Source organism: Lepisosteus oculatus, unplaced genomic scaffold, assembly GCF_040954835.1.
Source record: "Lepisosteus oculatus isolate fLepOcu1 unplaced genomic scaffold, fLepOcu1.hap2 HAP2_SCAFFOLD_42, whole genome shotgun sequence".
NCBI classification, from domain to species: domain Eukaryota; kingdom Metazoa; phylum Chordata; class Actinopteri; order Semionotiformes; family Lepisosteidae; genus Lepisosteus; species Lepisosteus oculatus.
This window is the reverse complement of record NW_027167956.1, coordinates 1,889,534-2,033,712: the sequence shown is the minus strand read 5'-3', so window position 1 is coordinate 2,033,712 and position 144,179 is coordinate 1,889,534.

Below are 144,179 nucleotides of genomic sequence, written 5' to 3'. Positions count from 1 at the left end.
TCTATGTCCATGTGTTTAAGACGTATGAATCGGTTTTAAAACAGGCACACCCCTTTACTTCTCACAAATCCAACTGGAGTCTCAGTCCGTCGTCGCGATGAATTAGGAGCTCAGATGTAGGCTAAGTGATTGCAATTTACTTATTTAAAAGAACCACTTCAAATCACAAGGGAGCCATTTTGTAATGGTAGTTATCGTATTATACAGTATACGTAATTGTAGATATACAGTACATAAAGGGTATGAATAGGTGTGAGCTTTTACTGTATATTTAATATTTTATCTGACCCACTTGTAGAAACCGCCTACTCAGATTTAGTTAAGTGGTCTGCCACCATAAAGACAGAAAAATATAATGACACCCTGTTACATTAACTGTAAAATAAACGCCGTAACTGCGGCCATATGAAAATTTGGATAAAGATTATACAAACATCCTAAGGAGCTCTATGACATATGAGCGTCGTAATAATGGTTGGTGACCTGACGTAACAGTGCTCCCTGAATTACATGATCTGTATATACCCAAATACAGATATATCACTCAACACGGAGCTGTGTTAGTGAAATGATTGTTCTGATGTACGGCTGATGTCCAAACACTGAAAACATGATTGTGTATGCAATCGCACTCCCGAGCTCCATTGGGTATGGTTAAAATAACTTTTTATAGTTCATCACATTCAAAGTGTGTGTACTTGATGAAAGTGTAACACGCATTTGGAGGAGTTATTCAGGATTTTCTTTCATTCAACTATTTCAAGACCCATTATTTTCAGATGTTGTAGTATACGTGAATAATGAAAGGCCTTCATATTACACAATGAAGGAATGACTTCGCAGGTGTGAAGAATAAAAGATTAATTCAGCTCACTTTGGGGAGTTTCACAATGGCCCTCCTTATAGAAATGTGGGTTTGATTAAAGGAGTGAAGAAAAAGCACTGAATAATATTTGCTTCTGTAAACGTAATCATCTCAAAATATGGTTGAAGAAATTGAAGAAGGTTAAACATAATCCAAAACGTATAAGGTCAATTTAAGTACAACCAGAATTCTAGTGTTTATGCAATGCATCTGTGGGTTGATATGAAATACGGCCGTACTTAAACTAAACGAGGTTATCGAGAGCATATTCCGAGTACGGCTGTGGCCAGTTGTACTGTGAACTGCGAGGACCTTATCTTATCCTGAACGGGCTGTGCGAATACCGTCCTCTGCTGGCAGAAGGAATAGATTACAACGGCACTGTATTGGCGATTAGTCCTATTGCTGGAATATTGAAACAACAAGGAGTCCGCGGAGTGAAGCAATGCTGAATAAACAAGTACCTGAAATTCAATAGGATTTTGTGTATTGATTACAAATAGGTGTGAAATTCTCATGTACAGTGGTATTCATGGATTCCTTACACAAGCAGCCGTTGTTATGATACTTTCGTAATCTGAATATAAATCTGTTATCTACTTAAAACTGTAATTATTGAATAGATTAATGTCTTTGAAATGCTTCATTAACTGGGCAGTTTCCATGTTTGGAAATGTTTTTATTTTGATTGCTGATTGCTAGATACTGTATGTTTAATAGGCATGCTGTTAATATTTTCTACAAGAGCCAAATAAGACAGTTATGCTGTAGTAAGTTATACATAAGTTATATAACATAAGTTATACAGTTTTTTGTTCTTAGGTCAATTTGAATCTCATACTAAATTACTGGTGTCCTTTTATCTGAGAAACACTACCTGATTGATCACCTGATGCCTAGAAATTAGCATGCACAGTAGCCCAGCGTTTAGCATTGCTAGCTCACAGTGCTGAGGCCCTGGGTACACTTCTGGACCTGGGGTGCTATCTGTATGGAGCTTGTATGTTCTCCCCATGTTTGCATGAGTTTGCTTTGGGTGCTCCGGCTTCCTCCCACACTTCAAAGAACTACTGGTAGGTTAATTGGCTTCTGGGATAATTGGTGAGTGTCTGTGTCTTCCCTGCATTGGACTACCATCCAGTCCCAGGTATCTCCTGCTTATTACTTTCTGAGGCTCTGGCTCCCCCGTGCCCCGCGACCCCCTGACCCCCTGACCCTGAATTGGATGAAGCGGTTAGAAAATGGGTGGTTTCTGTTATGCTCTGGTCATGCTCTGCCATAGCAACAACTTGTAAAAAATGCAGATGCTAGGATTTAACTCAAAGAAGGAGCTCAGATCACTGTGTTGGCATCGCTGTACAGGTGTCCGGTTTGTTTTAGAACATGTGCTAAAATCTTATTTACTCACTTCTAGACTTTTTACCCCCCATATCAGCCTGCAGGTGCACAGTGGTCTGTGGACACCCTCCTTGCTCTGTCATAAAACAGGAAATAAAAAGCAACTGGTTTTGACTTTAATGCACTGAGACTGTGGAACTCACAGAACTCTCTTGTCAGAAAGGCAGCTTCTAACAGCTTTTAAGTGAAGACTAAGAACACTTTTCTATTTTATTCAAATAGATTATATATATTTTGTTTAAATATATGTTATAAATGTTAAAATGACAGCTCGTATAAGCTTGTATTTTTACCTTTCGATCATTTTTATAATTGCTTTGAGTTGCTTTTACCACGATAAACAGTACAAAATATGAGGTGTTGAACTTGTCAAAAGTTTTAAAGCGCTTTATGACGTAAAGTGTGATGACAGTCCTTGGCGGTCTATGTAACAATTCTTCTTGAAGTAGGTCATCGGGCCAACAGTATATAAACATTACAGCTCAAGTGCTTTTGTATCTGAACGCTTTTAGGTAAGTAATTTAGCAGCTGCGGTATTAATAATGATTTTAATGGCAAATTCAGTTGCAGGTAAAATAAAAATGGCGGATAACTTTCTTTCTAGCTTCGTGAAGCGGTCGCGCTATATTATACATATATACCATAATAAGAAACATAATATGTACAGTAGAATTTTTCACTTTAAGCTGGCATTATCCAGAACCGGGTCAGGGCCCGTACCCGGACCGTGCAGTGTGGTCCGTCGGCCTTCTAAAGATGTTTAGGAGATGGAGGCGCCCTTGGATTTGATTAGAAACTTGCATAATTTCTTAACTTGACCCCATTATCTTAAAAAAAAACGGCCAGGCCAAGACCAAAGCATGAAGGCTGCGAGGATCGGGGGACTCTCATTTTTGGTCACAGCGTACAGTAGTAGATCAGTAACCTCTGTTTATCGTGATAACCTTTAATTATTTTCCAGTACTTTTTTAAATGATAAAACACATTGTCTCGCCAGTTTTGCTAAAGATACGGTTTTAGTGTTTACGCATAAATTTGTAAGCCGTAGGTTTAAATCTCGTGGTCTTATTTTCTGCATTTTCATCGTAAGGGAAGGCGCTCGTTTGCGATTTACGCGCTGAACATTGTAAGCAGAGGAGCCTTAAGGCACAGCCTCGCCTTAACACCATCGTTTGCATTGTCATTGTCATCCAGAAAAGCAGTCGTAAGAAAATGAATCTGTGGCGGCTCCGAACATTAAAAAAACTATATCTAGACTGCAAATACATCCCAATCTTACTATCAACACGTTTTAAGAGCCCTCTCCTTTCCACCGGTATACAAGCTAAGAGAGAAATATTGGAAATCCCATCTGAAGTAGCCCTCGTCTCACCTTCGGAGCTGTGAGCGATGGGGATCATAATTAAAAGGGGTACAGTTACTTTGAAAATGTGTATGTGATACTTAAATTTAAATAAAATAAAAAGATAAATTATATAACACAGACTGCTATCTATGTCCATGTGTTTAAGACGTATGAATCGGTTTTAAAACAGGCACACCCCTTCTCACAAATCCGACTGGAGTCTCAGTCCGTCGTCGCGATGAATTAGGAGCTCAGATGTAGGCTAAGTGATTGCAATTTACTTATTTAAAAGAACCAATTCAAATCAAAAGGGAGACATTTTGTAATGGTAGTTATCGTATTATACAGTATACGTAATTGTAGATATACAGTACATAAAGGGTATGAATAGGTGTGAGCTTTTACTGTATATTTAATATTTTATCTGACCCACTTGTAGAAACCGCCTACTCAGATTTAGTTAAGTGGTCTGCCACCATAAAGACAGAAAAATATAATGACACCCTGTTACATTAACTGTAAAATAAACGCCGTAACTGCGGCCATATGAAAATTTGGATACAAATTATACAAACATCCTAAGGAGCTCTATGACATGTGAGCGTCGTAATAATGGTTGGTGACCTGACGTAACAGTGCTCCCTGAATTACATGATCTGTATATACCCAAATACAGATATATCACTCAACACGGAGCTGTGTTAGTGAAATGATTGATCTGATGTACGGCTGATGTCCAAACACTGAAAACATGATTGTGTATGCAATCGCACTCCCGAGCTCCATTGGGTATGGTTAAAATAACTTTTTATAGTTCATCACATTCAAAGTGTGTGTACTTGATGAAAGTGTAACACGCATTTGGAGGAGTTATTCAGGATTTTCTGTTATTCAACTATTTCAAGACCCATTATTTTCAGATGTTGTAGTATACGTGAATAATGAAAGGCCTTCATATTACACAATGAAGGAATGACTTCGCAGGTGTGAAGAATAAAAGATTAATTCAGCTCACTTTGGGGAGTTTCACAATGGCCCTCCTTATAGAAATGTGGGTTTGATTAAAGGAGTGAAGAAAAAGCACTGAATAATATTTGCTTCTGTAAACGTAATCATCTCAAAATATGGTTGAAGAAATTGAAGAAGGTTAAACATAATCCAAAACGTATAAGGTCAATTTAAGTACAACCAGAATTCTAGTGTTTATGCAATGCATCTGTGGGTTGATATGAAATACGGCCGTACTTAAACTAAACGAGGTTATCGAGAGCATATTCCGAGTACGGCTGTGGCCAGTTGTACTGTGAACTGCGAGGACCGTATCTTATCCTGAACGGGCTGTGCGAATACCGTCCTCTGCTGGCAGAAGGAATAGATTACAACGGCACTGTATTGGCGATTAGTCCTATTGCTAGAATATTGAAACAACAAGGAGTCCGCGGAGTCAAGCAATGCTGAATAAACAAGTACCTGAAATTCAATAGGATTTTGTGTATTGATTACAAATAGGTGTGGAATTCTCATGTTCAGTGGTATTCATGGATTCCTTACACAAGCAGCCGTTGTTATGATACTTTCGTAATCTGAATATAAATCTGTTATCTACTTAAAACTGTAATTATTGAATAGATTAATGTCTTTGAAATGCTTCATTAACTGGGCAGTTTCCATGTTTGGAAATGTTTTTATTTTGATTGCTGATTGCTAGATACTGTATGTTTAATAGGCATGCTGTTAATATTTTCTACAAGAGCCAAATAAGACAGTTATGCTGTAGTAAGTTATACATAAGTTATATAACATAAGTTATACAGTTTTTTGTTCTGAGGTCAATTTGAATCTCATACTAAATTACTGGTGTCCTTTTATCTGAGAAACACTACCTGATTGATCACCTGATGCCTAGAAATTAGCATGCACAGTAGCCCAGCGTTTAGCATTGCTAGCTCACAGTGCTGAGGCCCTGGGTACACTTCTGGACCTGGGGTGCTATCTGTATGGAGCTTGTATGTTCTCCCCATGTTTGCATGAGTTTGCTTTGGGTGCTCCGGCTTCCTCCCACACTTCAAAGAACTACTGGTAGGTTCATTGGCTTCTGGGATAATTGGTGAGTGTCTGTGTCTTCCCTGCATTGGACTACCATCCAGTCCCAGGTATCTCCTGCTTATTACTTTCTGAGGCTCTGGCTCCCCCGTGCCCCGCGACCCCCTGACCCCCTGACCCTGAATTGGATGAAGCGGTTAGAAAATGGGTGGTTTCTGTTATGCTCTGGTCATGCTCTGCCATAGCAACAACTTGTAAAAAATGCAGATGCTAGGATTTAACTCAAAGAAGGAGCTCAGATCACTGTGTTGGCATTGCTGTACAGGTGTCCGGTTTGTTTTAGAACATGTGCTAAAATCTTATTTACTCACTTCTAGACTTTTTACCCCCCATATCAGCCTGCAGGTGCACAGTGGTCTGTGGACACCCTCCTTGCTCTGTCGTAAAACAGGAAATAAAAAGCAACTGGTTTTGACTTTAATGCACTGAGACTGTGGAACTCACAGAACTCTCTTGTCAGAAAGGCAGCTTCTAACAGCTTTTAAGTGAAGACTAAGAACACTTTTCTATTTTATTCAAATAGATTATATATATTTTGTTTAAATATATGTTATAAATGTTAAAATGACAGCTCGTATAAGCTTGTATTTTTACCTTTCGATCATTTTTATAATTGCTTTGAGTTGCTTTTACCACGATAAACAGTACAAAATATGAGGTGTTGAACTTGTCAAAAGTTTTAAAGCGCTTTATGACGTAAAGTGTGATGACAGTCCTTGGCGGTCTATGTAACAATTCTTCTTGAAGTAGGTCATCGGGCCAACAGTATATAAACATTACAGCTCAAGTGCTTTTGTATCTGAACGCTTTTAGGTAAGTAATTTAGCAGCTGCGGTATTAATAATGATTTTAATGGCAAATTCAATTGCAGGTAAAATAAAAATGGCGGATAACTTTCTTTCTAGCTTCGTGAAGCGGTCGCGCTATATTATACATATATACCATAATAAGAAACATATTATGTACAGTAGAATTTTTCACTTTAAGCTGGCATTATCCAGAACCGGGTCAGGGCCCGGACCCGGACCGTGCAGTGTGGTCTGTCGGCCTTCTAAAGATGTTTAGGAGATGGAGGCGCCCTTGGATTTGATTAGAAACTTGCATAATTTCTTAACTTGACCCCATTATCTTAAAAAAAAAACGGCCAGGCCAAGACCAAAGCATGAAGGCTGCGAGGATCGGGGGACTCTCATTTTTGGTCACAGCGTACAGTAGTAGATCAGTAACCTCTGTTTATCGTGATAACCTTTAATTATTTTCCAGTACTTTTTTAAATGATAAAACACATTGTCTCGCCAGTTTTGCTAAAGATACGGTTTTAGTGTTTACGCATAAATTTGTAAGCCGTAGGTTTAAATCTCGTGGTCTTATTTTCTGCATTTTCATCGTAAGGGAAGGCGCTCGTTTGCGATTTACGCGCTGAACATTGTAAGCAGAGGAGCCTTAAGCCACAGCCTCGCCTTAACACCATCGTTTGCATTGTCATTGTCATCCAGAAAAGCAGTCGTAAGAAAATGAATCTGTGGCGGCTCCGAACATTAAAAAAACTATATCTAGACTGCAAATACATCCCAATCTTACTATCAACACGTTTTAAGACCCCTCTCCTTTCCACCGGTATACAAGCTAAGAGAGAAATATTGGAAATCCCATCTGAAGTAGCCCTCGTCTCACCTTCGGAGCTGTGAGCGATGGGGATCATAATTAAAAGGGGTACAGTTACTTTGAAAATGTGTATGTGTAGCGGCGAGGCTTAATAATAAGGCAGAATTAAGTGTTTCTGAGCTTTCCCAAATTAGGCCTCATTTCTCTGTTCATCTCTGTGGTGCAGCCACAGAGAAACCATTCATGCAAGGTGATTTAAGGTCCAAGGACAGCTCCCAAAGGGGGATGCACTTAGCTAAGCCTGGCTATCATGATCAATGGTCATCCATTGGTGCCTATCTGTCTAGGGAGTGCGAGTTGGACATCTGGATTGCATTCCTTAGTGTCAGGACTAAGTGACTCATATCTCACCTTGATCAACCAATCAGGGACTGGTAGGGCCGAGTAACCCACGTGGGACTCTGATGCCCATGGAACTTTCAGCCAATCAATGAGCTGAAGTTCCTCCAGGTAAAAACAGGCAACACAGAGAGCCTTGGAGATTCAGACAAGATTCAGATTCAGATTCAGATTCAACAAGATTCAGATTCAGATTATGTACAATTCTAAAGGGAATTCAAAGGAGAATCCCAAGGGCAGGACATTCTCGCAGCGTGCCTCCTGACCATCCTGAGACTCAGCCCGGACAACCACGGAACGGCCAGTGTGTCCGAGTGCCAGAACTTTCCTTTGTTCTAAGAGTCTAGAGTGGAGGTTGCCAGAGAGTAACCAGCAGCAGGCCTCGTGAACAGGTCGGAACTGTGGACAGCTGAATCACTATTCAGAACTAGCTCTTCATCATAAACGAACTGGTCCTCTTCCTGACTTGCTGGGACCCACAGTCATCTTTTCTCCTGTGCACAAACTTTGCTAGTTAATGCCAACAGTGAGCATCAGCAGCGCACCGTCGCAAGCCGCACATCACAGCCTGGCACGGAGCCAGAGAGCGCGGATTGGACAGCAACAGCCTGCAACTGTTTCTTTGTGCCCGCAGGAGATCTGAATCCCCAGAGATTGGATGAGTATTCAACTTCAATGCATTACAGCTCGAGAATTCAATTGTTATCCCAACCAGTTGATATCAATTTAATTCCTAAGAGTTATGTACTTGTTTGAGTATCTAATGTAGAAGTTGTAACCAAGTTCACTTTACGAAACGGTCTTAATGAATGATATACTGAACGTATGTCCTCTTGATATGTGTAACACTTTGTAACTGATTGAATATATATCTTTTGTATTCTGATAACCCTCTCGATAAGATCTGTTAGGTTTATATGCATATTCTATGTATAAATAAATGTATCCTCGTGTATTAGTACCTGTGTGTGCGCGTTGTTTGAGTTATGTCGCATGGTTGGATTCTAAAGCCATCAAAAGAATCAACTTTGTGATTTACTGCTACAATTAATAATTGTCTCAGTAAATGCCCAAACCCTACAGAACTGGTGCCTTCAGAGAGCCACTATGATTACATATTTGGCGTCCCTGAACCGGTTTTCTCTACATATGTGATACTTAAATTTAAATAAAATAAAAAGATAAATTATATAACACAGACTGCTATCTATGTCCATGTGTTTAAGACGTATGAATCGGTTTTAAAACAGGCACACCCCTTTACTTCTCACAAATCCAACTGGAGTCTCAGTCCGTCGTCGCGATGAATTAGGAGCTCAGATGTAGGCTAAGTGATTGCAATTTACTTATTTAAAAGAACCACTTCAAATCAAAAGGGAGCCATTTTGTAATGGTAGTTATCGTATTATACAGTATACGTAATTGTAGATATACAGTACATAAAGGGTATGAATAGGTGTGAGCTTTTACTGTATATTTAATATTTTATCTGACCCACTTGTAGAAACCGCCTACTCAGATTTAGTTAAGTGGTCTGCCACCATAAAGACAGAAAAATATAATGACACCCTGTTACATTAACTGTAAAATAAACGCCGTAACTGCGGCCATATGAAAATTTGGATAAAGATTATACGAACATCCTAAGGAGCTCTATGACATATGAGCGTCGTAATAATGGTTGGTGACCTGACGTAACAGTGCTCCCTGAATTACATGATCTGTATATACCCAAATACAGATATATCACTCAACACGGAGCTGTGTTAGTGAAATGATTGTTCTGATGTACGGCTGATGTCCAAACACTGAAAACATGATTGTGTATGCAATCGCACTCCCGAGCTCCATTGGGTATGGTTAAAATAACTTTTTATAGTTCATCACATTCAAAGTGTGTGTACTTGATGAAAGTGTAACACGCATTTGGAGGAGTTATTCAGGATTTTCTTTCATTCAACTATTTCAAGACCCATTATTTTCAGATGTTGTAGTATACGTGAATAATGAAAGGCCTTCATATTACACAATGAAGGAATGACTTCGCAGGTGTGAAGAATAAAAGATTAATTCAGCTCACTTTGGGGAGTTTCACAATGGCCCTCCTTATAGAAATGTGGGTTTGATTAAAGGAGTGAAGAAAAAGCACTGAATAATATTTGCTTCTGTAAACGTAATCATCTCAAAATATGGTTGAAGAAATTGAAGAAGGTTAAACATAATCCAAAACGTATAAGGTCAATTTAAGTACAACCAGAATTCTAGTGTTTATGCAATGCATCTGTGGGTTGATATGAAATACGGCCGTACTTAAACTAAACGAGGTTATCGAGAGCATATTCCGAGTACGGCTGTGGCCAGTTGTACTGTGAACTGCGAGGACCGTATCTTATCCTGAACGGGCTGTGCGAATACCGTCCTCTGCTGGCAGAAGGAATAGATTACAACGGCACTGTATTGGCGATTAGTCCTATTGCTAGAATATTGAAACAACAAGGAGTCCGCGGAGTCAAGCAATGCTGAATAAACAAGTACCTGAAATTCAATAGGATTTTGTGTATTGATTACAAATAGGTGTGGAATTCTCATGTACAGTGGTATTCATGGATTCCTTACACAAGCAGCCGTTGTTATGATACTTTCGTAATCTGAATATAAATCTGTTATCTACTTAAAACTGTAATTATTGAATAGATTAATGTCTTTGAAATGCTTCATTAACTGGGCAGTTTCCATGTTTGGAAATGTTTTTATTTTGATTGCTGATTGCTAGATACTGTATGTTTAATAGGCATGCTGTTAATATTTTCTACAAGAGCCAAATAAGACAGTTATGCTGTAGTAAGTTATACATAAGTTATATAACATAAGTTATACAGTTTTTTGTTCTGAGGTCAATTTGAATCTCATACTAAATTACTGGTGTCCTTTTATCTGAGAAACACTACCTGATTGATCACCTGATGCCTAGAAATTAGCATGCACAGTAGCCCAGCGTTTAGCATTGCTAGCTCACAGTGCTGAGGCCCTGGGTACACTTCTGGACCTGGGGTGCTATCTGTATGGAGCTTGTATGTTCTCCCCATGTTTGCATGAGTTTGCTTTGGGTGCTCCGGCTTCCTCCCACACTTCAAAGAACTACTGGTAGGTTAATTGGCTTCTGGGATAATTGGTGAGTGTCTGTGTCTTCCCTGCATTGGACTACCATCCAGTCCCAGGTATCTCCTGCTTATTACTTTCTGAGGCTCTGGCTCCCCCGTGCCCCGCGACCCCCTGACCCCCTGACCCTGAATTGGATGAAGCGGTTAGAAAATGGGTGGTTTCTGTTATGCTCTGGTCATGCTCTGCCATAGCAACAACTTGTAAAAAATGCAGATGCTAGGATTTAACTCAAAGAAGGAGCTCAGATCACTGTGTTGGCATCGCTGTACAGGTGTCCGGTTTGTTTTAGAACATGTGCTAAAATCTTATTTACTCACTTCTAGACTTTTTACCCCCCATATCAGTCTGCAGGTGCACAGTGGTCTGTGGACACCCTCCTTGCTCTGTCGTAAAACAGGAAATAAAAAGCAACTGGTTTTGACTTTAATGCACTGAGACTGTGGAACTCACAGAACTCTCTTGTCAGAAAGGCAGCTTCTAACAGCTTTTAAGTGAAGACTAAGAACACTTTTCTATTTTATTCAAATAGATTATATATATTTTGTTTAAATATATGTTATAAATGTTAAAATGACAGCTCGTATAAGCTTGTATTTTTACCTTTCGATCATTTTTATAATTGCTTTGAGTTGCTTTTACCACGATAAACAGTACAAAATATGAGGTGTTGAACTTGTCAAAAGTTTTAAAGCGCTTTATGACGTAAAGTGTGATGACAGTCCTTGGCGGTCTATGTAACAATTCTTCTTGAAGTAGGTCATCGGGCCAACAGTATATAAACATTACAGCTCAAGTGCTTTTGTATCTGAACGCTTTTAGGTAAGTAATTTAGCAGCTGCGGTATTAATAATGATTTTAATGGCAAATTCAATTGCAGGTAAAAAAAAATGGCGGATAACTTTCTTTCTAGCTTCGTGAAGCGGTCGCGCCACATTATACATATATACCATAATAAGAAACATAATATGTACAGTAGAATTTTTCACTTTAAGCTGGCATTATCCAGAACCGGGTCAGGGCCCGGACCCGGACCGTGCAGTGTGGTCCGTCGGCCTTCTAAAGATGTTTAGGAGATCGAGGCGCCCTTGGATTTGATTAGAAACTTGCATAATTTCTTAACTTGACCCCATTATCTTAAAAAAAAAACGGCCAGGCCAAGACCAAAGCATGAAGGCTGCGAGGATCGGGGGACTCTCATTTTTGGTCACAGCGTACAGTAGTAGATCAGTAACCTCTGTTTATCGTGATAACCTTTAATTATTTTCCAGTACTTTTTTAAATGATAAAACACATTGTCTCGCCAGTTTTGCTAAAGATACGGTTTTAGTGTTTACGCATAAATTTGTAAGCCGTAGGTTTATATCTCGTGGTCTTATTTTCTGCATTTTCATCGTAAGGGAAGGCGCTCGTTTGCGATTTACGCGCTGAACATTGTAAGCAGAGGAGCCTTAAGGCACAGCCTCGCCTTAACACCATCGTTTGCATTGTCATTGTCATCCAGAAAAGCAGTCGTAAGAAAATGAATCTGTGGCGGCTCCGAACATTAAAAAAACTATATCTAGACTGCAAATACATCCCAATCTTACTATCAACACGTTTTAAGAGCCCTCTCCTTTCCACCGGTATACAAGCTAAGAGAGAAATATTGGAAATCCCATCTGAAGTAGCCCTCGTCTCACCTTCGGAGCTGTGAGCGATGGGGATCATAATTAAAAGGGGTACAGTTACTTTGAAAATGTGTATGTGATACTTAAATTTAAATAAAATAAAAAGATAAATTATATAACACAGACTGCTATCTATGTCCATGTGTTTAAGACGTATGAATCGGTTTTAAAACAGGCACACCCCTTTACTTCTCACAAATCCGACTGGAGTCTCAGTCCGTCGTCGCGATGAATTAGGAGCTCAGATGTAGGCTAAGTGATTGCAATTTACTTATTTAAAAGAACCACTTCAAATCAAAAGGGAGACATTTTGTAATGGTAGTTATCGTATTATAGTATACGATAACTGTATACGTAGTATACGTAATTGTAGATATACAGTACATAAAGGGTATGAATAGGTGTGAGCTTTTACTGTATATTTAATATTTTATCTGACCCACTTGTAGAAACCGCCTACTCAGATTTATTTAAGTGGTCTGCCACCATAAAGACAGAAAAATATAATGACACCCTGTTACATTAACTGTAAAATAAACGCCGTAACTGCGGCCATATGAAAATTTGGATAAAGATTATACAAACATCCTAAGGAGCTCTATGACATATGAGCGTCGTAATAATGGTTGGTGACCTGACGTAACAGTGCTCCCTGAATTACGTGATCTGTATATACCCAAATACAGATATATCACATAGGGAGATGCAGTCAAACATTGCATTGCTATCGTCGTGGTGAACTATTTCTCCGCTGTTTAAAACTTGTTTGGTAAGTGTCATCAAATATGCTTGTCAATTTGTAGCGAAATCGATATACTGTATCATAATCCTTCAGCTATCTATAATGTAGTGAAACGGCTAATTAATAACACAAGCTTTGAAATGAAATAGCACATTTCCAGGTTTCAGTTAAACATTTTTAAAAAAGCTCATGACTTTAAGCATTCTGAACATTGAGAATGTTATTTGGGAAACAAATGTTTATTATGATGTTTATGTTTAGGATCTGTCTCCTACTGAGTCAGCATGCAGCATTCAACACCATTAGGTTTAATATTAAAAAGTTGTGTATTTCCTGAATTGTTTTTTTTTATTATTTTCTATTAGACCATACTAGACTGTGCAGGATATCGTTTATTTGCCATTTTTGCCTTTTCCAGATACCTGGGAAACAAAGCTCATATCTCATTTGCCAATGGAGCCCAGTCCTAAGCCTGGTGCTCTGTCCCCCTCCCCGAAGGACACAGACTCGAATCGACCCGCGCCCTTAAGGCAACAGGATCTGATCTCCACGTACTGCCCGCCTCCCAAGATACAGCTTCTGAAGGACACCTTCCAAGAGAAACTGATGCAGGAAAAGGAGAAAAAAATGATCGCCATGTACAATCGGCGGCAGGAGGCAGCTCTACAGAAGATGAGAAAATGTTTCCAATATGTCAAATACACTGCGGAGAAGAAGATGGGGAACAGCTATCGCTTCCAAGCCCAACAGGGCCCCGAGAAGAACATTTCTGGGTATGATCGGTCTTACCCCCTGAAGCCTATGGGTAACAGGAAAGTCTCCGGCCCTGGTGAGGTTCGGGCTGTGGACCGCCCGGACGCACAGAGTGATTCCTTGTTTGCCCCCACCCCGCCTCAGGATGGTCATGAGAGGCCCTGCGAGAGGCCGGGCAGGAGGGGCTCAAGAGTACGCAAACCTAAGGACAGGACTGTCCTCCCCATGGTGGCGACCCCTCCAGGGCAATGCCCTTCTCATGCCAATGGGAAGGAGCACTTTCAGTTGCAAGAGGAGCTACGAAAAGTGGCCGAGGCAGAGGCCGCGCTGAAGGAGGAGCATCGCCGGAGGGAGGCCAGCCTGCAGGATGAGATGCGCCGGAAGGAGGCCATGATGAAGGACGAGATTCGCCAGAAGGAGGCCATGATGCAGGCGAAGCTCTTCAGAGCTCAGGAGGAGCTGAGGATGGTTCCGAGAGAGATGGAAGACTCCAGAGAGGTGGCCGGAAGGGAAAATAGAGGCGAGGCAGAGCGAGCTTTGCCCCAGAGGACCATGGGCCAACCACCGCTCTAAGGCCGTGCCTCTTCTGACCTGCAGAATGGAGAAGCAAAAAGTCTTCACTCCAAGGAAAGCCCTTCCTATCAGAGGAGACAACCTTGATTATGGTTCTCCAATGGAAGATGGCGGATGCGCAGAATCGCACTTTCCCTCTGCGCTTTCCCATCAGGAGAGACGTCAAGTGAGCCCTTGCAGCCGTGGGCTAGAAGACGTCCCCTGTGGAAGGAGAAAGTATCTCAAGAAAGCTAGGCTCCCTGAAAGCGACGTGTCAGCGGCATAGGCCGCGCAGGCCCACTTTAGAAATAACACCACATGTCTGGATGAACAAACTCTGTCAGTGGAAAACAGATATTTGTCCCCTACAAGTCTGATCCGCCCTACCGCTGAGCATTTTCCATATGAGAATAGCCAGAGTGGAAACCCTCAGCTGGTGCCCTGTGAACTGTGTCACGGGAAGTTTGCTGTAGAGAGGCTGGAGAAACACAGCAAGATCTGCAAGAAGCTTCAGAATTCAAAGAGGAAGGTTTTTGACTCTTTCAAGCACAGGGCCAAGGGAACAGGACTGGAGAGATACATCCATAAGAAGAAGGTTAAACCGCCAATCGTGGTAAGGGCTATCCTTAAACTCTTTCCAAGCTTCCCTTTTTTTCTCCTAGAGTCAGACTCAGCTTATAAATCAATGTAAACAATAAATAAGTGTTTTATGAAGTACTCTTCTGAAAAACTGCCGCAAAGGCACATTTGCCAGACAGAATAAATGTGTCTTAGTGACTTCTGAATTCTGTTGTAAAAATCTACATATCAAGCAAATAGCACTCACAGGAAACAAAACCATAACTACGTAAATTGTACTCTCTACCCAATGACCTGAAAGGTAGCCCCAGAAAGCTACGTTATTACTGTATTGATATTTTCTTGCCTTGTGAATGGTTTGCGACCAGACTGTATACACAGTGCTAGTCTGGACTTTTTCTGGAAGCTGTTTTATTGGTTTCATTTCCTGTTCCCAGCTGAGAAAGAACAACTGGAGGCAGAAGCACGAGGATTTCATTCGGAGCATCAAACAGGCCAGGGAGGTGCAGCAGGTGATCACGCAAGGAGGGAAAGTTGTGAACCTGCCCCAGCCCCCCGCGAATCCAAACCCCGACTACGTGCCCTGCCCTCACTGCGGACGGCGCTTTGCCCCCAGGCCGGCACAGAGGCACTTCCCCAAGTGTCAGCACATCAGGAGCCGCCCTCCTCCTCCTCCTCGCAGATGAAAACTGATGTGAAGAAGAGCAAAAGAGTCATGATCTTGGCTCACGACTCACGTCCTGCTTTTTCTTTTTAGAAACACATTTAGCACAGTTCATCCGTATGATGATGAAAAAAAAATGTTACCTTATTTTAATTAAATGATTTTTTTTTGGTGGACTGGTGTTTGCGTAGCTGTGGTTATTTCAGTTTTTCTCTTATCATTCATACACCTTGACCTCCTAAAAATAATTTTTCAACCTGGAACGTACAATTAGCAGGCAATAGAACAGGTCACATTGGTCTTGGAACCATCAAAAAGCAGTATTCACACATTCTCGGCATCAATTTTCCTTAAAAACAACTGAAAAAGCAAGGTAAAGAGTGATTGATTTTTTTAATGAAAGTTATTTGATTTAATTTATTTAATTTACATAATATTTGAAATATGTTGGGATTAATGTGACTCAATATTATCTGCAGCTCTTACACTCCAGGCACCTGATAAAGTGGAACGCAGTGTCTTTGCCTTACATGGCGCTCAGCTCTTCCTCAATCCCAGCAGAAGCACCAGCAGAAGCAGCAGCCTCCGGGTCCTGCCTCATGCACAGCTTAAAATGCAACACCAAGTAATACAACAAACAACAGGGAAAACCATTCACGATCAGACACATCCGTTGATTGCTGGCTCTCAGTAAAGGGACATTGCATCATTACATCACAAAATAGACTACATTTCAAGGTTAAAGAATTACCATGTTCTGCGATTCAGAACGAGGCAGCAAAACTTCCTGTAATCTGTTGTGGCCCTATGACATTGTAAAGGAGCAGGCTTGTGAATACATCTCGTTTAATCCAATGGAAATATAACTCTCAACTTTTTTACGTTTTTGCCAATAAATAATACTACATTGTTAACTCTGCATAAAGAACCTTGGAATGGAACGTTTTTTGCAGTGAAATGTTTGCTGCATAACCTATACCCTTTATCTCCTACATCACATTGCATTAGTCATTACAGTGATTAGTGAGCAGGAAGGGCTGCATCACATCGCAATTTGTGTGGAACTTGAATGCGAATTTGTTACAACATGGCGTAACTTACAGTCCTTTCACAAAATTCATGATTTTGTGCTCAATTTTGAGTTTGTAAAGTTTTTCTATAATGTCAATGATTTTATTTTGTGACTGAAATTAAATAATTTTGTGTCTGCAAAATTGGGACTGTAGTTCCACCTTAACCTACTAGTACTGTATGTCTTTGGACTGTGGGAAGAAACTGGAGCACCTGGAAGAAATCCACACAAATGAAGGGAGAACATACAATTCCATCCAGACTGCACCCCAGGAATTGAACCCAGGACCCCAGCTCTGTGAACCACAGTGCCACCTCATTGCTATAGTCACTATAATTAATGTCAAAACTCATTTGCAAATGAGCAGCCTGGGATCCAAAAGGATCAAGACAAGGATCCAAACAAAGCACTATCCCAAAGCTTGGCTTTGTACCGTATATAATACAGGGCTTGATGCAGAAGGCAGATAATCTAAGTCCATGCAATAATTGCTAAGGGAAAGTGACTTTGTGTTCTTGGAGGGAAGTCACTCAACACGGAGCTGTGTTAGTGAAATGATTGTTCTGATGTACGGCTGATGTCCAAACACTGAAAACATGATTGTGTATGCAATCGCACTCCCGAGCTCCATTGGGTATGGTTAAAATAACTTTTTATAGTTCATCACATTCAAAGTGTGTGTACCTGATGAAAGTGTAACACGCATTTGGAGGAGTTATTCAGGATTTTCTTTCATTCAACTATTTCAAGACCCATTATTTTCAGATGTTGTAGTATATGTGAATAATGAAAGGCCTTCATATTACACAATGAAGGAATGACTTCGCAGGTGTGAAGAATAAAAGATTAATTCAGCTCACTTTGGGGAGTTTCACAATGGCCCTCCTTATAGAAATGTGGGTTTGATTAAAGGAGTGAAGAAAAAGCACTGAATAATATTTGCTTCTGTAAACGTAATCATCTCAAAATATGGTTGAAGAAATTGAAGAAGGTTAAACATAATCCAAAACGTATAAGGTCAATTTAAGTACAACCAGAATTCTAGTGTTTATGCAATGCATCTGTGGGTTGATATGAAATATGGCCGTACTTAAACTAAACGAGGTTATCGAGAGCATATTCCGAATACGGCTTTGGCCAGTTGTACTGTGAACTGCGAGGACCGTATCTTATCCTGAACTGGCTGTGCGAATACCGTCCTCTGCTGGCAGAAGGAATAGATTACAACGGCACTGTATTGGCGATTAGTCCTATTGCTAGAATATTGAAACAACAAGGAGTCCGCGGAGTCAAGCAATGCTGAATAAACAAGTACCTGAAATTCAATAGGATTTTGTGTATTGATTACAAATAGGTGTGGAATTCTCATGTACAGTGGTATTCATGGATTCCTTACACAAGCAGCAGTTGTTATGATGCTTTCGTAATCTGAATATAAATCTGTTATCTACTTAAAACTGTAATTATTGAATAGATTAATGTCTTTGAAATGCTTCATTAACTGGGCAGTTTCCATGTTTGGAAATGTTTTTATATTGATTGCTGATTGCTAGATACTGTATGTTTAATAGGCATGCTGTTAATATTTTCTACAAGAGCCAAATAAGACAGTTATGCTGTAGTAAGTTCTATATAAGTTATATAACATAAGTTATATTTTGTTCTGAGGTCAATTTGAATCTCATACTAAATAACTGGTGTCCTTTTATCTGAGAAACACTACCTGATTGATCACCTGATGCCTAGAAATTAGCATGCACAGTAGCCCAGCGTTTAGCATTGCTAGCTCACAGTGCTGAGGCCCTGGGTACACTTCTGGACCTGGGGTGCTATCTGTATGGAGCTTGTATGTTCTCCCCATGTTTGCATGAGTTTGCTTTGGGTGCTCTGGCTTCCTCCCACAGTTCAAAGAACTACTGGTAGGTTAATTGGCTTCTGGGATAATTGGTGAGTGTCTGTGTCTTCCCTGCATTGGACTACCATCCAGTCCCAGGTATCTCCTGCTTATTACTTTCTGAGGCTCTGGCTCCCCCGTGCCCCGCGACCCCCTGACCCCCTGACCCTGAATTGGATGAAGCGGTTAGAAAATGGGTGGTTTCTGTTATGCTCTGGTCATGCTCTGCCATAGCAACAACTTGTAAAAAATGCAGATGCTAGGATTTAACTCAAAGAAGGAGCTCAGAGCACTGTGTTGGCATCACTGTACAGGTGTCCGGTGTGTTTTAGAACATGTGTTAAAATCTTATTTACTAACTTCTAGACTTTTTACCCCCCATATCAGTCTGCAGGTGCACAGTGGTCTGTGGACACCCTCCTTGCTCTGTCGTAAAAGAGGAAATAAAAAGCAACTGGTTTTGACTTTAATGCACTGAGACTGTGGAACTCACAGAACTCTCTTGTCAGAAAGGCAGCTTCTAACAGCTTTTAAGTGAAGACTAAGAACACTTTTCTATTTTATTCAAATAGATTATATATATTTTGTTTAAATATATGTTATAAATGTTAAAATGACAGCTCGTATAAGCTTGTATTTTTACCTTTCGATCATTTTTATAATTGCTTTGAGTTGCTTTTACCACGATAAACAGTACAAAATATGAGGTGTTGAACTTGTCAAAAGTTTTAAAGCGCTTTATGACGTAAAGTGTGATGACAGTCCTTGGCGGTCTATGTAACAATTCTTCTTGAAGTAGGTCATCGGGCCAACAGTATACAAACATTACAGCTCAAGTGCTTTTGTATCTGAACGCTTTTAGGTAAGTTATTTAGCAGCTGCGGTATTAATAATGATTTTAATGGCAAATTCAATTGCAGGTAAATTAAAAATGGCGGATAACTTTCTTTCTAGCTTCGTGAAGCGGTCGCGCTATATTATACATATATACCATAATAAGAAACATAATATGTACAGTAGAATTTTTCACTTTAAGCTGGCATTATCCAGAACCGGGTCAGGGCCCGGACCCTGACCGTGCAGTGTGGTCCGTCGGCCTTCTAAAGATGTTTAGGAGATCGAGGCGCCCTTGGATTTGATTAGAAACTTGCATAATTTCTTAACTTCACCCCATTATCTTAAAAAAAACGGCCAGGCCAAGACCAAAGCATGAAGGCTGCGAGGATCGGGGGACTCTCATTTTTGGTCACAGCGTACAGTAGTAGATCAGTAACCTCTGTTTATCGTGATAACCTTTAATTATTTTCCAGTACTTTTTTAAATGATAAAACACATTGTCTCGCCAGTTTTGCTAAAGATACGGTTTTAGTGTTTACGCATAAATTTGTAAGCCGTAGGTTTAAATCTCGTGGTCTTATTTTCTGCATTTTCATCGTAAGGGAAGGCGCTCGTTTGCGATTTACGCGCTGAACATTGTAAGCAGAGGAGCCTTAAGGCACAGCCTCGCCTTAACACCATCGTTTGCATTGTCATTGTCATCCAGAAAAGCAGTCGTAAGAAAATGAATCTGTGGCGGCTCCGAACATTAAAAAAACTATATCTAGACTGCAAATACATCCCAATCTTACTATCAACACGTTTTAAGAGCCCTCTCCTTTCCACCGCTATACAAGCTAAGAGAGAAATATTGGAAATCCCATCTGAAGTAGCCCTCGTCTCACCTTCGGAGCTGTGAGCGATGGGGATCATAATTAAAAGGGGTACAGTTACTTTGAAAATGTGTATGTGATACTTAAATTTAAATAAAATAAAAAGATAAATTATATAACACAGACTGCTATCTATGTCCATGTGTTTAAGACGTATGAATCGGTTTTAAAACAGGCACACCCCTTCTCACAAATCCGACTGGAGTCTCAGTCCGTCGTCGCGATGAATTAGGAGCTCAGATGTAGGCTAAGTGATTGCAATTTACTTATTTAAAAGAACCACTTCAAATCAAAAGGGAGACATTTTGTAATGGTAGTTATCGTATTATAGTATACGTAGTATACGTAATTGTAGATATACAGTACATAAAGGGTATGAATAGGTGTGAGCTTTTACTGTATATTTAATATTTTATCTGACCCATTTGTAGAAACCGCCTACTCAGATTTATTTAAGTGGTCTGCCACCATAAAGACAGAAAAATATAATGACACCCTGTTACATTAACTGTAAAATAAACGCCGTAACTGCGGCCATATGAAAATTTGGATAAAGATTATACAAACATCCTAAGGAGCTCTATGACATATGAGCGTCGTAATAATGGTTGGTGACCTGACGTAACAGTGCTCCCTGAATTACGTGATCTGTATATACCCAAATACAGATATATCACATAGGGAGATGCAGTCAAACATTGCATTGCTATCGTCGTGGTGAACTATTTCTCCGCTGTTTAAAACTTGTTTGGTAAGTGTCATCAAATATGCTTGTCAATTTGTAGCGAAATCGATATACTGTATCATAATCCTTCAGCTATCTATAATGTAGTGAAACGGCTAATTAATATTGATAAATTCCCTTATTCACAGTGACTTTTGCTCAAACCCCTGTTGCATAATGGGTTAATTTTATATAAAAAAACATTTATATCATAGATATAATACAAGCTTTGAAATGAAATAGCACATTTCCAGGTTTCAGTTAAACATTTTTAAAAAAGCTCATGACTTTAAGCATTCTGAACATTGAGAATGTTATTTGGGAAACAAATGTTTATTATAATGTTTATGTTTAGGATCTGTCTCCTACTGAGTCAGCATGCAGCATTCAACACCATTAGGTTTAATATTAAAAAGTTGTGTATTTCCTGAATTGTTTTTTTTTATTCTTTTCTATTAGACCATACTAGACTGTGCAGGATATCATTTATTTGCCATTTTTGCCTTTTCCAGATACCTGGGAAACAAAGCTCATATCTCATTTGCCAATGGAGCCCAGTCCTAAGCCTGGTGCTCTGTCCCCCTCCCCGAAGGACACAGACTCGAATCGACCCGCGCCCTTAAGGCAACAGGATCTGATCTCCACGTACTGCCCGCCTCCCAAGATACAGCTTCTGAAGGACACCTTCCAAGAGAAACTGATGCAGGAAAAGGAGAAAAAAATGATCGCCATGTACAATCGGCGGCAGGAGGCAGCTCTACAGAAGATGAGAAAATGTTTCCAATATGTCAAATACGCTGCGGAGAAGAAGATGGGGAACAGCTATCGCTTCCAAGCCCAACAGGGCCCCGAGAAGAACATTGTGGGGTATGATCGGTCTTACCCCCTGAAGCCTATGGGTAACAGGAAAGTCTCCGGCCCTGGTGAGGTTCGGGCTGTGGACCGCCCGGACGCACAGAGTGATTCCTTGTTTGCCCCCACCCCGCCTCAGGATGGTCATGAGAGGCCCTGCGAGAGGCCGGGCAGGAGGGGCTCAAGAGTACGCAAACCTAAGGACAGGACTGTCCTCCCCATGGTGGCGACCCCTCCAGGGCAATGCCCTTCTCATGCCAATGGGAAGGAGCACTTTCAGTTGCAAGAGGAGCTACGAAAAGTGGCCGAGGCAGAGGCCGCGCTGAAGGAGGAGCATCGCCGGAGGGAGGCCAGCCTGCAGGATGAGATGCGCCGGAAGGAGGCCATGATGAAGGACGAGATTCGCCAGAAGGAGGCCATGATGCAGGCGAAGCTCTTCAGAGCTCAGGAGGAGCTGAGGATGGTTCCGAGAGAGATGGAAGACTCCAGAGAGGTGGCCGGAAGGGAAAATAGAGGCGAGGCAGAGCGAGCTTTGCTCCAGAGGACCATGGGCCAACCACCGCTCTAAGGCTGTGCCTCTTCTGACCTGCAGAATGGAGAAGCAAAAAGCCTTCACTCCAAGGAAAGCCCTTCCTATCAGAGGAGACAACCTTGATTATGGTTCTCCAATGGAAGATGGCGGATGCGCAGAATCGCACTTTCCCTCTGCGCTTTCCCATCAGGAGAGACGTCAAGTGAGCCCTTGCAGCCGTGGGCTAGAAGACGTCCCCTGTGGAAGGAGAAAGTATCTCAAGAAAGCAAGGCTCCCTGAAAGCGACGTGTCAGCGGCACAGGCCGCGCAGGGCCACTTCAGAAATAACACCACATGTCTGGATGAACAAACTCTGTCAGTGGAAAACAGATATTTGTCCCCTACAAGTCTGATGTGCCCTACCGCTGAGCAATTTCCATATGAGAATAGCCAGAGTGGAAACCCTCAGCTGGTGCCCTGTGAACTGTGTCACGGGAAGTTTGCTGTAGAGAGGCTGGAGAAACACAGCAAGATCTGCAAGAAGCTTCAGAATTCAAAGAGGAAGGTTTTTGACTCTTTCAAGCACAGGGCCAAGGGAACAGAACTGGAGACATACATCCATAAGAAGAAGGTTAAACCGCCAATCGTGGTAAGGGCTATCCTTAAACTCTTTCCAAGCTTCCCTTTTTTTCTCCTAGAGTCAGACTCAGCTTATAAATCAATGTAGACAATAAATAAGTGTTTTATGAAGTACTCTTCTGAAAAACTGCCGCAAAGGCACATTTGCCAGACAGAATAAATGTGTCTTAGTGACTTCTGAATTCTGTTGTAAAAATCTACATATCAAGCAAATAGCACTCACAGGAAACAAAACCATAACTACGTAAATTGTACTCTCTACCCAAACACCTGAAAGGTGGCCCCAAAAAGCTACGTTATTACTGTATTGATATTTTCTTGCCTTGTGAATGGTTTGCGACCAGACTGTGTACGCAGTGCTAGTCTGGACTTTTTCTGGAAGCTGTTTTATTGGTTTCATTTCCTGTTCCCAGCTGAGAAAGAACAACTGGAGGCAGAAGCACGAGGATTTCATTCGGAGCATCAAACAGGCCAGGGAGGTGCAGCAGGTGATCACGCAAGGAGGGAAAGTTGTGAACCTGCCCCAGCCCCCCGCGAATCCAAACCCCGACTACGTGCCCTGCCCTCACTGCGGCCGGCGCTTTGCCCCCAGGCCGGCACAGAGGCACTTCCCCAAGTGTCAGCACATCAGGAGCCGCCCTCCTCCTCCTCCTCGCAGATGAAAACTGATGTGAAGAAGAGCAAAAGAGTCATGATCTTGGCTCACGACTCACGTCCTGCTTTTTCTTTTTAGAAACACATTTAGCACAGTTCATCCGTATGATGATGAAAAAAAAATGTTACCTTATTTTAATTAAATGATTTTTTTTTGGTGGACTGGTGTTTGCGTAGCTGTGGTTATTTCAGTTTTTCTCTTATCATTCATACACCTTGACCTCCTAAAAATAATTTTTCAACCTGGAACGTACAATTAGCAGGCAATAAAACAGGTCACATTGGTCTTGGAATCATCAAAAAGCAGTATTCACACATTCTCGGCATCAATTTTCCTTAAAAACAACTGAAAAAGCAAGGTAAAGAGTGATTGATTTTTTTAATGAAAGTTATTTGATTTAATTTATTTAATTTTCATAATATTTGAAATATGTTGGGATTAATGTGACTCAATATTATCTGCAGCTCTTACACTCCAGGCACCTGATAAAGTGGAACGCAGTGTCTTTGCCTTACATGGCGCTCAGCTCTTCCTCAATCCCAGCAGAAGCACCAGCAGAAGCAGCAGCCTCCGGGTCCTGCCTCATGCACAGCTTAAAATGCAACACCAAGTAATACAACAAACAACAGGGAAAACCATTCACGATCAGACACATCCGTTGATTGCTGGCTCTCAGTAAAGGGACATTGCATCATTACATCACAAAATAGACTACATTTCAAGGTTAAAGAATTACCATGTTCTGCGATTCAGAACGAGGCAGCAAAACTTCCTATAATCTGTTGTGGCCCTATGACATTGTAAAGGAGAAGGCTTGTGAATACATCTCGTTTAATCCAATGGAAATATAACTCTCAACTTTTTTACGTTTTTGCCAATAAATAATTCTACATTGTTAACTCTGCATAAAGAACCTTGGAATGGAACGTTTTTTGCAGTGAAATGTTTGCTGCATAACCTATACCCTTTCTCTCCTACATCACATTGCATTAGTCATTACAGTGATTAGTGAGCAGGAAGGGCTGCATCACATCGCAATTTGTGTGGAACTTGAATGCGAATTTGTTACAACATGGCGTAACTTACAGTCCTTTCACAAAATTCATGATTTTGTGCTCAATTTTGAGTTTGTAAAGTTTTTCTATAATGTCAATGATTTTATTTTGTGACTGAAATTAAATACTTTTGTGTCTGCAAAATTGGGACTGTAGTTCCACCTTAACCTACTAGTACTGTATGTCTTTGGACTGTGGGAAGAAACTGGAGCACCTGGAAGAAATCCACACAAATGAAGGGAGAACATACAATTCCATCCAGACTGCACCCCAGGAATTGAACCCAGGACCCCAGCTCTGTGAACCACAGTGCCAGCTCATTGCTATAGTCACTATAATTAATGTCAAAACTCATTTGCAAATGAGCAGCCTGGGATCCAAAAGGATCAAGACAAGGATCCAAACAAAGCACTATCCCAAAGCTTGGCTTTGTACCGTATATAATACAGGGCTTGATGCAGAAGGCAGATAATCAAAGTCCATGCAATAATTGCTAAGGGAAAGTGACTTTGTGTTCTTGGAGGGAAGTCACTCAACACGGAGCTGTGTTAGTGAAATGATTGTTCTGATGTACGGCTGATGTCCAAACACTGAAAACATGATTGTGTATGCAATCGCACCCGGACCGTGCAGTGTGGTCCGTCGGCCTTCTAAAGATGTTTAGGAGATCGAGGCGCCCTTGGATTTGATTAGAAACTTGCATAATTTCTTAACTTCACCCCATTATCTTAAAAAAAACGGCCAGGCCAAGACCAAAGCATGAAGGCTGCGAGGATCGGGGGACTCTCATTTCTGGTCACAGCGTACAGTAGTAGATCAGTAACCTCTGTTTATCGTGATAACCTTTAATTATTTTCCAGTACTTTTTTAAATGATAAAACACGTTGTCTCGCCAGTTTTGCTAAAGATACGGTTTTATTGTTTATGCATAAATTTGTAAGCCGTAGGTTTAAATCTCGTGGTCTTATTTTCTGCATTTTCATCGTAAGGGAAGGCGCTCGTTTGCGATTTACGCGCTGAATATTGTAAGCAGAGGAGCCTTAAGGCACAGCCTCGCCTTAACACCATCGTTTGCATTGTCATTGTCATCCAGAAAAGCAGTCGTAAGAAAATGAATCTGTGGCGGCTCCGAACATTAAAAAAACTATATCTAGACTGCAAATACATCCCAATCTTACTATCAACACGTTTTAAGAGCCCTCTCCTTTCCACCGGTATACAAGCTAAGAGAGAAATATTGGAAATCCCATCTGAAGTAGCCTCGTCTCACCTTCGGAGCTGTGAGCGATGGGGATCATAATTAAAAGGGGTACAGTTACTTTGAAAATGTGTATGTGATACTTAAATTTAAATAAAATAAAAAGATAAATTATATAACACAGACTGCTATCTATGTCCATGTGTTTAAGACGTATGAATCGGTTTTAAAAAAGGCACACCCCTTCTCACAAATCCGACTGGAGTCTCAGTCCGTCGTCGCGATGAATTAGGAGCTCAGATGTAGGCTAAGTGATTGCAATTTACTTATTTAAAAGAACCACTTCAAATCAAAAGGGAGACATTTTGTAATGGTAGTTATCGTATTATAGTATACGATAACTGTATACGTAGTATACGTAATTGTAGATATACAGTACATAAAGGGTATGAATAGGTGTGAGCTTTTACTGTATATTTAATATTTTATCTGACCCACTTGTAGAAACCGCCTACTCAGATTTATTTAAGTGGTCTGCCACCATAAAGACAGAAAAATATAATGACACCCTGTTACATTAACTGTAAAATAAACGCCGTAACTGCGGCCATATGAAAATTTGGATAAAGATTATACAAACATCCTAAGGAGCTCTATGACATATGAGCGTCGTAATAATGGTTGGTGACCTGACGTAACAGTGCTCCCTGAATTACGTGATCTGTATATACCCAAATACAGATATATCACATAGGGAGATGCAGTCAAACATTGCATTGCTATCGTCGTGGTGAACTATTTCTCCGCTGTTTAAAACTTGTTTGGTAAGTGTCATCAAATATGCTTGTCAATTTGTAGCGAAATCGATATACTGTATCATAATCCTTCAGCTATCTATAATGTAGTGAAACGGCTAATTAATATTGATAAATTCCCTTATTCACAGTGACTTTTGCTCAAACCCCTGTTGCATAATGGGTTAATTTTATATAAAAAAACATTTATATCATAGATATAATACAAGCTTTGAAATGAAATAGCACATTTCCAGGTTTCAGTTAAACATTTTTAAAAAAGCTCATGACTTTAAGCATTCTGAACATTGAGAATGTTATTTGGGAAACAAATGTTTATTATAATGTTTATGTTTAGGATCTGTCTCCTACTGAGTCAGCATGCAGCATTCAACACCATTAGGTTTAATATTAAAAAGTTGTGTATTTCCTGAATTGTTTTTTTTATTCTTTTCTATTAGACCATACTAGACTGTGCAGGATATCATTTATTTGCCATTTTTGCCTTTTCCAGATACCTGGGAAACAAAGCTCATATCTCATTTGCCAATGGAGCCCAGTCCTAAGCCTGGTGCTCTGTCCCCCTCCCCGAAGGACACAGACTCGAATCGACCCGCGCCCTTAAGGCAACAGGATCTGATCTCCACGTACTGCCCGCCTCCCAAGATACAGCTTCTGAAGGACACCTTCCAAGAGAAACTGATGCAGGAAAAGGAGAAAAAAATGATCGCCATGTACAATCGGCGGCAGGAGGCAGCTCTACAGAAGATGAGAAAATGTTTCCAATATGTCAAATACGCTGCGGAGAAGAAGATGGGGAACAGCTATCGCTTCCAAGCCCAACAGGGCCCCGAGAAGAACATTGTGGGGTATGATCGGTCTTACCCCCTGAAGCCTATGGGTAACAGGAAAGTCTCCGGCCCTGGTGAGGTTCGGGATGGTCATGAGAGGCCCTGCGAGAGGCCGGGCAGGAGGGGCTCAAGAGTACGCAAACCTAAGGACAGGACTGTCCTCCCCATGGTGGCGACCCCTCCAGGGCAATGCCCTTCTCATGCCAATGGGAAGGAGCACTTTCAGTTGCAAGAGGAGCTACGAAAAGTGGCCGAGGCAGAGGCCGCGCTGAAGGAGGAGCATCGCCGGAGGGAGGCCAGCCTGCAGGATGAGATGCGCCGGAAGGAGGCCATGATGAAGGACGAGATTCGCCAGAAGGAGGCCATGATGCAGGCGAAGCTCTTCAGAGCTCAGGAGGAGCTGAGGATGGTTCCGAGAGAGATGGAAGACTCCAGAGAGGTGGCCGGAAGGGAAAATGGAGGCGAGGCAGAGCGAGCTTTGCCCCAGAGGACCATGGGCCAACCACCGCTCTAAGGCCGTGCCTCTTCTGACCTGCAGAATGGAGAAGCAAAAAGCCTTCACTCCAAGGAAAGCCCTTCCTATCAGAGGAGACAACCTTGATTATGGTTCTCCAATGGAAGATGGCGGATGCGCAGAATCGCACTTTCCCTCTGCGCTTTCCCATCAGGAGAGACGTCAAGTGAGCCCTTGCAGCCGTGGGCTAGAAGACGTCCCCTGTGGAAGGAGAAAGTATCTCAAGAAAGCAAGGCTCCCTGAAAGCGACGTGTCAGCGGCACAGGCCGCGCAGGGCCACTTCAGAAATAACACCACATGTCTGGATGAACAAACTCTGTCAGTGGAAAACAGATATTTGTCCCTTACAAGTCTGATGTGCCCTACCGCTGAGCAATTTCCATATGAGAATAGCCAGAGTGGAAACCCTCAGCTGGTGCCCTGTGAACTGTGTCACGGGAAGTTTGCTGTAGAGAGGCTGGAGAAACACAGCAAGATCTGCAAGAAGCTTCAGAATTCAAAGAGGAAGGTTTCTGACTCTTTCAAGCACAGAGCCAAGGGAACAGAACTGGAGACATACATCCATAAGAAGAAGGTTAAACCGCCAATCGTGGTAAGGGCTATCCTTAAACTCTTTCCAAGCTTCCCTTTTTTTCTCCTAGAGTCAGACTCAGCTTATAAATCAATGTAAACAATAAATAAGTGTTTTATGAAGTACTCTTCTGAAAAACTGCCGCAAAGGCACATTTGCCAGACAGAATAAATGTGTCTTAGTGACTTCTGAATTCTGTTGTAAAAATCTACATATCAAGCAAATAGCACTCACAGGAAACAAAACCATAACTACGTAAATTGTACTCTCTACCCAATGACCTGAAAGGTAGCCCCAGAAAGCTACGTTATTACTGTATTGATATTTTCTTGCCTTGTGAATGGTTTGCGACCAGACTGTGTACGCAGTGCTAGTCTGGACTTTTTCTGGAAGCTGTTTTATTGGTTTCATTTCCTGTTCCCAGCTGAGAAAGAACAACTGGAGGCAGAAGCACGAGGATTTCATTCGGAGCATCAAACAGGCCAGGGAGGTGCAGCAGGTGATCACGCAAGGAGGGAAAGTTGTGAACCTGCCCCAGCCCCCCGCGAATCCAAACCCCGACTACGTGCCCTGCCCTCACTGCGGCCGGCGCTTTGCCCCCAGGCCGGCACAGAGGCACTTCCCCAAGTGTCAGCACATCAGGAGCCGCCCTCCTCCTCCTCCTCGCAGATGAAAACTGATGTGAAGAAGAGCAAAAGAGTCATGATCTTGGCTCACGACTCACGTCCTGCTTTTTCTTTTTAGAAACACATTTAGCACAGTTCATCCGTATGATGATGAAAAAAAAATGTTACCTTATTTTAATTAAATGATTTTTTTTTGGTGGACTGGTGTTTGCGTAGCTGTGGTTATTTCAGTTTTTCTCTTATCATTCATACACCTTGACCTCCTAAAAATAATTTTTCAACCTGGAACGTACAATTAGCAGGCAATAGAACAGGTCACATTGGTCTTGGAACCATCAAAAAGCAGTATTCACACATTCTCGGCATCAATTTTCCTTAAAAACAACTGAAAAAGCAAGGTAAAGAGTGATTGATTTTTTTAATGAAAGTTATTTGATTTAATTTATTTAATTTTCATAATATTTGAAATATGTTGGGATTAATGTGACTCAATATTATCTGCAGCTCTTACACTCCAGGCACCTGATAAAGTGGAACGCAGTGTCTTTGCCTTACATGGCGCTCAGCTCTTCCTCAATCCCAGCAGAAGCACCAGCAGAAGCAGCAGCCTCCGGGTCCTGCCTCATGCACAGCTTAAAATGCAACACCAAGTAATACAACAAACAACAGGGAAAACCATTCACGATCAGACACATCCGTTGATTGCTGGCTCTCAGTAAAGGGACATTGCATCATTACATCACAAAATAGACTACATTTCAAGGTTAAAGAATTACCATGTTCTGCGATTCAGAACGAGGCAGCAAAACTTCCTATAATCTGTTGTGGCCCTATGACATTGTAAAGGAGCAGGCTTGTGAATACATCTCGTTTAATCCAATGGAAATATAACTCTCAACTTTTTTACGTTTTTGCCAATAAATAATACTACATTGTTAACTCTGCCTAAAGAACCTTGGAATGGAACGTTTTTTGCAGTGAAATGTTTGCTGCATAACCTATACCCTTTCTCTCCTACATCACATTGCATTAGTCATTACAGTGATTAGTGAGCAGGAAGGGCTGCATCACATCGCAATTTGTGTGGAACTTGAATGCGAATTTGTTACAACATGGCGTAACTTACAGTCCTTTCACAAAATTCATGATTTTGTGCTCAATTTTGAGTTTGTAAAGTTTTTCTATAATGTCAATGATTTTATTTTGTGACTGAAATTAAATACTTTTGTGTCTGCAAAATTGGGACTGTAGTTCCACCTTAACCTACTAGTACTGTATGTCTTTGGACTGTGGGAAGAAACTGGAGCACCTGGAAGAAATCCACACAAATGAAGGGAGAACATACAATTCCATCCAGACTGCACCCCAGGAATTGAACCCAGGACCCCAGCTCTGTGAACCACAGTGCCACCTCATTGCTATAGTCACTATAATTAATGTCAAAACTCATTTGCAAATGAGCAGCCTGGGATCCAAAAGGATCAAGACAAGGATCCAAACAAAGCACTATCCCAAAGCTTGGCTTTGTACCGTATATAAAACAGGGCTTGATGCAGAAGGCAGATAATCAAAGTCCATGCAATAATTGCTAAGGGAAAGTGACTTTGTGTTCTTGGAGGGAAGTCACTCAACACGGAGCTGTGTTAGTGAAATGATTGTTCTGATGTACGGCTGATGTCCAAACACTGAAAACATGATTGTGTATGCAATCGCACTCCTGAGCTCCATTGGGTATGGTTAAAATAACTTTTTATAGTTCATCACATTCAAAGTGTGTGTACTTGATGAAAGTGTAACACGCATTTGGAGGAGTTATTCAGGATTTTCTTTCATTCAACTATTTCAAGACCCATTATTTTCAGATGTTGTAGTATACGTGAATAATGAAAGGCCTTCATATTACACAATGTAGGAATGACTTCGCAGGTGTGAAGAATAAAAGATTAATTCAGCTCACTTTGGGGAGTTTCACAATGGCCCTCCTTATAGAAATGTGGGTTTGATTAAAGGAGTGAAGAAAAAGCACTGAATAATATTTGCTTCTGTAAACGTAATCATCTCAAAATATGGTTGAAGAAATTGAAGAAGGTTAAACATAATCCAAAACGTATAAGGTCAATTTAAGTACAACCAGAAATCTAGTGTTTATGCAATGCATCTGTGGGTTGATATGAAATATGGCCGTACTTAAACTAAACGAGGTTATCGAGAGCATATTCCGAATACGGCTTTGGCCAGTTGTACTGTGAACTGCGAGGACCGTATCTTATCCTGAACTGGCTGTGCGAATACCGTCCTCTGCTGGCAGAAGGAATAGATTACAACGGCACTGTATTGGCGATTAGTCCTATTGCTAGAATATTGAAACAACAAGGAGTCCGCGGAGTCAAGCAATGCTGAATAAACAAGTACCTGAAATTCAATAGGATTTTGTGTATTGATTACAAATAGGTGTGGAATTCTCATGTACAGTGGTATTCATGGATTCCTTACACAAGCAGCAGTTGTTATGATGCTTTCGTAATCTGAATATAAATCTGTTATCTACTTAAAACTGTAATTATTGAATAGATTAATGTCTTTGAAATGCTTCATTAACTGGGCAGTTTCCATGTTTGGAAATGTTTTTATTTTGATTGCTGATTGCTAGATACTGTATGTTTAATAGGCATGCTGTTAATATTTTCTACAAGAGCCAAATAAGACAGTTATGCTGTAGTAAGTTCTATATAAGTTATATAACATAAGTTATTTTTTGTTCTGAGGTCAATTTGAATCTCATACTAAATAACTGGTGTCCTTTTATCTGAGAAACACTACCTGATTGATCACCTGATGCCTAGAAATTAGCATGCACAGTAGCCCAGCGTTTAGCATTGCTAGCTCACAGTGCTGAGGCCCTGGGTACACTTCTGGACCTGGGGTGCTATCTGTATGGAGCTTGTATGTTCTCCCCATGTTTGCATGAGTTTGCTTTGGGTGCTCCGGCTTCCTCCCACAGTTCAAAGAACTACTGGTAGGTTAATTGGCTTCTGGGATAATTGGTGAGTGTCTGTGTCTTCCCTGCATTGGACTACCATCCAGTCCCAGGTATCTCCTGCTTATTACTTTCTGAGGCTCTGGCTCCCCCGTGCCCCGCGACCCCCTGACCCCCTGACCCTGAATTGGATGAAGCGGTTAGAAAATGGGTGGTTTCTGTTATGCTCTGGTCATGCTCTGCCATAGCAACAACTTGAAAAAATGCAGATGCTAGGATTTAACTCAAAGAAGGAGCTCAGATCACTGTGTTGGCATCACTGTACAGGTGTCCGGTGTGTTTTAGAACATATGTTAAAATCTTATTTACTAACTTCTAGACTTTTTACCCCCCATATCAGTCTGCAGGTGCACAGTGGTCTGTGGACACCCTCCTTGCTCTGTCGTAAAACAGGAAATAAAAAGCAACTGGTTTTGACTTTAATGCACTGAGACTGTGGAACTCACAGAACTCTCTTGTCAGAAAGGCAGCTTCTAACAGCTTTTAAGTGAAGACTAAGAACACTTTTCTATTTTATTAAAATAGATTATATATGTTTTGTTTAAATATATGTTATAAATGTTAAAACGACAGCTCGTATAAGCTTGTATTTTTACCTTTCGATCATTTTTATAATTGCTTTGAGTTGCTTTTACCATGATAAACAGTACAAAATATGAGGTGTTGAACTTGTCTAAAGTTTTAAAGCGCTTTATGACGTAAAGTGTGATGACAGTCCTTGGCGGTCTATGTAACAATTCTTCTTGAAGTAGGTCATCGGGCCAACAGTATACAAACATTACAGCTCAAGTGCTTTTGTATCTGAACGCTTTTAGGTAAGTTATTTAGCAGCTGCGGTATTAATAATGATTTTAATGGCAAATTCAATTGCAGGTAAAATAAAAATGGCGGATAACTTTCTTTCTAGCTTCGTGAAGCGGTCGCGCTATATTATACATATATACCATAATAAGAAACATAATATGTACAGTAGAATTTTTCACTTTAAGCTGGCATTATCCAGAACCGGGTCAGGGAACGGACCCGGACCGTGCAGTGTGGTCCGTCGGCCTTCTAAAGATGTTTAGGAGATCGAGGCGCCCTTGGATTTGATTAGAAACTTGCATAATTTCTTAACTTGACCCCATTATCTTAAAAAAAACGGCCAGGCCAAGACCAAAGCATGAAGGCTGCGAGGATCGGGGGACTCTCATTTTTGGTCACAGCGTACAGTAGTAGATCAGTAACCTCTGTTTATCGTGATAACCTTTAATTATTTTCCAGTACTTTTTTAAATGATAAAACACATTGTCTCGCCAGTTTTGCTAAAGATACGGTTTTAGTGTTTACGCATAAATTTGTAAGCCGTAGGTTTAAATCTCGTGGTCTTATTTTCTGCATTTTCATCGTAAGGGAAGGCGCTCGTTTGCGATTTACGCGCTGAATATTGTAAGCAGAGGAGCCTTAAGGCACAGCCTCGCCTTAACACCATCGTTTGCATTGTCATTGTCATCCAGAAAAGCAGTCGTAAGAAAATGAATCTGTGGCGGCTCCGAACATTAAAAAAACTATATCTAGACTGCAAATACATCCCAATCTTACTATCAACACGTTTTAAGACCCCTCTCCTTTCCACCGGTATACAAGCTAAGAGAGAAATATTGGAAATCCCATCTGAAGTAGCCCTCGTCTCACCTTCGGAGCTGTGAGCGATGGGGATCATAATTAAAAGGGGTACAGTTACTTTGAAAATGTGTATGTGATACTTAAATTTAAATAAAATAAAAAGATAAATTATAGAACACAGACTGCTATCTATGTCCATGTGTTTAAGACGTATGAATCGGTTTTAAAACAGGCACACCCCTTCTCACAAATCCGACTGGAGTCTCAGTCCGTCGTCGCGATGAATTAGGAGCTCAGATGTAGGCTAAGTGATTGCAATTTACTTATTTAAAAGAACCACTTCAAATCAAAAGGGAGACATTTTGTAATGGTAGTTATCGTATTATAGTATACGATAACTGTATACGTAGTATACGTAATTGTAGATATACAGTACATAAAGGGTATGAATAGGTGTGAGCTTTTACTGTATATTTAATATTTTATCTGACCCACTTGTAGAAACCGCCTACTCAGATTTATTTAAGTGGTCTGCCACCATAAAGACAGAAAAATATAATGACACCCTGTTACATTAACTGTAAAATAAACGCCGTAACTGCGGCCATATGAAAATTTGGATAAAGATTATACAAACATCCTAAGGAGCTCTATGACATATGAGCGTCGTAATAATGGTTGGTGACCTGACGTAACAGTGCTCCCTGAATTACGTGATCTGTATATACCCAAATACAGATATATCACATAGGGAGATGCAGTCAAACATTGCATTGCTATCGTCGTGGTGAACTATTTCTCCGCTGTTTAAAACTTGTTTGGTAAGTGTCATCAAATATGCTTGTCAATTTGTAGCGAAATCGATATACTGTATCATAATCCTTCAGCTATCTATAATGTAGTGAAACGGCTAATTAATATTGATAAATTCCCTTATTCACAGTGACTTTTGCTCAAACCCCTGTTGCATAATGGGTTAATTTTATATAAAAAAACATTTATATCATAGATATAATACAAGCTTTGAAATGAAATAGCACATTTCCAGGTTTCAGTTAAACATTTTTAAAAAAGCTCATGACTTTAAGCATTCTGAACATTGTGAATGTTATTTGGGAAACAAATGTTTATTATAATGTTTATGTTTAGGATCTGTCTCCTACTGAGTCAGCATGCAGCATTCAACACCATTAGGTTTAATATTAAAAAGTTGTGTATTTCCTGAATTGTTTTTTTTATTCTTTTCTATTAGACCATACTAGACTGTGCAGGATATCATTTATTTGCCATTTTTGCCTTTTCCAGATACCTGGGAAACAAAGCTCATATCTCATTTGCCAATGGAGCCCAGTCCTAAGCCTGGTGCTCTGTCCCCCTCCCCGAAGGACACAGACTCGAATCGACCCGCGCCCTTAAGGCAACAGGATCTGATCTCCACGTACTGCCCGCCTCCCAAGATACAGCTTCTGAAAGACACCTTCCAAGAGAAACTGATGCAGGAAAAGGAGAAAAAAATGATCGCCATGTACAATCGGCGGCAGGAGGCAGCTCTACAGAAGATGAGAAAATGTTTCCAATATGTCAAATACGCTGCGGAGAAGAAGATGGGGAACAGCTATCGCTTCCAAGCCCAACAGGGCCCCGAGAAGAACATTGTGGGGTATGATCGGTCTTACCCCCTGAAGCCTATGGGTAACAGGAAAGTCTCCGGCCCTGGTGAGGTTCGGGATGGTCATGAGAGGCCCTGCGAGAGGCCGGGCAGGAGGGGCTCAAGAGTACGCAAACCTAAGGACAGGACTGTCCTCCCCATGGTGGCGACCCCTCCAGGGCAATGCCCTTCTCATGCCAATGGGAAGGAGCACTTTCAGTTGCAAGAGGAGCTACGAAAAGTGGCCGAGGCAGAGGCCGCGCTGAAGGAGGAGCATCGCCGGAGGGAGGCCAGCCTGCAGGATGAGATGCGCCGGAAGGAGGCCATGATGAAGGACGAGATTCGCCAGAAGGAGGCCATGATGCAGGCGAAGCTCTTCAGAGCTCAGGAGGAGCTGAGGATGGTTCCGAGAGAGATGGAAGACTCCAGAGAGGTGGCCGGAAGGGAAAATGGAGGCGAGGCAGAGCGAGCTTTGCCCCAGAGGACCATGGGCCAACCACCGCTCTAAGGCCGTGCCTCTTCTGACCTGCAGAATGGAGAAGCAAAAAGCCTTCACTCCAAGGAAAGCCCTTCCTATCAGAGGAGACAACCTTGATTATGGTTCTCCAATGGAAGATGGCGGATGCGCAGAATCACACTTTCCCTCTGCGCTTTCCCATCAGGAGAGACGTCAAGTGAGCCCTTGCAGCCGTGGGCTAGAAGACGTCCCCTGTGGAAGGAGAAAGTATCTCAAGAAAGCAAGGCTCCCTGAAAGCGACGTGTCAGCGGCACAGGCCGCGCAGGGCCACTTCAGAAATAACACCACATGTCTGGATGAACAAACTCTGTCAGTGGAAAACAGATATTTGTCCCCTACAAGTCTGATCTGCCCTACCGCTGAGCAATTTCCATATGAGAATAGCCAGAGTGGAAACCCTCAGCTGGTGCCCTGTGAACTGTGTCACGGGAAGTTTGCTGTAGAGAGGCTGGAGAAACACAGCAAGATCTGCAAGAAGCTTCAGAATTCAAAGAGGAAGGTTTCTGACTCTTTCAAGCACAGAGCCAAGGGAACAGAACTGGAGACATACATCCATAAGAAGAAGGTTAAACCGCCAATCGTGGTAAGGGCTATCCTTAAACTCTTTCCAAGCTTCCCTTTTTTTCTCCTAGAGTCAGACTCAGCTTATAAATCAATGTAAACAATAAATAAGTGTTTTATGAAGTACTCTTCTGAAAAACTGCCGCAAAGGCACATTTGCAGGACAGAATAAATGTGTCTTAGTGACTTCTGAATTCTGTTGTAAAAATCTACATATCAAGCAAATAGCACTCACAGGAAACAAAACCATAACTACGTAAATTGTACTCTCTACCCAATGACCTGAAAGGTAGCCCCAGAAAGCTACGTTATTACTGTATTGATATTTTCTTGCCTTGTGAATGGTTTGCGACCAGACTGTGTACGCAGTGCTAGTCTGGACTTTTTCTGGAAGCTGTTTTATTGGTTTCATTTCCTGTTCCCAGCTGAGAAAGAACAACTGGAGGCAGAAGCACGAGGATTTCATTCGGAGCATCAAACAGGCCAGGGAGGTGCAGCAGGTGATCACGCAAGGAGGGAAAGTTGTGAACCTGCCCCAGCCCCCCGCGAATCCAAACCCCGACTACGTGCCCTGCCCTCACTGCGGCCGGCGCTTTGCCCCCAGGCCGGCACAGAGGCACTTCCCCAAGTGTCAGCACATCAGGAGCCGCCCTCCTCCTCCTCCTCGCAGATGAAAACTGATGTGAAGAAGAGCAAAAGAGTCATGATCTTGGCTCACGACTCACGTCCTGCTTTTTCTTTTTAGAAACACATTTAGCACAGTTCATCCGTATGATGATGAAAAAAAAATGTTACCTTATTTTAATTAAATGATTTTTTTTTGGTGGACTGGTGTTTGCGTAGCTGTGGTTATTTCAGTTTTTCTCTTATCATTCATACACCTTGACCTCCTAAAAATAATTTTTCAACCTGGAACGTACAATTAGCAGGCAATAGAACAGGTCACATTGGTCTTGGAACCATCAAAAAGCAGTATTCACACATTCTCGGCATCAATTTTCCTTAAAAACAACTGAAAAAACAAGGTAAAGAGTGATTGATTTTTTTAATGAAAGTTATTTGATTTAATTTATTTAATTTTCATAATATTTGAAATATGTTGGGATTAATGTGACTCAATATTATCTGCAGCTCTTACACTCCAGGCACCTGATAAAGTGGAACGCAGTGTCTTTGCCTTACATGGCGCTCAGCTCTTCCTCAATCCCAGCAGAAGCACCAGCAGAAGCAGCAGCCTCCGGGTCCTGCCTCATGCACAGCTTAAAATGCAACACCAAGTAATACAACAAACAACAGGGAAAACCATTCACGATCAGACACATCCGTTGATTGCTAGCTCTCAGTAAAGGGACATTGCATCATTACATCACAAAATAGACTACATTTCAAGGTTAAAGAATTACCATGTTCTGCGATTCAGAACGAGGCAGCAAAACTTCCTATAATCTGTTGTGGCCCTATGACATTGTAAAGGAGCAGGCTTGTGAATACATCTCGTTTAATCCAATGGAAATATAACTCTCAACTTTTTTACGTTTTTGCCAATAAATAATACTACATTGTTAACTCTGCCTAAAGAACCTTGGAATGGAACGTTTTTTGCAGTGAAATGTTTGCTGCATAACCTATACCCTTTCTCTCCTACATCACATTGCATTAGTCATTACAGTGATTAGTGAGCAGGAAGGGCTGCATCACATCGCAATTTGTGTGGAACTTGAATGCGAATTTGTTACAACATGGCGTAACTTACAGTCCTTTCACAAAATTCATGATTTTGTGCTCAATTTTGAGTTTGTAAAGTTTTTCTATAATGTCAATGATTTTATTTTGTGACTGAAATTAAATAATTTTGTGTCTGCAAAATTGGGACTGTAGTTCCACCTTAACCTACTAGTACTGTATGTCTTTGGACTGTGGGAAGAAACTGGAGCACCTGGAAGAAATCCACACAAATGAAGGGAGAACATACAATTCCATCCAGACTGCACCCCAGGAATTGAACCCAGGACCCCAGCTCTGTGAACCACAGTGCCACCTCATTGCTATAGTCACTATAATTAATGTCAAAACTCATTTGCAAATGAGCAGCCTGGGATCCAAAAGGATCAAGACAAGGATCCAAACAAAGCACTATCCCAAAGCTTGGCTTTGTACCGTATATAAAACAGGGCTTGATGCAGAAGGCAGATAATCAAAGTCCATGCAATAATTGCTAAGGGAAAGTGACTTTGTGTTCTTGGAGGGAAGTCACTCAACACGGAGCTGTGTTAGTGAAATGATTGTTCTGATGTACGGCTGATGTCCAAACACTGAAAACATGATTGTGTATGCAATCGCACTCCTGAGCTCCATTGGGTATGGTTAAAATAACTTTTTATAGTTCATCACATTCAAAGTGTGTGTACTTGATGAAAGTGTAACACGCATTTGGAGGAGTTATTCAGGATTTTCTTTCATTCAACTATTTCAAGACCCATTATTTTCAGATGTTGTAGTATACGTGAATAATGAAAGGCCTTCATATTACACAATGTAGGAATGACTTCGCAGGTGTGAAGAATAAAAGATTAATTCAGCTCACTTTGGGGAGTTTCACAATGGCCCTCCTTATAGAAATGTGGGTTTGATTAAAGGAGTGAAGAAAAAGCACTGAATAATATTTGCTTCTGTAAACGTAATCATCTCAAAATATGGTTGAAGAAATTGAAGAAGGTTAAACATAATCCAAAACGTATAAGGTCAATTTAAGTACAACCAGAATTCTAGTGTTTATGCAATGCATCTGTGGGTTGATATGAAATATGGCCGTACTTAAACTAAACGAGGTTATCGAGAGCATATTCCGAATACGGCTTTGGCCAGTTGTACTGTGAACTGCGAGGACCGTATCTTATCCTGAACTGGCTGTGCGAATACCGTCCTCTGCTGGCAGAAGGAATAGATTACAACGGCACTGTATTGGCGATTAGTCCTATTGCTAGAATATTGAAACAACAAGGAGTCCGCGGAGTCAAGCAATGCTGAATAAACAAGTACCTGAAATTCAATAGGATTTTGTGTATTGATTACAAATAGGTGTGGAATTCTCATGTACAGTGGTATTCATGGATTCCTTACACAAGCAGCAGTTGTTATGATGCTTTCGTAATCTGAATATAAATCTGTTATCTACTTAAAACTGTAATTATTGAATAGATTAATGTCTTTGAAATGCTTCATTAACTGGGCAGTTTCCATGTTTGGAAATGTTTTTATTTTGATTGCTGATTGCTAGATACTGTATGTTTAATAGGCATGCTGTTAATATTTTCTACAAGAGCCAAATAAGACAGTTATGCTGTAGTAAGTTCTATATAAGTTATATAACATAAGTTATTTTTTGTTCTGAGGTCAATTTGAATCTCATACTAAATAACTGGTGTCCTTTTATCTGAGAAACACTACCTGATTGATCACCTGATGCCTAGAAATTAGCATGCACAGTAGCCCAGCGTTTAGCATTGCTAGCTCACAGTGCTGAGGCCCTGGGTACACTTCTGGACCTGGGGTGCTATCTGTATGGAGCTTGTATGTTCTCCCCATGTTTGCATGAGTTTGCTTTGGGTGCTCCGGCTTCCTCCCACAGTTCAAAGAACTACTGGTAGGTTAATTGGCTTCTGGGATAATTGGTGAGTGTCTGTGTCTTCCCTGCATTGGACTACCATCCAGTCCCAGGTATCTCCTGCTTATTACTTTCTGAGGCTCTGGCTCCCCCGTGCCCCGCGACCCCCTGACCCCCTGACCCTGAATTGGATGAAGCGGTTAGAAAATGGGTGGTTTCTGTTATGCTCTGGTCATGCTCTGCCATAGCAACAACTTGTAAAAAATGCAGATGCTAGGATTTAACTCAAAGAAGGAGCTCAGATCACTGTGTTGGCATCACTGTACAGGTGTCCGGTGTGTTTTAGAACATATGTTAAAATCTTATTTACTAACTTCTAGACTTTTTACCCCCCATATCAGTCTGCAGGTGCACAGTGGTCTGTGGACACCCTCCTTGCTCTGTCGTAAAACAGGAAATAAAAAGCAACTGGTTTTGACTTTAATGCACTGAGACTGTGGAACTCACAGAACTCTCTTGTCAGAAAGGCAGCTTCTAACAGCTTTTAAGTGAAGACTAAGAACACTTTTCTATTTTATTAAAATAGATTATATATGTTTTGTTTAAATATATGTTATAAATGTTAAAACGACAGCTCGTATAAGCTTGTATTTTTACCTTTCGATCATTTTTAGAATTGCTTTGAGTTGCTTTTACCATGATAAGCAGTACAAAATATGAGGTGTTGAACTTGTCTAAAGTTTTAAAGCGCTTTATGACGTAAAGTGTGATGACAGTCCTTGGCGGTCTATGTAACAATTCTTCTTGAAGTAGGTCATCGGGCCAACAGTATACAAACATTACAGCTCAAGTGCTTTTGTATCTGAACGCTTTTAGGTAAGTTATTTAGCAGCTGCGGTATTAATAATGATTTTAATGGCAAATTCAATTGCAGGTAAAATAAAAATGGCGGATAACTTTCTTTCTAGCTTCGTGAAGCGGTCGCGCTATATTATACATATATACCATAATAAGAAACATAATATGTACAGTAGAATTTTTCACTTTAAGCTGGCATTATCCAGAACCGGGTCAGGGAACGGACCCGGACCGTGCAGTGTGGTCCGTCGGCCTTCTAAAGATGTTTAGGAGATCGAGGCGCCCTTGGATTTGATTAGAAACTTGCATAATTTCTTAACTTGACCCCATTATCTTAAAAAAAACGGCCAGGCCAAGACCAAAGCATGAAGGCTGCGAGGATCGGGGGACTGTCATTTTTGGTCACAGCGTACAGTAGTAGATCAGTAACCTCTGTTTATCGTGATAACCTTTAATTATTTTCCAGTACTTTTTTAAATGATAAAACACATTGTCTCGCCAGTTTTGCTAAAGATACGGTTTTAGTGTTTACGCATAAATTTGTAAGCCGTAGGTTTAAATCTCGTGGTCTTATTTTCTGCATTTTCATCGTAAGGGAAGGCGCTCGTTTGCGATTTACGCGCTGAATATTGTAAGCAGAGGAGCCTTAAGGCACAGCCTCGCCTTAACACCATCGTTTGCATTGTCATTGTCATCCAGAAAAGCAGTCGTAAGAAAATGAATCTGTGGCGGCTCCGAACATTAAAAAAACTATATCTAGACTGCAAATACATCCCAATCTTACTATCAACACGTTTTAAGACCCCTCTCCTTTCCACCGGTATACAAGCTAAGAGAGAAATATTGGAAATCCCATCTGAAGTAGCCCTCGTCTCACCTTCGGAGCTGTGAGCGATGGGGATCATAATTAAAAGGGGTACAGTTACTTTGAAAATGTGTATGTGATACTTAAATTTAAATAAAATAAAAAGATAAATTATATAACACAGACTGCTATCTATGTCCATGTGTTTAAGACGTATGAATCGGTTTTAAAACAGGCACACCCCTTCTCACAAATCCGACTGGAGTCTCAGTCCGTCGTCGCGATGAATTAGGAGCTCAGATGTAGGCTAAGTGATTGCAATTTACTTATTTAAAAGAACCACTTCAAATCAAAAGGGAGACATTTTGTAATGGTAGTTATCGTATTATAGTATACGATAACTGTATACGTAGTATACGTAATTGTAGATATACAGTACATAAAGGGTATGAATAGGTGTGAGCTTTTACTGTATATTTAATATTTTATCTGACCCACTTGTAGAAACCGCCTACTCAGATTTATTTAAGTGGTCTGCCACCATAAAGACAGAAAAATATAATGACACCCTGTTACATTAACTGTAAAATAAACGCCGTAACTGCGGCCATATGAAAATTTGGATAAAGATTATACAAACATCCTAAGGAGCTCTATGACATATGAGCGTCGTAATAATGGTTGGTGACCTGACGTAACAGTGCTCCCTGAATTACGTGATCTGTATATACCCAAATACAGATATATCACATAGGGAGATGCAGTCAAACATTGCATTGCTATCGTCGTGGTGAACTATTTCTCCGCTGTTTAAAACTTGTTTGGTAAGTGTCATCAAATATGCTTGTCAATTTGTAGCGAAATCGATATACTGTATCATAATCCTTCAGCTATCTATAATGTAGTGAAACGGCTAATTAATATTGATAAATTCCCTTATTCACAGTGACTTTTGCTCAAACCCCTGTTGCATAATGGGTTAATTTTATATAAAAAAACATTTATATCATAGATATAATACAAGCTTTGAAATGAAATAGCACATTTCCAGGTTTCAGTTAAACATTTTTAAAAAAGCTCATGACTTTAAGCATTCTGAACATTGTGAATGTTATTTGGGAAACAAATGTTTATTATAATGTTTATGTTTAGGATCTGTCTCCTACTGAGTCAGCATGCAGCATTCAACACCATTAGGTTTAATATTAAAAAGTTGTGTATTTCCTGAATTGTTTTTTTTATTCTTTTCTATTAGACCATACTAGACTGTGCAGGATATCATTTATTTGCCATTTTTGCCTTTTCCAGATACCTGGGAAACAAAGCTCATATCTCATTTGCCAATGGAGCCCAGTCCTAAGCCTGGTGCTCTGTCCCCCTCCCCGAAGGACACAGACTCGAATCGACCCGCGCCCTTAAGGCAACAGGATCTGATCTCCACGTACTGCCCGCCTCCCAAGATACAGCTTCTGAAAGACACCTTCCAAGAGAAACTGATGCAGGAAAAGGAGAAAAAAATGATCGCCATGTACAATCGGCGGCAGGAGGCAGCTCTACAGAAGATGAGAAAATGTTTCCAATATGTCAAATACGCTGCGGAGAAGAAGATGGGGAACAGCTATCGCTTCCAAGCCCAACAGGGCCCCGAGAAGAACATTGTGGGGTATGATCGGTCTTACCCCCTGAAGCCTATGGGTAACAGGAAAGTCTCCGGCCCTGGTGAGGTTCGGGATGGTCATGAGAGGCCCTGCGAGAGGCCGGGCAGGAGGGGCTCAAGAGTACGCAAACCTAAGGACAGGACTGTCCTCCCCATGGTGGCGACCCCTCCAGGGCAATGCCCTTCTCATGCCAATGGGAAGGAGCACTTTCAGTTGCAAGAGGAGCTACGAAAAGTGGCCGAGGCAGAGGCCGCGCTGAAGGAGGAGCATCGCCGGAGGGAGGCCAGCCTGCAGGATGAGATGCGCCGGAAGGAGGCCATGATGAAGGACGAGATTCGCCAGAAGGAGGCCATGATGCAGGCGAAGCTCTTCAGAGCTCAGGAGGAGCTGAGGATGGTTCCGAGAGAGATGGAAGACTCCAGAGAGGTGGCCGGAAGGGAAAATGGAGGCGAGGCAGAGCGAGCTTTGCCCCAGAGGACCATGGGCCAACCACCGCTCTAAGGCCGTGCCTCTTCTGACCTGCAGAATGGAGAAGCAAAAAGCCTTCACTCCAAGGAAAGCCCTTCCTATCAGAGGAGACAACCTTGATTATGGTTCTCCAATGGAAGATGGCGGATGCGCAGAATCGCACTTTCCCTCTGCGCTTTCCCATCAGGAGAGACGTCAAGTGAGCCCTTGCAGCCGTGGGCTAGAAGACGTCCCCTGTGGAAGGAGAAAATATCTCAAGAAAGCAAGGCTCCCTGAAAGCGACGTGTCAGCGGCACAGGCCGCGCAGGGCCACTTCAGAAATAACACCACATGTCTGGATGAACAAACTCTGTCAGTGGAAAACAGATATTTGTCCCCTACAAGTCTGATGTGCCCTACCGCTGAGCAATTTCCATATGAGAATAGCCAGAGTGGAAACCCTCAGCTGGTGCCCTGTGAACTGTGTCACGGGAAGTTTGCTGTAGAGAGGCTGGAGAAACACAGCAAGATCTGCAAGAAGCTTCAGAATTCAAAGAGGAAGGTTTTTGACTCTTTCAAGCACAGAGCCAAGGGAACAGAACTGGAGACATACATCCATAAGAAGAAGGTTAAACCGCCAATCGTGGTAAGGGCTATCCTTAAACTCTTTCCAAGCTTCCCTTTTTTTCTCCTAGAGTCAGACTCAGCTTATAAATCAATGTAAACAATAAATAAGTGTTTTATGAAGTACTCTTCTGAAAAACTGCCGCAAAGGCACATTTGCAGGACAGAATAAATGTGTCTTAGTGACTTCTGAATTCTGTTGTAAAAATCTACATATCAAGCAAATAGCACTCACAGGAAACAAAACCATAACTACGTAAATTGTACTCTCTACCCAATGACCTGAAAGGTAGCCCCAGAAAGCTACGTTATTACTGTATTGATATTTTCTTGCCTTGTGAATGGTTTGCGACCAGACTGTGTACGCAGTGCTAGTCTGGACTTTTTCTGGAAGCTGTTTTATTGGTTTCATTTCCTGTTCCCAGCTGAGAAAGAACAACTGGAGGCAGAAGCACGAGGATTTCATTCGGAGCATCAAACAGGCCAGGGAGGTGCAGCAGGTGATCACGCAAGGAGGGAAAGTTGTGAACCTGCCCCAGCCCCCCGCGAATCCAAACCCCGACTACGTGCCCTGCCCTCACTGCGGCCGGCGCTTTGCCCCCAGGCCGGCACAGAGGCACTTCCCCAAGTGTCAGCACATCAGGAGCCGCCCTCCTCCTCCTCCTCGCAGATGAAAACTGATGTGAAGAAGAGCAAAAGAGTCATGATCTTGGCTCACGACTCACGTCCTGCTTTTTCTTTTTAGAAACACATTTAGCACAGTTCATCCGTATGATGATGAAAAAAAAATGTTACCTTATTTTAATTAAATGATTTTTTTTTGGTGGACTGGTGTTTGCGTAGCTGTGGTTATTTCAGTTTTTCTCTTATCATTCATACACCTTGACCTCCTAAAAATAATTTTTCAACCTGGAACGTACAATTAGCAGGCAATAAAACAGGTCACATTGGTCTTGGAATCATCAAAAAGCAGTATTCACACATTCTCGGCATCAATTTTCCTTAAAAACAACTGAAAAAGCAAGGTAAAGAGTGATTGATTTTTTTAATGAAAGTTATTTGATTTAATTTATTTAATTTTCATAATATTTGAAATATGTTGGGATTAATGTGACTCAATATTATCTGCAGCTCTTACACTCCAGGCACCTGATAAAGTGGAACGCAGTGTCTTTGCCTTACATGGCGCTCAGCTCTTCCTCAATCCCAGCAGAAGCACCAGCAGAAGCAGCAGCCTCCGGGTCCTGCCTCATGCACAGCTTAAAATGCAACACCAAGTAATACAACAAACAACAGGGAAAACCATTCACGATCAGACACATCCGTTGATTGCTGGCTCTCAGTAAAGGGACATTGCATCATTACATCACAAAATAGACTACATTTCAAGGTTAAAGAATTACCATGTTCTGCGATTCAGAACGAGGCAGCAAAACTTCCTATAATCTGTTGTGGCCCTATGACATTGTAAAGGAGCAGGCTTGTGAATACATCTCGTTTAATCCAATGGAAATATAACTCTCAACTTTTTTACGTTTTTGCCAATAAATAATACTACATTGTTAACTCTGCCTAAAGAACCTTGGAATGGAACGTTTTTTGCAGTGAAATGTTTGCTGCATAACCTATACCCTTTCTCTCCTACATCACATTGCATTAGTCATTACAGTGATTAGTGAGCAGGAAGGGCTGCATCACATCGCAATTTGTGTGGAACTTGAATGCGAATTTGTTACAACATGGCGTAACTTACAGTCCTTTCACAAAATTCATGATTTTGTGCTCAATTTTGAGTTTGTAAAGTTTTTCTATAATGTCAATGATTTTATTTTGTGACTGAAATTAAATAATTTTGTGTCTGCAAAATTGGGACTGTAGTTCCACCTTAACCTACTAGTACTGTATGTCTTTGGACTGTGGGAAGAAACTGGAGCACCTGGAAGAAATCCACACAAATGAAGGGAGAACATACAATTCCATCCAGACTGCACCCCAGGAATTGAACCCAGGACCCCAGCTCTGTGAACCACAGTGCCAGCTCATTGCTATAGTCACTATAATTAATGTCAAAACTCATTTGCAAATGAGCAGCCTGGGATCCAAAAGGATCAAGACAAGGATCCAAACAAAGCACTATCCCAAAGCTTGGCTTTGTACCGTATATAATACAGGGCTTGATGCAGAAGGCAGATAATCAAAGTCCATGCAATAATTGCTAAGGGAAAGTGACTTTGTGTTCTTGGAGGGAAGTCACTCAACACGGAGCTGTGTTAGTGAAATGATTGTTCTGATGTACGGCTGATGTCCAAACACTGAAAACATGATTGTGTATGCAATCGCACTCCTGAGCTCCATTGGGTATGGTTAAAATAACTTTTTATAGTTCATCACATTCAAAGTGTGTGTACTTGATGAAAGTGTAACACGCATTTGGAGGAGTTATTCAGGATTTTCTTTCATTCAACTATTTCAAGACCCATTATTTTCAGATGTTGTAGTATACGTGAATAATGAAAGGCCTTCATATTACACAATGAAGGAATGACTTCACAGGTGTGAAGAATAAAAGATTAATTCAGCTCACTTTGGGGAGTTTCACAATGGCCCTCCTTATAGAAATGTGGGTTTGATTAAAGGAGTGAAGAAAAAGCACTGAATAATATTTGCTTCTGTAAACGTAATCATCTCAAAATATGGTTGAAGAAATTGAAGAAGGTTAAACATAATCCAAAACGTATAAGGTCAATTTAAGTACAACCAGAATTCTAGTGTTTATGCAATGCATCTGTGGGTTGATATGAAATATGGCCGTACTTAAACTAAACGAGGTTATCGAGAGCATATTCCGAATACGGCTTTGGCCAGTTGTACTGTGAACTGCGAGGACCGTATCTTATCCTGAACTGACTGTGCGAATACCGTCCTCTGCTGGCAGAAGGAATAGATTACAACGGCACTGTATTGGCGATTAGTCCTATTGCTAGAATATTGAAACAACAAGGAGTCCGCGGAGTCAAGCAATGCTGAATAAACAAGTACCTGAAATTCAATAGGATTTTGTGTATTGATTACAAATAGGTGTGAAATTCTCATGTACAGTGGTATTCATGGATTCCTTACACAAGCAGCAGTTGTTATGATGCTTTCGTAATCTGAATATAAATCTGTTATCTACTTAAAACTGTAATTATTGAATAGATTAATGTCTTTGAAATGCTTCATTAACTGGGCAGTTTCCATGTTTGGAAATGTTTTTATTTTGATTGCTGATTGCTAGATACTGTATGTTTAATAGGCATGCTGTTAATTTTTTCTACAAGAGCCAAATAAGACAGTTATGCTGTAGTAAGTTCTATATAAGTTATATAACATAAGTTATATTTTGTTCTGAGGTCAATTTGAATCTCATACTAAATAACTGGTGTCCTTTTATCTGAGAAACACTACCTGATTGATCACCTGATGCCTAGAAATTAGCATGCACAGTAGCCCAGCGTTTAGCATTGCTAGCTCACAGTGCTGAGGCCCTGGGTACACTTCTGGACCTGGGGTGCTATCTGTATGGAGCTTGTATGTTCTCCCCATGTTTGCATGAGTTTGCTTTGGGTGCTCCGGCTTCCTCCCACAGTTCAAAGAACTACTGGTAGGTTAATTGGCTTCTGGGATAATTGGTGAGTGTCTGTGTCTTCCCTGCATTGGACTACCATCCAGTCCCAGGTATCTCCTGCTTATTACTTTCTGAGGCTCTGGCTCCCCCGTGCCCCGCGACCCCCTGACCCCCTGACCCTGAATTGGATGAAGCGGTTAGAAAATGGGTGGTTTCTGTTATGCTCTGGTCATGCTCTGCCATAGCAACAACTTGTAAAAAATGCAGATGCTAGGATTTAACTCAAAGAAGGAGCTCAGATCACTGTGTTGGCATCACTGTACAGGTGTCCGGTGTGTTTTAGAACATATGTTAAAATCTTATTTACTAACTTCTAGACTTTTTACCCCCCATATCAGTCTGCAGGTGCACAGTGGTCTGTGGACACCCTCCTTGCTCTGTCGTAAAACAGGAAATAAAAAGCAACTGGTTTTGACTTTAATGCACTGAGACTGTGGAACTCACAGAACTCTCTTGTCAGAAAGGCAGCTTCTAACAGCTTTTAAGTGAAGACTAAGAACACTTTTCTATTTTATTAAAATAGATGATATATGTTTTGTTTAAATATATGTTATAAATGTTAAAACGACAGCTCGTATAAGCTTGTATTTTTACCTTTCGATCATTTTTAGAATTGCTTTGAGTTGCTTTTACCATGATAAGCAGTACAAAATATGAGGTGTTGAACTTGTCTAAAGTTTTAAAGCGCTTTATGACGTAAAGTGTGATGACAGTCCTTGGCGGTCTATGTAACAATTCTTCTTGAAGTAGGTCATCGGGCCAACAGTATACAAACATTACAGCTCAAGTGCTTTTGTATCTGAACGCTTTTAGGTAAGTTATTTAGCAGCTGCGGTATTAATAATGATTTTAATGGCAAATTCAATTGCAGGTAAAATAAAAATGGCGGATAACTTTCTTTCTAGCTTCGTGAAGCGGTCGCGCTATATTATACATATATACCATAATAAGAAACATAATATGTACAGTAGAATTTTTCACTTTAAGCTGGCATTATCCAGAACCGGGTCAGGGAACGGACCCGGACCGTGCAGTGTGGTCCGTCGGCCTTCTAAAGATGTTTAGGAGATCGAGGCGCCCTTGGATTTGATTAGAAACTTGCATAATTTCTTAACTTGACCCCATTATCTTAAAAAAAACGGCCAGGCCAAGACCAAAGCATGAAGGCTGCGAGGATCGGGGGACTGTCATTTTTGGTCACAGCGTACAGTAGTAGATCAGTAACCTCTGTTTATCGTGATAACCTTTAATTATTTTCCAGTACTTTTTTAAATGATAAAACACATTGTCTCGCCAGTTTTGCTAAAGATACGGTTTTAGTGTTTACGCATAAATTTGTAAGCCGTAGGTTTAAATCTCGTGGTCTTATTTTCTGCATTTTCATCGTAAGGGAAGGCGCTCGTTTGCGATTTACGCGCTGAATATTGTAAGCAGAGGAGCCTTAAGGCGCAGCCTCGCCTTAACACCATCGTTTGCATTGTCATTGTCATCCAGAAAAGCAGTCGTAAGAAAATGAATCTGTGGCGGCTCCGAACATTAAAAAAACTATATCTAGACTGCAAATACATCCCAATCTTACTATCAACACGTTTTAAGAGCCCTCTCCTTTCCACCGGTATACAAGCTAAGAGAGAAATATTGGAAATCCCATCTGAAGTAGCCCTCGTCTCACCTTCGGAGCTGTGAGCGATGGGGATCATAATTAAAAGGGGTACAGTTACTTTGAAAATGTGTATGTGATACTTAAATTTAAATAAAATAAAAAGATAAATTATATAACACAGACTGCTATCTATGTCCATGTGTTTAAGACGTATGAATCGGTTTTAAAACAGGCACACCCCTTCTCACAAATCCGACTGGAGTCTCAGTCCGTCGTCGCGATGAATTAGGAGCTCAGATGTAGGCTAAGTGATTGCAATTTACTTATTTAAAAGAACCACTTCAAATCAAAAGGGAGACATTTTGTAATGGTAGTTATCGTATTATAGTATACGATAACTGTATACGTAGTATACGTAATTGTAGATATACAGTACATAAAGGGTATGAATAGGTGTGAGCTTTTACTGTATATTTAATATTTTATCTGACCCACTTGTAGAAACCGCCTACTCAGATTTATTTAAGTGGTCTGCCACCATAAAGACAGAAAAATATAATGACACCCTGTTACATTAACTGTAAAATAAACGCCGTAACTGCGGCCATATGAAAATTTGGATAAAGATTATACAAACATCCTAAGGAGCTCTATGACATATGAGCGTCGTAATAATGGTTGGTGACCTGACGTAACAGTGCTCCCTGAATTACGTGATCTGTATATACCCAAATACAGATATATCACATAGGGAGATGCAGTCAAACATTGCATTGCTATCGTCGTGGTGAACTATTTCTCCGCTGTTTAAAACTTGTTTGGTAAGTGTCATCAAATATGCTTGTCAATTTGTAGCGAAATCGATATACTGTATCATAATCCTTCAGCTATCTATAATGTAGTGAAACGGCTAATTAATATTGATAAATTCCCTTATTCACAGTGACTTTTGCTCAAACCCCTGTTGCATAATGGGTTAATTTTATATAAAAAAACATTTATATCATAGATATAATACAAGCTTTGAAATGAAATAGCACATTTCCAGGTTTCAGTTAAACATTTTTAAAAAAGCTCATGACTTTAAGCATTCTGAACATTGAGAATGTTATTTGGGAAACAAATGTTTATTATAATGTTTATGTTTAGGATCTGTCTCCTACTGAGTCAGCATGCAGCATTCAACACCATTAGGTTTAATATTAAAAAGTTGTGTATTTCCTGAATTGTTTTTTTTTATTCTTTTCTATTAGACCATACTAGACTGTGCAGGATATCATTTATTTGCCATTTTTGCCTTTTCCAGATACCTGGGAAACAAAGCTCATATCTCATTTGCCAATGGAGCCCAGTCCTAAGCCTGGTGCTCTGTCCCCCTCCCCGAAGGACACAGACTCGAATCGACCCGCGCCCTTAAGGCAACAGGATCTGATCTCCACGTACTGCCCGCCTCCCAAGATACAGCTTCTGAAGGACACCTTCCAAGAGAAACTGATGCAGGAAAAGGAGAAAAAAATGATCGCCATGTACAATCGGCGGCAGGAGGCAGCTCTACAGAAGATGAGAAAATGTTTCCAATATGTCAAATACGCTGCGGAGAAGAAGATGGGGAACAGCTATCGCTTCCAAGCCCAACAGGGCCCCGAGAAGAACATTGTGGGGTATGATCGGTCTTACCCCCTGAAGCCTATGGGTAACAGGAAAGTCTCCGGCCCTGGTGAGGTTCGGGCTGTGGACCGCCCGGACGCACAGAGTGATTCCTTGTTTGCCCCCACCCCGCCTCAGGATGGTCATGAGAGGCCCTGCGAGAGGCCGGGCAGGAGGGGCTCAAGAGTACGCAAACCTAAGGACAGGACTGTCCTCCCCATGGTGGCGACCCCTCCAGGGCAATGCCCTTCTCATGCCAATGGGAAGGAGCACTTTCAGTTGCAAGAGGAGCTACGAAAAGTGGCCGAGGCAGAGGCCGCGCTGAAGGAGGAGCATCGCCGGAGGGAGGCCAGCCTGCAGGATGAGATGCGCCGGAAGGAGGCCATGATGAAGGACGAGATTCGCCAGAAGGAGGCCATGATGCAGGCGAAGCTCTTCAGAGCTCAGGAGGAGCTGAGGATGGTTCCGAGAGAGATGGAAGACTCCAGAGAGGTGGCCGGAAGGGAAAATAGAGGCGAGGCAGAGCGAGCTTTGCCCCAGAGGACCATGGGCCAACCACCGCTCTAAGGCTGTGCCTCTTCTGACCTGCAGAATGGAGAAGCAAAAAGCCTTCACTCCAAGGAAAGCCCTTCCTATCAGAGGAGACAACCTTGATTATGGTTCTCCAATGGAAGATGGCGGATGCGCAGAATCGCACTTTCCCTCTGCGCTTTCCCATCAGGAGAGACGTCAAGTGAGCCCTTGCAGCCGTGGGCTAGAAGACGTCACCTGTGGAAGGAGAAAGTATCTCAAGAAAGCAAGGCTCCCTGAAAGCGACGTGTCAGCGGCACAGGCCGCGCAGGGCCACTTCAGAAATAACACCACATGTCTGGATGAACAAACTCTGTCAGTGGAAAACAGATATTTGTCCCCTACAAGTCTGATGTGCCCTACCGCTGAGCAATTTCCATATGAGAATAGCCAGAGTGGAAACCCTCAGCTGGTGCCCTGTGAACTGTGTCACGGGAAGTTTGCTGTAGAGAGGCTGGAGAAACACAGCAAGATCTGCAAGAAGCTTCAGAATTCAAAGAGGAAGGTTTTTGACTCTTTCAAGCACAGGGCCAAGGGAACAGAACTGGAGACATACATCCATAAGAAGAAGGTTAAACCGCCAATCGTGGTAAGGGCTATCCTTAAACTCTTTCCAAGCTTCCCTTTTTTTCTCCTAGAGTCAGACTCAGCTTATAAATCAATGTAGACAATAAATAAGTGTTTTATGAAGTACTCTTCTGAAAAACTGCCGCAAAGGCACATTTGCCAGACAGAATAAATGTGTCTTAGTGACTTCTGAATTCTGTTGTAAAAATCTACATATCAAGCAAATAGCACTCACAGGAAACAAAACCATAACTACGTAAATTGTACTCTCTACCCAATAACCTGAAAGGTGGCCCCAGAAAGCTACGTTATTACTGTATTGATATTTTCTTGCCTTGTGAATGGTTTGCGACCAGACTGTGTACGCAGTGCTAGTCTGGACTTTTTCTGGAAGCTGTTTTATTGGTTTCATTTCCTGTTCCCAGCTGAGAAAGAACAACTGGAGGCAGAAGCACGAGGATTTCATTCGGAGCATCAAACAGGCCAGGGAGGTGCAGCAGGTGATCACGCAAGGAGGGAAAGTTGTGAACCTGCCCCAGCCCCCCGCGAATCCAAACCCCGACTACGTGCCCTGCCCTCACTGCGGCCGGCGCTTTGCCCCCAGGCCGGCACAGAGGCACATCCCCAAGTGTCAGCACATCAGGAGCCGCCCTCCTCCTCCTCCTCGCAGATGAAAACTGATGTGAAGAAGAGCAAAAGAGTCATGATCTTGGCTCACGACTCACGTCCTGCTTTTTCTTTTTAGAAACACATTTAGCACAGTTCATCCGTATGATGATGAAAAAAAAATGTTACCTTATTTTAATTAAATGATTTTTTTTTGGTGGACTGGTGTTTGCGTAGCTGTGGTTATTTCAGTTTTTCTCTTATCATTCATACACCTTGACCTCCTAAAAATAATTTTTCAACCTGGAACGTACAATTAGCAGGCAATAAAACAGGTCACATTGGTCTTGGAACCATCAAAAAGCAGTATTCACACATTCTCGGCATCAATTTTCCTTAAAAACAACTGAAAAAGCAAGGTAAAGAGTGATTGATTTTTTTAATGAAAGTTATTTGATTTAATTTATTTAATTTTCATAATATTTGAAATATGTTGGGATTAATGTGACTCAATATTATCTGCAGCTCTTACACTCCAGGCACCTGATAAAGTGGAACGCAGTGTCTTTGCCTTACATGGCGCTCAGCTCTTCCTCAATCCCAGCAGAAGCACCAGCAGAAGCAGCAGCCTCCGGGTCCTGCCTCATGCACAGCTTAAAATGCAACACCAAGTAATACAACAAACAACAGGGAAAACCATTCACGATCAGACACATCCGTTGATTGCTGGCTCTCAGTAAAGGGACATTGCATCATTACATCACAAAATAGACTACATTTCAAGGTTAAAGAATTACCATGTTCTGCGATTCAGAACGAGGCAGCAAAACTTCCTATAATCTGTTGTGGCCCTATGACATTGTAAAGGAGCAGGCTTGTGAATACATCTCGTTTAATCCAATGGAAATATAACTCTCAACTTTTTTACGTTTTTGCCAATAAATAATACTACATTGTTAACTCTGCATAAAGAACCTTGGAATGGAACGTTTTTTGCAGTGAAATGTTTGCTGCATAACCTATACCCTTTCTCTCCTACATCACATTGCATTAGTCATTACAGTGATTAGTGAGCAGGAAGGGCTGCATCACATCGCAATTTGTGTGGAACTTGAATGCGAATTTGTTACAACATGGCGTAACTTACAGTCCTTTCACAAAATTCATGATTTTGTGCTCAATTTTGAGTTTGTAAAGTTTTTCTATAATGTCAATGATTTTATTTTGTGACTGAAATTAAATAATTTTGTGTCTGCAAAATTGGGACTGTAGTTCCACCTTAACCTACTAGTACTGTATGTCTTTGGACTGTGGGAAGAAACTGGAGCACCTGGAAGAAATCCACACAAATGAAGGGAGAACATACAATTCCATCCAGACTGCACCCCAGGAATTGAACCCAGGACCCCAGCTCTGTGAACCACAGTGCCAGCTCATTGCTATAGTCACTATAATTAATGTCAAAACTCATTTGCAAATGAGCAGCCTGGGATCCAAAAGGATCAAGACAAGGATCCAAACAAAGCACTATCCCAAAGCTTGGCTTTGTACCGTATATAATACAGGGCTTGATGCAGAAGGCAGATAATCAAAGTCCATGCAATAATTGCTAAGGGAAAGTGACTTTGTGTTCTTGGAGGGAAGTCACTCAAAACGGAGCTGTGTTAGTGAAATGATTGTTCTGATGTACGGCTGATGTCCAAACACTGAAAACATGATTGTGTATACAATCGCACTCCTGAGCTCCATTGGGTATGGTTAAAATAACTTTTTATAGTTCATCACATTCAAAGTGTGTGTACTTGATGAAAGTGTAACACGCATTTGGAGGAGTTATTCAGGATTTTCTTTCATTCAACTATTTCAAGACCCATTATTTTCAGATGTTGTAGTATACGTGAATAATGAAAGGCCTTCATATTACACAATGAAGGAATGACTTCACAGGTGTGAAGAATAAAAGATTAATTCAGCTCACTTTGGGGAGTTTCACAATGGCCCTCCTTAAAGAAATGTGGGTTTGATTAAAGGAGTGAAGAAAAAGCACTGAATAATATTTGCTTCTGTAAACGTAATCATCTCAAAATATGGTTGAAGAAATTGAAGAAGGTTAAACATAATCCAAAACGTATAAGGTCAATTTAAGTACAACCAGAATTCTAGTGTTTATGCAATGCATCTGTGGGTTGATATGAAATATGGCCGTACTTAAACTAAACGAGGTTATCGAGAGCATATTCCGAATACGGCTTTGGCCAGTTGTACTGTGAACTGCGAGGACCGTATCTTATCCTGAACTGACTGTGCGAATACCGTCCTCTGCTGGCAGAAGGAATAGATTACAACGGCACTGTATTGGCGATTAGTCCTATTGCTAGAATATTGAAACAACAAGGAGTCCGCGGAGTCAAGCAATGCTGAATAAACAAGTACCTGAAATTCAATAGGATTTTGTGTATTGATTACAAATAGGTGTGAAATTCTCATGTACAGTGGTATTCATGGATTCCTTACACAAGCAGCAGTTGTTATGATGCTTTCGTAATCTGAATATAAATCTGTTATCTACTTAAAACTGTAATTATTGAATAGATTAATGTCTTTGAAATGCTTCATTAACTGGGCAGTTTCCATGTTTGGAAATGTTTTTATTTTGATTGCTGATTGCTAGATACTGTATGTTTAATAGGCATGCTGTTAATAGTTTCTACAAATAAGACAGTTATGCTGTAGTAAGTTCTATATAAGTTATATAACATAAGTTATATTTTGTTCTGAGGTCAATTTGAATCTCATACTAAATTACTGGTGTCCTTTTATCTGAGAAACACTACCTGATTGATCACCTGATGCCTAGAAATTTGCATGCACAGTAGCCCAGCGTTTAGCATTGCTAGCTCACAGTGCTGAGGCCCTGGGTACACTTCTGGACCTGGGGTGCAATCTGTATGGAGCTTGTATGTTCTCCCCATGTTTGCATGAGTTTGCTTTGGGTGCTCCGGCTTCCTCCCACAGTTCAAAGAACTACTGGTAGGTTAATTGGCTTCTGGGATAATTGGTGAGTGTCTGTGTCTTCCCTGCATTGGACTACCATCCAGTCCCAGGTATCTCCTGCTTATTACTTTCTGAGGCTCTGGCTCCCCCGTGCCCCGCGACCCCCTGACCCCCTGACCCTGAATTGGATGAAGCGGTTAGAAAATGGGTGGTTTCTGTTATGCTCTGGTCATGCTCTGCCATAGCAACAACTTGTAAAAAATGCAGATGCTAGGATTTAACTCAAAGAAGGAGCTCAGATCACTGTGTTGGCATCACTGTACAGGTGTCCGGTGTGTTTTAGAACATATGTTAAAATCTTATTTACTAACTTCTAGACTTTTTACCCCCCATATCAGTCTGCAGGTGCACAGTGGTCTGTGGACACCCTCCTTGCTCTGTCGTAAAACAGGAAATAAAAAGCAACTGGTTTTGACTTTAATGCACTGAGACTGTGGAACTCACAGAACTCTCTTGTCAGAAAGGCAGCTTCTAACAGCTTTTAAGTGAAGACTAAGAACACTTTTCTATTTTATTAAAATAGATTATATATGTTTTGTTTAAATATATGTTATAAATGTTAAAACGACAGCTCGTATAAGCTTGTATTTTTACCTTTCGATCATTTTTAGAATTGCTTTGAGTTGCTTTTACCATGATAAGCAGTACAAAATATGAGGTGTTGAACTTGTCTAAAGTTTTAAAGCGCTTTATGACGTAAAGTGTGATGACAGTCCTTGGCGGTCTATGTAACAATTCTTCTTGAAGTAGGTCATCGGGCCAACAGTATACAAACATTACAGCTCAAGTGCTTTTGTATCTGAACGCTTTTAGGTAAGTTATTTAGCAGCTGCGGTATTAATAATGATTTTAATGGCAAATTCAATTGCAGGTAAAATAAAAATGGCGGATAACTTTCTTTCTAGCTTCGTGAAGCGGTCGCGCTATATTATACATATATACCATAATAAGAAACATAATATGTACAGTAGAATTTTTCACTTTAAGCTGGCATTATCCAGAACCGGGTCAGGGAACGGACCCGGACCGTGCAGTGTGGTCCGTCGGCCTTCTAAAGATGTTTAGGAGATCGAGGCGCCCTTGGATTTGATTAGAAACTTGCATAATTTCTTAACTTGACCCCATTATCTTAAAAAAAACGGCCAGGCCAAGACCAAAGCATGAAGGCTGCGAGGATCGGGGGACTGTCATTTTTGGTCACAGCGTACAGTAGTAGATCAGTAACCTCTGTTTATCGTGATAACCTTTAATTATTTTCCAGTACTTTTTTAAATGATAAAACACATTGTCTCGCCAGTTTTGCTAAAGATACGGTTTTAGTGTTTACGCATAAATTTGTAAGCCGTAGGTTTAAATCTCGTGGTCTTATTTTCTGCATTTTCATCGTAAGGGAAGGCGCTCGTTTGCGATTTACGCGCTGAATATTGTAAGCAGAGGAGCCTTAAGGCACAGCCTCGCCTTAACACCATCGTTTGCATTGTCATTGTCATCCAGAAAAGCAGTCGTAAGAAAATGAATCTGTGGCGGCTCCGAACATTAAAAAAACTATATCTAGACTGCAAATACATCCCAATCTTACTATCAACACGTTTTAAGACCCCTCTCCTTTCCACCGGTATACAAGCTAAGAGAGAAATATTGGAAATCCCATCTGAAGTAGCCCTCGTCTCACCTTCGGAGCTGTGAGCGATGGGGATCATAATTAAAAGGGGTACAGTTACTTTGAAAATGTGTATGTGATACTTAAATTTAAATAAAATAAAAAGATAAATTATATAACACAGACTGCTATCTATGTCCATGTGTTTAAGACGTATGAATCGGTTTTAAAACAGGCACACCCCTTTACTTCTCACAAATCCAACTGGAGTCTCAGTCCGTCGTCGCGATGAATTAGGAGCTCAGATGTAGGCTAAGTGATTGCAATTTACTTATTTAAAAGAACCACTTCAAATCAAAAGGGAGACATTTTGTAATGGTAGTTATCGTATTAAAGTATACGATAACTGTATACGTAGTATACGTAATTGTAGATATACAGTACATAAAGGGTATGAATAGGTGTGAGCTTTTACTGTATATTTAATATTTTATCTGACCCACTTGTAGAAACCGCCTACTCAGATTTATTTAAGTGGTCTGCCACCATAAAGACAGAAAAATATAATGACACCCTGTTACATTAACTGTAAAATAAACGCCGTAACTGCGGCCATATGAAAATTTGGATAAAGATTATACAAACATCCTAAGGAGCTCTATGACATATGAGCGTCGTAATAATGGTTGGTGACCTGACGTAACAGTGCTCCCTGAATTACGTGATCTGTATATACCCAAATACAGATATATCACATAGGGAGATGCAGTCAAACATTGCATTGCTATCGTCGTGGTGAACTATTTCTCCGCTGTTTAAAACTTGTTTGGTAAGTGTCATCAAATATGCTTGTCAATTTGTAGCGAAATCGATATACTGTATCATAATCCTTCAGCTATCTATAATGTAGTGAAACGGCTAATTAATATTGATAAATTCCCTTATTCACAGTGACTTTTGCTCAAACCCCTGTTGCATAATGGGTTAATTTTATATAAAAAAACATTTATATCATAGATATAATACAAGCTTTGAAATGAAATAGCACATTTCCAGGTTTCAGTTAAACATTTTTAAAAAAGCTCATGACTTTAAGCATTCTGAACATTGAGAATGTTATTTGGGAAACAAATGTTTATTATAATGTTTATGTTTAGGATCTGTCTCCTACTGAGTCAGCATGCAGCATTCAACACCATTAGGTTTAATATTAAAAAGTTGTGTATTTCCTGAATTGTTTTTTTTTATTCTTTTCTATTAGACCATACTAGACTGTGCAGGATATCATTTATTTGCCATTTTTGCCTTTTCCAGATACCTGGGAAACAAAGCTCATATCTCATTTGCCAATGGAGCCCAGTCCTAAGCCTGGTGCTCTGTCCCCCTCCCCGAAGGACACAGACTCGAATCGACCCGCGCCCTTAAGGCAACAGGATCTGATCTCCACGTACTGCCCGCCTCCCAAGATACAGCTTCTGAAGGACACCTTCCAAGAGAAACTGATGCAGGAAAAGGAGAAAAAAATGATCGCCATGTACAATCGGCGGCAGGAGGCAGCTCTACAGAAGATGAGAAAATGTTTCCAATATGTCAAATACGCTGCGGAGAAGAAGATGGGGAACAGCTATCGCTTCCAAGCCCAACAGGGCCCCGAGAAGAACATTGTGGGGTATGATCGGTCTTACCCCCTGAAGCCTATGGGTAACAGGAAAGTCTCCGGCCCTGGTGAGGTTCGGGCTGTGGACCGCCCGGAAGCACAGAGTGATTCCTTGTTTGCCCCCACCCCGCCTCAGGATGGTCATGAGAGGCCCTGCGAGAGGCCGGGCAGGAGGGGCTCAAGAGTACGCAAACCTAAGGACAGGACTGTCCTCCCCATGGTGGCGACCCCTCCAGGGCAATGCCCTTCTCATGCCAATGGGAAGGAGCACTTTCAGTTGCAAGAGGAGCTACGAAAAGTGGCCGAGGCAGAGGCCGCGCTGAAGGAGGAGCATCGCCGGAGGGAGGCCAGCCTGCAGGATGAGATGCGCCGGAAGGAGGCCATGATGAAGGACGAGATTCGCCAGAAGGAGGCCATGATGCAGGCGAAGCTCTTCAGAGCTCAGGAGGAGCTGAGGATGGTTCCGAGAGAGATGGAAGACTCCAGAGAGGTGGCCGGAAGGGAAAATAGAGGCGAGGCAGAGCGAGCTTTGCCCCAGAGGACCATGGGCCAACCACCGCTCTAAGGCTGTGCCTCTTCTGACCTGCAGAATGGAGAAGCAAAAAGCCTTCACTCCAAGGAAAGCCCTTCCTATCAGAGGAGACAACCTTGATTATGGTTCTCCAATGGAAGATGGCGGATGCGCAGAATCGCACTTTCCCTCTGCGCTTTCCCATCAGGAGAGACGTCAAGTGAGCCCTTGCAGCCGTGGGCTAGAAGACGTCACCTGTGGAAGGAGAAAGTATCTCAAGAAAGCAAGGCTCCCTGAAAGCGACGTGTCAGCGGCACAGGCCGCGCAGGGCCACTTCAGAAATAACACCACATGTCTGGATGAACAAACTCTGTCAGTGGAAAACAGATATTTGTCCCCTACAAGTCTGATGTGCCCTACCGCTGAGCAATTTCCATATGAGAATAGCCAGAGTGGAAACCCTCAGCTGGTGCCCTGTGAACTGTGTCACGGGAAGTTTGCTGTAGAGAGGCTGGAGAAACACAGCAAGATCTGCAAGAAGCTTCAGAATTCAAAGAGGAAGGTTTTTGACTCTTTCAAGCACAGGGCCAAGGGAACAGAACTGGAGACATACATCCATAAGAAGAAGGTTAAACCGCCAATCGTGGTAAGGGCTATCCTTAAACTCTTTCCAAGCTTCCCTTTTTTTCTCCTAGAGTCAGACTCAGCTTATAAATCAATGTAGACAATAAATAAGTGTTTTATGAAGTACTCTTCTGAAAAACTGCCGCAAAGGCACATTTGCCAGACAGAATAAATGTGTCTTAGTGACTTCTGAATTCTGTTGTAAAAATCTACATATCAAGCAAATAGCACTCACAGGAAACAAAACCATAACTACGTAAATTGTACTCTCTACCCAATAACCTGAAAGGTGGCCCCAGAAAGCTACGTTATTACTGTATTGATATTTTCTTGCCTTGTGAATGGTTTGCGACCAGACTGTGTACGCAGTGCTAGTCTGGACTTTTTCTGGAAGCTGTTTTATTGGTTTCATTTCCTGTTCCCAGCTGAGAAAGAACAACTGGAGGCAGAAGCACGAGGATTTCATTCGGAGCATCAAACAGGCCAGGGAGGTGCAGCAGGTGATCACGCAAGGAGGGAAAGTTGTGAACCTGCCCCAGCCCCCCGCGAATCCAAACCCCGACTACGTGCCCTGCCCTCACTGCGGCCGGCGCTTTGCCCCCAGGCCGGCACAGAGGCACATCCCCAAGTGTCAGCACATCAGGAGCCGCCCTCCTCCTCCTCCTCGCAGATGAAAACTGATGTGAAGAAGAGCAAAAGAGTCATGATCTTGGCTCACGACTCACGTCCTGCTTTTTCTTTTTAGAAACACATTTAGCACAGTTCATCCGTATGATGATGAAAAAAAAATGTTACCTTATTTTAATTAAATGATTTTTTTTTGGTGGACTGGTGTTTGCGTAGCTGTGGTTATTTCAGTTTTTCTCTTATCATTCATACACCTTGACCTCCTAAAAATAATTTTTCAACCTGGAACGTACAATTAGCAGGCAATAAAACAGGTCACATTGGTCTTGGAACCATCAAAAAGCAGTATTCACACATTCTCGGCATCAATTTTCCTTAAAAACAACTGAAAAAGCAAGGTAAAGAGTGATTGATTTTTTTAATGAAAGTTATTTGATTTAATTTATTTAATTTTCATAATATTTGAAATATGTTGGGATTAATGTGACTCAATATTATCTGCAGCTCTTACACTCCAGGCACCTGATAAAGTGGAACGCAGTGTCTTTGCCTTACATGGCGCTCAGCTCTTCCTCAATCCCAGCAGAAGCACCAGCAGAAGCAGCAGCCTCCGGGTCCTGCCTCATGCACAGCTTAAAATGCAACACCAAGTAATACAACAAACAACAGGGAAAACCATTCACGATCAGACACATCCGTTGATTGCTGGCTCTCAGTAAAGGGACATTGCATCATTACATCACAAAATAGACTACATTTCAAGGTTAAAGAATTACCATGTTCTGCGATTCAGAACGAGGCAGCAAAACTTCCTATAATCTGTTGTGGCCCTATGACATTGTAAAGGAGCAGGCTTGTGAATACATCTCGTTTAATCCAATGGAAATATAACTCTCAACTTTTTTACGTTTTTGCCAATAAATAATACTACATTGTTAACTCTGCATAAAGAACCTTGGAATGGAACGTTTTTTGCAGTGAAATGTTTGCTGCATAACCTATACCCTTTCTCTCCTACATCACATTGCATTAGTCATTACAGTGATTAGTGAGCAGGAAGGGCTGCATCACATCGCAATTTGTGTGGAACTTGAATGCGAATTTGTTACAACATGGCGTAACTTACAGTCCTTTCACAAAATTCATGATTTTGTGCTCAATTTTGAGTTTGTAAAGTTTTTCTATAATGTCAATGATTTTATTTTGTGACTGAAATTAAATAATTTTGTGTCTGCAAAATTGGGACTGTAGTTCCACCTTAACCTACTAGTACTGTATGTCTTTGGACTGTGGGAAGAAACTGGAGCACCTGGAAGAAATCCACACAAATGAAGGGAGAACATACAATTCCATCCAGACTGCACCCCAGGAATTGAACCCAGGACCCCAGCTCTGTGAACCACAGTGCCAGCTCATTGCTATAGTCACTATAATTAATGTCAAAACTCATTTGCAAATGAGCAGCCTGGGATCCAAAAGGATCAAGACAAGGATCCAAACAAAGCACTATCCCAAAGCTTGGCTTTGTACCGTATATAATACAGGGCTTGATGCAGAAGGCAGATAATCAAAGTCCATGCAATAATTGCTAAGGGAAAGTGACTTTGTGTTCTTGGAGGGAAGTCACTCAAAACGGAGCTGTGTTAGTGAAATGATTGTTCTGATGTACGGCTGATGTCCAAACACTGAAAACATGATTGTGTATACAATCGCACTCCTGAGCTCCATTGGGTATGGTTAAAATAACTTTTTATAGTTCATCACATTCAAAGTGTGTGTACTTGATGAAAGTGTAACACGCATTTGGAGGAGTTATTCAGGATTTTCTTTCATTCAACTATTTCAAGACCCATTATTTTCAGATGTTGTAGTATACGTGAATAATGAAAGGCCTTCATATTACACAATGAAGGAATGACTTCACAGGTGTGAAGAATAAAAGATTAATTCAGCTCACTTTGGGGAGTTTCACAATGGCCCTCCTTAAAGAAATGTGGGTTTGATTAAAGGAGTGAAGAAAAAGCACTGAATAATATTTGCTTCTGTAAACGTAATCATCTCAAAATATGGTTGAAGAAATTGAAGAAGGTTAAACATAATCCAAAACGTATAAGGTCAATTTAAGTACAACCAGAATTCTAGTGTTTATGCAATGCATCTGTGGGTTGATATGAAATATGGCCGTACTTAAACTAAACGAGGTTATCGAGAGCATATTCCGAATACGGCTTTGGCCAGTTGTACTGTGAACTGCGAGGACCGTATCTTATCCTGAACTGGCTGTGCGAATACCGTCCTCTGCTGGCAGAAGGAATAGATTACAACGGCACTGTATTGGCGATTAGTCCTATTGCTAGAATATTGAAACAACAAGGAGTCCGCGGAGTCAAGCAATGCTGAATAAACAAGTACCTGAAATTCAATAGGATTTTGTGTATTGATTACAAATAGGTGTGAAATTCTCATGTACAGTGGTATTCATGGATTCCTTACACAAGCAGCAGTTGTTATGATGCTTTCGTAATCTGAATATAAATCTGTTATCTACTTAAAACTGTAATTATTGAATAGATTAATGTCTTTGAAATGCTTCATTAACTGGGCAGTTTCCATGTTTGGAAATGTTTTTATTTTGATTGCTGATTGCTAGATACTGTATGTTTAATAGGCATGCTGTTAATAGTTTCTACAAATAAGACAGTTATGCTGTAGTAAGTTCTATATAAGTTATATAACATAAGTTATATTTTGTTCTGAGGTCAATTTGAATCTCATACTAAATTACTGGTGTCCTTTTATCTGAGAAACACTACCTGATTGATCACCTGATGCCTAGAAATTTGCATGCACAGTAGCCCAGCGTTTAGCATTGCTAGCTCACAGTGCTGAGGCCCTGGGTACACTTCTGGACCTGGGGTGCAATCTGTATGGAGCTTGTATGTTCTCCCCATGTTTGCATGAGTTTGCTTTGGGTGCTCCGGCTTCCTCCCACAGTTCAAAGAACTACTGGTAGGTTAATTGGCTTCTGGGATAATTGGTGAGTGTCTGTGTCTTCCCTGCATTGGACTACCATCCAGTCCCAGGTATCTCCTGCTTATTACTTTCTGAGGCTCTGGCTCCCCCGTGCCCCGCGACCCCCTGACCCCCTGACCCTGAATTGGATGAAGCGGTTAGAAAATGGGTGGTTTCTGTTATGCTCTGGTCATGCTCTGCCATAGCAACAACTTGTAAAAAATGCAGATGCTAGGATTTAACTCAAAGAAGGAGCTCAGATCACTGTGTTGGCATCACTGTACAGGTGTCCGGTGTGTTTTAGAACATATGTTAAAATCTTATTTACTAACTTCTAGACTTTTTACCCCCCATATCAGTCTGCAGGTGCACAGTGGTCTGTGGACACCCTCCTTGCTCTGTCGTAAAACAGGAAATAAAAAGCAACTGGTTTTGACTTTAATGCACTGAGACTGTGGAACTCACAGAACTCTCTTGTCAGAAAGGCAGCTTCTAACAGCTTTTAAGTGAAGACTAAGAACACTTTTCTATTTTATTAAAATAGATTATATATGTTTTGTTTAAATATATGTTATAAATGTTAAAACGACAGCTCGTATAAGCTTGTATTTTTACCTTTCGATCATTTTTAGAATTGCTTTGAGTTGCTTTTACCATGATAAGCAGTACAAAATATGAGGTGTTGAACTTGTCTAAAGTTTTAAAGCGCTTTATGACGTAAAGTGTGATGACAGTCCTTGGCGGTCTATGTAACAATTCTTCTTGAAGTAGGTCATCGGGCCAACAGTATACAAACATTACAGCTCAAGTGCTTTTGTATCTGAACGCTTTTAGGTAAGTTATTTAGCAGCTGCGGTATTAATAATGATTTTAATGGCAAATCCAATTGCAGGTAAAATAAAAATGGCGGATAACTTTCTTTCTAGCTTCGTGAAGCGGTCGCGCTATATTATACATATATACCATAATAAGAAACATAATATGTACAGTAGAATTTTTCACTTTAAGCTGGCATTATCCAGAACCGGGTCAGGGAACGGACCCGGACCGTGCAGTGTGGTCCGTCGGCCTTCTAAAGATGTTTAGGAGATCGAGGCGCCCTTGGATTTGATTAGAAACTTGCATAATTTCTTAACTTGACCCCATTATCTTAAAAAAAACGGCCAGGCCAAGACCAAAGCATGAAGGCTGCGAGGATCGGGGGACTGTCATTTTTGGTCACAGCGTACAGTAGTAGATCAGTAACCTCTGTTTATCGTGATAACCTTTAATTATTTTCCAGTACTTTTTTAAATGATAAAACACATTGTCTCGCCAGTTTTGCTAAAGATACGGTTTTAGTGTTTACGCATAAATTTGTAAGCCGTAGGTTTAAATCTCGTGGTCTTATTTTCTGCATTTTCATCGTAAGGGAAGGCGCTCGTTTGCGATTTACGCGCTGAATATTGTAAGCAGAGGAGCCTTAAGGCACAGCCTCGCCTTAACACCATCGTTTGCATTGTCATTGTCATCCAGAAAAGCAGTCGTAAGAAAATGAATCTGTGGCGGCTCCGAACATTAAAAAAACTATATCTAGACTGCAAATACATCCCAATCTTACTATCAACACGTTTTAAGACCCCTCTCCTTTCCACCGGTATACAAGCTAAGAGAGAAATATTGGAAATCCCATCTGAAGTAGCCCTCGTCTCACCTTCGGAGCTGTGAGCGATGGGGATCATAATTAAAAGGGGTACAGTTACTTTGAAAATGTGTATGTGATACTTAAATTTAAATAAAATAAAAAGATAAATTATATAACACAGACTGCTATCTATGTCCATGTGTTTAAGACGTATGAATCGGTTTTAAAACAGGCACACCCCTTCTCACAAATCCGACTGGAGTCTCAGTCCGTCGTCGCGATGAATTAGGAGCTCAGATGTAGGCTAAGTGATTGCAATTTACTTATTTAAAAGAACCACTTCAAATCAAAAGGGAGACATTTTGTAATGGTAGTTGTCGTATTATAGTATACGATAACTGTATACGTAGTATACGTAATTGTAGATATTGTAACGCAACGGGGGCTCAGGCGGGCGCCCTTGCCGCATTTGGTCGGCCCCTGCACCCTCCGGGGCTCGAACCCGGGACTTCCGCGTCTCTCTGCAGCGACCCAGCCCCGTGAGCTAAAGAGAGATCTCTCCACAGCCCAGTAGCTGTGGTCCTGCTATCACAGGGAAGGGCGGTGACGTCACCCGCTCTGGTACGCCGGCTCTTACACACAGTGCTTGTCGGCCGTAAGCGTTACACTCTCCCCCGCTTAAATCGCCGTCCCCGGCGAAGGGCTATCTCATCCCACTCTGACACCAATGTAACGCCACGGGGGCTCAGGCGGGCGCCCTTGCCGCATTAGGTCGGCCCCTGCACCGTCCGGGGCTCGAACCCGGGACTTCCGCGTCTCTCTGCAGCGACCTAGCCCCGTGAACTAAAGAGAGATCTCTCTTTAGCTCACGGGGCTGGGTCGCTGCAGAGAGACGCGGAAGTCCCGGGTTCGAGCCCCGGAGGGTGCAGGGGCCGACCAAATGCGGCAAGGGCGCCCGCCTGAGCCCCCGTTGCGTTACATTGGTGTCAGAAGCGGGCAGAATGAACAACTTGTGGCAGACACTACCCGATTCCATAAAGCGCCGGCTGACGCTGGAAGACGCAGAACCCATCGGCGGCGCACATAGGGAGCCTGAGCAACTCCTGGGTGCGACAGGTGGCCACAGCCCTTACCAGGGCTACCCAGTAGTGGTCCCGCCAGTAGAATTGGGGCGGCCGCCCCGGAGAGAGGATGCCCTCCCTACCGGAGCCGATCAGCGATTCCCACACCCATCGGCGCGGGTGCGACCAGGTCGCTACGATGGTGAGGCGCCTTGGGAGACCTATGAGGCGCAGTTCCAGCTCGCGGCCCGGACGAATGGCTGGAGCCGGGCGGAGATGGCCGGCCACCTGGCGGCGGCGCTGGAAGGAGCGGCCTGCCAGGTGCTCCTGGACGTCCCGGAGGAGGACAGAGGCGACTAAACGGCGCTGGCAGCAGCCCTCCAGTTGCGCTTCGGTGTAGAGGAGTCGCCGGACTTGATGCGGGAGAGGCTGGCCCTGCGGCGGCGCCGACCAGGAGAGCGACTGGGCCCCGGTCGCCGCGGATGTCATGTTCCTCGCCCGCCGAGGATACCCAACTTTCCCCCGGGAGGCGCAGCGGGAGATGGCTCTCCAGGCCTTTCTCAAGGCCCTCTCGCCCGAGGAGCTGCGGCGCCACGTGCAGCTGGCCGCGCCAACATCGCTGGAGCAGGCCTTGGCCCTTGCTACACGGGCTGAGGTAGTGTTCGGGGTGACTGGCAGCGCCAGCAGACGCAGTGCGCCCTGCCGGCTGACCGAGGCGGCGACGGAGGAATCCAGCGAGGGGGAAGAGGAGCCAGCCCGTGCAGCGACCCCCGGGGGAACAGCCCCGCACGCTGATTTGCGACCGCTGCGGGAAAAGAGGACACCGAGCCCGGTTCTGCCGGGCACCCGAACCTCACTCTCCCCGATCGGCGTCGGGAAACGGGAACGGGGCGGCTCAGCGCGGGGAAGGCCGCCCTTGAACACCTCAACCCCCGCTCCCGAGAGCGCTGTAAAAACCGGCGCCCCTCACGCCACCGTGGGGCGAGTCGGCTGTAGCCGGGGCCTGTACCTCCACTGCCGGATTGAGGACCAACCCTGCCTGGCCCTACTCGACACCGGTTCATCAGTGACCCTACTTCGGCCGGGCGTCCTCCCCGACACCGAGGGCACCAACCCCCCAGGATGGGAGGCCTCCAGCCTGCGGCTGAGGACCGTGACGGGACAGCTCGCTGCAGTCCGGGGGAAACGGGTGCTTGCCTTCCGTCTGGGTGCAGCGACGGTGCGCCACCCCTGCTACCTTGCACCCATCCAGGAGGACTGCATTCTGGGGCTGGACCTACTGCATCGAGTGGGGGCCAGGTTGGACTTGGACCGGCAGGAGTTGGTGTGGCAGGGGGAGCGACTGCACCTGGTGGAGGGCAGGTCCGGCGAAGGCCGAGGGACGCGGGCTTGCCGGAGCCGGGGGAACAAGAGGCGGCGGCGGCGGCGTCAGTCGCCGGGGCAGACCAGGCCTGCGAGCCGGGGAGCGAGCGTGCCGGATCCTGCCCCTGAGTCGGCCGGGGGGCCAGACAAGGCGGCGGCGGGGGCCGAGCGTTGCGTGGAAGCGAAGCGTGCCGTTGAGGACCTCTTCCAGCGGAGCTGCGAGGGCCTCGATCAGGACCAGCGGCAGCGGCTCCAGGAGCTACTCGCCCAGAACGAAGACCTCTTTGCGGCGAGGGATGAGGACTGCACCCGCACTGCCCTGGTCCAACACGAGATCAACACCGGCGACGCTCGGCCCATCCGCATCCCACCAGGACGCATGGTCCACGCCAAGCGGACCGCCGCCGAGGAAAAGATCCGGGAGATGGCCGCAGCGGGGGTGATTGAGCCCTCCGCGAGCCCGTGGTCGGCGCCAGCCGTACTGGTTAAAAAAAAAGACGGCTCGTGGAGGTTCTGCGTCAACTACCGCAAGCTGAATGAGGTCACCCGGAAAGATTCCTACCCCCTGCCGAGGATAGATGACGCCCTGGACTACATCACCGGGTCAACCTGGTTCAGCTCCCTGGACCTCCGCTGCGGCTACTGGCAGGTACCGCTTGCTCCCGATGCTCGCCCGAAGACGGCCTTTTCCATCGGCCAGGGCCTCTGGCAGTTTACTGTCATGCCTTTTGGCCTGTGCAATGCCCCGGCGACGTTCGAGAGGCTGATGGAGAGGGTGCTGGCATCTGTCCCGCGGAACCAGTGCGTGTTATATCTGGACGATCTGCTGGTTCATGCACGGAGTTTCGACCAGGCCTTGACGAACCTCCAGGCGGTGCTGGCCTGCATCCGCCGTGCTGGCCTGAGGCTCAACCCCCGCAAGTGCGAGCTCCTGCGGCGGGAGGTGACCTTCCTGGGACATGTTGTTGGACCGCGAGGGGTGGCTACGGACCCAGGTAAGGTCGCCGCAGTGAGGGGCTGGCCGACTCCACGCACCGTCGCGGAGCTCCGCAGCTTTCTGGGGTTGGCCTCGTACTATCGGAGGTTCGTCCGGGACTTTGCCAGCATCGCCGCCCCGCTGCACCGCCTCACCGACAAGGGCCGCCGTTTTGACTGGGACTCGGGCTGTGAGACTGCCTTTGGCCGGTTGCGCAAAGCTCTGGTGGGGGCCCCCGTGCTGGCCTACCCCGACCCGCGGTTGCCGTATATTCTCGACACCGACGCGAGTGACTCGGGGGTGGGGGCAGTGTTGGCGCAGGAGGGGCCGGATGGGGAGCGCGTAGTGGCCTACTATAGTCGGGCTCTGACTAGGCCTGAGCGGAACTACTGCGTGACCCGTCGCGAGCTGCTGGCGGTGATGGCGGCGGTCCACCATTTCAGGCCGTACCTGTTCGGGACCCGGTTCTGGTTGAGGACCGACCATGCGTCCCTCACCTGGCTGCTCCACTTTAAGGAGCCAGAGGGACAGATGGCGCGATGGATAGAGATCCTGCAGGAGTACGACTTCACTGTCGTGCACCGTGCGGGGTCTCGCCATCTCAATGCCGACGCTCTCTCGCGGCGCCCCTGCGAGGCCGCGGACTGCCATCACTGCGCCCGGCGGGAGCAGCGTGAGGAGGCTGTCAGCACCGTGGCGGGGGTGAGCGCCGCGGCCACGGCCCGGGAGGGGCCGCTGGGGGTGGGCCTGCCAGACCTGGCGCAGCGTCAGGCAGCTGATCCTGACGTGGGCCCGGTGCTCCGCTGGAGGGCAGCAGGAGTGCGGCCTACACGAGAGGAGCTCGCCCCGCACCCGAAGTCCGTCAAGGCCCTCTGCGCCCTGTGGGAGGCCTTGGAGGTAAAGGACGGGGTGCTGCGCCGGGGGTGGCGGGTACCCTCCAGTGGCGAGGTACGGTGGCAGCTGGTGGTGCCTCGGTCGCTCCGCGGGGCGGTGCTCCGAGCGGTGCACGGCCAACCGGGTGTGGGGCACTTCGGCGGTAAAAAAACCCTGCAGCGTCTCCGAGGCCATTTTTATTGGGGTCTTTGCCACCGGGACGTGGAGCGGTACTGCCGAACGTGTGCGGTGTGCGTGGCGCAGAAGGGTCCCCCCGAGCGCTCTCGGGCCCCCCTCCAACAACACCAGGTGGGGGCTCCTATGGAGCGGGTGGGAGTGGACGTTTTGGGCCCGTTTCCGCGCACCGAGGCCGGGAACCGCTACGTCTTGGTGGCTATGGATTACTTTACGAAGTGGCCGGAGGCCTACGCCCTCCCGGACCAGAGTGCCCCCACGGTGGCCGATGCACTGCTGGAGGGGATGTTTGCCAGGCTGGGGGTGCCGGAGGAGTTACACAGTGACCAGGGGCGTAACTTCGAGTCCCAGGTCTTCGCCAGAGTGTGCCAGCGCCTGGGGATTACTAAGACGCGGACCACCCCGCTGCATCCCCAGAGCGACGGGTTGGTAGAGCAGTTTAATCGGACGCTCGCCACCCAGCTGGCCACCCTGGTGTCCCGGCACCAATGGGACTGGGACCGCCACCTCCCCCTTGCGCTCTGGGCGTATCGGACCGCGGTCCAGGAATCCACCGGGTGCACCCCGGCCTCGCTCATGCTGGGCCGGGAAATGCGAACACCGGTGGACCTGGTCTTCGGCCCGCCGCCCGGAGACGGGTCGGCACCGCCGGCTGGACCGGACTACGAGTGGGACCTGCGGCAGCGGATGCAGCGGGTGCACAGCTTTGCACGGACCCACCTGACACAGGCGGGGGTCCGGCAGAAGCGGTACTACGACCTGCGCTGCAGGGGGCCTGCCTTCCAGCCCGGGGACTCGGTTTGGGTGTACAACCCGCAGCGCCGCAAAGGCCTCAGTCCTAAGCTGGCGCCGTCGTGGGAGGGGCCCGCTGAGGTACTCGGGGTGGTGGGCGAGGTCTGCTACCGTGTCCGGTTGCGAACACGGGGGAGAGTGGTGGTCCTGCACCGAGACCGCCTGGCCCCCTACCGGGCCCGGGAGGAGGAGCCGTGTGGGGAGGCTCCAGAGGAGCAGCCGGGGCCGGAGCCGGCCGATAGTGGGGCGTCCGTGGATCGCCAGCCGTCACCGCGGCGCAGCGGCCGCTCACGCAGGGTTCCGCAGCAGTTGGCCGAATACGAGTACAGCCTGAGGGGGGTGTTCGACGTCGGCGAGACGCCAGACGCTTCAGGTGGGGGCAGTGTAACGCCCTCGCCTGGTGGTGAGGAGGAAGCGCCCCTAGGCGCTCGTAGTACCGCTGGGCATGCTGGGAGTGGTAGCCGGGAAGAGTCTGAGGGTCAGCACGATGACCAGCGGCTGACCCTACCTGTGTAAATAATGTCCTAGTAATTCTAGTGCCCTGTGTAGTCCTGTAAAAGTAGAGTGTGTTGTTAGGTAATTACCACCCTAAATGTGTGTACGTGTTCGTCAGTCTCCTCATGTGTGTGTAGATCCTGTGTTTGGTTTTGGTGTGGTTGTAAAATAAAGCCAGTGCTTGGTTAATCGCGTCTCCACTGTTCTTTAGTTCTGAAAAAGAACCTGCAAAACGCTACAATATACAGTACATAAAGGGTATGAATAGGTGTGAGCTTTTACTGTATATTTAATATTTTATCTGACCCACTTGTAGAAACCGCCTACTCAGATTTATTTAAGTGGTCTGCCACCATAAAGACAGAAAAATATAATGACACCCTGTTACATTAACTGTAAAATAAACGCCGTAACTGCGGCCATATGAAAATTTGGATAAAGATTATACAAACATCCTTAGGAGCTCTATGACATATGAGCGTCGTAATAATGGTTGGTGACCTGACGTAACAGTGCTCCCTGAATTACGTGATCTGTATATACCCAAATACAGATATATCACATAGGGAGATGCAGTCAAACATTGCATTGCTATCGTCGTGGTGAACTATTTCTCCGCTGTTTAAAACTTGTTTGGTAAGTGTCATCAAATATGCTTGTCAATTTGTAGCGAAATCGATATACTGTATCATAATCCTTCAGCTATCTATAATGTAGTGAAACGGCTAATTAATATTGATAAATTCCCTTATTCACAGTGACTTTTGCTCAAACCCCTGTTGCATAATGGGTTAATTTTATATAAAAAAACATTTATATCATAGATATAATACAAGCTTTGAAATGAAATAGCACATTTCCAGGTTTCAGTTAAACATTTTTAAAAAAGCTCATGACTTTAAGCATTCTGAACATTGAGAATGTTATTTGGGAAACAAATGTTTATTATAATGTTTATGTTTAGGATCTGTCTCCTACTGAGTCAGCATGCAGCATTCAACACCATTAGGTTTAATATTAAAAAGTTGTGTATTTCCTGAATTGTTTTTTTTTTATTCTTTTCTATTAGACCATACTAGACTGTGCAGGATATCATTTATTTGCCATTTTTGCCTTTTCCAGATACCTGGGAAACAAAGCTCATATCTCATTTGCCAATGGAGCCCAGTCCTAAGCCTGGTGCTCTGTCCCCCTCCCCGAAGGACACAGACTCGAATCGACCCGCGCCCTTAAGGCAACAGGATCTGATCTCCACGTACTGCCCGCCTCCCAAGATACAGCTTCTGAAGGACACCTTCCAAGAGAAACTGATGCAGGAAAAGGAGAAAAAAATGATCGCCATGTACAATCGGCGGCAGGAGGCAGCTCTACAGAAGATGAGAAAATGTTTCCAATATGTCAAATACGCTGCGGAGAAGAAGATGGGGAACAGCTATCGCTTCCAAGCCCAACAGGGCCCCGAGAAGAACATTGTGGGGTATGATCGGTCTTACCCCCTGAAGCCTATGGGTAACAGGAAAGTCTCCGGCCCTGGTGAGGTTCGGGCTGTGGACCGCCCGGACGCACAGAGTGATTCCTTGTTTGCCCCCACCCCGCCTCAGGATGGTCATGAGAGGCCCTGCGAGAGGCCGGGCAGGAGGGGCTCAAGAGTACGCAAACCTAAGGACAGGACTGTCCTCCCCATGGTGGCGACCCCTCCAGGGCAATGCCCTTCTCATGCCAATGGGAAGGAGCACTTTCAGTTGCAAGAGGAGCTACGAAAAGTGGCCGAGGCAGAGGCCGCGCTGAAGGAGGAGCATCGCCGGAGAGAGGCCAGCCTGCAGGATGAGATGCGCCGGAAGGAGGCCATGATGAAGGACGAGATTCGCCAGAAGGAGGCCATGATGCAGGCGAAGCTCTTCAGAGCTCAGGAGGAGCTGAGGATGGTTCCGAGAGAGATGGAAGACTCCAGAGAGGTGGCCGGAAGGGAAAATAGAGGACTCCTGACCCTAAGGAAGACACTCCAGGCGAGGCAGAGCGAGCTTTGCCCCAGAGGACCATGGGCCAACCACCGCTCTAAGGCCGTGCCTCTTCTGACCTGCAGAATGGAGAAGCAAAAAGCCTTCACTCCAAGGAAAGCCCTTCCTATCAGAGGAGACAACCTTGATTATGGTTCTCCAATGGAAGATGGCGGATGCGCAGAATCGCACTTTCCCTCTGCGCTTTCCCATCAGGAGAGACGTCAAGTGAGCCCTTGCAGCCGTGGGCTAGAAGACGTCCCCTGTGGAAGGAGAAAGTATCTCAAGAAAGCAAGGCTCCCTGAAAGCGACGTGTCAGCGGCACAGGCCGCGCAGGGCCACTTCAGAAATAACACCACATGTCTGGATGAACAAACTCTGTCAGTGGAAAACAGATATTTGTCCCCTACAAGTCTGATGTGCCCTACCGCTGAGCAATTTCCATATGAGAATAGCCAGAGTGGAAACCCTCAGCTGGTGCCCTGTGAACTGTGTCACGGGAAGTTTGCTGTAGAGAGGCTGGAGAAACACAGCAAGATCTGCAAGAAGCTTCAGAATTCAAAGAGGAAGGTTTTTGACTCTTTCAAGCACAGGGCCAAGGGAATAGAACTGGAGACATACATCCATAAGAAGAAGGTTAAACCGCCAATCGTGGTAAGGGCTATCCTTAAACTCTTTCCAAGCTTCCCTTTTTTTCTCCTAGAGTCAGACTCAGCTTATAAATCAATGTAGACAATAAATAAGTGTTTTATGAAGTACTCTTCTGAAAAACTGCCACAAACGAACATTTCCAAGACAGAATAAATGTGTCTTAGTGACTTCTGAATTCTGTTGTTAAAATCTACATATCAAGCAAATAGCACTCACAGGAAACAAAACCATAACTACGTAAATTGTACTCTCTACCCAATGACCTGAAAGGTAGCCCCAGAAAGCTAAGTTATTACTGTATTGATATTTTCTTGCCTTGTGAATGGTTTGCGACCAGACTGTGTACGCAGTGCTAGTCTGGACTTTTTCTGGAAGCTGTTTTATTGGTTTCATTTCCTGTTCCCAGCTGAGAAAGAACAACTGGAGGCAGAAGCACGAGGATTTCATTCGGAGCATCAAACAGGCCAGGGAGGTGCAGCAGGTGATCACGCAAGGAGGGAAAGTTGTGAACCTGCCCCAGCCCCCCGCGAATCCAAACACCGACTACGTGCCCTGCCCTCACTGCGGCCGGCGCTTTGCCCCCAGGCCGGCACAGAGGCACATCCCCAAGTGTCAGCACATCAGGAGCCGCCCTCCTCCTCCTCCTCGCAGATGAAAACTGATGTGAAGAAGAGCAAAAGAGTCATGATCTTGGCTCACGACTCACGTCCTGCTTTTTCTTTTTAGAAACACATTTAGCACAGTTCATCCGTATGATGATGAAAAAAAAATGTTACCTTATTTTAATTAAATGATTTTTTTTTTGGTGGACTGGTGTTTGCGTAGCTGTGGTTATTTCAGTTTTTCTCTTATCATTCATACACCTTGACCTCCTAAAAATAATTTTTCAACCTGGAACGTACAATTGGCAGGCAATAGAACAGGTCACATTGGTCTTGGAACCATCAAAAAGTAGTATTCACACATTCTCGGCATCAATTTTCCTTAAAAACAACTGAAAAAGCAAGGTAAAGAGTGATTGATTTTTTTAATGAAAGTTATTTGATTTAATTTATTTAATTTTCATAATATTTGAAATATGTTGGGATTAATGTGACTCAATATTATCTGCAGCTCTTACACTCCAGGCACCTGATAAAGTGGAACGCAGTGTCTTTGCCTTACATGGCGCTCAGCTCTTCCTCAATCCCAGCAGAAGCACCAGCAGAAGCAGCAGCCTCCGGGTCCTGCCTCATGCACAGCTTAAAATGCAACACCAAGTAATACAACAAACAACAGGGAAAACCATTCACGATCAGACACATCCGTTGATTGCTGGCTCTCAGTAAAGGGACATTGCATCATTACATCACAAAATAGACTACATTTCAAGGTTAAAGAATTACCATGTTCTGCGATTCAGAACGAGGCAGCAAAACTTCCTATAATCTGTTGTGGCCCTATGACATTGTAAAGGAGCAGGCTTGTGAATACATCTCGTTTAATCCAATGGAAATATAACTCTCAACTTTTTTACGTTTTTGCCAATAAATAATACTACATTGTTAACTCTGCATAAAGAACCTTGGAATGGAACGTTTTTTGCAGTGAAATGTTTGCTGCATAACCTATACCCTTTCTCTCCTACATCACATTGCATTAGTCATTACAGTGATTAGTGAGCAGGAAGGGCTGCATCACATCGCAATTTGTGTGGAACTTGAATGCGAATTTGTTACAACATGGCGTAACTTACAGTCCTTTCACAAAATTCATGATTTTGTGCTCAATTTTGAGTTTGTAAAGTTTTTCTATAATGTCAATGATTTTATTTTGTGACTGAAATTAAATACTTTTGTGTCTGCAAAATTGGGACTGTAGTTCCACCTTAACCTACTAGTACTGTATGTCTTTGGACTGTGGGAAGAAACTGGAGCACCTGGAAGAAATCCACACAAATGAAGGGAGAACATACAATTCCATCCAGACTGCACCCCAGGAATTGAACCCAGGACCCCAGCTCTGTGAACCACAGTGCCAGCTCATTGCTATAGTCACTTTAATTAATGTCAAAACTCATTTGCAAATGAGCAGCCTGGGATCCAAAAGGATCAAGACAAGGATCCAAACAAAGCACTATCCCAAAGCTTGGCTTTGTACAGTATATCATACAGGGCTTGATGCAGAAGGCAGATAATCTAAGTCCATGCAATCATTGCTAAGGGAAAGTGACTTTGTGTTTTTGGAGGGAAGTTACTCAACATGGAGCTGTGTTAGTGAAATGATTGTTCTGATGTACGGCTGATGTCCAAACACTGAAAACATGATTGTGTATGCAATCGCACTCCCGAGCTCCATTGGGTATGGTTAAAATAACTTTTTATAGTTCATCACATTCAAAGTGTGTGTACCTGATGAAAGTGTAACACGCATTTGGAGGAGTTATTCAGGATTTTCTTTCATTCAACTATTTCAAGACCGATTATTTTCAGATGTTGTAATATACGTGAATAATGAAAGGCCTTCATATTACACAATGAAGGAATGACTTCGCAGGTGTGAAGAATAAAAGATTAATTCAGCTCACTTTGGGGAGTTTCACAATGGCCCTCCTTAAAGAAATGTGGGTTTGATTAAAGGAGTGAAGAAAAAGCACTGAATAATATTTGCTTCTGTAAACGTAATCATCTCAAAATATGGTTAAAGAAATTGAAGAAGGTTAAACATAATCCAAAACGTATAAGGTCAATTTAAGTACAACCAGAATTCTAGTGTTTATGCAATGCATCTGTGGGTTGATATGAAATACGGCCGTTCTTAAACTAAACGAGGTTATCGAGAGCATATTCCGAGTACGGCTGTGGCCAGTTGTACTGTGAACTGCGAGGACCGTATCTTATCCTGAACTGGCTGTGCGAATACCGTCCTCTGCTGGCAGAAGGAATAGATTACAACGGCACTGTATTGGCGATTAGTCCTATTGCTAGAATATTGAAACAACAAGGAGTCCGCGGAGTCAAGCAATGCTGAATGAACAAGTACCTGAAATTCAATAGGATTTTGTGTATTGATTACAAATAGGTGTGAAATTCTCATGTACAGTGGTATTCATGGATTCCTTACACAAGCAGCCGTTGTTATGATACTTTCGTAATCTGAATATAAATCTGTTATCTACTTGAAACTGTAATTATTGAATAGATTAATGTCTTTGAAATGCTTCATTAACTGGGCAGTTTCCATGTTTGGAAATGTTTTTATTTTGATTGCTAGATACTGTATGTTTAATAGGCATGCTGTTAATATTTTCTACAAGAGCCAAATAAGACAGTTATGCTGTAGTAAGTTCTATATAAGTTATATAACATAAGTTATATTTTGTTCTGAGGTCAATTTGAATCTCATACTAAATTACTGGTGTCCTTTTATCTGAGAAACACTACCTGATTGATCACCTGATGCCTAGAAATTAGCATGCACAGTAGCCCAGTGTTTAGCATTGCTAGCTCACAGTGCTGAGGCCCTGGGTACACTTCTGGACCTGGGGTGCTATCTGTATGGTGCTTGTATGTTCTCCCCATGTTTGCATGAGTTTGCTTTGGGTGCTCCGGCTTCCTCCCACAGTTCAAAGAACTACTGGTAGGTTAATTGGCTTCTGGGATAATTGGTGAGTGTCTGTGTCTTCCCTGCATTGGACTACCATCCAGTCCCAGGTATCTCCTGCTTATTACTTTCTGAGGCTCTGGCTCCCCCGTGCCCCGCGACCCCCTGACCCCCTGACCCTGAATTGGATGAAGCGGTTAGAAAATGGGTGGTTTCTGTTATGCTCTGGTCATGCTCTGCCATAGCAACAACTTGTAAAAAATGCAGATGCCAGGATTTAACTCAAAGAAGGAGCTCAGAGCACTGTGTTGGCATCACTGTACAGGTGTCCGGTTTGTTTTAGAACATGTGCTAAAATCTTATTTACTAACTTCTAGACTTTTTACCCCCCATATCAGTCTGCAGGTGCACAGTGGTCTGTGGACACCCTCCTTGCTCTGTCGTAAAACAGGAAATAAAAAGCAACTGGTTTTGACTTTAATGCACTGAGACTGTGGAACTCACAGAACTCTCTTGTCAGAAAGGCAGCTTCTAACAGCTTTTAAGTGAAGACTAAGAACACTTTTCTATTTTATTAAAATAGATGATATATGTTTTGTTTAAATATATGTTATAAATGTTAAAACGACAGCTCGTATAAGCTTGTATTTTTACCTTTCGATCATTTTTATAATTGCTTTGAGTTGCTTTTACCATGATAAACAGTACAAAATATGTGGTGTTGAACTTGTCTAAAGTTTTAAAGCGCTTTATGACGTAAAGTGTGATGACAGTCCTTGGCGGTCTATGTAACAATTCTTCTTGAAGTAGGTCATCGGGCCAACAGTATACAAACATTACAGCTCAAGTGCTTTTGTATCTGAACGCTTTTAGGTAAGTTATTTAGCAGCTGCGGTATTAATAATGATTTTAATGGCAAATTCAATTGCAGGTAAAATAAAAATGGCGGATAACTTTCTTTCTAGCTTCGTGAAGCGGTCGCGCTATATTATACATATATACCATAATAAGAAACATAATATGTACAGTAGAATTTTTCACTTTAAGCTGGCATTATCCATTATACCGTGCAGTGTGGTCCGCCGGCCTTCTAAAGATGTTTAGGAGATCGAGGCGCCCTTGGATTTGATTAGAAACTTGCATAATTTCTTAACTTGACCCCATTATCTTAAAAAAAACGGCCAGGCCAAGACCAAAGCATGAAGGCTGCGAGGATCGGGGGACTCTCATTTTTGGTCACAGCGTACAGTAGTAGATCAGTAACCTCTGTTTATCGTGATAACCTTTAATTATTTTCCAGTACTTTTTTAAATGATAAAACACATTGTCTCCCCAGTTTTGCTAAAGATACGGTTTTAGTGTTTACGCATAAATTTGTAAGCCGTAGGTTTAAATCTCGTGGTCTTATTTTCTGCATTTTCATCGTAAGGGAAGGCGCTCGTTTGCGATTTACGCGCTGAATATTGTAAGCAGAGGAGCCTTAAGGCACAGCCTCGCCTTAACACCATCGTTTGCATTGTCATTGTCATCCAGAAAAGCAGTCGTAAGAAAATGAATCTGTGGCGGCTCCGAACATTAAAAAAACTATATCTAGACTGCAAATACATCCCAATCTTACTATCAACACGTTTTAAGAGCGCTCTCCTTTCCACCGGTATACAAGCTAAGAGAGAAATATTGGAAATCCCATCTGAAGTAGCCCTCGTCTCACCTTCGGAGCTGTGAGCGATGGGGATCATAATTAAAAGGGGTACAGTTACTTTGAAAATGTGTATGTGATACTTAAATTTAAATAAAATAAAAAGATAAATTATATAACACAGACTGCTATCTATGTCCATGTGTTTAAGACGTATGAATCGGTTTTAAAACAGGCACACCCCTTTACTTCTCACAAATCCAACTGGAGTCTCAGTCCGTCGTCGCGATGAATTAGGAGCTCAGATGTAGGCTAAGTGATTGCAATTTACTTATTTAAAAGAACCACTTCAAATCAAAAGGGAGACATTTTGTAATGGTAGTTATCGTATTAAAGTATACGATAACTGTATACGTAGTATACGTAATTGTAGATATACAGTACATAAAGGGTATGAATAGGTGTGAGCTTTTACTGTATATTTAATATTTTATCTGACCCACTTGTAGAAACCGCCTACTCAGATTTATTTAAGTGGTCTGCCACCATAAAGACAGAAAAATATAATGACACCCTGTTACATTAACTGTAAAATAAACGCCGTAACTGCGGCCATATGAAAATTTGGATAAAGATTATACAAACATCCTAAGGAGCTCTATGACATATGAGCGTCGTAATAATGGTTGGTGACCTGACGTAACAGTGCTCCCTGAATTACGTGATCTGTATATACCCAAATACAGATATATCACATAGGGAGATGCAGTCAAACATTGCATTGCTATCGTCGTGGTGAACTATTTCTCCGCTGTTTAAAACTTGTTTGGTAAGTGTCATCAAATATGCTTGTCAATTTGTAGCGAAATCGATATACTGTATCATAATCCTTCAGCTATCTATAATGTAGTGAAACGGCTAATTAATATTGATAAATTCCCTTATTCACAGTGACTTTTGCTCAAACCCCTGTTGCATAATGGGTTAATTTTATATAAAAAAACATTTATATCATAGATATAATACAAGCTTTGAAATGAAATAGCACATTTCCAGGTTTCAGTTAAACATTTTTAAAAAAGCTCATGACTTTAAGCATTCTGAACATTGAGAATGTTATTTGGGAAACAAATGTTTATTATAATGTTTATGTTTAGGATCTGTCTCCTACTGAGTCAGCATGCAGCATTCAACACCATTAGGTTTAATATTAAAAAGTTGTGTATTTCCTGAATTGTTTTTTTTTATTCTTTTCTATTAGACCATACTAGACTGTGCAGGATATCATTTATTTGCCATTTTTGCCTTTTCCAGATACCTGGGAAACAAAGCTCATATCTCATTTGCCAATGGAGCCCAGTCCTAAGCCTGGTGCTCTGTCCCCCTCCCCGAAGGACACAGACTCGAATCGACCCGCGCCCTTAAGGCAACAGGATCTGATCTCCACGTACTGCCCGCCTCCCAAGATACAGCTTCTGAAGGACACCTTCCAAGAGAAACTGATGCAGGAAAAGGAGAAAAAAATGATCGCCATGTACAATCGGCGGCAGGAGGCAGCTCTACAGAAGATGAGAAAATGTTTCCAATATGTCAAATACGCTGCGGAGAAGAAGATGGTGAACAGCTATCGCTTCCAAGCCCAACAGGGCCCCGAGAAGAACATTGTGGGGTATGATCGGTCTTACCCCCTGAAGCCTATGGGTAACAGGAAAGTCTCCGGCCCTGGTGAGGTTCGGGCTGTGGACCGCCCGGACGCACAGAGTGATTCCTTGTTTGCCCCCACCCCGCCTCAGGATGGTCATGAGAGGCCCTGCGAGAGGCCGGGCAGGAGGGGCTCAAGAGTACGCAAACCTAAGGACAGGACTGTCCTCCCCATGGTGGCGACCCCTCCAGGGCAATGCCCTTCTCATGCCAATGGGAAGGAGCACTTTCAGTTGCAAGAGGAGCTACGAAAAGTGGCCGAGGCAGAGGCCGCGCTGAAGGAGGAGCATCGCCGGAGGGAGGCCAGCCTGCAGGATGAGATGCGCCGGAAGGAGGCCATGATGAAGGACGAGATTCGCCAGAAGGAGGCCATGATGCAGGCGAAGCTCTTCAGAGCTCAGGAGGAGCTGAGGATGGTTCCGAGAGAGATGGAAGACTCCAGAGAGGTGGCCGGAAGGGAAAATAGAGGCGAGGCAGAGCGAGCTTTGCCCCAGAGGACCATGGGCCAACCACCGCTCTAAGGCCGTGCCTCTTCTGACCTGCAGAATGGAGAAGCAAAAAGCCTTCACTCCAAGGAAAGCCCTTTCTATCAGAGGAGACAACCTTGATTATGGTTCTCCAATGGAAGATGGCGGATGCGCAGAATCGCACTTTCCCTCTGCGCTTTCCCATCAGGAGAGACGTCAAGTGAGCCCTTGCAGCCGTGGGCTAGAAGACGTCCCCTGTGGAAGGAGAAAGTATCTCAAGAAAGCAAGGCTCCCTGAAAGCGACGTGTCAGCGGCACAGGCCGCGCAGGGCCACTTCAGAAATAACACCACATGTCTGGATGAACAAACTCTGTCAGTGGAAAACAGATATTTGTCCCCTACAAGTCTGATGTGCCCTACCGCTGAGCAATTTCCATATGAGAATAGCCAGAGTGGAAACCCTCAGCTGGTGCCCTGTGAACTGTGTCACGGGAAGTTTGCTGTAGAGAGGCTGGAGAAACACAGCAAGATCTGCAAGAAGCTTCAGAATTCAAAGAGGAAGGTTTTTGACTCTTTCAAGCACAGGGCCAAGGGAACAGAACTGGAGACATACATCCATAAGAAGAAGGTTAAACCGCCAATCGTGGTAAGGGCTATCCTTAAACTCTTTCCAAGCTTCCCTTTTTTTCTCCTAGAGTCAGACTCAGCTTATAAATCAATGTAGACAATAAATAAGTGTTTTATGAAGTACTCTTCTGAAAAACTGCCGCAAAGGCACATTTGCCAGACAGAATAAATGTGTCTTAGTGACTTCTGAATTCTGTTGTAAAAATCTACATATCAAGCAAATAGCACTCACAGGAAACAAAACCATAACTACGTAAATTGTACTCTCTACCCAATGACCTGAAAGGTGGCCCCAGAAAGCTACGTTATTACTGTATTGATATTTTCTTGCCTTGTGAATGGTTTGCGACCAGACTGTGTACGCAGTGCTAGTCTGGACTTTTTCTGGAAGCTGTTTTATTGGTTTCATTTCCTGTTCCCAGCTGAGAAAGAACAACTGGAGGCAGAAGCATGAGGATTTCATTCGGAGCATCAAACAGCCCAGGGAGGTGCAGCAGGTGATCACGCAAGGAGGGAAAGTTGTGAATCTGCCCCAGCCCCCCGCGAATCCAAACCCCGACTACGTGCCCTGCCCTCACTGCGGCCGGCGCTTTGCCCCCAGGCCGGCACAGAGGCACATCCCCAAGTGTCAGCACATCAGGAGCCGCCCTCCTCCTCCTCCTCGCAGATGAAAACTGATGTGAAGAAGAGCAAAAGAGTCATGATCTTGGCTCACGACTCACGTCCTGCTTTTTCTTTTTAGAAACACATTTAGCACAGTTCATCCGTATGATGATGAAAAAAAAATGTTACCTTATTTTAATTAAATGATTTTTTTTTGGTGGACTGGTGTTTGCGTAGCTGTGGTTATTTCAGTTTTTCTCTTATCATTCATACACCTTGACCTCCTAAAAATAATTTTTCAACCTGGAACGTACAATTAGCAGGCAATAGAACAGGTCACATTGGTCTTGGAACCATCAAAAAGCAGTATTCACACATTCTCGGCATCAATTTTCCTTAAAAACAACTGAAAAAGCAAGGTAAAGAGTGATTGATTTTTTTAATGAAAGTTATTTGATTTAATTTATTTAATTTTCATAATATTTGAAATATGTTGGGATTAATGTGACTCAATATTATCTGCAGCTCTTACACTCCAGGCACCTGATAAAGTGGAACGCAGTGTCTTTGCCTTACATGGCGCTCAGCTCTTCCTCAATCCCAGCAGAAGCACCAGCAGAAGCAGCAGCCTCCGGGTCCTGCCTCATGCACAGCTTAAAATGCAACACCAAGTAATACAACAAACAACAGGGAAAACCATTCACGATCAGACACATCCGTTGATTGCTGGCTCTCAGTAAAGGGACATTGCATCATTACATCACAAAATAGACTACATTTCAAGGTTAAAGAATTACCATGTTCTGCGATTCAGAACGAGGCAGCAAAACTTCCTATAATCTGTTGTGGCCCTGTGACATTGTAAAGGAGCAGGCTTGTGAATACATCTCGTTTAATCCAATGGAAATATTGCTCTCAACTTTTTTACGTTTTTGCCAATAAATAATACTACATTGTTAACTCTGCATAAAGAACCTTGGAATGGAACGTTTTTTGCAGTGAAATGTTTGCTGCATAACCTATACCCTTTCTCTCCTACATCACATTGCATTAGTCATTACAGTGATTAGTGAGCAGGAAGGGCTGCATCACATCGCAATTTGTGTGGAACTTGAATGCGAATTTGTTACAACATGGCGTAACTTACAGTCCTTTCACAAAATTCATGATTTTGTGCTCAATTTTGAGTTTGTAAAGTTTTTCTATAATGTCAATGATTTTATTTTGTGACTGAAATTAAATACTTTTGTGTCTGCAAAATTGGGACTGTAGTTCCACCTTAACCTACTAGTACTGTATGTCTTTGGACTGTGGGAAGAAACTGGAGCACCTGGAAGAAATCCACACAAATGAAGGGAGAACATACAATTCCATCCAGACTGCACCCCAGGAATTGAACCCAGGACCCCAGCTCTGTGAACCACAGTGCCAGCTCATTGCTATAGTCACTATAATTAATGTCAAAACTCATTTGCAAATGAGCAGCCTGGGATCCAAAAGGATCAAGACAAGGATCCAAACAAAGCACTATCCCAAAGCTTGGCTTTGTACCGTATATAATACAGGGCTTGATGCAGAAGGCAGATAATCAAAGTCCATGCAATAATTGCTAAGGGAAAGTGACTTTGTGTTCTTGGAGGGAAGTCACTCAACATGGAGCTGTGTTAGTGAAATGATTGTTCTGATGTACGGCTGATGTCCAAACACTGAAAACATGATTGTGTATGCAATCGCACTCCTGAGCTCCATTGGGTATGGTTAAAATAACTTTTTATAGTTCATCACATTCAAAGTGTGTGTACTTGATGAAAGTGTAACACGCATTTGGAGGAGTTATTCAGGATTTTCTTTCATTCAACTATTTCAAGACCCATTATTTTCAGATGTTGTAGTATATGTGAATAATGAAAGGCCTTCATATTACACAATGTAGGAATGACTTCGCAGGTGTGAAGAATAAAAGATTAATTCAGCTCACTTTGGGGAGTTTCACAATGGCCCTCCTTATAGAAATGTGGGTTTGATTAAAGGAGTGAAGAAAAAGCACTGAATAATATTTGCTTCTGTAAACGTAATCATCTCAAAATATGGTTGAAGAAATTGAAGAAGGTTAAACATAATCCAAAACGTATAAGGTCAATTTAAGTACAACCAGAATTCTAGTGTTTATGCAATGCATCTGTGGGTTGATATGAAATATGGCCGTACTTAAACTAAACGAGGTTATCGAGAGCATATTCCGAATACGGCTTTGGCCAGTTGTACTGTGAACTGCGAGGACCGTATCTTATCCTGAACTGGCTGTGCGAATACCGTCCTCTGCTGGCAGAAGGAATAGATTACAACGGCACTGTATTGGCGATTAGTCCTATTGCTAGAATATTGAAACAACAAGGAGTCCGCGGAGTCAAGCAATGCTGAATAAACAAGTACCTGAAATTCAATAGGATTTTGTGTATTGATTACAAATAGGTGTGGAATTCTCATGTACAGTGGTATTCATGGATTCCTTACACAAGCAGCAGTTGTTATGATGCTTTCGTAATCTGAATATAAATCTGTTATCTACTTAAAACTGTAATTATTGAATAGATTAATGTCTTTGAAATGCTTCATTAACTGGGCAGTTTCCATGTTTGGAAATGTTTTTATTTTGATTGCTGATTGCTAGATACTGTATGTTTAATAGGCATGCTGTTAATATTTTCTACAAGAGCCAAATAAGACAGTTATGCTGTAGTAAGTTCTATATAAGTTATATAACATAAGTTATATTTTGTTCTGAGGTCAATTTGAATCTCATACTAAATAACTGGTGTCCTTTTATCTGAGAAACACTACCTGATTGATCACCTGATGCCTAGAAATTAGCATGCACAGTAGCCCAGCGTTTAGCATTGCTAGCTCACAGTGCTGAGGCCCTGGGTACACTTCTGGACCTGGGGTGCTATCTGTATGGAGCTTGTATGTTCTCCCCATGTTTGCATGAGTTTGCTTTGGGTGCTCCGGCTTCCTCCCACACTTCAAAGAACTACTGGTAGGTTAATTGGCTTCTGGGATAATTGGTGAGTGTCTGTGTCTTCCCTGCATTGGACTACCATCCAGTCCCAGGTATCTCCTGCTTATTACTTTCTGAGGCTCTGGCTCCCCCGTGCCCCGCGACCCCCTGACCCCCTGACCCTGAATTGGATGAAGCGGTTAGAAAATGGGTGGTTTCTGTTATGCTCTGGTCATGCTCTGCCATAGCAACAACTTGTAAAAAATGCAGATGCTAGGATTTAACTCAAAGAAGGAGCTCAGAGCACTGTGTTGGCATCACTGTACAGGTGTCCGGTTTGTTTTAGAACATGTGCTAAAATCTTATTTACTAACTTCTAGACTTTTTACCCCCCATATCAGTCTGCAGGTGCACAGTGGTCTGTGGACACCCTCCTTGCTCTGTCGTAAAACAGGAAATAAAAAGCAACTGGTTTTGACTTTAATGCACTGAGACTGTGGAACTCACAGAACTCTCTTGTCAGAAAGGCAGCTTCTAACAGCTTTTAAGTGAAGACTAAGAACACTTTTCTATTTTATTAAAATAGATTATATATGTTTTGTTTAAATATATGTTATAAATGTTAAAACGACAGCTCGTATAAGCTTGTATTTTTACCTTTCGATCATTTTTATAATTGCTTTGAGTTGCTTTTACCATGATAAACAGTACAAAATATGAGGTGTTGAACTTGTCAAAAGTTTTAAAGCGCTTTATGACGTAAAGTGTGATGACAGTCCTTGGCGGTCTATGTAACAATTCTTCTTGAAGTAGGTCATCGGGCCAACAGTATACAAACATTACAGCTCAAGTGCTTTTGTATCTGAACGCTTTTAGGTAAGTTATTTAGCAGCTGCGGTATTAATAATGATTTTAATGGCAAATTCAATTGCAGGTAAAATAAAAATGGCGGATAACTTTCTTTCTAGCTTCGTGAAGCGGTCGCGCTATATTATACATATATACCATAATAAGAAACATAATATGTACAGTAGAATTTTTCACTTTAAGCTGGCATTATCCAGAACCGGGTCAGGGCCCGGACCCGGACCGTGCAGTGTGGTCCGTCGGCCTTCTAAAGATGTTTAGGAGATCGGGGCGCCCTTGGATTTGATTAGAAACTTGCATAATTTCTTAACTTGACCCCATTATCCTAAAAAAAAAAACGGCCAGGCCCAGACCAAAGCATGAAGGCTGCGAGGATCGGGGGACTCTCATTTTTGGTCACAGCGTACAGTAGTAGATCAGTAACCTCTGTTTATCGTGATAACCTTTAATTATTTTCCAGTACTTTTTTAAATGATAAAACACATTGTCTCGCCAGTTTTGCTAAAGATACGGTTTTAGTGTTTACGCATAAATTTGTAAGCCGTAGGTTTAAATCTCGTGGTCTTATTTTCTGCATTTTCATCGTAAGGGAAGGCGCTCGTTTGCGATTTACGCGCTGAATATTGTAAGCAGAGGAGCCTTAAGGCACAGCCTCGCCTTAACACCATCGTTTGCATTGTCATTGTCATCCAGAAAAGCAGTCGTAAGAAAATGAATCTGTGGCGGCTCCGAACATTAAAAAAACTATATCTAGACTGCAAATACATCCCAATCTTACTATCAACACGTTTTAAGACCCCTCTCCTTTCCACCGGTATACAAGCTAAGAGAGAAATATTGGAAATCCCATCTGAAGTAGCCCTCGTCTCACCTTCGGAGCTGTGAGCGATGGGGATCATAATTAAAAGGGGTACAGTTACTTTGAAAATGTGTATGTGATACTTAAATTTAAATAAAATAAAAAGATAAATTATATAACACAGACTGCTATCTATGTCCATGTGTTTAAGACGTATGAATCGGTTTTAAAACAGGCACACCCCTTTACTTCTCACAAATCCGACTGGAGTCTCAGTCCGTCGTCGCGATGAATTAGGAGCTCAGATGTAGGCTAAGTGATTGCAATTTACTTATTTAAAAGAACCACTTCAAATCAAAAGGGAGACATTTTGTAATGGTAGTTATCGTATTATAGTATACGATAACTGTATACGTAGTATACGTAATTGTAGATATACAGTACATAAAGGGTATGAAAAGGTGTGAGCTTTTACTGTATATTTAATATTTTATCTGACCCACTTGTAGAAACCGCCTACTCAGATTTATTTAAGTGGTCTGCCACCATAAAGACAGAAAAATATAATGACACCCTGTTACATTAACTGTAAAATAAACGCCGTAACTGCGGCCATATGAAAATTTGGATAAAGATTATACAAACATCCTAAGGAGCTCTATGACATATGAGCGTCGTAATAATGGTTGGTGACCTGACGTAACAGTGCTCCCTGAATTACGTGATCTGTATATACCCAAATACAGATATATCACATAGGGAGATGCAGTCAAACATTGCATTGCTATCGTCGTGGTGAACTATTTCTCCGCTGTTTAAAACTTGTTTGGTAAGTGTCATCAAATATGCTTGTCAATTTGTAGCGAAATCGATATACTGTATCATAATCCTTCAGCTATCTATAATGTAGTGAAACGGCTAATTAATATTGATAAATTCCCTTATTCACAGTGACTTTTGCTCAAACCCCTGTTGCATAATGGGTTAATTTTATATAAAAAAACATTTATATCATAGATATAATACAAGCTTTGAAATGAAATAGCACATTTCCAGGTTTCAGTTAAACATTTTTAAAAAAGCTCATGACTTTAAGCATTCTGAACATTGAGAATGTTATTTGGGAAACAAATGTTTATTATAATGTTTATGTTTAGGATCTGTCTCCTACTGAGTCAGCATGCAGCATTCAACACCATTAGGTTTAATATTAAAAAGTTGTGTATTTCCTGAATTGTTTTTTTTTATTCTTTTCTATTAGACCATACTAGACTGTGCAGGAAATCATTTATTTGCCATTTTTGCCTTTTCCAGATACCTGGGAAACAAAGCTCATATCTCATTTGCCAATGGAGCCCAGTCCTAAGCCTGGTGCTCTGTCCCCCTCCCCGAAGGACACAGACTCGAATCGACCCGCGCCCTTAAGGCAACAGGATCTGATCTCCACGTACTGCCCGCCTCCCAAGATACAGCTTCTGAAGGACACCTTCCAAGAGAAACTGATGCAGGAAAAGGAGAAAAAAATGATCGCCATGTACAATCGGCGGCAGGAGGCAGCTCTACAGAAGATGAGAAAATGTTTCCAATATGTCAAATACGCTGCAGAGAAGAAGATGGGGAACAGCTATCGCTTCCAAGCCCAACAGGGCCCCGAGAAGAACATTGTGGGGTATGATCGGTCTTACCCCCTGAAGCCTATGGGTAACAGGAAAGTCTCCGGCCCTGGTGAGGTTCGGGCTGTGGACCGCCCGGACGCACAGAGTGATTCCTTGTTTGCCCCCACCCCGCCTCAGGATGGTCATGAGAGGCCCTGCGAGAGGCCGGGCAGGAGGGGCTCAAGAGGAAGCAAACCTAAGGACAGGACTGTCCTCCCCATGGTGGCGACCCCTCCAGGGCAATGCCCTTCTCATGCCAATGGGAAGGAGCACTTTCAGTTGCAAGAGGAGCTACGAAAAGTGGCCGAGGCAGAGGCCGCGCTGAAGGAGGAGCATCGCCGGAGGGAGGCCAGCCTGCAGGATGAGATGCGCTGGAAGGAGGCCATGATGAAGGACGAGATTCGCCAGAAGGAGGCCATGATGCAGGCGAAGCTCTTCAGAGCTCAGGAGGAGCTGAGGATGGTTCCGAGAGAGATGGAAGACTCCAGAGAGGTGGCCGGAAGGGAAAATAGAGGCGAGGCAGAGCGAGCTTTGCCCCAGAGGACCATGGGCCAACCACCGCTCTAAGGCCGTGCCTCTTCTGACCTGCAGAATGGAGAAGCAAAAAGCCTTCACTCCAAGGAAAGCCCTTCCTATCAGAGGAGACAACCTTGATTATGGTTCTCCAATGGAAGATGGCGGATGCGCAGAATCGCACTTTCCCTCTGCGCTTTCCCATCAGGAGAGACGTCAAGTGAGCCCTTGCAGCCGTGGGCTAGAAGACGTCCCCTGTGGAAGGAGAAAGTATCTCAAGAAAGCAAGGCTCCCTGAAAGCGACGTGTCAGCGGCATAGGCCGCGCAGGGCCACTTCAGAAATAACACCACATGTCTGGATGAACAAACTCTGTCAGTGGAAAACAGATATTTGTCCCCTACAAGTCTGATGTGCCCTACCGCTGAGCAATTTCCATATGAGAATAGCCAGAGTGGAAACCCTCAGCTGGTGCCCTGTGAACTGTGTCACGGGAAGTTTGCTGTAGAGAGGCTGGAGAAACACAGCAAGATCTGCAAGAAGCTTCAGAATTCAAAGAGGAAGGTTTTTGACTCTTTCAAGCACAGGGCCAAGGGAACAGAACTGGAGACATACATCCATAAGAAGAAGGTTAAACCGCCAATCGTGGTAAGGGCTATCCTTAAACTCTTTCCAAGCTTCCCTTTTTTTCTCCTAGAGTCAGACTCAGCTTATAAATCAATGTAAACAATAAATAAGTGTTTTATGAAGTACTCTTCTGAAAAACTGCCGCAAAGGCACATTTGCCAGACAGAATAAATGTGTCTTAGTGACTTCTGAATTCTGTTGTAAAAATCTACATACCAAGCAAATAGCACTCACAGGAAACAAAACCATAACTACGTAAATTGTACTCTCTACCCAATGACCTGAAAGGTAGCCCCAGAAAGCTAAGTTATTACTGTATTGATATTTTCTTGCCTTGTGAATGGTTTGCGACCAGACTGTGTACGCAGTGCTAGTCTGGACTTTTTCTGGAAGCTGTTTTATTGGTTTCATTTCCTGTTCCCAGCTGAGAAAGAACAACTGGAGGCAGAAGCACGAGGATTTCATTCGGAGCATCAAACAGGCCAGGGAGGTGCAGCAGGTGATCACGCAAGGAGGGAAAGTTGTGAACCTGCCCCAGCCCCCCGCGAATCCAAACCCCGACTACGTGCCCTGCCCTCACTGCGGCCGGCGCTTTGCCCCCAGGCCGGCACAGAGGCACATCCCCAAGTGTCAGCACATCAGGAGCCGCCCTCCTCCTCCTCCTCGCAGATGAAAACTGATGTGAAGAAGAGCAAAAGAGTCATGATCTTGGCTCACGACTCACGTCCTGCTTTTTCTTTTTAGAAACACATTTAGCACAGTTCATCCGTATGATGATGAAAAAAAAATGTTACCTTATTTTAATTAAATGATTTTTTTTTGGTGGACTGGTGTTTGCGTAGCTGTGGTTATTTCAGTTTTTCTCTTATCATTCATACACCTTGACCTCCTAAAAATAATTTTTCAACCTGGAACGTACAATTAGCAGGCAATAGAACAGGTCACATTGGTCTTGGAACCATCAAAAAGCAGTATTCACACATTCTCGGCATCAATTTTCCTTAAAAACAACTGAAAAAGCAAGGTAAAGAGTGATTGATTTTTTTAATGAAAGTTATTTGATTTAATTTATTTAATTTTCATAATATTTGAAATATGTTGGGATTAATGTGACTCAATATTATCTGCAGCTCTTACACTCCAGGCACCTGATAAAGTGGAACGCAGTGTCTTTGCCTTACATGGCGCTCAGCTCTTCCTCAATCCCAGCAGAAGCACCAGCAGAAGCAGCAGCCTCCGGGTCCTGCCTCATGCACAGCTTAAAATGCAACACCAAGTAATACAACAAACAACAGGGAAAACCATTCACGATCAGACACATCCGTTGATTGCTGGCTCTCAGTAAAGGGACATTGCATCATTACATCACAAAATAGACTACATTTCAAGGTTAAAGAATTACCATGTTCTGCGATTCAGAACGAGGCAGCAAAACTTCCTATAATCTGTTGTGGCCCTGTGACATTGTAAAGGAGCAGGCTTGTGAATACATCTCGTTTAATCCAATGGAAATATTGCTCTCAACTTTTTTACGTTTTTGCCAATAAATAATACTACATTGTTAACTCTGCATAAAGAACCTTGGAATGGAACGTTTTTTGCAGTGAAATGTTTGCTGCATAACCTATACCCTTTCTCTCCTACATCACATTGCATTAGTCATTACAGTGATTAGTGAGCAGGAAGGGCTGCATCACATCGCAATTTGTGTGGAACTTGAATGCGAATTTGTTACAACATGGCGTAACTTACAGTCCTTTCACAAAATTCATGATTTTGTGCTCAATTTTGAGTTTGTAAAGTTTTTCTATAATGTCAATGATTTTATTTTGTGACTGAAATTAAATACTTTTGTGTCTGCAAAATTGGGACTGTAGTTCCACCTTAACCTACTAGTACTGTATGTCTTTGGACTGTGGGAAGAAACTGGAGCACCTGGAAGAAATCCACACAAATGAAGGGAGAACATACAATTCCATCCAGACTGCACCCCAGGAATTGAACCCAGGACCCCAGCTCTGTGAACCACAGTGCCAGCTCATTGCTATAGTCACTATAATTAATGTCAAAACTCATTTGCAAATGAGCAGCCTGGGATCCAAAAGGATCAAGACAAGGATCCAAACAAAGCACTATCCCAAAGCTTGGCTTTGTACCGTATATAATACAGGGCTTGATGCAGAAGGCAGATAATCAAAGTCCATGCAATAATTGCTAAGGGAAAGTGACTTTGTGTTCTTGGAGGGAAGTCACTCAACATGGAGCTGTGTTAGTGAAATGATTGTTCTGATGTACGGCTGATGTCCAAACACTGAAAACATGATTGTGTATGCAATCGCACTCCTGAGCTCCATTGGGTATGGTTAAAATAACTTTTTATAGTTCATCACATTCAAAGTGTGTGTACTTGATGAAAGTGTAACACGCATTTGGAGGAGTTATTCAGGATTTTCTTTCATTCAACTATTTCAAGACCCATTATTTTCAGATGTTGTAGTATACGTGAATAATGAAAGGCCTTCAAATTACACAATGTAGGAATGACTTCGCAGGTGTGAAGAATAAAAGATTAATTCAGCTCACTTTGGGGAGTTTCACAATGGCCCTCCTTATAGAAATGTGGGTTTGATTAAAGGAGTGAAGAAAAAGCACTGAATAATATTTGCTTCTGTAAACGTAATCATCTCAAAATATGGTTGAAGAAATTGAAGAAGGTTAAACATAATCCAAAACGTATAAGGTCAATTTAAGTACAACCAGAATTCTAGTGTTTATGCAATGCATCTGTGGGTTGATATGAAATATGGCCGTACTTAAACTAAACGAGGTTATCGAGAGCATATTCCAAATACGGCTTTGGCCAGTTGTACTGTGAACTCCGAGGAGCGTATCTTATCCTGAACTGGCTGTGCGAATACCGTCCTCTGCTGGCAGAAGGAATAGATTACAACGGCACTGTATTGGCGATTAGTCCTATTGCTAGAATATTGAAACAACAAGGAGTCCGCGGAGTCAAGCAATGCTGAATAAACAAGTACCTGAAATTCAATAGGATTTTGTGTATTGATTACAAATAGTTGTGGAATTCTCATGTACAGTGGTATTCATGGATTCCTTACACAAGCAGCAGTTGTTATGATGCTTTCGTAATCTGAATATAAATCTGTTATCTACTTAAAACTGTAATTATTGAATAGATTAATGTCTTTGAAATGCTTCATTAACTGGGCAGTTTCCATGTTTGGAAATGTTTTTATTTTGATTGCTGATTGCTAGATACTGTATGTTTAATAGGCATGCTGTTAATATTTTCTACAAATAAGACAGTTATGCTGTAGTAAGTTCTATATAAGTTATATAACATAAGTTATATTTTGTTCTGAGGTCAATTTGAATCTCATACTAAATTACTGGTGTCCTTTTATCTGAGAAACACTACCTGATTGATCACCTGATGCCTAGAAATTTGCATGCACAGTAGCCCAGCGTTTAGCATTGCTAGCTCACAGTGCTGAGGCCCTGGGTACACTTCTGGACCTGGGGTGCTATCTGTATGGAGCTTGTATGTTCTCCCCATGTTTGCATGAGTTTGCTTTGGGTGCTCCGGCTTCCTCCCACAGTTCAAAGAACTACTGGTAGGTTAATTGGCTTCTGGGATAATTGGTGAGTGTCTGTGTCTTCCCTGCATTGGACTACCATCTAGTCCCAGGTATCTCCTGCTTATTACTTTCTGAGGCTCTGGCTCCCCCGTGCCCCGCGACCCCCTGACCCCCTGACCCTGAATTGGATGAAGCGGTTAGAAAATGGGTGGTTTCTGTTATGCTCTGGTCATGCTCTGCCATAGCAACAACTTGTAAAAAATGCAGATGCTAGGATTTAACTCAAAGAAGGAGCTCAGATCACTGTGTTGGCATCACTGTACAGGTGTCCGGTTTGTTTTAGAACATGTGATAAAATCTTATTTACTCACTTCTAGACTTTTTACCCCCCATATCAGCCTGCAGGTGCACAGTGGTCTGTGGACACCCTCCTTGCTCTGTCGTAAAACAGGAAATAAAAAGCAACTGGTTTTGACTTTAATGCACTGAGACTGTGGAACTCACAGAACTCTCTTGTCAGAAAGGCAGCTTCTAACAGCTTTTAAGTGAAGACTAAGAACACTTTTCTATTTTATTAAAATAGATGATATATGTTTTGTTTAAATATATGTTAAAACGACAGCTCGTATAAGCTTGTATTTTTACCTTTCGATCATTTTTATAATTGCTTTGAGTTGCTTTTAACATGATAAACAGTACAAAATATGAGGTGTTGAACTTGTCAAAAGTTTTAAAGCGCTTTATGACGTAAAGTGTGATGACAGTCCTTGGCGGTCTATGTAACAATTCTTCTTGAAGTAGGTCATCGGGCCAACAGTATACAAACATTACAGCTCAAGTGCTTTTGTATCTGAACGCTTTTAGGTAAGTTATTTAGCAGCTGCGGTATTAATAATGATTTTAATGGCAAATTCAATTGCAGGTAAAATAAAAAAGGCGGATAACTTTCTTTCTAGCTTCGTGAAGCGGTCGCGCTGTATTATACATATATACCATAATTAGAAACATAATATGTACAGTAGAATTTTTCACTTTAAGCTGGCATTATCCAGAACCGGGTCAGGGCCCGGACCCGGACCGTGCAGTGTGGTTTGTCGGCCTTCTAAAGATGTTTAGGAGATCGGGGCGCCCTTGGATTTGATTAGAAACTTGCATAATTTCTTAACTTGACCCCATTATCCTAAAAAAAAAAACGGCCAGGCCCAGACCAAAGCATGAAGGCTGCGAGGATCGGGGGACTCTCATTTTTGGTCACAGCGTACAGTAGTAGATCAGTAACCTCTGTTTATCGTGATAACCTTTAATTATTTTCCAGTACTTTTTTAAATGATAAAACACATTGTCTCGCCAGTTTTGCTAAAGATACGGTTTTAGTGTTTACGCATAAATTTGTAAGCCGTAGGTTTAAATCTCGTGGTCTTATTTTCTGCATTTTCATCGTAAGGGAAGGCGCTCGTTTGCGATTTACGCGCTGAATATTGTAAGCAGAGGAGCCTTAAGGCACAGCCTCGCCTTAACACCATCGTTTGCATTGTCATTGTCATCCAGAAAAGCAGTCGTAAGAAAATGAATCTGTGGCGGCTCCGAACATTAAAAAAACTATATCTAGACTGCAAATACATCCCAATCTTACTATCAACATGTTTTAAGACCCCTCTCCTTTCCACCGGTATACAAGCTAAGAGAGAAATATTGGAAATCCCATCTGAAGTAGCCCTCGTCTCACCTTCGGAGCTGTGAGCGATGGGGATCATAATTAAAAGGGGTACAGTTACTTTGAAAATGTGTATGTGATACTTAAATTTAAATAAAATAAAAAGATAAATTATATAACACAGACTGCTATCTATGTCCATGTGTTTAAGACGTATGAATCGGTTTTAAAACAGGCACACCCCTTCTCACAAATCCGACTGGAGTCTCAGTCCGTCGTCGCGATGAATTAGGAGCTCAGATGTAGGCTAAGTGATTGCAATTTACTTATTTAAAAGAACCACTTCAAATCAAAAGGGAGACATTTTGTAATGGTAGTTATCGTATTATAGTATACGATAACTGTATACGTAGTATACGTAATTGTAGATATACAGTACATAAAGGGTATGAAAAGGTGTGAGCTTTTACTGTATATTTAATATTTTATCTGACCCACTTGTAGAAACCGCCTACTCAGATTTATTTAAGTGGTCTGCCACCATAAAGACAGAAAAATATAATGACACCCTGTTACATTAACTGTAAAATAAACGCCGTAACTGCGGCCATATGAAAATTTGGATAAAGATTATACAAACATCCTAAGGAGCTCTATGACATATGAGCGTCGTAATAATGGTTGGTGACCTGACGTAACAGTGCTCCCTGAATTACGTGATCTGTATATACCCAAATACAGATATATCACATAGGGAGATGCAGTCAAACATTGCATTGCTATCGTCGTGGTGAACTATTTCTCCGCTGTTTAAAACTTGTTTGGTAAGTGTCATCAAATATGCTTGTCAATTTGTAGCGAAATCGATATACTGTATCATAATCCTTCAGCTATCTATAATGTAGTGAAACGGCTAATTAATATTGATAAATTCCCTTATTCACAGTGACTTTTGCTCAAACCCCTGTTGCATAATGGGTTAATTTTATATAAAAAAACATTTATATCATAGATATAATACAAGCTTTGAAATGAAATAGCACATTTCCAGGTTTCAGTTAAACATTTTTAAAAAAGCTCATGACTTTAAGCATTCTGAACATTGAGAATGTTATTTGGGAAACAAATGTTTATTATAATGTTTATGTTTAGGATCTGTCTCCTACTGAGTCAGCATGCAGCATTCAACACCATTAGGTTTAATATTAAAAAGTTGTGTATTTCCTGAATTGTTTTTTTTTATTCTTTTCTATTAGACCATACTAGACTGTGCAGGAAATCATTTATTTGCCATTTTTGCCTTTTCCAGATACCTGGGAAACAAAGCTCATATCTCATTTGCCAATGGAGCCCAGTCCTAAGCCTGGTGCTCTGTCCCCCTCCCCGAAGGACACAGACTCGAATCGACCCGCGCCCTTAAGGCAACAGGATCTGATCTCCACGTACTGCCCGCCTCCCAAGATACAGCTTCTGAAGGACACCTTCCAAGAGAAACTGATGCAGGAAAAGGAGAAAAAAATGATCGCCATGTACAATCGGCGGCAGGAGGCAGCTCTACAGAAGATGAGAAAATGTTTCCAATATGTCAAATACGCTGCAGAGAAGAAGATGGGGAACAGCTATCGCTTCCAAGCCCAACAGGGCCCCGAGAAGAACATTGTGGGGTATGATCGGTCTTACCCCCTGAAGCCTATGGGTAACAGGAAAGTCTCCGGCCCTGGTGAGGTTCGGGCTGTGGACCGCCCGGACGCACAGAGTGATTCCTTGTTTGCCCCCACCCCGCCTCAGGATGGTCATGAGAGGCCCTGCGAGAGGCCGGGCAGGAGGGGCTCAAGAGGAAGCAAACCTAAGGACAGGACTGTCCTCCCCATGGTGGCGACCCCTCCAGGGCAATGCCCTTCTCATGCCAATGGGAAGGAGCACTTTCAGTTGCAAGAGGAGCTACGAAAAGTGGCCGAGGCAGAGGCCGCGCTGAAGGAGGAGCATCGCCGGAGGGAGGCCAGCCTGCAGGATGAGATGCGCTGGAAGGAGGCCATGATGAAGGACGAGATTCGCCAGAAGGAGGCCATGATGCAGGCGAAGCTCTTCAGAGCTCAGGAGGAGCTGAGGATGGTTCCGAGAGAGATGGAAGACTCCAGAGAGGTGGCCGGAAGGGAAAATAGAGGCGAGGCAGAGCGAGCTTTGCCCCAGAGGACCATGGGCCAACCACCGCTCTAAGGCCGTGCCTCTTCTGACCTGCAGAATGGAGAAGCAAAAAGCCTTCACTCCAAGGAAAGCCCTTCCTATCAGAGGAGACAACCTTGATTATGGTTCTCCAATGGAAGATGGCGGATGCGCAGAATCGCACTTTCCCTCTGCGCTTTCCCATCAGGAGAGACGTCAAGTGAGCCCTTGCAGCCGTGGGCTAGAAGACGTCCCCTGTGGAAGGAGAAAGTATCTCAAGAAAGCAAGGCTCCCTGAAAGCGACGTGTCAGCGGCATAGGCCGCGCAGGGCCACTTCAGAAATAACACCACATGTCTGGATGAACAAACTCTGTCAGTGGAAAACAGATATTTGTCCCCTACAAGTCTGATGTGCCCTACCGCTGAGCAATTTCCATATGAGAATAGCCAGAGTGGAAACCCTCAGCTGGTGCCCTGTGAACTGTGTCACGGGAAGTTTGCTGTAGAGAGGCTGGAGAAACACAGCAAGATCTGCAAGAAGCTTCAGAATTCAAAGAGGAAGGTTTTTGACTCTTTCAAGCACAGGGCCAAGGGAACAGAACTGGAGACATACATCCATAAGAAAAAGGTTAAACCGCCAATCGTGGTAAGGGCTATCCTTAAACTCTTTCCAAGCTTCCCTTTTTTTCTCCTAGAGTCAGACTCAGCTTATAAATCAATGTAGACAATAAATAAGTGTTTTATGAAGTACTCTTCTGAAAAACTGCCGCAAAGGCACATTTGCCAGACAGAATAAATGTGTCTTAGTGACTTCTGAATTCTGTTGTAAAAATCTACATACCAAGCAAATAGCACTCACAGGAAACAAAACCATAACTACGTAAATTGTACTCTCTACCCAATGACCTGAAAGGTAGCCCCAGAAAGCTAAGTTATTACTGTATTGATATTTTCTTGCCTTGTGAATGGTTTGCGACCAGACTGTGTACGCAGTGCTAGTCTGGACTTTTTCTGGAAGCTGTTTTATTGGTTTCATTTCCTGTTCCCAGCTGAGAAAGAACAACTGGAGGCAGAAGCACGAGGATTTCATTCGGAGCATCAAACAGGCCAGGGAGGTGCAGCAGGTGATCACGCAAGGAGGGAAAGTTGTGAACCTGCCCCAGCCCCCCGCGAATCCAAACCCCGACTACGTGCCCTGCCCTCACTGCGGCCGGCGCTTTGCCCCCAGGCCGGCACAGAGGCACATCCCCAAGTGTCAGCACATCAGGAGCCGCCCTCCTCCTCCTCCTCGCAGATGAAAACTGATGTGAAGAAGAGCAAAAGAGTCATGATCTTGGCTCACGACTCACGTCCTGCTTTTTCTTTTTAGAAACACATTTAGCACAGTTCATCCGTATGATGATGAAAAAAAAATGTTACCTTATTTTAATTAAATGATTTTTTTTTGGTGGACTGGTGTTTGCGTAGCTGTGGTTATTTCAGTTTTTCTCTTATCATTCATACACCTTGACCTCCTAAAAATAATTTTTCAACCTGGAACGTACAATTAGCAGGCAATAGAACAGGTCACATTGGTCTTGGAACCATCAAAAAGCAGTATTCACACATTCTCGGCATCAATTTTCCTTAAAAACAACTGAAAAAGCAAGGTAAAGAGTGATTGATTTTTTTAATGAAAGTTATTTGATTTAATTTATTTAATTTTCATAATATTTGAAATATGTTGGGATTAATGTGACTCAATATTATCTGCAGCTCTTACACTCCAGGCACCTGATAAAGTGGAACGCAGTGTCTTTGCCTTACATGGCGCTCAGCTCTTCCTCAATCCCAGCAGAAGCACCAGCAGAAGCAGCAGCCTCCGGGTCCTGCCTCATGCTCAGCTTAAAATGCAACACCAAGTAATACAACAAACAACAGGGAAAACCATTCACGATCAGACACATCCGTTGATTGCTGGCTCTCAGTAAAGGGACATTGCATCATTACATCACAAAATAGACTACATTTCAAGGTTAAAGAATTACCATGTTCTGCGATTCAGAACGAGGCAGCAAAACTTCCTATAATCTGTTGTGGCCCTGTGACATTGTAAAGGAGCAGGCTTGTGAATACATCTCGTTTAATCCAATGGAAATATTGCTCTCAACTTTTTTACGTTTTTGCCAATAAATAATACTACATTGTTAACTCTGCATAAAGAACCTTGGAATGGAACGTTTTTTGCAGTGAAATGTTTGCTGCATAACCTATACCCTTTCTCTCCTACATCACATTGCATTAGTCATTACAGTGATTAGTGAGCAGGAAGGGCTGCATCACATCGCAATTTGTGTGGAACTTGAATGCGAATTTGTTACAACATGGCGTAACTTACAGTCCTTTCACAAAATTCATGATTTTGTGCTCAATTTTGAGTTTGTAAAGTTTTTCTATAATGTCAATGATTTTATTTTGTGACTGAAATTAAATACTTTTGTGTCTGCAAAATTGGGACTGTAGTTCCACCTTAACCTACTAGTACTGTATGTCTTTGGACTGTGGGAAGAAACTGGAGCACCTGGAAGAAATCCACACAAATGAAGGGAGAACATACAATTCCATCCAGACTGCACCCCAGGAATTGAACCCAGGACCCCAGCTCTGTGAACCACAGTGCCAGCTCATTGCTATAGTCACTATAATTAATGTCAAAACTCATTTGCAAATGAGCAGCCTGGGATCCAAAAGGATCAAGACAAGGATCCAAACAAAGCACTATCCCAAAGCTTGGCTTTGTACCGTATATAATACAGGGCTTGATGCAGAAGGCAGATAATCAAAGTCCATGCAATAATTGCTAAGGGAAAGTGACTTTGTGTTCTTGGAGGGAAGTCACTCAACATGGAGCTGTGTTAGTGAAATGATTGTTCTGATGTACGGCTGATGTCCAAACACTGAAAACATGATTGTGTATGCAATCGCACTCCTGAGCTCCATTGGGTATGGTTAAAATAACTTTTTATAGTTCATCACATTCAAAGTGTGTGTACTTGATGAAAGTGTAACACGCATTTGGAGGAGTTATTCAGGATTTTCTTTCATTCAACTATTTCAAGACCCATTATTTTCAGATGTTGTAGTATACGTGAATAATGAAAGGCCTTCAAATTACACAATGTAGGAATGACTTCGCAGGTGTGAAGAATAAAAGATTAATTCAGCTCACTTTGGGGAGTTTCACAATGGCCCTCCTTATAGAAATGTGGGTTTGATTAAAGGAGTGAAGAAAAAGCACTGAATAATATTTGCTTCTGTAAACGTAATCATCTCAAAATATGGTTGAAGAAATTGAAGAAGGTTAAACATAATCCAAAACGTATAAGGTCAATTTAAGTACAACCAGAATTCTAGTGTTTATGCAATGCATCTGTGGGTTGATATGAAATATGGCCGTACTTAAACTAAACGAGGTTATCGAGAGCATATTCCGAATACGGCTTTGGCCAGTTGTACTGTGAACTCCGAGGAGCGTATCTTATCCTGAACTGGCTGTGCGAATACCGTCCTCTGCTGGCAGAAGGAATAGATTACAACGGCACTGTATTGGCGATTAGTCCTATTGCTAGAATATTGAAACAACAAGGAGTCCGCGGAGTCAAGCAATGCTGAATAAACAAGTACCTGAAATTCAATAGGATTTTGTGTATTGATTACAAATAGTTGTGGAATTCTCATGTACAGTGGTATTCATGGATTCCTTACACAAGCAGCAGTTGTTATGATGCTTTCGTAATCTGAATATAAATCTGTTATCTACTTAAAACTGTAATTATTGAATAGATTAATGTCTTTGAAATGCTTCATTAACTGGGCAGTTTCCATGTTTGGAAATGTTTTTATTTTGATTGCTGATTGCTAGATACTGTATGTTTAATAGGCATGCTGTTAATATTTTCTACAAATAAGACAGTTATGCTGTAGTAAATTCTATATAAGTTATATAACATAAGTTATATTTTGTTCTGAGGTCAATTTGAATCTCATACTAAATTACTGGTGTCCTTTTATCTGAGAAACACTACCTGATTGATCACCTGATGCCTAGAAATTTGCATGCACAGTAGCCCAGCGTTTAGCATTGCTAGCTCACAGTGCTGAGGCCCTGGGTACACTTCTGGACCTGGGGTGCTATCTGTATGGAGCTTGTATGTTCTCCCCATGTTTGCATGAGTTTGCTTTGGGTGCTCCGGCTTCCTCCCACAGTTCAAAGAACTACTGGTAGGTTAATTGGCTTCTGGGATAATTGGTGAGTGTCTGTGTCTTCCCTGCATTGGACTACCATCTAGTCCCAGGTATCTCCTGCTTATTACTTTCTGAGGCTCTGGCTCCCCCGTGCCTCGCGACCCCCTGACCCCCTGACCCTGAATTGGATGAAGCGGTTAGAAAATGGGTGGTTTCTGTTATGCTCTGGTCATGCTCTGCCATAGCAACAACTTGTAAAAAATGCAGATGCTAGGATTTAACTCAAAGAAGGAGCTCAGATCACTGTGTTGGCATCACTGTACAGGTGTCCGGTTTGTTTTAGAACATGTGATAAAATCTTATTTACTCACTTCTAGACTTTTTACCCCCCATATCAGCCTGCAGGTGCACAGTGGTCTGTGGACACCCTCCTTGCTCTGTCGTAAAACAGGAAATAAAAAGCAACTGGTTTTGACTTTAATGCACTGAGACTGTGGAACTCACAGAACTCTCTTGTCAGAAAGGCAGCTTCTAACAGCTTTTAAGTGAAGACTAAGAACACTTTTCTATTTTATTAAAATAGATGATATATGTTTTGTTTAAATATATGTTAAAACGACAGCTCGTATAAGCTTGTATTTTTACCTTTCGATCATTTTTATAATTGCTTTGAGTTGCTTTTAACATGATAAACAGTACAAAATATGAGGTGTTGAACTTGTCAAAAGTTTTAAAGCGCTTTATGACGTAAAGTGTGATGACAGTCCTTGGCGGTCTATGTAACAATTCTTCTTGAAGTAGGTCATCGGGCCAACAGTATACAAACATTACAGCTCAAGTGCTTTTGTATCTGAACGCTTTTAGGTAAGTTATTTAGCAGCTGCGGTATTAATAATGATTTTAATGGCAAATTCAATTGCAGGTAAAATAAAAAAGGCGGATAACTTTCTTTCTAGCTTCGTGAAGCGGTCGCGCTGTATTATACATATATACCATAATTAGAAACATAATATGTACAGTAGAATTTTTCACTTTAAGCTGGCATTATCCAGAACCGGGTCAGGGCCCGGACCCGGACCGTGCAGTGTGGTCCGTCGGCCTTCTAAAGATGTTTAGGAGATCGGGGCGCCCTTGGATTTGATTAGAAACTTGCATAATTTCTTAACTTGACCCCATTATCCTAAAAAAAAAAACGGCCAGGCCCAGACCAAAGCATGAAGGCTGCGAGGATCGGGGGACTCTCATTTTTGGTCACAGCGTACAGTAGTAGATCAGTAACCTCTGTTTATCGTGATAACCTTTAATTATTTTCCAGTACTTTTTTAAATGATAAAACACATTGTCTCGCCAGTTTTGCTAAAGATACGGTTTTAGTGTTTACGCATAAATTTGTAAGCCGTAGGTTTAAATCTCGTGGTCTTATTTTCTGCATTTTCATCGTAAGGGAAGGCGCTCGTTTGCGATTTACGCGCTGAATATTGTAAGCAGAGGAGCCTTAAGGCACAGCCTCGCCTTAACACCATCGTTTGCATTGTCATTGTCATCCAGAAAAGCAGTCGTAAGAAAATGAATCTGTGGCGGCTCCGAACATTAAAAAAACTATATCTAGACTGCAAATACATCCCAATCTTACTATCAACACGTTTTAAGACCCCTCTCCTTTCCACCGGTATACAAGCTAAGAGAGAAATATTGGAAATCCCATCTGAAGTAGCCCTCGTCTCACCTTCGGAGCTGTGAGCGATGGGGATCATAATTAAAAGGGGTACAGTTACTTTGAAAATGTGTATGTGATACTTAAATTTAAATAAAATAAAAAGATAAATTATATAACACAGACTGCTATCTATGTCCATGTGTTTAAGACGTATGAATCGGTTTTAAAACAGGCACACCCCTTCTCACAAATCCGACTGGAGTCTCAGTCCGTCGTCGCGATGAATTAGGAGCTCAGATGTAGGCTAAGTGATTGCAATTTACTTATTTAAAAGAACCACTTCAAATCAAAAGGGAGACATTTTGTAATGGTAGTTATCGTATTATAGTATACGATAACTGTATACGTAGTATACGTAATTGTAGATATACAGTACATAAAGGGTATGAATAGGTGTGAGCTTTTACTGTATATTTAATATTTTATCTGACCCACTTGTAGAAACCGCCTACTCAGATTTATTTAAGTGGTCTGCCACCATAAAGACAGAAAAATATAATGACACCCTGTTACATTAACTGTAAAATAAACGCCGTAACTGCGGCCATATGAAAATTTGGATAAAGATTATACAAACATCCTAAGGAGCTCTATGACATATGAGCGTCGTAATAATGGTTGGTGACCTGACGTAACAGTGCTCCCTGAATTACGTGATCTGTATATACCCAAATACAGATATATCACATAGGGAGATGCAGTCAAACATTGCATTGCTATCGTCGTGGTGAACTATTTCTCCGCTGTTTAAAACTTGTTTGGTAAGTGTCATCAAATATGCTTGTCAATTTGTAGCGAAATCGATATACTGTATCATAATCCTTCAGCTATCTATAATGTAGTGAAACGGCTAATTAATATTGATAAATTCCCTTATTCACAGTGACTTTTGCTCAAACCCCTGTTGCATAATGGGTTAATTTTATATAAAAAAACATTTATATCATAGATATAATACAAGCTTTGAAATGAAATAGCACATTTCCAGGTTTCAGTTAAACATTTTTAAAAAAGCTCATGACTTTAAGCATTCTGAACATTGAGAATGTTATTTGGGAAACAAATGTTTATTATAATGTTTATGTTTAGGATCTGTCTCCTACTGAGTCAGCATGCAGCATTCAACACCATTAGGTTTAATATTAAAAAGTTGTTTATTTCCTGAATTGTTTTTTTTTTATTCTTTTCTATTAGACCATACTAGACTGTGCAGGATATCATTTATTTGCCATTTTTGCCTTTTCCAGATACCTGGGAAACAAAGCTCATATCTCATTTGCCAATGGAGCCCAGTCCTAAGCCTGGTGCTCTGTCCCCCTCCCCGAAGGACACAGACTCGAATCGACCCGCGCCCTTAAGGCAACAGGATCTGATTTCCACGTACTGCCCGCCTCCCAAGATACAGCTTCTGAAGGACACCTTCCAAGAGAAACTGATGCAGGAAAAGGAGAAAAAAATGATCGCCATGTACAATCGGCGGCAGGAGGCAGCTCTACAGAAGATGAGAAAATGTTTCCAATATGTCAAATACGCTGCGGAGAAGAAGATGGGGAACAGCTATCGCTTCCAAGCCCAACAGGGCCCCGAGAAGAACATTGTGGGGTATGATCGGTCTTACCCCCTGAAGCCTATGGGTAACAGGAAAGTCTCCGGCCCTGGTGAGGTTCGGGCTGTGGACCGCCCGGACGCACAGAGTGATTCCTTGTTTGCCCCCACCCCGCCTCAGGATGGTCATGAGAGGCCCTGCGAGAGGCCGGGCAGGAGGGGCTCAAGAGTACGCAAACCTAAGGACAGGACTGTCCTCCCCATGGTGGCGACCCCTCCAGGGCAATGCCCTTCTCATGCCAATGGGAAGGAGCACTTTCAGTTGCAAGAGGAGCTACGAAAAGTGGCCGAGGCAGAGGCCGCGCTGAAGGAGGAGCATCGCCGGAGGGAGGCCAGCCTGCAGGATGAGATGCGCCGGAAGGAGGCCATGATGAAGGACGAGATTCGCCAGAAGGAGGCCATGATGCAGGCGAAGCTCTTCAGAGCTCAGGAGGAGCTGAGGATGGTTCCGAGAGAGATGGAAGACTCCAGAGAGGTGGCCGGAAGGGAAAATAGAGGCGAGGCAGAGCGAGCTTTGCCCCAGAGGACCATGGGCCAACCACCGCTCTAAGGCCGTGCCTCTTCTGACCTGCAGAATGGAGAAGCAAAAAGCCTTCACTCCAAGGAAAGCCCTTCCTATCAGAGGAGACAACCTTGATTATGGTTCTCCAATGGAAGATGGCGGATGCGCAGAATCGCACTTTCCCTCTGCGCTTTCCCATCAGGAGAGACGTCAAGTGAGCCCTTGCAGCCGTGGGCTAGAAGACGTCCCCTGTGGAAGGAGAAAGTATCTCAAGAAAGCAAGGCTCCCTGAAAGCGACGTGTCAGCGGCACAGGCCGCGCAGGGCCACTTCAGAAATAACACCACATGTCTGGATGAACAAACTCTGTCAGTGGAAAACAGATATTTGTCCCCTACAAGTCTGATGTGCCCTACCGCTGAGCAATTTCCATATGAGAATAGCCAGAGTGGAAACCCTCAGCTGGTGCCCTGTGAACTGTGTCACGGGAAGTTTGCTGTAGAGAGGCTGGAGAAACACAGCAAGATCTGCAAGAAGCTTCAGAATTCAAAGAGGAAGGTTTTTGACTCTTTCAAGCACAGGGCCAAGGGAACAGAACTGGAGACATACATCCATAAGAAGAAGGTTAAACCGCCAATCGTGGTAAGGGCTATCCTTAAACTCTTTCCAAGCTTCCCTTTTTTTCTCCTAGAGTCAGACTCAGCTTATAAATCAATGTAGACAATAAATAAGTGTTTTATGAAGTACTCTTCTGAAAAACTGCCGCAAAGGCACATTTGCCAGACAGAATAAATGTGTCTTAGTGACTTCTGAATTCTGTTGTAAAAATCTACATATCAAGCAAATAGCACTCACAGGAAACAAAACCATAACTACGTAAATTGTACTCTCTACCCATTGACCTGAAAAGTAGCCCCAGAAAGCTACGTTATTACTGTATTGATATTTTCTTGCCTTGTGAATGGTTTGCGACCAGACTGTGTACGCAGTGCTAGTCTGGACTTTTTCTGGAAGCTGTTTTATTGGTTTCATTTCCTGTTCCCAGCTGAGAAAGAACAACTGGAGGCAGAAGCACGAGGATTTCATTCGGAGCATCAAACAGGCCAGGGAGGTGCAGCAGGTGATCACGCAAGGAGGGAAAGTTGTGAACCTGCCCCAGCCCCCCGCGAATCCAAACCCCGACTACGTGCCCTGCCCTCACTGCGGCCGGCGCTTTGCCCCCAGGCCGGCACAGAGGCACTTCCCCAAGTGTCAGCACATCAGGAGCCGCCCTCCTCCTCCTCCTCGCAGATGAAAACTGATGTGAAGAAGAGCAAAAGAGTCATGATCTTGGCTCACGACTCACGTCCTGCTTTTTCTTTTTAGAAACACATTTAGCACAGTTCATCCGTATGATGATGAAAAAAAAATGTTACCTTATTTTAATTAAATGATTTTTTTTTGGTGGACTGGTGTTTGCGTAGCTGTGGTTATTTCAGTTTTTCTCTTATCATTCATACACCTTGACCTCCTAAAAATAATTTTTCAACCTGGAACGTACAATTAGCAGGCAATAGAACAGGTCACATTGGTCTTGGAACCATCAAAAAGCAGTATTCACACATTCTCGGCATCAATTTTCCTTAAAAACAACTGAAAAAGCAAGGTAAAGAGTGATTGATTTTTTTAATGAAAGTTATTTGATTTAATTTATTTAATTTTCATAATATTTGAAATATGTTGGGATTAATGTGACTCAATATTATCTGCAGCTCTTACACTCCAGGCACCTGATAAAGTGGAACGCAGTGTCTTTGCCTTACATGGCGCTCAGCTCTTCCTCAATCCCAGCAGAAGCACCAGCAGAAGCAGCAGCCTCCGGGTCCTGCCTCATGCACAGCTTAAAATGCAACACCAAGTAATACAACAAACAACAGGGAAAACCATTCACGATCAGACACATCCGTTGATTGCTGGCTCTCAGTAAAGGGACATTGCATCATTACATCACAAAATAGACTACATTTCAAGGTTAAAGAATTACCATGTTCTGCGATTCAGAACGAGGCAGCAAAACTTCCTATAATCTGTTGTGGCCCTGTGACATTGTAAAGGAGCAGGCTTGTGAATACATCTCGTTTAATCCAATGGAAATATTGCTCTCAACTTTTTTACGTTTTTGCCAATAAATAATACTACATTGTTAACTCTGCATAAAGAACCTTGGAATGGAACGTTTTTTGCAGTGAAATGTTTGCTGCATAACCTATACCCTTTCTCTCCTACATCACATTGCATTAGTCATTACAGTGATTAGTGAGCAGGAAGGGCTGCATCACATCGCAATTTGTGTGGAACTTGAATGCGAATTTGTTACAACATGGCGTAACTTACAGTCCTTTCACAAAATTCATGATTTTGTGCTCAATTTTGAGTTTGTAAAGTTTTTCTATAATGTCAATGATTTTATTTTGTGACTGAAATTAAATACTTTTGTGTCTGCAAAATTGGGACTGTAGTTCCTCCTTAACCTACTAGTACTGTATGTCTTTGGACTGTGGGAAGAAACTGGAGCACCTGGAAGAAATCCACACAAATGAAGGGAGAACATACAATTCCATCCAGACTGCACCCCAGGAATTGAACCCAGGACCCCAGCTCTGTGAACCACAGTGCCAGCTCATTGCTATAGTCACTATAATTAATGTCAAAACTCATTTGCAAATGAGCAGCCTGGGATCCAAAAGGATCAAGACAAGGATCCAAACAAAGCACTATCCCAAAGCTTGGCTTTGTACCGTATATAATACAGGGCTTGATGCAGAAGGCAGATAATCAAAGTCCATGCAATAATTGCTAAGGGAAAGTGACTTTGTGTTCTTGGAGGGAAGTCACTCAACATGGAGCTGTGTTAGTGAAATGATTGTTCTGATGTACGGCTGATGTCCAAACACTGAAAACATGATTGTGTATGCAATCGCACTCCTGAGCTCCATTGGGTATGGTTAAAATAACTTTTTATAGTTCATCACATTCAAAGTGTGTGTACTTGATGAAAGTGTAACACGCATTTGGAGGAGTTATTCAGGATTTTCTTTCATTCAACTATTTCAAGACCCATTATTTTCAGATGTTGTAGTATACGTGAATAATGAAAGGCCTTCACATTACACAATGTAGGAATGACTTCGCAGGTGTGAAGAATAAAAGATTAATTCAGCTCACTTTGGGGAGTTTCACAATGGCCCTCCTTATAGAAATGTGGGTTTGATTAAAGGAGTGAAGAAAAAGCACTGAATAATATTTGCTTCTGTAAACGTAATCATCTCAAAATATGGTTGAAGAAATTGAAGAAGGTTAAACATAATCCAAAACGTATAAGGTCAATTTAAGTACAACCAGAATTCTAGTGTTTATGCAATGCATCTGTGGGTTGATATGAAATATGGCCGTACTTAAACTAAACGAGGTTATCGAGAGCATATTCCGAATACGGCTTTGGCCAGTTGTACTGTGAACTGCGAGGAGCGTATCTTATCCTGAACTGGCTGTGCGAATACCGTCCTCTGCTGGCAGAAGGAATAGATTACAACGGCACTGTATTGGCGATTAGTCCTATTGCTAGAATATTGAAACAACAAGGAGTCCGCGGAGTCAAGCAATGCTGAATAAACAAGTACCTGAAATTCAATAGGATTTTGTGTATTGATTACAAATAGGTGTGGAATTCTCATGTACAGTGGTATTCATGGATTCCTTACACAAGCAGCAGTTGTTATGATGCTTTCGTAATCTGAATATAAATCTGTTATCTACTTAAAACTGTAATTATTGAATAGATTAATGTCTTTGAAATGCTTCATTAACTGGGCAGTTTCCATGTTTGGAAATGTTTTTATTTTGATTGCTGATTGCTAGATACTGTATGTTTAATAGGCATGCTGTTAATATTTTCTACAAATAAGACAGTTATGCTGTAGTAAATTCTATATAAGTTATATAACATAAGTTATATTTTGTTCTGAGGTCAATTTGAATCTCATACTAAATTACTGGTGTCCTTTTATCTGAGAAACACTACCTGATTGATCACCTGATGCCTAGAAATTTGCATGCACAGTAGCCCAGCGTTTAGCATTGCTAGCTCACAGTGCTGAGGCCCTGGGTACACTTCTGGACCTGGGGTGCTATCTGTATGGAGCTTGTATGTTCTCCCCATGTTTGCATGAGTTTGCTTTGGGTGCTCCGGCTTCCTCCCACAGTTCAAAGAACTACTGGTAGGTTAATTGGCTTCTGGGATAATTGGTGAGTGTCTGTGTCTTCCCTGCATTGGACTACCATCTAGTCCCAGGTATCTCCTGCTTATTACTTTCTGAGGCTCTGGCTCCCCCGTGCCCCGCGACCCCCTGACCCCCTGACCCTGAATTGGATGAAGCGGTTAGAAAATGGGTGGTTTCTGTTATGCTCTGGTCATGCTCTGCCATAGCAACAACTTGTAAAAAATGCAGATGCTAGGATTTAACTCAAAGAAGGAGCTCAGATCACTGTGTTGGCATCACTGTACAGGTGTCCGGTTTGTTTTAGAACATGTGCTAAAATCTTATTTACTAACTTCTAGACTTTTTACCCCCCATATCAGCCTGCAGGTGCACAGTGGTCTGTGGACACCCTCCTTGCTCTGTCGTAAAACAGGAAATAAAAAGCAACTGGTTTTGACTTTAATGCACTGAGACTGTGGAACTCACAGAACTCTCTTGTCAGAAAGGCAGCTTCTAACAGCTTTTAAGTGAAGACTAAGAACACTTTTCTATTTTATTAAAATAGATGATATATGTTTTGTTTAAATATATGTTATAAATGTTAAAACGACAGCTCGTATAAGCTTGTATTTTTACCTTTCGATCATTTTTATAATTGCTTTGAGTTGCTTTTAACATGATAAACAGTACAAAATATGAGGTGTTGAACTTGTCAAAAGTTTTAAAGCGCTTTATGACGTAAAGTGTGATGACAGTCCTTGGCGGTCTATGTAACAATTCTTCTTGAAGTAGGTCATCGGGCCAACAGTATACAAACATTACAGCTCAAGTGCTTTTGTATCTGAACGCTTTTAGGTAAGTTATTTAGCAGCTGCGGTATTAATAATGATTTTAATGGCAAATTCAATTGCAGGTAAAATAAAAAAGGCGGATAACTTTCTTTCTAGCTTCGTGAAGCGGTCGCGCTGTATTATACATATATACCATAATTAGAAACATAATATGTACAGTAGAATTTTTCACTTTAAGCTGGCATTATCCAGAACCGGGTCAGGGCCCGGACCCGGACCGTGCAGTGTGGTCCGTCGGCCTTCTAAAGATGTTTAGGAGATCGGGGCGCCCTTGGATTTGATTAGAAACTTGCATAATTTCTTAACTTGACCCCATTATCCTAAAAAAAAAAACGGCCAGGCCCAGACCAAAGCATGAAGGCTGCGAGGATCGGGGGACTCTCATTTTTGGTCACAGCGTACAGTAGTAGATCAGTAACCTCTGTTTATCGTGATAACCTTTAATTATTTTCCAGTACTTTTTTAAATGATAAAACACATTCTCTCGCCAGTTTTGCTAAAGATACGGTTTTAGTGTTTACGCATAAATTTGTAAGCCGTAGGTTTAAATCTCGTGGTCTTATTTTCTGCATTTTCATCGTAAGGGAAGGCGCTCGTTTGCGATTTACGCGCTGAATATTGTAAGCAGAGGAGCCTTAAGGCACAGCCTCGCCTTAACACCATCGTTTGCATTGTCATTGTCATCCAGAAAAGCAGTCGTAAGAAAATGAATCTGTGGCGGCTCCGAACATTAAAAAAACTATATCTAGACTGCAAATACATCCCAATCTTACTATCAACACGTTTTAAGACCCCTCTCCTTTCCACCGGTATACAAGCTAAGAGAGAAATATTGGAAATCCCATCTGAAGTAGCCCTCGTCTCACCTTCGGAGCTGTGAGCGATGGGGATCATAATTAAAAGGGGTACAGTTACTTTGAAAATGTGTATGTGATACTTAAATTTAAATAAAATAAAAAGATAAATTATATAACACAGACTGCTATCTATGTCCATGTGTTTAAGACGTATGAATCGGTTTTAAAACAGGCACACCCCTTCTCACAAATCCGACTGGAGTCTCAGTCCGTCGTCGCGATGAATTAGGAGCTCAGATGTAGGCTAAGTGATTGCAATTTACTTATTTAAAAGAACCACTTCAAATCAAAAGGGAGACATTTTGTAATGGTAGTTATCGTATTATAGTATACGATAACTGTATACGTAGTATACGTAATTGTAGATATACAGTACATAAAGGGTATGAATAGGTGTGAGCTTTTACTGTATATTTAATATTTTATCTGACCCACTTGTAGAAACCGCCTACTCAGATTTATTTAAGTGGTCTGCCACCATAAAGACAGAAAAATATAATGACACCCTGTTACATTAACTGTAAAATAAACGCCGTAACTGCGGCCATATGAAAATTTGGATAAAGATTATACAAACATCCTAAGGAGCTCTATGACATATGAGCGTCGTAATAATGGTTGGTGACCTGACGTAACAGTGCTCCCTGAATTACGTGATCTGTATATACCCAAATACAGATATATCACATAGGGAGATGCAGTCAAACATTGCATTGCTATCGTCGTGGTGAACTATTTCTCCGCTGTTTAAAACTTGTTTGGTAAGTGTCATCAAATATGCTTGTCAATTTGTAGCGAAATCGATATACTGTATCATAATCCTTCAGCTATCTATAATGTAGTGAAACGGCTAATTAATATTGATAAATTCCCTTATTCACAGTGACTTTTGCTCAAACCCCTGTTGCATAATGGGTTAATTTTATATAAAAAAACATTTATATCATAGATATAATACAAGCTTTGAAATGAAATAGCACATTTCCAGGTTTCAGTTAAACATTTTTAAAAAAGCTCATGACTTTAAGCATTCTGAACATTGAGAATGTTATTTGGGAAACAAATGTTTATTATAATGTTTATGTTTAGGATCTGTCTCCTACTGAGTCAGCATGCAGCATTCAACACCATTAGGTTTAATATTAAAAAGTTGTTTATTTCCTGAATTGTTTTTTTTTTATTCTTTTCTATTAGACCATACTAGACTGTGCAGGATATCATTTATTTGCCATTTTTGCCTTTTCCAGATACCTGGGAAACAAAGCTCATATCTCATTTGCCAATGGAGCCCAGTCCTAAGCCTGGTGCTCTGTCCCCCTCCCCGAAGGACACAGACTCGAATCGACCCGCGCCCTTAAGGCAACAGGATCTGATTTCCACGTACTGCCCGCCTCCCAAGATACAGCTTCTGAAGGACACCTTCCAAGAGAAACTGATGCAGGAAAAGGAGAAAAAAATGATCGCCATGTACAATCGGCGGCAGGAGGCAGCTCTACAGAAGATGAGAAAATGTTTCCAATATGTCAAATACGCTGCGGAGAAGAAGATGGGGAACAGCTATCGCTTCCAAGCCCAACAGGGCCCCGAGAAGAACATTGTGGGGTATGATCGGTCTTACCCCCTGAAGCCTATGGGTAACAGGAAAGTCTCCGGCCCTGGTGAGGTTCGGGCTGTGGACCGCCCGGACGCACAGAGTGATTCCTTGTTTGCCCCCACCCCGCCTCAGGATGGTCATGAGAGGCCCTGCGAGAGGCCGGGCAGGAGGGGCTCAAGAGTACGCAAACCTAAGGACAGGACTGTCCTCCCCATGGTGGCGACCCCTCCAGGGCAATGCCCTTCTCATGCCAATGGGAAGGAGCACTTTCAGTTGCAAGAGGAGCTACGAAAAGTGGCCGAGGCAGAGGCCGCGCTGAAGGAGGAGCATCGCCGGAGGGAGGCCAGCCTGCAGGATGAGATGCGCCGGAAGGAGGCCATGATGAAGGACGAGATTCGCCAGAAGGAGGCCATGATGCAGGCGAAGCTCTTCAGAGCTCAGGAGGAGCTGAGGATGGTTCCGAGAGAGATGGAAGACTCCAGAGAGGTGGCCGGAAGGGAAAATAGAGGCGAGGCAGAGCGAGCTTTGCCCCAGAGGACCATGGGCCAACCACCGCTCTAAGGCCGTGCCTCTTCTGACCTGCAGAATGGAGAAGCAAAAAGCCTTCACTCCAAGGAAAGCCCTTCCTATCAGAGGAGACAACCTTGATTATGGTTCTCCAATGGAAGATGGCGGATGCGCAGAATCGCACTTTCCCTCTGCGCTTTCCCATCAGGAGAGACGTCAAGTGAGCCCTTGCAGCCGTGGGCTAGAAGACGTCCCCTGTGGAAGGAGAAAGTATCTCAAGAAAGCAAGGCTCCCTGAAAGCGACGTGTCAGCGGCACAGGCCGCGCAGGGCCACTTCAGAAATAACACCACATGTCTGGATGAACAAACTCTGTCAGTGGAAAACAGATATTTGTCCCCTACAAGTCTGATGTGCCCTACCGCTGAGCAATTTCCATATGAGAATAGCCAGAGTGGAAACCCTCAGCTGGTGCCCTGTGAACTGTGTCACGGGAAGTTTGCTGTAGAGAGGCTGGAGAAACACAGCAAGATCTGCAAGAAGCTTCAGAATTCAAAGAGGAAGGTTTTTGACTCTTTCAAGCACAGGGCCAAGGGAACAGAACTGGAGACATACATCCATAAGAAGAAGGTTAAACCGCCAATCGTGGTAAGGGCTATCCTTAAACTCTTTCCAAGCTTCCCTTTTTTTCTCCTAGAGTCAGACTCAGCTTATAAATCAATGTAGACAATAAATAAGTGTTTTATGAAGTACTCTTCTGAAAAACTGCCGCAAAGGCACATTTGCCAGACAGAATAAATGTGTCTTAGTGACTTCTGAATTCTGTTGTAAAAATCTACATATCAAGCAAATAGCACTCACAGGAAACAAAACCATAACTACGTAAATTGTACTCTCTACCCATTGACCTGAAAAGTAGCCCCAGAAAGCTACGTTATTACTGTATTGATATTTTCTTGCCTTGTGAATGGTTTGCGACCAGACTGTGTACGCAGTGCTAGTCTGGACTTTTTCTGGAAGCTGTTTTATTGGTTTCATTTCCTGTTCCCAGCTGAGAAAGAACAACTGGAGGCAGAAGCACGAGGATTTCATTCGGAGCATCAAACAGGCCAGGGAGGTGCAGCAGGTGATCACGCAAGGAGGGAAAGTTGTGAACCTGCCCCAGCCCCCCGCGAATCCAAACCCCGACTACGTGCCCTGCCCTCACTGCGGCCGGCGCTTTGCCCCCAGGCCGGCACAGAGGCACTTCCCCAAGTGTCAGCACATCAGGAGCCGCCCTCCTCCTCCTCCTCGCAGATGAAAACTGATGTGAAGAAGAGCAAAAGAGTCATGATCTTGGCTCACGACTCACGTCCTGCTTTTTCTTTTTAGAAACACATTTAGCACAGTTCATCCGTATGATGATGAAAAAAAAATGTTACCTTATTTTAATTAAATGATTTTTTTTTGGTGGACTGGTGTTTGCGTAGCTGTGGTTATTTCAGTTTTTCTCTTATCATTCATACACCTTGACCTCCTAAAAATAATTTTTCAACCTGGAACGTACAATTAGCAGGCAATAGAACAGGTCACATTGGTCTTGGAACCATCAAAAAGCAGTATTCACACATTCTCGGCATCAATTTTCCTTAAAAACAACTGAAAAAGCAAGGTAAAGAGTGATTGATTTTTTTAATGAAAGTTATTTGATTTAATTTATTTAATTTTCATAATATTTGAAATATGTTGGGATTAATGTGACTCAATATTATCTGCAGCTCTTACACTCCAGGCACCTGATAAAGTGGAACGCAGTGTCTTTGCCTTACATGGCGCTCAGCTCTTCCTCAATCCCAGCAGAAGCACCAGCAGAAGCAGCAGCCTCCGGGTCCTGCCTCATGCACAGCTTAAAATGCAACACCAAGTAATACAACAAACAACAGGGAAAACCATTCACGATCAGACACATCCGTTGATTGCTGGCTCTCAGTAAAGGGACATTGCATCATTACATCACAAAATAGACTACATTTCAAGGTTAAAGAATTACCATGTTCTGCGATTCAGAACGAGGCAGCAAAACTTCCTATAATCTGTTGTGGCCCTGTGACATTGTAAAGGAGCAGGCTTGTGAATACATCTCGTTTAATCCAATGGAAATATTGCTCTCAACTTTTTTACGTTTTTGCCAATAAATAATACTACATTGTTAACTCTGCATAAAGAACCTTGGAATGGAACGTTTTTTGCAGTGAAATGTTTGCTGCATAACCTATACCCTTTCTCTCCTACATCACATTGCATTAGTCATTACAGTGATTAGTGAGCAGGAAGGGCTGCATCACATCGCAATTTGTGTGGAACTTGAATGCGAATTTGTTACAACATGGCGTAACTTACAGTCCTTTCACAAAATTCATGATTTTGTGCTCAATTTTGAGTTTGTAAAGTTTTTCTATAATGTCAATGATTTTATTTTGTGACTGAAATTAAATACTTTTGTGTCTGCAAAATTGGGACTGTAGTTCCTCCTTAACCTACTAGTACTGTATGTCTTTGGACTGTGGGAAGAAACTGGAGCACCTGGAAGAAATCCACACAAATGAAGGGAGAACATACAATTCCATCCAGACTGCACCCCAGGAATTGAACCCAGGACCCCAGCTCTGTGAACCACAGTGCCAGCTCATTGCTATAGTCACTATAATTAATGTCAAAACTCATTTGCAAATGAGCAGCCTGGGATCCAAAAGGATCAAGACAAGGATCCAAACAAAGCACTATCCCAAAGCTTGGCTTTGTACCGTATATAATACAGGGCTTGATGCAGAAGGCAGATAATCAAAGTCCATGCAATAATTGCTAAGGGAAAGTGACTTTGTGTTCTTGGAGGGAAGTCACTCAACATGGAGCTGTGTTAGTGAAATGATTGTTCTGATGTACGGCTGATGTCCAAACACTGAAAACATGATTGTGTATGCAATCGCACTCCTGAGCTCCATTGGGTATGGTTAAAATAACTTTTTATAGTTCATCACATTCAAAGTGTGTGTACTTGATGAAAGTGTAACACGCATTTGGAGGAGTTATTCAGGATTTTCTTTCATTCAACTATTTCAAGACCCATTATTTTCAGATGTTGTAGTATACGTGAATAATGAAAGGCCTTCAAATTACACAATGTAGGAATGACTTCGCAGGTGTGAAGAATAAAAGATTAATTCAGCTCACTTTGGGGAGTTTCACAATGGCCCTCCTTATAGAAATGTGGGTTTGATTAAAGGAGTGAAGAAAAAGCACTGAATAATATTTGCTTCTGTAAACGTAATCATCTCAAAATATGGTTGAAGAAATTGAAGAAGGTTAAACATAATCCAAAACGTATAAGGTCAATTTAAGTACAACCAGAATTCTAGTGTTTATGCAATGCATCTGTGGGTTGATATGAAATATGGCCGTACTTAAACTAAACGAGGTTATCGAGAGCATATTCCGAATACGGCTTTGGCCAGTTGTACTGTGAACTGCGAGGAGCGTATCTTATCCTGAACTGGCTGTGCGAATACCGTCCTCTGCTGGCAGAAGGAATAGATTACAACGGCACTGTATTGGCGATTAGTCCTATTGCTAGAATATTGAAACAACAAGGAGTCCGCGGAGTCAAGCAATGCTGAATAAACAAGTACCTGAAATTCAATAGGATTTTGTGTATTGATTACAAATAGGTGTGGAATTCTCATGTACAGTGGTATTCATGGATTCCTTACACAAGCAGCAGTTGTTATGATGCTTTCGTAATCTGAATATAAATCTGTTATCTACTTAAAACTGTAATTATTGAATAGATTAATGTCTTTGAAATGCTTCATTAACTGGGCAGTTTCCATGTTTGGAAATGTTTTTATTTTGATTGCTGATTGCTAGATACTGTATGTTTAATAGGCATGCTGTTAATATTTTCTACAAATAAGACAGTTATGCTGTAGTAAATTCTATATAAGTTATATAACATAAGTTATATTTTGTTCTGAGGTCAATTTGAATCTCATACTAAATTACTGGTGTCCTTTTATCTGAGAAACACTACCTGATTGATCACCTGATGCCTAGAAATTTGCATGCACAGTAGCCCAGCGTTTAGCATTGCTAGCTCACAGTGCTGAGGCCCTGGGTACACTTCTGGACCTGGGGTGCTATCTGTATGGAGCTTGTATGTTCTCCCCATGTTTGCATGAGTTTGCTTTGGGTGCTCCGGCTTCCTCCCACAGTTCAAAGAACTACTGGTAGGTTAATTGGCTTCTGGGATAATTGGTGAGTGTCTGTGTCTTCCCTGCATTGGACTACCATCTAGTCCCAGGTATCTCCTGCTTATTACTTTCTGAGGCTCTGGCTCCCCCGTGCCCCGCGACCCCCTGACCCTGAATTGGATGAAGCGGTTAGAAAATGGGTGGTTTCTGTTATGCTCTGGTCATGCTCTGCCATAGCAACAACTTGTAAAAAATGCAGATGCTAGGATTTAACTCAAAGAAGGAGCTCAGATCACTGTGTTGGCATCACTGTACAGGTGTCCGGTTTGTTTTAGAACATGTGCTAAAATCTTATTTACTAACTTCTAGACTTTTTACCCCCCATATCAGCCTGCAGGTGCACAGTGGTCTGTGGACACCCTCCTTGCTCTGTCGTAAAACAGGAAATAAAAAGCAACTGGTTTTGACTTTAATGCACTGAGACTGTGGAACTCACAGAACTCTCTTGTCAGAAAGGCAGCTTCTAACAGCTTTTAAGTGAAGACTAAGAACACTTTTCTATTTTATTAAAATAGATGATATATGTTTTGTTTAAATATATGTTATAAATGTTAAAACGACAGCTCGTATAAGCTTGTATTTTTACCTTTCGATCATTTTTATAATTGCTTTGAGTTGCTTTTAACATGATAAACAGTACAAAATATGAGGTGTTGAACTTGTCAAAAGTTTTAAAGCGCTTTATGACGTAAAGTGTGATGACAGTCCTTGGCGGTCTATGTAACAATTCTTCTTGAAGTAGGTCATCGGGCCAACAGTATACAAACATTACAGCTCAAGTGCTTTTGTATCTGAACGCTTTTAGGTAAGTTATTTAGCAGCTGCGGTATTAATAATGATTTTAATGGCAAATTCAATTGCAGGTAAAATAAAAAAGGCGGATAACTTTCTTTCTAGCTTCGTGAAGCGGTCGCGCTGTATTATACATATATACCATAATAAGAAACATAATATGTACAGTAGAATTTTTCACTTTAAGCTGGCATTATCCAGAACCGGGTCAGGGCCCGGACCCGGACCGTGCAGTGTGGTCCGTCGGCCTTCTAAAGATGTTTAGGAGATCGGGGCGCCCTTGGATTTGATTAGAAACTTGCATAATTTCTTAACTTGACCCCATTATCCTAAAAAAAAAACGGCCAGGCCCAGACCAAAGCATGAAGGCTGCGAGGATCGGGGGACTCTCATTTTTGGTCACAGCGTACAGTAGTAGATCAGTAACCTCTGTTTATCGTGATAACCTTTAATTATTTTCCAGTACTTTTTTAAATGATAAAACACATTGTCTCGCCAGTTTTGCTAAAGATACGGTTTTAGTGTTTACGCATAAATTTGTAAGCCGTAGGTTTAAATCTCGTGGTCTTATTTTCTGCATTTTCATCGTAAGGGAAGGCGCTCGTTTGCGATTTACGCGCTGAATATTGTAAGCAGAGGAGCCTTAAGGCACAGCCTCGCCTTAACACCATCGTTTGCATTGTCATTGTCATCCAGAAAAGCAGTCGTAAGAAAATGAATCTGTGGCGGCTCCGAACATTAAAAAAACTATATCTAGACTGCAAATACATCCCAATCTTACTATCAACACGTTTTAAGACCCCTCTCCTTTCCACCGGTATACAAGCTAAGAGAGAAATATTGGAAATCCCATCTGAAGTAGCCCTCGTCTCACCTTCGGAGCTGTGAGCGATGGGGATCATAATTAAAAGGGGTACAGTTACTTTGAAAATGTGTATGTGATACTTAAATTTAAATAAAATAAAAAGATAAATTATATAACACAGACTGCTATCTATGTCCATGTGTTTAAGACGTATGAATCGGTTTTAAAACAGGCACACCCCTTCTCACAAATCCGACTGGAGTCTCAGTCCGTCGTCGCGATGAATTAGGAGCTCAGATGTAGGCTAAGTGATTGCAATTTACTTATTTAAAAGAACCACTTCAAATCAAAAGGGAGACATTTTGTAATGGTAGTTATCGTATTATAGTATACGATAACTGTATACGTAGTATACGTAATTGTAGATATACAGTACATAAAGGGTATGAAAAGGTGTGAGCTTTTACTGTATATTTAATATTTTATCTGACCCACTTGTAGAAACCGCCTACTCAGATTTATTTAAGTGGTCTGCCACCATAAAGACAGAAAAATATAATGACACCCTGTTACATTAACTGTAAAATAAACGCCGTAACTGCGGCCATATGAAAATTTGGATAAAGATTATACAAACATCCTAAGGAGCTCTATGACATATGAGCGTCGTAATAATGGTTGGTGACCTGACGTAACAGTGCTCCCTGAATTACGTGATCTGTATATACCCAAATACAGATATATCACATAGGGAGATGCAGTCAAACATTGCATTGCTATCGTCGTGGTGAACTATTTCTCCGCTGTTTAAAACTTGTTTGGTAAGTGTCATCAAATATGCTTGTCAATTTGTAGCGAAATCGATATACTGTATCATAATCCTTCAGCTATCTATAATGTAGTGAAACGGCTAATTAATATTGATAAATTCCCTTATTCACAGTGACTTTTGCTCAAACCCCTGTTGCATAATGGGTTAATTTTATATAAAAAAACATTTATATCATAGATATAATACAAGCTTTGAAATGAAATAGCACATTTCCAGGTTTCAGTTAAACATTTTTAAAAAAGCTCATGACTTTAAGCATTCTGAACATTGAGAATGTTATTTGGGAAACAAATGTTTATTATAATGTTTATGTTTAGGATCTGTCTCCTACTGAGTCAGCATGCAGCATTCAACACCATTAGGTTTAATATTAAAAAGTTGTTTATTTCCTGAATTGTTTTTTTTTTATTCTTTTCTATTAGACCATACTAGACTGTGCAGGATATCATTTATTTGCCATTTTTGCCTTTTCCAGATACCTGGGAAACAAAGCTCATATCTCATTTGCCAATGGAGCCCAGTCCTAAGCCTGGTGCTCTGTCCCCCTCCCCGAAGGACACAGACTCGAATCGACCCGCGCCCTTAAGGCAACAGGATCTGATTTCCACGTACTGCCCGCCTCCCAAGATACAGCTTCTGAAGGACACCTTCCAAGAGAAACTGATGCAGGAAAAGGAGAAAAAAATGATCGCCATGTACAATCGGCGGCAGGAGGCAGCTCTACAGAAGATGAGAAAATGTTTCCAATATGTCAAATACGCTGCGGAGAAGAAGATGGGGAACAGCTATCGCTTCCAAGCCCAACAGGGCCCCGAGAAGAACATTGTGGGGTATGATCGGTCTTACCCCCTGAAGCCTATGGGTAACAGGAAAGTCTCCGGCCCTGGTGAGGTTCGGGCTGTGGACCGCCCGGACGCACAGAGTGATTCCTTGTTTGCCCCCACCCCGCCTCAGGATGGTCATGAGAGGCCCTGCGAGAGGCCGGGCAGGAGGGGCTCAAGAGTACGCAAACCTAAGGACAGGACTGTCCTCCCCATGGTGGCGACCCCTCCAGGGCAATGCCCTTCTCATGCCAATGGGAAGGAGCACTTTCAGTTGCAAGAGGAGCTACGAAAAGTGGCCGAGGCAGAGGCCGCGCTGAAGGAGGAGCATCGCCGGAGGGAGGCCAGCCTGCAGGATGAGATGCGCCGGAAGGAGGCCATGATGAAGGACGAGATTCGCCAGAAGGAGGCCATGATGCAGGCGAAGCTCTTCAGAGCTCAGGAGGAGCTGAGGATGGTTCCGAGAGAGATGGAAGACTCCAGAGAGGTGGCCGGAAGGGAAAATAGAGGCGAGGCAGAGCGAGCTTTGCCCCAGAGGACCATGGGCCAACCACCGCTCTAAGGCCGTGCCTCTTCTGACCTGCAGAATGGAGAAGCAAAAAGCCTTCACTCCAAGGAAAGCCCTTCCTATCAGAGGAGACAACCTTGATTATGGTTCTCCAATGGAAGATGGCGGATGCGCAGAATCGCACTTTCCCTCTGCGCTTTCCCATCAGGAGAGACGTCAAGTGAGCCCTTGCAGCCGTGGGCTAGAAGACGTCCCCTGTGGAAGGAGAAAGTATCTCAAGAAAGCAAGGCTCCCTGAAAGCGACGTGTCAGCGGCACAGGCCGCGCAGGGCCACTTCAGAAATAACACCACATGTCTGGATGAACAAACTCTGTCAGTGGAAAACAGATATTTGTCCCCTACAAGTCTGATGTGCCCTACCGCTGAGCAATTTCCATATGAGAATAGCCAGAGTGGAAACCCTCAGCTGGTGCCCTGTGAACTGTGTCACGGGAAGTTTGCTGTAGAGAGGCTGGAGAAACACAGCAAGATCTGCAAGAAGCTTCAGAATTCAAAGAGGAAGGTTTTTGACTCTTTCAAGCACAGGGCCAAGGGAACAGAACTGGAGACATACATCCATAAGAAGAAGGTTAAACCGCCAATCGTGGTAAGGGCTATCCTTAAACTCTTTCCAAGCTTCCCTTTTTTTCTCCTAGAGTCAGACTCAGCTTATAAATCAATGTAGACAATAAATAAGTGTTTTATGAAGTACTCTTCTGAAAAACTGCCGCAAAGGCACATTTGCCAGACAGAATAAATGTGTCTTAGTGACTTCTGAATTCTGTTGTAAAAATCTACATATCAAGCAAATAGCACTCACAGGAAACAAAACCATAACTACGTAAATTGTACTCTCTACCCATTGACCTGAAAAGTAGCCCCAGAAAGCTACGTTATTACTGTATTGATATTTTCTTGCCTTGTGAATGGTTTGCGACCAGACTGTGTACGCAGTGCTAGTCTGGACTTTTTCTGGAAGCTGTTTTATTGGTTTCATTTCCTGTTCCCAGCTGAGAAAGAACAACTGGAGGCAGAAGCACGAGGATTTCATTCGGAGCATCAAACAGGCCAGGGAGGTGCAGCAGGTGATCACGCAAGGAGGGAAAGTTGTGAACCTGCCCCAGCCCCCCGCGAATCCAAACCCCGACTACGTGCCCTGCCCTCACTGCGGCCGGCGCTTTGCCCCCAGGCCGGCACAGAGGCACTTCCCCAAGTGTCAGCACATCAGGAGCCGCCCTCCTCCTCCTCCTCGCAGATGAAAACTGATGTGAAGAAGAGCAAAAGAGTCATGATCTTGGCTCACGACTCACGTCCTGCTTTTTCTTTTTAGAAACACATTTAGCACAGTTCATCCGTATGATGATGAAAAAAAAATGTTACCTTATTTTAATTAAATGATTTTTTTTTGGTGGACTGGTGTTTGCGTAGCTGTGGTTATTTCAGTTTTTCTCTTATCATTCATACACCTTGACCTCCTAAAAATAATTTTTCAACCTGGAACGTACAATTAGCAGGCAATAGAACAGGTCACATTGGTCTTGGAACCATCAAAAAGCAGTATTCACACATTCTCGGCATCAATTTTCCTTAAAAACAACTGAAAAAGCAAGGTAAAGAGTGATTGATTTTTTTAATGAAAGTTATTTGATTTAATTTATTTAATTTTCATAATATTTGAAATATGTTGGGATTAATGTGACTCAATATTATCTGCAGCTCTTACACTCCAGGCACCTGATAAAGTGGAACGCAGTGTCTTTGCCTTACATGGCGCTCAGCTCTTCCTCAATCCCAGCAGAAGCACCAGCAGAAGCAGCAGCCTCCGGGTCCTGCCTCATGCACAGCTTAAAATGCAACACCAAGTAATACAACAAACAACAGGGAAAACCATTCACGATCAGACACATCCGTTGATTGCTGGCTCTCAGTAAAGGGACATTGCATCATTACATCACAAAATAGACTACATTTCAAGGTTAAAGAATTACCATGTTCTGCGATTCAGAACGAGGCAGCAAAACTTCCTATAATCTGTTGTGGCCCTGTGACATTGTAAAGGAGCAGGCTTGTGAATACATCTCGTTTAATCCAATGGAAATATTGCTCTCAACTTTTTTACGTTTTTGCCAATAAATAATACTACATTGTTAACTCTGCATAAAGAACCTTGGAATGGAACGTTTTTTGCAGTGAAATGTTTGCTGCATAACCTATACCCTTTCTCTCCTACATCACATTGCATTAGTCATTACAGTGATTAGTGAGCAGGAAGGGCTGCATCACATCGCAATTTGTGTGGAACTTGAATGCGAATTTGTTACAACATGGCGTAACTTACAGTCCTTTCACAAAATTCATGATTTTGTGCTCAATTTTGAGTTTGTAAAGTTTTTCTATAATGTCAATGATTTTATTTTGTGACTGAAATTAAATACTTTTGTGTCTGCAAAATTGGGACTGTAGTTCCACCTTAACCTACTAGTACTGTATGTCTTTGGACTGTGGGAAGAAACTGGAGCACCTGGAAGAAATCCACACAAATGAAGGGAGAACATACAATTCCATCCAGACTGCACCCCAGGAATTGAACCCAGGACCCCAGCTCTGTGAACCACAGTGCCAGCTCATTGCTATAGTCACTATAATTAATGTCAAAACTCATTTGCAAATGAGCAGCCTGGGATCCAAAAGGATCAAGACAAGGATCCAAACAAAGCACTATCCCAAAGCTTGGCTTTGTACCGTATATAATACAGGGCTTGATGCAGAAGGCAGATAATCAAAGTCCATGCAATAATTGCTAAGGGAAAGTGACTTTGTGTTCTTGGAGGGAAGTCACTCAACATGGAGCTGTGTTAGTGAAATGATTGTTCTGATGTACGGCTGATGTCCAAACACTGAAAACATGATTGTGTATGCAATCGCACTCCTGAGCTCCATTGGGTATGGTTAAAATAACTTTTTATAGTTCATCACATTCAAAGTGTGTGTACTTGATGAAAGTGTAACACGCATTTGGAGGAGTTATTCAGGATTTTCTTTCATTCAACTATTTCAAGACCCATTATTTTCAGATGTTGTAGTATACGTGAATAATGAAAGGCCTTCAAATTACACAATGTAGGAATGACTTCGCAGGTGTGAAGAATAAAAGATTAATTCAGCTCACTTTGGGGAGTTTCACAATGGCCCTCCTTATAGAAATGTGGGTTTGATTAAAGGAGTGAAGAAAAAGCACTGAATAATATTTGCTTCTGTAAACGTAATCATCTCAAAATATGGTTGAAGAAATTGAAGAAGGTTAAACATAATCCAAAACGTATAAGGTCAATTTAAGTACAACCAGAATTCTAGTGTTTATGCAATGCATCTGTGGGTTGATATGAAATATGGCCGTACTTAAACTAAACGAGGTTATCGAGAGCATATTCCGAATACGGCTTTGGCCAGTTGTACTGTGAACTGCGAGGAGCGTATCTTATCCTGAACTGGCTGTGCGAATACCGTCCTCTGCTGGCAGAAGGAATAGATTACAACGGCACTGTATTGGCGATTAGTCCTATTGCTAGAATATTGAAACAACAAGGAGTCCGCGGAGTCAAGCAATGCTGAATAAACAAGTACCTGAAATTCAATAGGATTTTGTGTATTGATTACAAATAGGTGTGGAATTCTCATGTACAGTGGTATTCATGGATTCCTTACACAAGCAGCAGTTGTTATGATGCTTTCGTAATCTGAATATAAATCTGTTATCTACTTAAAACTGTAATTATTGAATAGATTAATGTCTTTGAAATGCTTCATTAACTGGGCAGTTTCCATGTTTGGAAATGTTTTTATTTTGATTGCTGATTGCTAGATACTGTATGTTTAATAGGCATGCTGTTAATATTTTCTACAAATAAGACAGTTATGCTGTAGTAAATTCTATATAAGTTATATAACATAAGTTATATTTTGTTCTGAGGTCAATTTGAATCTCATACTAAATTACTGGTGTCCTTTTATCTGAGAAACACTACCTGATTGATCACCTGATGCCTAGAAATTTGCATGCACAGTAGCCCAGCGTTTAGCATTGCTAGCTCACAGTGCTGAGGCCCTGGGTACACTTCTGGACCTGGGGTGCTATCTGTATGGAGCTTGTATGTTCTCCCCATGTTTGCATGAGTTTGCTTTGGGTGCTCCGGCTTCCTCCCACAGTTCAAAGAACTACTGGTAGGTTAATTGGCTTCTGGGATAATTGGTGAGTGTCTGTGTCTTCCCTGCATTGGACTACCATCTAGTCCCAGGTATCTCCTGCTTATTACTTTCTGAGGCTCTGGCTCCCCCGTGCCCCGCGACCCCCTGACCCCCTGACCCTGAATTGGATGAAGCGGTTAGAATATGGGTGGTTTCTGTTATGCTCTGGTCATGCTCTGCCATAGCAACAACTTGTAAAAAATGCAGATGCTAGGATTTAACTCAAAGAAGGAGCTCAGATCACTGTGTTGGCATCACTGTACAGGTGTCCGGTTTGTTTTAGAACATGTGCTAAAATCTTATTTACTAACTTCTAGACTTTTTACCCCCCATATCAGCCTGCAGGTGCACAGTGGTCTGTGGACACCCTCCTTGCTCTGTCGTAAAACAGGAAATAAAAAGCAACTGGTTTTGACTTTAATGCACTGAGACTGTGGAACTCACAGAACTCTCTTGTCAGAAAGGCAGCTTCTAACAGCTTTTAAGTGAAGACTAAGAACACTTTTCTATTTTATTAAAATAGATGATATATGTTTTGTTTAAATATATGTTATAAATGTTAAAACGACAGCTCGTATAAGCTTGTATTTTTACCTTTCGATCATTTTTATAATTGCTTTGAGTTGCTTTTAACATGATAAACAGTACAAAATATGAGGTGTTGAACTTGTCAAAAGTTTTAAAGCGCTTTATGACGTAAAGTGTGATGACAGTCCTTGGCGGTCTATGTAACAATTCTTCTTGAAGTAGGTCATCGGGCCAACAGTATACAAACATTACAGCTCAAGTGCTTTTGTATCTGAACGCTTTTAGGTAAGTTATTTAGCAGCTGCGGTATTAATAATGATTTTAATGGCAAATTCAATTGCAGGTAAAATAAAAAAGGCGGATAACTTTCTTTCTAGCTTCGTGAAGCGGTCGCGCTGTATTATACATATATACCATAATAAGAAACATCGTAAGTTTCCCTCGGGAGGGGGATCAGAATACCTCCTGGGTATCCCTGCCTGTCGTAAGAGGCGACTAAAAGGGTTGTGTCAGGAAGGGCATCCGACGTAAAACCATCTTGCCAAAACCATGGTTGCAAAGAACACAAAGCACATACCGGATCGGCCGGGGCCCGGGTTAACAACGTCCGCCATTAGTGCTGTGTCCCAACAGGGTACTAATGGAAATTATGCTACTGTGGGGAAAACTGTAGAGTGGGGGCTACAGAAAAGAAACAAGGTGAAGGGGCCTGGAAGGAATGTTAAGTCAATGAGAGTGGGGAGTTGGAATGTTGGCACCATGACAGGGAGAGGGAGAGAATTGGTTGAAACTATGGCAAGGAGAAAAGTGGAGATCTTGTGTGTGCAAGAAACCAAGTGGAAAGGAAACAGCTCAAGACACCTAGGAGAGGGATACAAGATTCTATATGCTGGAAAGAGTACCAAAATGAATGGAGTGGGTGTGATAGTGTGCAAAGACCTAGCAGACAAGATAGTGAGGGTGGTTAGACACTCAGACAGGATTATCAATGTACAGGTGGCTTTTGAGAGTGGGTTATGGAATATCATCTCTGTATATGCACCACAGGTAGGAAGACCACAGGAGGAAAAGGATAGCTTTTTGGAAGATCTCGAAGAAGTGGTTAGCAGAATCCCAGGAAATGAAATGGTGGTAATTGGAGGAGACTTCAATGCACATTTAGGAGAGAAATGCCCAGATTATCCAGATGAACATGGTCAGAGAGGGCTAGGAGAGAGAAATGAAGAAGGAGGAAGGCTACTAGAAACACTCCAAGCTCTTGAATTGTTTGCAGTGAACACAGGGTTCACGAAGAATTATGAGCAAAAGGTGACATACAGGAGTGGAGGCCATGATACCCAAATAGATTACATATTAGTGAGAAGAATTGATAGAGCGAAAGTCCAAGATGCTAAAGTCCTGCCCTATGAGGCTGTTACCAGACAACACAGGCTACTGGTGATGGACATCACAATATTGAAGGAGCGAAGAATAAGGCAGAGGAAACACCCAGCACGAACAAAAGTGTGGAAACTGAGAGAAAACAAAGTAGATTTCAACAGGCTGGTGAAAGAAATGAAAAACAACACAGAGGAAACAGAGGAGCCTTCAGTTGAAGAAGAGTGGACTGAGATGAGCCACATCCTAGAAGAGGCTGCTACCAGGGTTTGTGGAAAGACAAGAGGAGGCAGACCGAGGGAAAATGAAGAGTGGTGGTGGGATATGGAAGTTCAGGAAACACTGAAGGAAAAGAAAAAAGCATACAAGGCACTGAAAGATGGCACTGGAGAATTACAAGAATATAAGAGACTAAAGAAGGTAGCAAAAAGAAGTGTAGCAAGAGCAAAGGAAAGAGCCTGGAAAGAATGGTATGAGAAACTTGAAACAAAGGAAGGAGAGGACCAAATCTACAAGATTGCTAAACATAGAGCGAGACAGAAAAAAGATATTATCCGGGTGGCGGTACTCAAGGATGGAGAAGGCAGAGTCTTGATTAAACAAGAACAGATCAAGCAAAGATGGCTGGAGTACTTCAAAAATCTGTTAAATGTAGAAAATGAGAGGGAGAACCTAGTGGAGGCAGACGTAGTGTGTGGACCAATCCAAGAAATTTCAGTAAAGGAAGTGACAGAAGCTATCAAAGAGATGAAAGTGGGCAAAGCAACTGGACCATCAGGAATAGCAGCAGAACACTTTAAGAACCTCGATGAAGAGGGGATTCAGTGGCTGACGAGATTGCTAAACAATATTGCAAAGGAAGAGAGAATTCCAGAAGAATGGACAAAAAGCAGTATGGTTACCATCTACAAGGAGAAAGGAGACCCAATGGAGTGTAAAAACTATAGAGGAATAAAACTTCTGGAACATGGATTGAAAATCCTGGAAAAAATTCTGGACAAGAGACTCAGGAAGATAATCAGGATCCACAACTCACAATTTGGATTCTCAGCGGGGAAAAGCACAACAGATGCCATTTTTGTGATGAGACAGTTACAGGAGAAGACACTAGAGAAAGGGAAAAAGCTGTATGTGGCCTTTCTGGACTTGGAGAAGGCATATGACCGTGTGCCCAGAGAGGTGGTGTATTGGTGCTTGAGGAAGAAAGGAGTACCAGAAAGCATGGTGAAGTTAGTTCAAGCAACCTATAGAGATACAACTACAAAGATGATAACACAACAGGGAGAGACAAAAGAGTTTGAAATCACAGTTGGAGTACACCAAGGATCAGCACTAAGTCCTTTCCTTTTCATAAACATTATTGACACACTGACAGAGGAGGTAAGAACAGAAGTGCCTTGGGAACTCATCTTTGCTGATGATGTGGCACTGATGGCAGACTCAGAAGTAGAACTACAGGAGAAAGTGTTCAAATGGCAGAGGAGTCTGGAAAAGGGTGGACTGAAAATGAATGCAGAAAAATCTGAAATAATGGTAATGGAGAGAAGAGGAGATACTATGACCAATGTTGAGGAGACAAATGGAGGAAAACTGAAACAAGTTGATGACTTTAAATACCTTGGATCAAAACTGGTAAAGGGAGGAGAAACACTGGAGGCAGTAAAACAAAGAGTGAAAGCTGGATGGAACAAGTGGAGAGAAATAACTGGAATAATCTGTGACAGGAAAATTCCCAGAAAGTTAAAGTGCAAAATGTACAAGACTGTGATTAGACCTGTATTACTATATGGAACTGAATGCTTGGCAGTTGGAAAGAGGGAAGAGAACTTGATGAGAAGAACTGAAATGAGGATGTTGAGATGGATTCTGCAGATTTCAATGAAGGATAAGATCAGAAATGAAGAAATCCGTAGACGATGTAGGGTGGTGGATGTGGTTGAGAAGATGCGAGAAGCGAGGTTACGGTGGTATGGACATATCATGAGGAGGGACGTTGAGGAAGTAACAAAGAGGGTAATGGAATTTGAGGTGGAAGGTAACAGAGGAAGAGGCAGGCCTAGAAAGAGATGGATAGATTGTGTGAGAAAAGATATGGAGGTATGTGAAGTGAGTGAGGAAGATGTGCTCGACAGAGACAAATGGAGAAGAGCAACCAAAGCAGCTGACCCCAGGACAGTCTGGGACTAAGGCTGTGAAAAAGAAGAAGAAGAAGACCATAATAAGAAACATAATATGTACAGTAGAATTTTTCACTTTAAGCTGGCATTATCCAGAACCGGGTCAGGGCCCGGACCCGGACCGTGCAGTGTGGTCCGTCGGCCTTCTAAAGATGTTTAGGAGATCGGGGCGCCCTTGGATTTGATTAGAAACTTGCATAATTTCTTAACTTGACCCCATTATCCTAAAAAAAAAACGGCCAGGCCCAGACCAAAGCATGAAGGCTGCGAGGATCGGGGGACTCTCATTTTTGGTCACAGCGTACAGTAGTAGATCAGTAACCTCTGTTTATCGTGATAACCTTTAATTATTTTCCAGTACTTTTTTAAATGATAAAACACATTGTCTCGCCAGTTTTGCTAAAGATACGGTTTTAGTGTTTACGCATAAATTTGTAAGCCGTAGGTTTAAATCTCGTGGTCTTATTTTCTGCATTTTCATCGTAAGGGAAGGCGCTCGTTTGCGATTTACGCGCTGAATATTGTAAGCAGAGGAGCCTTAAGGCACAGCCTCGCCTTAACACCATCGTTTGCATTGTCATTGTCATCCAGAAAAGCAGTCGTAAGAAAATGAATCTGTGGCGGCTCCGAACATTAAAAAAACTATATCTAGACTGCAAATACATCCCAATCTTACTATCAACACGTTTTAAGACCCCTCTCCTTTCCACCGGTATACAAGCTAAGAGAGAAATATTGGAAATCCCATCTGAAGTAGCCCTCGTCTCACCTTCGGAGCTGTGAGCGATGGGGATCATAATTAAAAGGGGTACAGTTACTTTGAAAATGTGTATGTGATACTTAAATTTAAATAAAATAAAAAGATAAATTATATAACACAGACTGCTATCTATGTCCATGTGTTTAAGACGTATGAATCGGTTTTAAAACAGGCACACCCCTTCTCACAAATCCGACTGGAGTCTCAGTCCGTCGTCGCGATGAATTAGGAGCTCAGATGTAGGCTAAGTGATTGCAATTTACTTATTTAAAAGAACCACTTCAAATCAAAAGGGAGACATTTTGTAATGGTAGTTATCGTATTATAGTATACGATAACTGTATACGTAGTATACGTAATTGTAGATATACAGTACATAAAGGGTATGAATAGGTGTGAGCTTTTACTGTATATTTAATATTTTATCTGACCCACTTGTAGAAACCGCCTACTCAGATTTATTTAAGTGGTCTGCCACCATAAAGACAGAAAAATATAATGACACCCTGTTACATTAACTGTAAAATAAACGCCGTAACTGCGGCCATATGAAAATTTGGATAAAGATTATACAAACATCCTAAGGAGCTCTATGACATATGAGCGTCGTAATAATGGTTGGTGACCTGACGTAACAGTGCTCCCTGAATTACGTGATCTGTATATACCCAAATACAGATATATCACATAGGGAGATGCAGTCAAACATTGCATTGCTATCGTCGTGGTGAACTATTTCTCCGCTGTTTAAAACTTGTTTGGTAAGTGTCATCAAATATGCTTGTCAATTTGTAGCGAAATCGATATACTGTATCATAATCCTTCAGCTATCTATAATGTAGTGAAACGGCTAATTAATATTGATAAATTCCCTTATTCACAGTGACTTTTGCTCAAACCCCTGTTGCATAATGGGTTAATTTTATATAAAAAAACATTTATATCATAGATATAATACAAGCTTTGAAATGAAATAGCACATTTCCAGGTTTCAGTTAAACATTTTTAAAAAAGCTCATGACTTTAAGCATTCTGAACATTGAGAATGTTATTTGGGAAACAAATGTTTATTATAATGTTTGTGTTTAGGATCTGTCTCCTACTGAGTCAGCATGCAGCATTCAACACCATTAGGTTTAATATTAAAAAGTTGTGTATTTCCTGAATTGTTTTTTTTTATTCTTTTCTATTAGACCATACTAGACTGTGCAGGATATCATTTATTTGCCATTTTTGCCTTTTCCAGATACCTGGGAAACAAAGCTCATATCTCATTTGCCAATGGAGCCCAGTCCTAAGCCTGGTGCTCTGTCCCCCTCCCCGAAGGACACAGACTCGAATCGACCCGCGCCCTTAAGGCAACAGGATCTGATCTCCACGTACTGCCCGCCTCCCAAGATACAGCTTCTGAAGGACACCTTCCAAGAGAAACTGATGCAGGAAAAGGAGAAAAAAATGATCGCCATGTACAATCGGCGGCAGGAGGCAGCTCTACAGAAGATGAGAAAATGTTTCCAATATGTCAAATACGCTGCGGAGAAGAAGATGGGGAACAGCTATCGCTTCCAAGCCCAACAGGGCCCCGAGAAGAACATTGTGGGGTATGATCGGTCTTACCCCCTGAAGCCTATGGGTAACAGGAAAGTCTCCGGCCCTGGTGAGGTTCGGGCTGTGGACCGCCCGGACGCACAGAGTGATTCCTTGTTTGCCCCCACCCCGCCTCAGGATGGTCATGAGAGGCCCTGCGAGAGGCCGGGCAGGAGGGGCTCAAGAGTATGCAAACCTAAGGACAGGACTGTCCTCCCCATGGTGGCGACCCCTCCAGGGCAATGCCCTTCTCATGCCAATGGGAAGGAGCACTTTCAGTTGCAAGAGGAGCTACGAAAAGTGGCCGAGGCAGAGGCCGCGCTGAAGGAGGAGCATCGCCGGAGGGAGGCCAGCCTGCAGGATGAGATGCGCCGGAAGGAGGCCATGATGAAGGACGAGATTCGCCAGAAGGAGGCCATGATGCAGGCGAAGCTCTTCAGAGCTCAGGAGGAGCTGAGGATGGTTCCGAGAGAGATGGAAGACTCCAGAGAGGTGGCCGGAAGGGAAAATAGAGGCGAGGCAGAGCGAGCTTTGCCCCAGAGGACCATGGGCCAACCACCGCTCTAAGGCCGTGCCTCTTCTGACCTGCAGAATGGAGGAGCAAAAAGCCTTCACTCCAAGGAAAGCCCTTCCTATCAGAGGAGACAACCTTGATTATGGTTCTCCAATGGAAGATGGCGGATGCGCAGAATCGCACTTTCCCTCTGCGCTTTCCCATCAGGAGAGACGTCAAGTGAGCCCTTGCAGCCGTGGGCTAGAAGACGTCCCCTGTGGAAGGAGAAAGTATCTCAAGAAAGCAAGGCTCCCTGAAAGCGACGTGTCAGCGGCACAGGCCGCGCAGGGCCACTTCAGAAATAACACCACATGTCTGGATGAACAAACTCTGTCAGTGGAAAACAGATATTTGTCCCCTACAAGTCTGATGTGCCCTACCGCTGAGCAATTTCCATATGAGAATAGCCAGAGTGGAAACCCTCAGCTGGTGCCCTGTGAACTGTGTCACGGGAAGTTTGCTGTAGAGAGGCTGGAGAAACACAGCAAGATCTGCAAGAAGCTTCAGAATTCAAAGAGGAAGGTTTTTGACTCTTTCAAGCACAGGGCCAAGGGAACAGAACTGGAGACATACATCCATAAGAAGAAGGTTAAACCGCCAATCGTGGTAAGGGCTATCCTTAAACTCTTTCCAAGCTTCCCTTTTTTTCTCCTAGAGTCAGACTCAGCTTATAAATCAATGTAGACAATAAATAAGTGTTTTATGAAGTACTCTTCTGAAAAACTGCCGCAAAGGCACATTTGCCAGACAGAATAAATGTGTCTTAGTGACTTCTGAATTCTGTTGTAAAAATCTACATATCAAGCAAATAGCACTCACAGGAAACAAAACCATAACTACGTAAATTGTACTCTCTACCCAATAACCTGAAAGGTGGCCCCAGAAAGCTACGTTATTACTGTATTGATATTTTCTTGCCTTGTGAATGGTTTGCGACCAGACTGTGTACGCAGTGCTAGTCTGGACTTTTTCTGGAAGCTGTTTTATTGGTTTCATTTCCTGTTCCCAGCTGAGAAAGAACAACTGGAGGCAGAAGCACGAGGATTTCATTCGGAGCATCAAACAGGCCAGGGAGGTGCAGCAGGTGATCACGCAAGGAGGGAAAGTTGTGAACCTGCCCCAGCCCCCCGCGAATCCAAACCCCGACTACGTGCCCTGCCCTCACTGCGGCCGGCGCTTTGCCCCCAGGCCGGCACAGAGGCACATCCCCAAGTGTCAGCACATCAGGAGCCGCCCTCCTCCTCCTCCTCGCAGATGAAAACTGATGTGAAGAAGAGCAAAAGAGTCATGATCTTGGCTCACGACTCACGTCCTGCTTTTTCTTTTTAGAAACACATTTAGCACAGTTCATCCGTATGATGATGAAAAAAAAATGTTACCTTATTTTAATTAAATGATTTTTTTTTGGTGGACTGGTGTTTGCGTAGCTGTGGTTATTTCAGTTTTTCTCTTATCATTCATACACCTTGACCTCCTAAAAATAATTTTTCAACCTGGAACGTACAATTAGCAGGCAATAAAACAGGTCACATTGGTCTTGGAACCATCAAAAAGCAGTATTCACACATTCTCGGCATCAATTTTCCTTAAAAACAACTGAAAAAGCAAGGTAAAGAGTGATTGATTTTTTTAATGAAAGTTATTTGATTTAATTTATTTAATTTTCATAATATTTGAAATATGTTGGGATTAATGTGACTCAATATTATCTGCAGCTCTTACACTCCAGGCACCTGATAAAGTGGAACGCAGTGTCTTTGCCTTACATGGCGCTCAGCTCTTCCTCAATCCCAGCAGAAGCACCAGCAGAAGCAGCAGCCTCCGGGTCCTGCCTCATGCACAGCTTAAAATGCAACACCAAGTAATACAACAAACAACAGGGAAAACCATTCACGATCAGACACATCCGTTGATTGCTGGCTCTCAGTAAAGGGACATTGCATCATTACATCACAAAATAGACTACATTTCAAGGTTAAAGAATTACCATGTTCTGCGATTCAGAACGAGGCAGCAAAACTTCCTATAATCTGTTGTGGCCCTATGACATTGTAAAGGAGCAGGCTTGTGAATACATCTCGTTTAATCCAATGGAAATATAACTCTCAACTTTTTTACGTTTTTGCCAATAAATAATACTACATTGTTAACTCTGCATAAAGAACCTTGGAATGGAACGTTTTTTGCAGTGAAATGTTTGCTGCATAACCTATACCCTTTCTCTCCTACATCACATTGCATTAGTCATTACAGTGATTAGTGAGCAGGAAGGGCTGCATCACATCGCAATTTGTGTGGAACTTGAATGCGAATTTGTTACAACATGGCGTAACTTACAGTCCTTTCACAAAATTCATGATTTTGTGCTCAATTTTGAGTTTGTAAAGTTTTTCTATAATGTCAATGATTTTATTTTGTGACTGAAATTAAATACTTTTGTGTCTGCAAAATTGGGACTGTAGTTCCACCTTAACCTACTAGTACTGTATGTCTTTGGACTGTGGGAAGAAACTGGAGCACCTGGAAGAAATCCACACAAATGAAGGGAGAACATACAATTCCATCCAGACTGCACCCCAGGAATTGAACCCAGGACCCCAGCTCTGTGAACCACAGTGCCAGCTCATTGCTATAGTCACTATAATTAATGTCAAAACTCATTTGCAAATGAGCAGCCTGGGATCCAAAAGGATCAAGACAAGGATCCAAACAAAGCACTATCCCAAAGCTTGGCTTTGTACCGTATATAATACAGGGCTTGATGCAGAAGGCAGATAATCAAAGTCCATGCAATAATTGCTAAGGGAAAGTGACTTTGTGTTCTTGGAGGGAAGTTACTCAACACGGAGCTGTGTTAGTGAAATGATTGTTCTGATGTACGGCTGATGTCCAAACACTGAAAACATGATTGTGTATGCAATCGCACTCCTGAGCTCCATTGGGTATGGTTAAAATAACTTTTTATAGTTCATCACATTCAAAGTGTGTGTACTTGATGAAAGTGTAACACGCATTTGGAGGAGTTATTCAGGATTTTCTTTCATTCAACTATTTCAAGACCCATTATTTTCAGATGTTGTAGTATACGTGAATAATGAAAGGCCTTCATATTACACAATGAAGGAATGACTTCGCAGGTGTGAAGAATGAAAGATTAATTCAGCTCACTTTGGGGAGTTTCACAATGGCCCTCCTTATAGAAATGTGGGTTTGATTAAAGGAGTGAAGAAAAAGCACTGAATAATATTTGCTTCTGTAAACGTAATCATCTCAAAATATGGTTGAAGAAATTGAAGAAGGTTAAACATAATCCAAAACGTATAAGGTCAATTTAAGTACAACCAGAATTCTAGTGTTTATGCAATGCATCTGTGGGTTGATATGAAATATGGCCGTACTTAAACTAAACGAGGTTATCGAGAGCATATTCCGAATACGGCTTGGGCCAGTTGTACCGTGAACTGCGAGGACCGTATCTTATCCTGAACTGGCTGTGCGAATACCGTCCTCTGCTGGCAGAAGGAATAGATTACAACGGCACTGTATTGGCGATTAGTCCTATTGCTAGAATATTGAAACAACAAGGAGTCCGCGGAGTCAAGCAATGCTGAATAAACAAGTACCTGAAATTCAATAGGATTTTGTGTATTGATTACAAATAGGTGTGGAATTCTCATGTACAGTGGTATTCATGGATTCCTTACACAAGCAGCCGTTGTTATGATACTTTCGTAATCTGAATATAAATCTGTTATCTACTTAAAACTGTAATTATTGAATAGATTAATGTCTTTGAAATGCTTCATTAACTGGGCAGTTTCCATGTTTGGAAATGTTTTTATTTTGATTGCTGATTGCTAGATACTGTATGTTTAATAGGCATGCTGTTAATATTTTCTACAAGAGCCAAATAAGACAGTTATGCTGTAGTAAGTTCTATATAAGTTATATAACATAAGTTATATTTTGTTCTGAGGTCAATTTGAATCTCATACTAAATAACTGGTGTCCTTTTATCTGAGAAACACTACCTGATTGATCACCTGATGCCTAGAAATTAGCATGCACAGTAGCCCAGCGTTTAGCATTGCTAGCTCACAGTGCTGAGGCCCTGGGTACACTTCTGGACCTGGGGTGCTATCTGTATGGAGCTTGTATGTTCTCCCCATGTTTGCATGAGTTTGCTTTGGGTGCTCCGGCTTCCTCCCACAGTTCAAAGAACTACTGGTAGGTTAATTGGCTTCTGGGATAATTGGTGAGTGTCTGTGTCTTCCCTGCATTGGACTACCATCCAGTCCCAGGTATCTCCTGCTTATTACTTTCTGAGGCTCTGGCTCCCCCGTGCCCCGCGACCCCCTGACCCCCTGACCCTGAATTGGATGAAGCGGTTAGAAAATGGGTGGTTTCTGTTATGCTCTGGTCATGCTCTGCCATAGCAACAACTTGTAAAAAATGCAGATGCTAGGATTTAACTCAAAGAAGGAGCTCAGATCACTGTGTTGGCATCACTGTACAGGTGTCCGGTGTGTTTTAGAACATATGTTAAAATCTTATTTACTAACTTCTAGACTTTTTACCCCCCATATCAGTCTGCAGGTGCACAGTGGTCTGTGGACACCCTCCTTGCTCTGTCGTAAAACAGGAAATAAAAAGCAACTGGTTTTGACTTTAATGCACTGAGACTGTGGAACTCACAGAACTCTCTTGTCAGAAAGGCAGCTTCTAACAGCTTTTAAGTGAAGACTAAGAACACTTTTCTATTTTATTAAAATAGATTATATATGTTTTGTTTAAATATATGTTATAAATGTTAAAACGACAGCTCGTATAAGCTTGTATTTTTACCTTTCGATCATTTTTAGAATTGCTTTGAGTTGCTTTTACCATGATAAACAGTACAAAATATGAGGTGTTGAACTTGTCTAAAGTTTTAAAGCGCTTTATGACGTAAAGTGTGATGACAGTCCTTGGCGGTCTATGTAACAATTCTTCTTGAAGTAGGTCATCGGGCCAACAGTATACAAACATTACAGCTCAAGTGCTTTTGTATCTGAACGCTTTTAGGTAAGTTATTTAGCAGCTGCGGTATTAATAATGATTTTAATGGCAAATTCAATTGCAGGTAAAATAAAAATGGCGGATAACTTTCTTTCTAGCTTCGTGAAGCGGTCGCGCTATATTATACATATATACCATAATAAGAAACATAATATGTACAGTAGAATTTTTCACTTTAAGCTGGCATTTTCCAGAACCGGGTCAGGGAACGGACCCGGACCGTGCAGTGTGGTCCGTCGGCCTTCTAAAGATGTTTAGGAGATCGAGGCGCCCTTGGATTTGATTAGAAACTTGCATAATTTCTTAACTTGACCCCATTATCTTAAAAAAAACGGCCAGGCCAAGACCAAAGCATGAAGGCTGCGAGGATCGTGGGACTCTCATTTTTGGTCACAGCGTACAGTAGTAGATCAGTAACCTCTGTTTATCGTGATAACCTTTACTTATTTTCCAGTACTTTTTTAAATGATAAAACACATTGTCTCGCCAGTTTTGCTAAAGATACGGTTTTAGTGTTTACGCATAAATTTGTAAGCCGTAGGTTTAAATCTCGTGGTCTTATTTTCTGCATTTTCATCGTAAGGGAAGGCGCTCGTTTGCGATTTACGCGCTGAATATTGTAAGCAGAGGAGCCTTAAGGCACAGCCTCGCCTTAACACCATCGTTTGCATTGTCATTGTCATCCAGAAAAGCAGTCAGAAGAAAATGAATCTGTGGCGGCTCCGAACATTAAAAAAACTATATCTAGACTGCAAATACATCCCAATCTTACTATCAACACGTTTTAAGACCCCTCTCCTTTCCACCGGTATACAAGCTAAGAGAGAAATATTGGAAATCCCATCTGAAGTAGCCCTCGTCTCACCTTCGGAGCTGTGAGCGATGGGGATCATAATTAAAAGGGGTACAGTTACTTTGAAAATGTGTATGTGATACTTAAATTTAAATAAAATAAAAAGATAAATTATATAACACAGACTGCTATCTATGTCCATGTGTTTAAGACGTATGAATCGGCTTTAAAACAGGCACACCCCTTTACTTCTCACAAATCCAACTGGAGTCTCAGTCCGTCGTCGCGATGAATTAGGAGCTCAGATGTAGGCTAAGTGATTGCAATTTACTTATTTAAAAGAACCACTTCAAATCAAAAGGGAGACATTTTGTAATGGTAGTTATCGTATTATAGTATACGATAACTGTATACGTAGTATACGTAATTGTAGATATACAGTACATAAAGGGTATGAATAGGTGTGAGCTTTTACTGTATATTTAATATTTTATCTGACCCACTCGTAGAAACCGCCTACTCAGACATCCATAAGAAGAAGGTTAAACCGTCAATCGTGGTAAGGGCTATCCTTAAACTCTTTCCAAGCTTCCCTTTTTTTCTCCTAGAGTCAGACTCAGCTTATAAATCAATGTAGACAATAAATAAGTGTTTTATGAAGTACTTTTCTGAATAACTGCCGCAAAGGCACATTTGCCAGACAGAATAAATGTGTCTTAGTGACTTCTGAATTCTGTTGTTAAAATCTACATATCAAGCAAATAGCACTCACAGGAAACAAAACCATAACTACGTAAATTGTACTCTCTACCCAATGACCTGAAAGGTAGCCCCAGAAAGCTACGTTATTACTGTATTGATATTTTCTTGCCTTGTGAATGGTTTGCGACCAGACTGTGTACGCAGTGCTAGTCTGGACTTTTTCTGGAAGCTGTTTTATTGGTTTCATTTCCTGTTCCCAGCTGAGAAAGAACAACTGGAGGCAGAAGCACGAGGATTTCATTCGGAGCATCAAACAGGCCAGGGAGGTGCAGCAGGTGATCACGCAAGGAGGGAAAGTTGTGAACCTGCCCCAGCCCCCCGCGAATCCAAACCCCGACTACGTGCCCTGCCCTCACTGCGGCCGGCGCTTTGCCCCCAGGCCGGCACAGAGGCACATCCCCAAGTGTCAGCACATCAGGAGCCGCCCTCCTCCTCCTCCTCGCAGATGAAAACTGATGTGAAGAAGAGCAAAAGAGTCATGATCTTGGCTCACGACTCACGTCCTGCTTTTTCTTTTTAGAAACACATTTAGCACAGTTCATCCGTATGATGATGAAAAAAAAATGTTACCTTATTTTAATTAAATGATTTTTTTTTTGGTGGACTGGTGTTTGCGTAGCTGTGGTTATTTCAGTTTTTCTCTTATCATTCATACACCTTGACCTCCTAAAAATAATTTTTCAACCTGGAACGTACAATTGGCAGGCAATAGAACAGGTCACATTGGTCTTGGAACCATCAAAAAGTAGTATTCACACATTCTCGGCATCAATTTTCCTTAAAAACAACTGAAAAAGCAAGGTAAAGAGTGATTGATTTTTTTAATGAAAGTTATTTGATTTAATTTATTTAATTTTCATAATATTTGAAATATGTTGGGATTAATGTGACTCAATATTATCTGCAGCTCTTACACTCCAGGCACCTGATAAAGTGGAACGCAGTGTCTTTGCCTTACATGGCGCTCAGCTCTTCCTCAATCCCAGCAGAAGCACCAGCAGAAGCAGCAGCCTCCGGGTCCTGCCTCATGCACAGCTTAAAATGCAACACCAAGTAATACAACAAACAACAGGGAAAACCATTCACGATCAGACACATCCGTTGATTGCTGGCTCTCAGTAAAGGGACATTGCATCATTACATCACAAAATAGACTACATTTCAAGGTTAAAGAATTACCATGTTCTGCGATTCAGAACGAGGCAGCAAAACTTCCTATAATCTGTTGTGGCCTTGTGACATTGTAAAGGAGCAGGTTTGTGAATACATCTCGTTTAATCCAATGGAAATATTGCTCTCAACTTTTTTACGTTTTTGCCAATAAATAATATTACATTGTTAACTCTGCATAAAAAACCTTGGAATGGAACGTTTTTTGCAGTGAAATGTTTGCTGCATAACCTATACCTTTTCTCTCCTACATCACATTGCATTAGTCATTACAGTGATTAGTGAGCAGGAAGGGCTGCATCACATCGCAATTTGTGTGGAACTTGAATGCGAATTTGTTACAACATGGCGTAACTTACAGTCCTTTCACAAAATTCATGATTTTGTGCTCAATTTTGAGTTTGTAAAGTTTTTCTATAATGTCAATGATTTTATTTTGTGACTGAAATTAAATACTTTTGTGTCTGCAAAATTGGGACTGTAGTTCCACCTTAACCTACTAGTACTGTATGTCTTTGGACTGTGGGAAGAAACTGGAGCACCTGGAAGAAATCCACACAAATGAAGGGAGAACATACAATTCCATCCAGACTGCACCCCAGGAATTGAACCCAGGACCCCAGCTCTGTGAACCACAGTGCCACCTCATTGCTATAGTCACTTTAATTAATGTCAAAACTCATTTGCAAATGAGCAGCCTGGGATCCAAAAGGATCAAGACAAGGATCCAAACAAAGCACTATCCCAAAGCTTGGCTTTGTACAGTATATCATACAGGGCTTGATGCAGAAGGCAGATAATCTAAGTCCATGCAATAATTGCTAAGGGAAAGTGACTTTGTGTTTTGGAGGGAAGTCACTCAACATGGAGCTGTGTTAGTGAAATGATTGTTCTGATGTACGGCTGATGTCCAAACACTGAAAACATGATTGTGTATGCAATCGCACTCCTGAGCTCCATTGGGTATGGTTAAAATAACTTTTTATAGTTCATCACATTCAAAGTGTGTGTACTTGATGAAAGTGTAACACGCATTTGGAGGAGTTATTCAGGATTTTCTTTCATTCAACTATTTCAAGACCCATTATTTTCAGATGTTGTAGTATACGTGAATAATGAAAGGCCTTCATATTACACAATGTAGGAATGACTTCGCAGGTGTGAAGAATAAAAGATTAATTCAGCTCACTTTGGGGAGTTTCACAATGGCCCTCCTTATAGAAATGTGGGTTTGATTAAAGGAGTGAAGAAAAAGCACTGAATAATATTTGCTTCTGTAAACGTAATCATCTCAAAATATGGTTGAAGAAATTGAAGAAGGTTAAACATAATCCAAAACGTATAAGGTCAATTTAAGTACAACCAGAATTCTAGTGTTTATGCAATGCATCTGTGGGTTGATATGAAATATGGCCGTACTTAAACTAAACGAGGTTATCGAGAGCATATTCCGAATACGGCTTTGGCCAGTTGTACTGTGAACTGCGAGGACCGTATCTTATCCTGAACTGGCTGTGCGAATACCGTCCTCTGCTGGCAGAAGGAATAGATTACAACGGCACTGTATTGGCGATTAGTCCTATTGCTAGAATATTGAAACAACAAGGAGTCCGCGGAGTCAAGCAATGCTGAATAAACAAGTACCTGAAATTCAATAGGATTTTGTGTATTGATTACAAATAGGTGTGGAATTCTCATGTACAGTGGTATTCATGGATTCCTTACACAAGCAGCAGTTGTTATGATGCTTTCGTAATCTGAATATAAATCTGTTATCTACTTAAAACTGTAATTATTGAATAGATTAATGTCTTTGAAATGCTTCATTAACTGGGCAGTTTCCATGTTTGGAAATGTTTTTATTTTGATTGCTGATTGCTAGATACTGTATGTTTAATAGGCATGCTGTTAATATTTTCTACAAGAGCCAAATAAGACAGTTATGCTGTAGTAAGTTCTATATAAGTTATATAACATAAGTTATATTTTGTTCTGAGGTCAATTTGAATCTCATACTACATAACTGGTGTCCTTTTATCTGAGAAACACTACCTGATTGATCACCTGATGCCTAGAAATTAGCATGCACAGTAGCCCAGCGTTTAGCATTGCTAGCTCACAGTGCTGAGGCCCTGGGTACACTTCTGGACCTGGGGTGCTATCTGTATGGAGCTTGTATGTTCTCCCCATGTTTGCATGAGTTTGCTTTGGGTGCTCCGGCTTCCTCCCACACTTCAAAGAACTACTGGTAGGTTAATTGGCTTCTGGGATAATTGGTGAGTGTCTGTGTCTTCCCTGCATTGGACTACCATCCAGTCCCAGGTATCTCCTGCTTATTACTTTCTGAGGCTCTGGCTCCCCCGTGCCCCGCGACCCCCTGACCCCCTGACCCTGAATTGGATGAAGCGGTTAGAAAATGGGTGGTTTCTGTTATGCTCTGGTCATGCTCTGCCATAGCAACAACTTGTAAAAAATGCAGATGCTAGGATTTAACTCAAAGAAGGAGCTCAGAGCACTGTGTTGGCATCACTGTACAGGTGTCCGGTTTGTTTTAGAACATGTGCTAAAATCTTATTTACTAACTTCTAGACTTTTTACCCCCCATATCAGTCTGCAGGTGCACAGTGGTCTGTGGACACCCTCCTTGCTCTGTCGTAAAACAGGAAATAAAAAGCAACTGGTTTTGACTTTAATGCACTGAGACTGTGGAACTCACAGAACTCTCTTGTCAGAAAGGCAGCTTCTAACAGCTTTTAAGTGAAGACCAAGAACACTTTTCTATTTTATTAAAATAGATTATATATGTTTTGTTTAAATATATGTTATAAATGTTAAAACGACAGCTCGTATAAGCTTGTATTTTTACCTT